This window comes from Bacillus rossius, chromosome 3 (genome assembly GCF_032445375.1).
Source record: "Bacillus rossius redtenbacheri isolate Brsri chromosome 3, Brsri_v3, whole genome shotgun sequence".
NCBI classification, from domain to species: domain Eukaryota; kingdom Metazoa; phylum Arthropoda; class Insecta; order Phasmatodea; family Bacillidae; genus Bacillus; species Bacillus rossius.
The window spans coordinates 65,694,988-65,839,166 of record NC_086332.1 but is presented as its reverse complement, the minus strand read 5'-3'; the positions used below and the strand labels follow the sequence as shown (position 1 = coordinate 65,839,166).

The 144,179-nt window shown below is 35.3% G+C and overlaps 1 protein-coding gene across 3 annotated transcripts; it reads right to left on the bottom strand.

Annotated features, from left to right (window-relative positions):
* Positions 1 to 58,418: 58,418 nt before the first annotated feature.
* On the bottom strand, positions 58,419 to 141,631 carry LOC134530828 (zinc finger Ran-binding domain-containing protein 2). Of its 3 annotated transcripts, none has more exons than XM_063366077.1 (7): positions 141,421 to 141,631; positions 126,778 to 126,830; positions 125,273 to 125,378; positions 123,199 to 123,358; positions 96,147 to 96,260; positions 77,379 to 77,557; positions 58,419 to 63,361 (listed from the first exon to the last, which is right to left on the bottom strand). In XM_063366077.1, the coding sequence occupies exons 1-7, from the start codon at positions 141,486 to 141,488 to the stop codon at positions 63,352 to 63,354; spliced, it is 690 nt and encodes a 229-aa protein (XP_063222147.1). In that variant the 5' UTR covers positions 141,489 to 141,631; the 3' UTR covers positions 58,419 to 63,351. The 3 variants fall into 3 exon arrangements, with proteins under 3 accessions (XP_063222147.1, XP_063222146.1, XP_063222145.1); XM_063366076.1 differs by having other exon boundaries at positions 77,302 to 77,557; positions 141,421 to 141,629; XM_063366075.1 differs by lacking the exons at positions 58,419 to 63,361; positions 77,379 to 77,557 and having other exon boundaries at positions 95,657 to 96,260; positions 141,421 to 141,629.
* Between the last annotated feature and the right edge of the window lie 2,548 nt (positions 141,632 to 144,179).

Genomic DNA, 144,179 nt, shown 5'->3' with positions numbered 1-144,179 from the left:
CGGTTGTGTGAACATTGATTGGTGCCATTCGCCACAATGGCAGCACCGTGGGTACACATTCCGTTCCATGCGACTTCCGTTACATCTACGAAATTACTCCCACCAAATGCCGTATACCGAGAGCTAAGATGTTATACATCAAAAAATACAAATCTTTCTAAATTAAACGTTTTAAATACACACGCGTGTGTTCTAGAACAACTTCACCCTCACTTCATACATCAACAAAAATGATCTGAACTACAACACCTAGCAGGTGATTTCGTGCGAGAAAAAAAAAATATTTTCATTTCATTTTTTTTTTCCTTTTAAAGTGGACGTCAAGAGAGAAATTCTACGTTAAAATTCATACTTTAAAGAATTTTGTTTAAAATAAATATCAGGAACTACTGGCATTTATGAAATAAATCTGTGAATAATGTTTCTAACATTCCAATATTAAATAGATTTTTAGTGAAATACTATCAATAAGTACATCTGACTTTACTAATTAACTAAAAATTAATATTTCTTAAATACAATCTTTTTTTAAATGTACTACTTGAAAGTATAAAATAATTTCTCCTAGCCCCGTGAAAAATTATAACCCCAATATAGATTCCTAACATCATACAGATTGTCCTAAAAATTTGAGATTGTTAATTTTTATTAACTATGAATTAACTAGTAAGATTTAAAACAAAAAAAAACGTGGAGCGCATGCGATTGGTAATAAATAGTAAGGAGTGTAGGGAGTATCTGTTGTTGAGAAAACTCACACAACAGTTAATATCATTTGCAGTGCAATAAAATTGTTACTGTGCTATTTATGCATCAATTATCTATTGCAGTTCATATCCTTCGCAGTGGAATACGATATTCATGCATCAACTGTCTATTTCATGCGCACCAAGCATTTCGTTTTAAATCTTACAAGTTAATCCATGGGTGTTAAAATCAACAATCACAAATTTTTAGGACAATCTCTATGGGGTTAGGAATCTGTTTGGGATTATAAATCTGTACGGGTTAGGAGAAATTATTTTATACATTTTAGTACGTTTTAAAAAGTTTTTTTAATAATTTTTATTGAATTATTTTCTGTGTTTTAGTGTTGTGTGAAATTTTGCAATTTATTAAATTTAATTTTTGGTGTGTTTAATTATTTTATTGCATTCCTAATCCCATACAGATTGTAATGAAAATTTGTGATTGTGAATTTTAAATACCAATTAAAATATTTGTGAAGTTTAAAACTATAAATGAGGGGTACTTTCAATAGATAATAGTAAGGAGACAAGCCGTGACGGACGTACCAAACTACAGTGCGTGTCCGATTCAGTGCAACTACATCTTTTGACGAAGTTCTGAACTAAACTATTATTAGCGCCGTTAGTTTGCTAGTTACACTGAGCTTTGCTAAGCGTTCGGGTCTTGCCAAGGATAAGGATAGGAATTTGCCAGATTTTACTATGACAGTGTGACGGACATTTCTCCTAGCACTGATTGCGTGATGTAGGCACCGCCTGTGAATTCTGCGTTATGCTTCCCGCAACACTGTACCTTTCTGCTCATAGCCTAATGCCACGAATCCGGAGGTTTTTCTAAACAAAAAAATTGATTGTCTGTAAAGTCGGTTTACGGACGATAGTTTAACGTTACAACGTCATAACAAAACATTGATAAAATGATTGCATACTTTTATGAATAAAATTGAATCATTTTTATTGAATTATCACTATTTTGTATGGATACAAAGGAGTGAAATGAAATCTACAATTTAATTGATAAATTTACTTTTATTTGCACTCATTAATTTAAATATGTTTATTACTTTAATGAAAAAATTATTTCAACTATAACTTTTATACATGCTTGCTATTTAACTTCAAAATCGTCGAGAATGTTTTACGCTTTTTCGCAATTACACATTTAACGACGATGTTTGTTCGTCGTGAAATTAAACATAGAATTTAATAAAAATGCCCTTGCAGTTAATAAAATAAGTATTAGTAAGTTTAAGAAAGAATTTCGGTTTTAATCTCCAACCCAGACGCTCGTGGTGCGCTGGGGCCGAGATTAAAATTCGTCGAGAATATTTTACGTTTTTATGTCTTCCAGTGCTCAAAATGATATGCAATTGTGGCCTCGGGTACGAAATTTTATTTATAATTCATTAATAATAACGCCCCTCGCGATAAACAAAGGAAAATATGTATTAACGAGTGTCTGGTTGCCGCGGAAAGCTGATAGATAGCGTGAATCGTTCGGTTCGCGTCCGACACCGTAGATGGAAGCACCATAGGGGAATAATATTATTTCCTTTTTATAATACGATTTTATAACAAATACGCATCCCAATTACACCAAACTTATTTGTAATGTGTTATAATATTTTATAAAACTTTGTGCAAAAGATCCCGGGTGTAATTTGAATTATTATGTGTAACTGTAAAACACCATTGTTCGTACAAAAACGTATTTGAAAATTCAACATTACTTTTAAATAACCGTACCGATTGTGCTGAAAATCGGTGGACGATCGTTAAATTACATAATATTAATAATTCAAACTACGAAAACATGATTGAAAAGTCAAATCGATGGTTGATCCAATCGAGTGGAAGAGAGATGCGGCGCAAGCGTACAATGAGCGTAACGGGACACATAATGTGCGTTACGGGACACTTTTTCATGTGTGCAGCCGGCGTTCATCGATTTATTAGACGTTGTCACGTCAAAAAAATTGTAACGAATAAACTAACCGGAAAGAAAGCTAATTATAATTGTGTTATCATCCGATTCTCGTTCGGCTCGTGGATATATCAGTTTCTGCATGCATCCGCATTGGACAATCAACCTGTTCAATTTCCGTTTGTATAATTCGCGTTTATTTCATTGCATTCCTGGTGCATACTAAATTTTACCCTCAACGCGCCCAAAGAAGTATAACCTCAAAAACTCAGACGATGATAATTCCGGTATAGGAGGAAATGTCATAGGTTCAGCATTGAGGTATTTACATACGACGCTTTCGGTACTCCTGTTGTTCGGCTAGCCCTGAGGAATCAATTGTACCACTTTGTTAAACAGAATTAAATTTAAATTTTAAGAAAGAAAAAATCCTGTTTTTCTCTCAAATGAAATATTTTTGTACATATTTATCATGCTTAGAAATATTTTAAATAAAAAGCTTACATTTCTTGTCCAAGTTTCATATTATAAGTGTATCTGCACCATGAGAACAAATGAATTTTATTGTTACCGAGGTTAGATATTTACACATTATTGTTGAGTACTGAAATTCTCGCTCACAATTTTTTTATATTGACTCATTTTTTTTTAATAATCCTTAAAATGACCGTCACTTCAACTCAGTTGTATACTTGATATAAAGCATGTCTTTACCCCAAATTCTAACAAACAAAATTATTTGTAATATCCACAAAGGCATTCGATTGAAAACAGCTAAACGCTGAAGACACTGATTTACTGCGATAGTATCAATGTGTGTATATGTATATAATTATACATATTAAAGCGGGAAGAACGTTGAAAATATGTAATTTAATATGTAAATACTGTCGGAATGAACATTATTTTTTTCTTAAAAAAGATTTTTGTAAATTGAACTCATATATTTTACTTAATTTAGGTATTTAGTGAAACATATTTCACTAGGAAACTTAAATTTTCTTAGCAGAATATATTCTCGAATAGTATTCTTCGTTGATAGGAAAAAAAAACTCGCCATCTCATGTCGAGTTATTTTTCAGGCTGTTTCAGATTTTTTCCAAACTGTAACAGGAAAACAATGTTCGAACACAGAGGTTTCTATTGTTCTTCTTATTCTTTCTTTTTTCTGTTAGTCACCTAAATTCGCTCGTTATTTTCAAATATTGGAATTTTTTTTAATGCTATAAAACGTGACTAAAATTAAACGTGAGATGTTTTATATGCAGTTAACATAAATTATAATTGCTACTTTTCTTATTGTTATACGGAAGACAATATACAAATAGTATTTTTTTAAATTTATAAATAACTATTACATGATGAAATTTCTCATAAAATTAATGATCCTGTATATTCTTCTTGTATTTTCAGACCACCTGCTTCAATTTGCATCACTCTTTGAACTGTAGGGAAGAGCAACTTTTTAACTCCGTACTTATTACGCTACGCTGCAGTTTGTTTATTTATTTAATTAAGAGCTGTTTGAACTACTGAATGTATACAAAACTTAGTAACTAAGTTATTTATAGATTAAAATTTTTCCAACTGCCCGTCTTAATTATCCATATAGGCATTTGCTGTTTGGTATTAATTTTCGTCTGTAAATTACTCTGCACAAACTTGTTTTTCTCAATGTTATTTACTTCTATTTCGGACTGTGAGGTAGAGGGAAATAAATTATACGGCTAGACATATGCAAATGTTTTATAGTTTTCAGTGCACTTATAACGTCAGTTGCAACTGAGTAATACATGTGAGTTTTTTTAAATATAGTCTATAATCATTTTTGTTACAGGTATCTACTTAATGTTCAAATTTAATGTTCATTGTATAGCTTTCTATTTTTATTCTAGCATCACGATTCACTGCCTAGTAAATGTTACTGTTTTGCTTGAGTAAATAATTATTTGCAACAGGTTGTTGGTTCGGTCCCTGTTGGTGGAACACTGCAGAACGTGTTGTCACAGAATTATTCCAAGTGCATAATAATAATTATGTATAAACTTTTGATTTTAATTTTATTATTTTATTTCTATTTGGCTTTTTAGTGCCAATCAGACTAATCAAGGGAGCAGTTTTGGAATGACAATAAAACTGACTGTTAACAAAGACTCAGGAAATTTTCATGCGTTATCCATAGTTCTAAGCTAGAACCTCTTGCACTGAATGTATCTGGCGCTTCAACCAATTTTGTCATGGCAGTAGGCGAATATTTGAACGTGCCAATTAAAATATCTAGTACGTTTTATATGCAGGACTATATTTAGAAATTTGATGTGTTAATTTGTTTTTTTCAAACTCAGTCCAATATTTCACTGATCACTGGGAAAACAAAGATGACACTGATCACCAAAAGTACTAGATGATGCTGTACTTCCAAGCAGTGATTTATTAATAATAATTGCGTGTTATTATTCCTTAGATTTTGTTTATGTCGTTTGAGTTATGACCAAACAAGATTCTTTTTGGCTTATTTAACGCACACAAAAAAATCTCACACATAGTACATAGTTTTCTTTTCGTTACGTTGGCATAAGCATAACGCCTCGCTGTTATGTGCAATAGAGGCGAGGAAATGCATCATTGAGATAAATTTAATTTGAAGGCAACAAATCAATCAACTTATATTAAAGTAACTTTTTTAAAGATGTATTAAAATTACATTATTGCGGAAAGTAGACCACTCTCCGACTAAATAATGATACCACCTCCCCAAATTATATGGTAAATGGCTCGTCTAAGTGACAGTTGCTTAACTTTATTATGCGACACATTTCGTGAGAAGTGATTAAATATCTTCACAATGGAGCTTAACGCTGCTGCAGCAAAGCTCAGGGGCTTTATAAGAGAATAAATTAAGTCATGCGAGTCAACCGAATCTTTACTCAACATAAACTGAAATTATTTTGCACGGACGAATTACTTCTTATTCGTCTAAGTCTGTGAGAAATACGATACGTTAATCTACATTTTAACTTTTAAGTTATAAAATAAAAGTTCATTTTTTTTAATTAACTTTGCATTTTTTACTCCCTCCACTGCGCGGCTTTGGGTGGGGCGCGAGCGCGCTTGTTCTAGGTGGAGCGCCTGTTGGGTTGTACACCCGCTACACAGGTACGTAGCGCGGGTGGCAGTCACTTTAAGTGCAATTGGCACTTCAAGAGGGACCACATCGTTGGGGGACGCTTGCTACCACAACACGTTAGTTGGATTAAGTAAACGTATTTAAGGCTCGGTGAAATAAATTTAACTATAAAATTTATATTTAGTAGAGAAAATTATAATTTGTCTTCGAAAATTTTATTTTTACTTTAGAACTAATTTTCAAAGCATATGCTTAGGGACAAGTACGTATCGTTAGTGTGGCTATAGTACATTTAAAAGGGACATATTTTAAACAAGTTAGATTTTTATTCATTATCTCCTCTCAATAGTACTCACTCTACAATATCACTTGTGAACTTACTCGCAGTCTAGTAGAGAAGAAGATTTATGTATATTATAAAAATAAGTATTAGTATTTAGTAAAGTGGCATTTAAATAATTATTGATTTTAAAGTAAATTACTGGTTGAACGAATGTAAACTAGAGAAATATTTTGGTGGTCCTATATTGAACGACATCAAGCTTGTTTCTTGGTTGAAACATAATAATTTTTAGCTAGTTTGTAATTAAATGAACTATTTTGAATACTTTCTCCATATTTTCTTTCAGTTGACTTTATAACATTCTTTTTTCTGATTAGTTTTCAGCTGGAAAGTGTGTTTTCTAAGAGGGAATGCTTGGTTAAAAAAATTGCGTGGTCTTGTACAGAGAAGATTTTTAGAAATAGGTTCCAAGTTTTCGATTAGTTATTTCCCAGTAAATGTCTTAATGGATTTCTACCAATGCTATCTGACGCAGGAAATTCGTTAGAAAGGGTTTAAGTCTGTCTCACTTGCCATGTTAATTATTTCATTTGCTTATCATTATTATCAGTTACGGTATTTTCCTGTCAGTTGGTTCCGGTATATCTCCCGCACATTTTTTCGCCAGATGGATACGAAATGTTATTTCCTTGCTGTGAAACGCCACGCAAGTGATAATAACTATGAAAACTTTCGTTTTAATTTTTACCGCAGTTAGATAATTTAGTTAATATATTTTGGGAAGATTTGAGACGAAACTACAAGCAAGATAGCGACCGTAATCAATTTAAAGGAATAGCAAGAATCCCAGAAATTTTGCGGATTCGTTTGGCCTCAGGGTAGAATACAAAGTCATAGTTGGGCTCAACCCATGTTTCCTTTCCCTTTGGTTGATTTCTTAGCGATAACATTTTATACTTGTTAGTTAGCTCACGATGTTAGAGGGTCGTGTCCAATAATGAACACAGTGCGGAAAATTGAAGTTTTTCATTCTAGCTTGCGACTAGATATATGCGCGAAATTTCCGTAACTCTAGACATAGCCTTTAAATAAAAGTAATGCCAAGGAAATTAAATAACTGGTGTGGCGTTGTACTCAAGAGCCTTAACAACAGCAAATGATAGTACGGACGAAGTTCGACGCATAATTGATGTGTAATTTACTGTTCTTTCCTGACTGTTTGCTCGTGCACGACCACGGACGTTCTGAAAGAGATTTTTTTTCTTTCCCTCCCCCTTCCCCGTGTGTCTGCTAACCCCTCCCCTGGCGCCAGCTATAGCGCGGGGCGTAACGGAGTGTCCCGTCAGACGACCTTCGGTTACGCCCGGCCCGTGGCGCGCGGCAGGGACGGCAAGGAGCTGATACAGTGCCCCACGCAGGGGTGCGATGGCATGGGTCATGTGTCGGGCAACTACGCCACCCACCGGAGGCAAGGACCACCGTCTTCTCTCTCTCTCTGTCTCTCTCTCTTTAGCGGTGGTTGTGTCCGGGCCTGTAGTTCCAGTAGCTGTCCTTCTGCCCCTCCACTTCCTCCTTCCCCCGACAGTTTCGCCGTGTTCCCTGGCGCACAGAAGCGAAGCGGTCTTCATCATCTCTCGTCTGTTGTAGAGCATCTTCACCATCATTGTACACATATATCGTGGGTAAACTGCAAGAAGCTATCGTGTCAAAAAGTAGCACAAACTAAGTCAATATTTTTATCACACAATATTTTAAATATTGAGACCAGGTCAGTTGTACAGTACTTACTGTGTGTCCATAAGTCACTCATGGAGCAGACAATCGACTTGTAGACAAGAGATGTGCTGAGAAGTTTCAAAGCAATTGGTATGCAGTTTATGAGGAGTATTGGAAGTACTGAGGTGATGCAGGATCAGGAATGAGATGGTGCAAGCAAGCGCAGGAGTGCAGGAATTTAAAGATATCCTGAAAAAGAAAGATTGAGATGGTATGACCAGGAGCAGAGAATGGAAAATTGAGAGGCTGTCTAGGAAAATGAAGTACACACGAATAAAGTCTCGAGAAAGAGCAAGGAGCAGGTAGATAGCGTATAGTTAAAGGAGTGCAGGAGAGATGATAAGGATGGAATAGAGTGATGGAGGATGAATGGTGGAGTGGCAGAGGAAGATGGAGGCATTTTACTTTGCCGACCCAGCCGCAGGTGATGATGATGATGATTATTATTATTATTATGTCAGTATGGCGATATTTTTAATCTTAGTCTACTAATTGAGATACTGAATTGGACCCTTTTTCGAGGTATACTTCTACCCCTTATTAGTCAGGTAGTAATTTCATCTCGATTTTGCTAATTTTTGGCTTGGTCACCGTTTGCATTATACCCACGATGTATGTGTATATATATGGTTTATTCCTTTTAAAACCATAAAACAATCGTTAACTCAAATAATTTTTTGGAAAGCATATAAAACATTTTGGCTGTACATCTAATGCGAACAGCTAAACAATACAAGCCTTCTTGGCAGACAGCACACTGAGTTTCACATACTTTTCATACACGAATTTTGACCATTTTGTGCCGCATATGGCAAGAAGTCTCGTCATTGAAAGGTTTATCGTACAAGAGAGCTGGTCAGAATAAAAAAACAGTGTCATGGAATAGGCAGTTGGCGCAGAGCCAAGGTTACAGAATCTCAGAACACTGCGGGAATCCGGGTCTAAGATCAGAAGTTGATGGGTTGTTCCTGACAAGTGTATTGAAATTATTTACTGGGTCAAAGTACGGTTTCGCGTTGAATCTTAGAAGCGCGAAAGCACAGGTCTTTTTTGAGTACCGAGAATAAAACACGTCCATGCTTCTGATTTCGAAGGTTCTCTTTGGCCAATTGAAAGTCAATGTTAGGGCGATGCACAGAGTAATAAAATCAGTCTGTGAAATAATGAGTAGGCCCTCAACAAGATGGGCGCCCGGGTATCTACCAGTCGGTGGTTCCGGTAGATAAAGGGAGTACAGACCCCGCCGTTGTATCATTGCGACACGTGATCGTGCTAGGCTGCTCAGTCGTGTGAACATTCCAGTACCGCCATGCGCGCACGTTCTCTCGAGTCATCCACCCGTACCGGATAGGTGAAATTCGGTAAATGTTCGAAGAAATTATTGACCACTTTCGTCGCGTTGGCAAATGTAGCGTTCAAAATTCAGCGCGGAATATTGCCAAGGGTTAATATGATCATCAGCTATATTTACAGGCACTTGTTCAAGACTTCGAGATTTAGAAAAAATTTCCTTAATTTATCCAGCATGTTAACTTGAAGTGCGTTATTAATAACTGTTCCATTGCGAATGAATTGGTATAACTGCAAGTGAAACCAATCCGTGATCTCAATTTAAAAAAAAAACTAGTTTGCCAGAAGAATAGTCAAAGTCAACTGTAATGGTGTGCACAGTTGTAAATCTTGAGTTTCAGTGCAGAAAGTATTTGATTGTGCAGTGTATCTGATTGCAAACCAAGCTTTGATACGTTAAATAGGCCAAATGTACACATTCGTGTCATTTAATCCGTCAGGTTATTCCTGCAGCTCTGCCGGCCAATGACCTGTGTAACCGTGTCTCACGCAGTAACTCGCCACGACAAGCTACCGGCACAGGCACAACTCAAAGAAACGCGGAATGGTCACCAAAGACCGCGATCACGTGGCAAGAGTCGCGGGTTTCATTCCAGACCGCGACACACTTAATATTCACTATCACTTGTTCTATACCTTAATGGCTCGGGGCCTACTATATTTATGTACTAAGTGCAGTATTTGCGGCCTTATCTACACATAAACCAAACCCCAATATCCTGAGGTAAAAGCCATGATGTGTAACGTGGTTGGAAAACTACACAAGCGAAATATATTATACATATTACAAACAGCTTGAAACACTATGAATCATAAATAACGTTCACGTACGCTTTAATAAAAGTTTCCTTCACGACCTTTCGCTTCTGTGTCCTTGCATATTCTGTGTCCCGGGCTACGGTTTGTTGGCGACATAAAAACCTGTCGGCTCTTTTTATATTTTTTTTTTTTCATCGAAGAGCAACGCCGTGGATAATGCGTAGACCTGAGCCCGTTCTATTTTCAAGGTTCCACTAGGTAGTATAATGAAGACTACGCGGTGCTCAGCTGTTTTATAAAATTAATTTTGTAATGAATCCATATCGGAGGTTTTCGTGGTCCACGTCATCGACTACTACTTGGCGTCTGGGTTGAAACCACGTCCTTACAGATGATGTTGTGCCCGACGTTTCGGCTCGACATGTTGCAGCCATCTTCAGCGTCGATTAACAACTGAAGGCAGGGGCGGCTCCAGACCTGGGCAAGCCAGGCAAACTCCCAGGGCCCTGCGACAGCTCTTTCACTATAACGACGCACCTGTAAAGTAAAATGTTTGTCATTAAAATTGTAGAACCCTATTCATTGCATTTCGTAAACATAATTAATTATGATTTCAGTAACACTAAATCTATTTTTGTTAATATGTTTTGGTTATTTCAAAGTATAAATAGATTAGCAAAACCATCATTAAATATTTAAGTTCCTGGTTGACTTAAAAACATTGTTTTAAAGAGTTTATTATTCAATTATTTCTGGGGTCCATATTTATTTTCTGGGGGGTTTTAGAACCACCAAAAAGGCGGAAAGGAGCCCTCAGTGAAAGAAGCCACTTTCCCAAATATAGGTGCCCCTCTAATGTAAATGGCCCAGGGCCCCGCAAAGTGTAGGACCGCCTTTGACTGAAGGCCTGTTGTTCGGACCAGTATTAACACATAATGTCCTACAACTCAACGTCTAGCTGAAATCAGTCGATTGGCCAGTTAATCCCAGTTATGAATTTTTAAAAAAATTTAAAAGTTTTGTTTTCCAGTTATAGGTATTTCTTGAAAACTTTTAAAATATTCACTATGCTACAAATTATTAGATACTGTGATTACCAATTACTTGTTACGCAACCGATATTGATGACAATTCAAAATTAAATAAAACATTCTAAATTTGGGGGGGGGGGGGGAATTCTTTGCACAACTTATTGGCAAAACGTTTTTCAGGTAACATTGAATATTCTTACTGTGTAATATTTTTACTATGCTAACTTAGCAAGTTATATTAATAGACGGCTCATTTAGTCAAACAATTTACTATGTTAGCATAGTAATTATTCTTTACATTTTTATTCTGAAGCAAACATTTGTAGTCACGGTACCTAATATTTTAGTGCACGGTGGTAATTTTAAATCTTAAAAAATTAATGCCTATTGCTGAAAAATAGAATTTTTTATTTTTTATTCAGAACCATAATTAATTAGCCTATCAACTGTTCTCGGCTTGACTTTGAGTTCTGGGTCATGCTGTATACGGTCATTCACATACGAGTTGTGATCGGCCTCTTTGGGCGGCCATCACAGCCCGGCTGCAAATGATACTGTTATCAACACCAAGCATTCAGTTGTTAATCGGCCCTGAAAATGGCTACAAGAAGGCATGCCGAAACGATGGGCACAGCATCATTTTCACGTACGTGGCATTCATCCAGAGGCGAAAAAGTAGTTTGTGAATTTCGTCTTTAAATATTATCATCAGCCTTGAACGATTCAGTTAAATAGTTCTAGATCATTTGAGATAATCTTAAGTAATCCAGCAGTAACAATTCATATTTCATCATGATTATTGAATTTTACAAGTTCCTTGTTTTCGAGATGTAATAACAAGCTAAGTGCATAGCTTTCTTATGAATTCCTCTCCTAATACTTAAATTTCTTGAAACATCGCTTGAAAAAAATAATCTGATGTCATTTCTTGGGCGAAATGAACCACAGACCTTATTTCTTCTGCTCTTTCCGTTTTTGCAAAGTAGATCGGCAGAAAGCCTTTCTAACCGCGGCGTAGCTGCGTGCTCACAGGTTTTTATTTCCGAGAACGGACTGTACCCGTCCTGCAAAGAGCGCACTTTACTGTCAGTTTCGCAACCAGTCCACATGACGTAATTCATACTATGTTTAATCACTTTCAAAAAGTTAACTTAAAGTTTTGTTTCCTACGGATTTTTTTTTTTTTTTTGCAATAACCACTTCCGACTTATTAAAAAAATATTTATCAGTTATGTTTTTTTTATACGTATACGGTACTTTTAAGAACAATAATCTCGAGAGTATAAATGAATATTGTCAACAGTTTGTGTCCGCATTTGAAGTTAAAACTGGACTTTAATTTCAAAAAAAAAAATTATATATTGATGTTTAGTGGAAAGTCACTGGTCTACTGGCCTCTGCTTTTCTGGACTCAATAAGGTTTCATCTAAGAACATTCGTAATACTATACTTTAATTGTCATAATTCGCGTAAGGGACTGGCTGTCGATCCACTGGAAGCATTGTACGCTTATCTCCATTTGGGATGAAGTTTGTGTGAAGAAACTGTAATTATTTTCTCATGCGCGTTTGCGAATTATTTTTTTCTGTACAGCTTTAATTAAACTTCCAAGAAAGAAAAAAAATATATGTTGTCATTTGGTAATGAAAATTTTTGCTTTATAATTTGTTATCATACCACACAAACTTCATCGTGCCACACAACTCCTGATGCAGGATCCCAAAAATTGTACTTCCCCGACTTGTGCTCGTCATAGCTCACCTCATTGCCTGGATTCGGTGTTCGTTTGGTTGCTCGATTTTCTTTTCTTTTTTATTTTTTGTTCGTTTGGACCTTTTTTTTTTTAGAAACGTAGCTCTGTTACGTCGTGTTTACGTAAACTTGGAAACATCGTACCGCAATGCTTGCATTGGCAATGAAAGTAGTCCAGAGTTGGGTTTTGGAACGCTGGTCATTCAAATGAAACGTCTTGACTTTTTATTTAGGCACCCGCCAACTTGTACTGTAGGTACACGCATTCCTGAGCACACCCCAAGGCTCTTTGCTGGCTCGTCTACCTGATTCTGGTGGAAAATCGAGAAGATTTGTTTTCTTGAAATGTTGCTTACAATCTTCAATGGGGTTTGACAAATATCTCGCGGTGCTTGGGGAAATAAATCAACGAGCTTTTATTTTTATATTTTGTGCGTAGCTCTCTGAAGGTACTGGATCCAGACCATAAAGTCACAGATTTTTTTTATATTGCATCTATTTTGGTGCAGGCACGTAATTATTGCGACGTTCCAGTTCATAAGATGATTTCGTTTCGCAAAAGTTTGGCCAAAGTCGCAGAGATAAACTTTTTTTTAGCTTAAATGCTATTTTATTTCGTTAACGTTGGGTTGTCCTAGTTTCTGTTGAGTTTTGTATGAAATCAACCCATAATGCATGTTAAAATAGCAAATAGTAAAACCATACAAAGCATTCTTTCAGAGATTTTATCATTACAATTTTGCACAAGTATTTTTTTTCACTTTGATAAAAATGAATTATGAGAACGGCAAGCAAATTTAAAGGGAGTAGTTTAAGCCTTCGCAATTTGAGCTACTGAAAAGCAGAAATCAAAGTATTAACAATAGTTTGGAGTCGTTATGTTATATTTCACTATTTTTGTCATAAGATTTTTTTTTGTTAATACTCAGCTGTGTCTATAATTATAAAAAAATTCTTTTGAATTTTTTCAGTGAGAAATAATTATCATTTCCGATGGAATTATAAAGTATCGGTGTTTCATTTGAATGTACCAAAAGTCTTGTGAGTTAGTGGCAAAACCCTTAGCTTTGCATCACCCTTTAAACTTCAGTGTTAGTAGTTTCCACATCTTGTATTATTAGTTCCCTTCATTCCCTCTTGCATCATAATTTCTGTTGGAATATAACCTAGCAGTTTTTTTTTATTTGGATTTGCACCTTTCTCTGACGGGAGGGAAGAACCGTGCCACAAAAGTATTCAAATAATTAAAAAAATAAAATAAAATAATATTCGGTAATGTGCAGGAAACAAGCAAGCCAAAGAGAGGACAGCGTTATTTTTTTGTGCCTTTCAAAAATACTCATGATTTATAATTATAACAGAATTTACTAATAATAATAAAGCGCTTTCTTTGTTACTAAGGAAATTTGACCATGTCTTATTCTATGGTATCAGGTCCTTGCCTTCTTTACCTTCCCACCGTGTGTTCTATTGGTTCGTTCTTGTGTTCCCGTGCACAGGATATGGTACATGTCGATGTTCATTTGTTGTCCCTTTTTTATTTCGGACTGGCTGTTGTAATTTGGATTGATCTGTGTTGCTGCTTGTAAGTGTACAAAAAAAAGGGATTGATTGCTTACATTGTCTTTAGATGCAAGATGCAGTTACAACTCATACAGTTTACACATTTTTAATTTGCACATGTGTGATTTAGTTTATAGTATATTTCTGTGCAATTAGAGTTATATTGTTTAACTTTTTTTTCATAATAGCCTTTCACAAAGGTGGTAATTACCAAAGACTATTTATTCTACTTTAAATAAAATCTGGATTTATGCATATTCTTTGTTTTTGAAATTAAGTCAAAAACAAAATATTAATATATTTTTTAATTGCATACAAAGTGTGTCCTAAGGTTAGAAACATTTAATTTTACATAATTCAAACTCGAAACATTTTTATACATGTTGCAGAATATTGTTTCTTTTTTTTTTCATTTTGATAAGTTGAGAAACTTAAACTTTAAATTGCTCGATAAAGATTATGTACAAAAAGTCCTATCTAATAAAAGTGTTCTGGTAAGACCAGTTTTTTTTTTAAAGTATACTGTGCCAGAATAAGAATGTCAACCAAAATTTTTCCATTTTGGAGATCATCATGATTGCAAATTCTATATGTCACTAGTAACTAACGTATTTGGTATATTTCATCATTATACATAACATATTAGAAAATAATTGTTCACTAGGAGAAACATCGTCAGCATACATAAAATTTTAGATAACAAGTTATCCACTTAGAGAAACATTCCACTGTTATATTGCAATGAGAAATTGAATTGTAAAATGTTAGTTATAATATTATAATGGACACAGCCTGAACTTTATATGCATATAGATTTAATATTTAGGTTCTCTATTTCGTTAGTAAACTTAGTTCCGCTAATTATGGGTAATATCTAACATACATACATATTTTATTTAAGTGTGCTTTATTTCTGGCATTTGTCACTGCAAAAAAATTTACATTTTCATCAAATTGAGTTGTATCAGTAGTAATCACTGTCGCGCCACCATGCAGTGGCCGCACCAGCTTTCCAGAGCGGCCTCTGAGGGATGGGGAGTACAATTCTGGCATGCTTGCAGCTTGTCCGGGTGCCCGAGAGCCGACCGCACACAGATCCAGGCACACTCACAGGAGCTCAAGTGCCCCACGCCAGGCTGCGATGGCTCGGGACATGTCACTGGCAACTACTCCTCCCACCGGAGCCTCTCCGGCTGCCCCAGGGCGAACAAGCCCAAGAGCAAGCCGCGCGATGGCCAGGACTCGGAGCCGCTCAGGTGACCACGCTCTGCTACCACTTGCATCTAGGCACAACCACGCTCTGCTAACAGTCATCTCCTAGTTTCTTCATGCCCTGCTGCCGAGCTTCATTTATCTTCACCATTGCTTCTTAAGGTGGATGCCTGGCTAGGTTGCCAAATATCCTACAGAGGTCCAGGATTAGTGTACCATTTACAAACTTCTTAAGATTTCTGAAAGGTGTCTGATTATGAGCAGATTTTAAACTTGCCTATACAAGTTTCATTTTATTTATTTGGTTCGTAAGAGTTCTTTTTGGACACTGAAGAAAGCCAAAACGTTTCTAAGCATGAAGTTTGTTGTATCTAGTGTTGTTAGTAGAATTGGAGTCATAAAATTTAGGTTCACTGTTTTAAGTCCCATATACCAAATGTCATTTTAATGTCTCGTGTGTAGAGACGAAGAGGCATGTGATGCATGAGCCAGTGTCGCCCTTAGCACCCCCACTCATTTAGAGTTTGTACACCCAGCCATATGACCATCTTAACACACATCCTTCATTTCAGCCAAAAATGATAGGTATTATTCTTTAGTCCCTCCCCCTTTCTTACAACATATTAATCTGTTTATCACTCCATATCTACAGTACATATGTACTTCAACCCAGCAGTGAAAATTAAATTTTAATAATTTCTTGGTTTCAAAATTTTCTTTGCATTGCTTCCAAAGCTTATTACATTTAACGATGTGTGGTAATAGTCTTTTTTTAACATTTACTGCCTTGTATAATGATAGTAAATAATTTTGTATTTGCACTCCATTTTGATAGGACATACTAACATGATTAACTCTTTGCCTTTACTAATAGATGCCCTATCCCAGGGTGTGATGGATCTGGGCATGCCACTGGGAAATTCCTGTCCCATAGGAGGTGAGTATCACAGAGCTTACAATCATTATAGTTAATGTCTTTGAATGTTTTGAGAAAATTATTGAAATCCATTACGGATTTTATAGATATTAGAACAGTCTGGATCTTGGAATGTCACAAACCTTCGTCAACATATCACATTTGTAAGTTTGTGCTCATTACTGCATTACTCATATCCTGCTCTTATTTTATAAAACCAAACACTTTTATTGCCAACAAAACAGTGTGGTTTTAGTAGATAGTTAACTATACTCAAATAATAAAAATGATATGTTTTACTAGTAGCAGGGTTGATGCCTATTATAGGATTACAAAACAGACAAGTTTTGCCAGATTTTCCCATTTTTGTCATGGTTTGACTCTTCTTTGTTAAGAATGTAGTGTTTATTTATCAATAAACTGTTGTACTGTTTATGATGGAAATTATAATGAAACATTTATTTTTCTGCTCGTTTCTTTTCCATGTATTATCCGCGCAGAGATCCTCGGTGCCTATACACGCTAATGTGGCAAGGAGGCTACGCCGGGGACGGTTCGCACCCAATTCTGGCATGACTCATAATTTTTGAGCGCAAAGTCTGTTTGTAAGTGGTTTGGAGCACTCTATGATCTCAGGCATCCTTTCATCTTCCATTCAATAATAACTATAATATATATTTTTTGTTTCCTTTAAAATGCAAAAAAATATTTTTTTTTTTTTTTTTGCCCGTGTCTTTAGCTATACTTTTTATGAAATAAACTATTTGATGTCGTTTAGCAGCATCAAGTTAGTTCCATTGATGTCATAATCAATCATGACTATTTAGTTGGTTTACCTACTGTATCGTCGCATTCATTTTTTTTCCTTCAAAATTTTTCTTGTCTTCTCAGTAAAAGAGTGTTTAATTAGGTATTAACTACATTATGAATAATAAATTAATTTACAGTAAAATACATTTATGTTTTTCGTCTTTTAAATGACGAGTTCAAATATTTTGTTTTTCATCCAAGCATGAGTTTTGCTTTTACTCGTCGATAAGTACTCACAGTTATGTAACTTTACAATTTTTTTTCATTTAACTTGTGGCTCTGAATAAATAAATACAATATAGCCCAGAATTTATTTGTACTTATCACATAATGTGTTAAATTTACTTACTGTAGTGTTTACATGAATTAGCTACCTAAGTATGTAAAATAGTCCATTCTCTGAATCGTGTGGCTAAGGTCCCCTCCCTTTTTTTCTTTACCTTCCCGACTCGGTTCTCATATCTATTAGCACAGAGTCGAGGACCAAGAAGTTACACGCCCAGTGTGCAATTGGTTGTCCCGACGCCTTTAGAACAAAACAAAAAAAAACACTCATCTGGAAAATAATTAGTGATTTTTTTTCTACGTGCAATCTACTATGTATTCTTTGACTGTACTAAGGAAACATTGAATTTAATCGTGTAAAATCACATCGTTAGCATAATTGAACTAGTATTGCCATCTTGTGTGTGGATAAATGAATATGTGTAGCTACGAAAGCCAGACTGTTTCAGAATGAAAATGCTGTAGTGAGCAATGGGATGTGGAAAACGGGGTTAAGGGCCGCAGTGTATCTCTCTCCTAAATTAATGTGAAATTACGCGATGTAGTATGCCTCAACTGGGTTCTCGATGACTGTGGAGAACAATTGGCTAAGGCCTGCGGTCAATCTCACGACCTGTCAATACGAAAATCAAGATGTATTTCAAATAGTTCGAAGTCCACAGAAATCTCGAAGGCCATATCACTGTTTGCCTATATGTACAAAATTTTGTGACGTAAAATTCTAAATTCAATTTTTACTACTGAAGCTGCAACGTAATAGCTGCAACAGGCAACCGGTATGTAATAAGTGTTGAAAACAAGCGAAATCATTATATTATGAATTATGTGGTAGAGAAGGGCAGCTTGTGAATTTACAGGCTATAGGCATGGCAAGCAAAGAAACATATTCAAAACTTGCATTTATATTGTCATCAATATTTTATGACAAGAATTAATCATAGCGCAAGAGCCATATTAAACAATGAGTGAATTAAAATAGTCCCTTGGATAAAAATTTGTTTAGGTATCACAAAAACAAGTTGATTCAAAAAGTTATGACAAATAAATATTAAAGTTAAAATATTACTTAAACACAGGGAAGCGTAGTCAATCAAAAACCTACAATAAATTATATCACTAAAAGTAGAAGAATTGACTTTGAGAAGGTTAATAGCGCGAATGCTCGATTACACCACCAGAACACGCGCAGGCAACTTTAAAAATACGCCAAATATTAAATCTTGAATACATACAACTATAAAGGATTTTAACTGGCATAAAAATTGTTATATATGACGGTTACAATAACTCTAGACCACCTAGGGTGAAAACTTAAACAACTCTCAAAATCGGTGCTTTTTGCATATTCAAATGGCAAAAGGAAGCCTGAAACAAGGTGTTCCACAACTTTATTCAATCCTAAACTTGCAAAATAGGATGAAGGCAAAACAAAAAAAAAAGTTCATCATGACAAGCCAAATTAAGTCTTTGCAACTGCAAGGAAACATAGCGATAGCTGCGGCACCAAAGTGGAGTGGATAAAAAAATGGCAAGACTCGGAGAGCACAAAATTATTCAATAGCAGAAAAAATTCGCGGATTAATATCGTGATAGGCTAGAAATCAAGCACATATACCTTTAATATTTTTTTTTCTATTGGCTTACTGTTTATCTGGACGACTCTGGGCCAATTATAAACCCTCAACAAAAGAAGTATGGAATCACAGACACCCCAGAGACGACTCCCAAGTCAGCAGCCAATGAACTGGCGTTATCTGCCCGAGTATACAGAGAACTGTATAGTCTACCCTGAAGGTAATCAAAGCTGCGAATTTTATTCAGTCTCTAGCAATAGAGGGCTAAGGGAGCATCCAACTTGCTGGTGAGCTGAGTGAAGTAGGGGGCCGGAGGTGGTGCATAAGCTAGGATGGGTAGCCTCAGCCTCTTTGCATAGCCAAAAGCTCTAACGCTCTTCCTGGTTGCGTATGCGGCGTATACGCATCCATGCCCATGGGGGCCCCAGGGCGGTAGGGCCGAAATGCTAAGAGCGCTGGGTCACAAAAGAAAAGGGGGGGAAACCCTTGTGACAGCTTATATATTCCCTAGCAATAGGAAATACATAAGACAAAAAACACTTAAGCCAGACAAAATTTGACGGTGGAGGCCGAAAGGGCATTTTAACCAAACACCTTCAGGCGAAAATTTCAAGTGAATTGAGGAAATACTGAAAATATTTTCATGTAGACATTGTTTTTTTTTTCTTTGGGTTCTTAATAAGGCGCAAAATAGTGTTGAATGAATACCATTTTGGACTTGCAAAATTTGTGTTTATTTATATTTTTGTCAAAGCTATATTAGACAATTACTTATCTTCCTCAGCTGTCCTAAGACAAGTAAATGTTGAGTAACGTCTCTTAAAATTGCAAACTATTGTAAAACAATAATTCGGAATCATAATCGAGCTTGGAACCGATGAGCAGTCTATATTTTTAACAACTCTACTTTTCGCCGACAATCCAACATAACATTGTGTGACATGGACATATTTGTTAAATTCTTTGCACATAATCACTGGGTAAACCTTGCGAAACGAAAAATTTACAAATCTATTTTGGTCATAACTTTCGTACTATTTTAACTGACTGTGCCGTAAGCATGAATCGACCGCGAGAATAGTCCAACTTCGTGAAGTTTAAGTTTGGTTTCGATCCCCTCTTAATGTTTTGATGACCAGTTGTGACTGAGGAAATACAACTTTATCATGAAGTAAATCCTTTTTTATCAATAATTTTTAAGCAATCCCTACGTGAGAAAACCCACTTCCATATGTAAATCTGAAACCAAAATTTATTTGAATAAAATTCTTGACGGTATTTACTGCAATCAATTGAAAATGGTCTAGAATTTTCCATAGTAGCAATCACTTTCGCGACTTCCCAATGTGACTACTGTACTTTTGGTTACGAAATATGCTGTCTTCATTACACAGTCTTTTCTTTCTCCGACCCGGACGATTCAAAACTCGACGATTATGGAATGAGGGAAGTTTCTTAGTTCCAACCATACCTGTTTTTCTCAGTAAATTTATTTTCCAAGCTTAATTTCAATACAGGCTGACCAGTCCATGCCATTAGTCCCTCCGCTCTACTCGTTCTTTCTTACATGCTGTTCAGCGTCTGTTATTATTAATACGTCTCTCTCGTGTAGTGAGGATCGCACGTTGTTTATAAATCCCTGGAATAACTGGAACACGCGGGAACAGAGGTGATACCCAAGTAGTTCGCACCCACCATACTCTTGGAGATGCCTTTGATTTATCATAAACTAACTGAAGTACCCTGCTTTGCCCGGGCTGAACCATTGGGAACTGATTTTAGGAAAACATAGTTCTCAGTTGGTGGCTATGAAATATAATAAACATCCCTGCCGAGTTTTAAGTATGTAGGATATATACTTGAGAAACGGGAAATTTTCATCTTTAACGCCACAGCAAAATTTAAACAGAGACAAAGAATGCATCAACAATGCAATAGCCATTGCCATGGAGATGAAGGAGGCATCGACAATGCAGCATTCGTGCCTTGGGGATTTTCGACCAAAATCTGGAATTTTATTATTTGATATTTGAATTTTAACGCCCCTGATTCATCACAGGAGATGAATTTTCTAAAATAATGAAATAAGTGTTCTTTTATTTCTTTTGAAAAGTATATTTACAAAATTTCATCATCGTAACTTTAAAAAAAAAATTTTCTTCATATAAACTCTCCCACTCCTTTAGGGATGAAATTTCAAACAATCCCTCCTTAATGCACCCCTAGAGTCCTAGAGGAATATTTCCTCCAAATTTCAAATTTTTAGGTCCACCAGTTGAGGCTGTACGTTGTCTTGTCAGTCAGTCAGTCAACCAGTAAGTCAGTCAGTCATAGTACTGTTTTGTAGGTATAGATCAAATGAAACTGTAAAAACTGCTGCCAATCAGGGAAATTTTACTTCAAATACTGCTTCAATCTGATCCATTCATGGAGACGTTTAAACTGCTATTCATTTGAATTTCAATATTTATTTATTTTAAATTTTTGGGCCTATTTACGCTAGTAAAATAATTTAGAAATGACCTACAAGCTAAACTATACCTAAACTTACATTTGTAACACCTCGCAGGCGTTTACCATCGGATGTTGGACCCGGGGATTCCTCTCACCGTCTTTGGCACTGCGGCTATAATGTCACTAATTCGCAAAAGTTCTAGCAGTTCCGAATCTATATTGTTTGGTATGGTCTTGCTCAGCACTGTTACGCGCAGAGGCTTAAGGGTGATTAGGCCCCACTATCTTGTATTTGTCCCTATTTTTTTCCTATATTTCTAATTTCTGACTATTTATCCCAATTTTTGGCATGTCAAGGCATAAATGATATCTCCCAGACCTGCTCTATACCTTGTAGCAACCACATATTTACCTACAGGCTCTATTCTGTAAGCGCCGCGAGGAAATAACTTATTATTTCACGCAGGTGACTACAACTATCATAGTTATTACACCAGTACACAGTAGAGACTTCAACAAGTAGCCAGAGCTAAGTCCTGTGCCACGTCAAAAAAAAAAGATACTTAGCACGGAAGCTTCATTGCAAGCGGCATCAACATATTTGAAGCTGAAAGATGGTGAGACGTAAACCCTTCTCAAGAAGGCGGGACCTTCGAGATTTCTGTGAACTTGGAGCCACTTGGGGGCTAGTTCGGTCACGCCGGGGCGCTGGCGGTCCAACCCATGACTCTCGCCTCCGAGCACGTCTTCCTCCGTTTAGCGTAGTCGCATGCACTGTCCCGTGCAGCACCACAGTTCCAGACACAATACTGCAGGGATAGTGCTGTCTCTGATGGGAAGTTCTCTTTGGAAGTTCATTGCGATGGGGTCAAGTTATTTGGTGAGACACGCTGTTCTAAGAGGTCAGAGGTGCTGTGGTGAAGTGGACCGTGTGAATGGTTGGCGCGTGGCAGAGGGCAGGGGTGCAGCCCAGGGCTCGCCCGAGTGTGAGCGGCGCGTGTGTGTCGGGCCGCAGCGCCTCCGGCTGCCCCATCGCGAACCGCAACAAGATGCGCGTGCTGGAGGGCGGCGGCACCGTGGAGCAGCACAAGGCGGCCGTCGCCGCCGCCGCCGCCGCCGCCGCCAAGTTCGAGGGCGTGAACTGCCCCACGCCCGGCTGCGACGGCACGGGCCACGTGAACGGCTCGTTCCTCACGCACCGCTCGCTGTCGGGCTGCCCCGCCGCCGGCCAGGGCGGCCCGCCCAAGAAGGGCAAGTACTCGCCCGACGACATGGCCGGCCTGTACCCCAAGCCGCCGCCAGGTGAGCGCCCCCCACCCTCCCCCACGGAGGAACTCCGCGGTTCGCTGACCCCCGGTCGTCACCGCTCGCTCCACTCGTTTACACATCCATCCATGCATTGCGTACTGTTTCATAACCAAACCTGCCTTTCATTTTAGTTATGATCACCTAAACGTGCTAAAAACCCACCCTTTTCTGAAGAAAAAAAAAAATGAGAAAAAAAACACGTGAGCCGGTCTTTCAGTACTCGCCAAAGATGTGTAACATCTAACCTCGGTAACGAGCACATTCATGTATTCTTATGTTGCAAATACACTATTAATACGAAACTCGGACATGAATATACACTCAAACATTTATGGACACTTAGTTTCCGCACCCCTCCGCTAGAATTCGTTGCCGGAGCAGCTACGTCGACTATCGAATCATTCGATTTGCAGAAAGAAATTTTAAACTATATAATGAAACGGCTCCGATAAAAGATAAAAAGACTGAAAAAAAAAACTAAACCACACAATTTGTTAAAATTCATTAAACATTTAATACTATAAAGTTTACGTTTGGCTTCGTGAACTTTGGTTCGCGCCATCTGCCACAGATGGCAGCACCGTGGTTACACATTTCCGTTCCATGCGACTTCCGTTCCTTTCACGAAATTACACTTGCCTTATGCCGTATACCGAGAGCTAAGAAGTTTCACTTCAAATAAAATAAAGTATTAATTATTGCGAGAATTTTATATATGAAACACACACAAAATATATATATATATCCGGAGATTCACGGGGTCAGTGAATAGTAGGATTCCCACCGATATGTCTGCCATCTTTGATCATTTGTTTTTGTGGTAGTTTAAATAATCGTAGGCTTTCGTGGTCAAAGTTTCCTCTAAAACATTATTTTGTTTCTGGGTTGAGACCACATCCTTGTGAACGATGGTGTCCCTTACGTTTCGATGTGCCTTGTCGTCGCAGCCATCTTCAGGGAGATTAACAACCATCGTTTTCACGAGACGTTGCCTCTACCCAGATGTCAATAAGTTTTCCTGCAAGTTCCAAATATTTATAAAATGAGCCTTTATGTGTTAAAGCTAAATTGTATGGTAACTGTGCCTAACATGGCCCAACTGAAATTTGAGATGTACTGCATTCATGTCTTGAATATAAATTTGTAGGATAGTTACATTATTTATTCATTTTACCATCATACACTAAATCTATATAAATAAACATGTAACTGTTCGTTTGTTACAAATCTTAAATTTCCAAAAGTTCTTTTCCGATTGCTTTGAAATTTTGACACAACGTTGTATTCAAATACGCGCGTGTTTTATAGACCTATATCACACTTGTGACAGGTAAAAAGATAGATAAAAATATATTTAAATGAATGTGAATAATTCTTCTGTTTTGTAAAGATAAAGATATAGATAGGGAGATACAGAAATAGAGATAGAGATGTATAGAGAGAGATAGATAGAGCGATGTATAGAGAGATGTAGAGAGATAGATTGAGATATAGACAGAAACATAGATACATAGATATATATAGATTGAAATGAAGATATATGGCTATATATAGATATAGAGAGATATCGAGAGATTTTTATATATAGAGAAATATAGTGAGATTTATAGATGACATATATACAGATAGCCAGAGAGCTATGCTTTGTATATGTGTACCTACTTCAAACAAATTACAAAAAAAAACTGAAAGAGGCATAGCAACACATGAATACATTAGCTAGTAACGTATAAAAATGCAGAAAAATACGTTGTGGATGCTATTGGGGTGAATAAAACAGAAACTGGAAGTCGTAGCTAATTAATAATATTTTAACTCTTAAGTAAAAACATTTTTTGTATTTAAAGAACAGATAATATTTTTACTTAATTTACTTTGATATTGTAATAGCAGTAAAACAATAAATTCACAAAAAAAATTATCTAATGGCAAGAAAATAATTTGTATAATTTACTGGAAAAAAACCTAATTTCATGCCGTAGATAAATTTGTTAATACAGTTTCATACTCAGCCAACTAATGTGGTATACTGTTACTAAATTAGGAATGACTTGAATTATCTACCAGAAACTCGCTGATTGCTGGTTAACATCCGCGATGTATTGTCATACAAGAATAGTTTCAAATTGTGATATTTTACTCCGCTTTCATCAATATCCACATAAAAAATAGACTTTCATCCTGAATCTTGATAAAAGTGTATACTGCTTGCATGATACCTATATGTCTATATTTGCCACCACAACCCTTAGACGTCCATAAGTGCACTGTCGTAGATCAGCAAATTGCTTTATCGCCTGAACCAGAGGTGCACACAAAGTGAAGTGAAAAGCGACTTTTAGCATGCCCAGACATATTGTGACCCCAAATAGAAAAAAACAATCCTTGTTTCTTTCTCCATTCATATGAATAAATGGGTTACATTATGAACATTAAAATTTTAATTTACAGCTCGTATTAAATAACAGTGTTATTGCTTACAGAATATGGTGTTATACAGTATCATATGCTTCCTGGCTTTTGTGACAAACTTTGAGGGGATGTAGTTATGATTTGAGAAACAAGTTTTATCAGGAAATAAATTATTCATCTGAAGCATCTTATCGACGCTAGTCAATATTTAGTAGATGTCTCACGCTAAGCATGTAGGCGGTCGATGATTTGTGCAACCGCTACACGCTTCTCAAAGAAAGTTTCTTACAATGTGACAACAGTGATAATAATGGTAGTTTTGTTTGTTTGATTTGATAACGTTCACATCACTGTCACATTTAATTTCACAGAATGCGCATAAATTAGGGGCCTCCAGCTCAATTGCAAACCTGCAAAATAAAACATTGATGCACGTACCAATGGGTACTTTTGTTCGTAATGTTTGTTCCTATCCTGGTCTCGACGCGACCTGCGCCTTCGCTATGGTGACGTCATGAATCTCCGTTAGCGTGGTACGGCCTACCAAGTCTTCTTTCTTTTCTTTCTGGGCCTAACGTCTCGTTGCCAGTTAAGTCTCTGGAGACGATAAACACATGACCCCGACCAGGGCTTATGAGGAAAGAAAAACTTAAACACTAATTTGTGGTTTTTGAACTCGCATTTTCAAACCATATTAATATTATTTTGATGTCATTAACACGCTGACAGTTCGAGAATTGTGCTTAGTCAATCAGTGGATACTGTAATAAGCAGGCCGGTTAGCAATAGTATTTATTATTGCTGTACTGTTTTTTTAACGGTTGAGACATGCTAGATCATACGTTTTAGCAATCATTAGTTGATTGGGGGTTGAGGGTTGTCAGGTGAAAGTTTTATTCCCCACGGGAGAGTTAATTTCACACCACCTTCTTCCTTACCGATGATGACGATTGTATTTGGCACAAGTAAGGAATCACCCTATCGTATACATGGAGTGTTTTCGGAAAACCGTGGGAAACATCACCCGCAACGACCAAATCTTGGCTTTTGGGTTGAAACAGTGGATTGCCCGACTTTTTCGGCGGGCCTTCTTGCAGTCGTCTTCAATCTTGTTGACGACCCTTTAAAGATGTCTGCAGCGAGGCACGCCGAAACGTCAGGCGCACCATCAGTTCCCACCAGGGGGGGGGGGGTGGCCTCAGATCTGTTAGTCGGCGACCCTTGCGACGAGAGCCTCGCGGTGTGGCGGAGCGCGCGTCGTCTGGACTTCGGGCCGCCTCGCCGCCGGGCTGTTAGGCAGGCTGAGGGGAGGGGGGCTGGAGCAGCCGTCAGGGCGAGCGGGGGCTGTCCCCTCGGCGAGATAGTTGCTTCCCCGACAGGAGTTGTTCCTCACGACACTGGACATTTTTTTTTTGTAAATGGAACAGAAATATTCAGGTGAAATTATATATATTTGTACAATTGTACATTGACACGAAAAATGGAGTTCGCAGTAACACTGGATGGTTAAAAGTTAGTATTAATCGATTTTTTTAAATGTTTGATTATCTTTTTCAAGGTTTAAAAAATTATGCTTGAATGTAACATCGATTAAAATATCAAATTAAATGCCTTTTTTCATAAGAATTACTAAGTATCATCTAGATAGAACTTATTTCATATACGCAAAAAATAACCATATACATGTGTTGTGCAAAGTTACACTATCTTGCTTGTAGTATTAGAAACTATTTCTTGAGAATGGGTTGTTCCAAAGGAATCTTTATTTTTTTTTTTAAGTACGGAAAAATGTTTCTGTCCACTCGACCTACACTACATCGCCCCGAGAAGTTTGTCCAGTCGTCTAGTCTCACAGACCAAGTACCAGTGGCAAGTGTCAGTAAATACTATGAAAGTTTTTAATTTGAACATTACTGACAAGATATTTTGTGTGCGCCGCTGGTTTATTCATTTTTATTCTGTTATTTTTTAGTGTATATTAGTAAAATTTATTTTATAGACGTTAAAAAACCCAAAAATTGTATGTATAACCGTATAAAGTAATTACAGTTAGCATACACTTTACAGATTGTATGTTTGTTTAGTGATTTGATGCCGGTTGTTGATTGTAGCGTATCGGTTTAAATAGATTATAATTTTTTATTCATTAAAACACAGTATTTTAATTAATTACGTTTTTTTATTTAATTGGAATGAATTATTATTATTGTGTTTTTATTTACGCTGTTATCTTCGTTAGTAAGTAGAGTAATCATTTATTTTCAATCTTATTTATTTGTTGGAATGCTTTGCTCTTAAAGTTTTTGTTTGTTATGTCCAGCCCCTTTCCTGACTTTGACCTTTGGAGAGTCCATTTTCTGTTGAAGGTAAGCCATTGTGTGGAAAAAAATTATTTCTTAAATTATATCTTCTCCTTAAGCATGCTTCTGTTTCTTTATCTCTTTAAAATTCATCATGAAAGTTTTTTTATCATTTATATTTTGAATTTAAAATCAAAAAGTATGTAAGATTCATTACTATTACACATTTATAATTATTATATTAATACGCACTTAATACTTAGGTTTCTTGTTAAATATTCAGCATCCTTGTGTTTACAAATAAAAAGAGAATGGTGTCATCCCAGTGCCAATGTGGTCGTGTTCATACTGGCCACTGGTGTACTTTTGCAGATTTTCCTCCAGCAAAATACGTGTCTCTATCTTAAATTAAAACATACTGGTACCTTAAACAGTAAAAAGTAAACAAATGTGTATTTTAATGAAAGCCATAACAAAATAACACAAAATTTGGTTATTGTTTAGATTGAATTAAATTATTAAAATTAGGAAACTATTTATAATTACTCTGCTATACACTTCCTACGAAACACTGGACTACAGTTCGCACTGCCTTGTAAACCAGACACAATACAAAAAGGGGAGAGGGGAATGGGTGGAAAAAGAAGAGGTTCACAACATTAACGAGCAATAGATTCATCGAGGATTTTCTACTTTGGATCAAAATGAGTTGAAGGAAAATTATCCACTCTGGCACTTAGACATAACGATCAATAATATATGTTAAAAAACTATATTAAATATTTAAACTGTTTACGCTTAAATAATTACTTATAACAAGAGGGGAAACAGTATTTTCAGAAAATATCTCCGAATTTTTTGACCAACAAATTATTTAAGAAAATTATTTTAAAAGTGTTTGATATCATACATATGCCATATAAAAAAAGAGATGACTAGCACAAAAAAGCATTGCTTACAGTTGAGTAAGTTAGGTTAAAATTGCATTAAAAAATTAGTTATGCTGTAGTCACGTCTGGGACCGTAGGGATCTCTCTTATACAACCATTGAAGTCATCAGGTCGTCGGCCGAGAAGTTTTTTTCCCCGCGTTTCTTTTGGTACACGTTGGTTGAGTGATAAAGATTATTCCCCTAAAAAGGCAATCAGGGTTCGATTCCTGATGCTGATAAACACAGGCGTGTGGGTAAAGCGAGACTAACGTTACCGTGAGCCGGTAGGTTTTATCGGGGTGCTTCCTTCATTCCCCGACCAATTCATCCCATCATTACTCGTTATTTCATACATAGTTAGTTTCATACAGCATCGATATCAACGATGTTAAGATTTCCAGCTACCTCACGTAGAAAACTCGATTTAAAAAAAATTATAAGAAAGTTTTAGAACTACGCGGTTTGTCTACTTTCAAGATATATGGCTTTTGGTAAATATTTATTCCAAATCCTTCGTCAACTTGGTCGCAATTAGCCTTTTTCGCAGTGCAATATCTCAAAACCGTCCATCTGAATATGCGAAACCACCCGAGGAGTCTGTATTAAACTCTTTGTTGCACACTTTCCGGTAAGTTATAAGTAAACTTTAAAAACTAGCAAGTACACGCAGCACGACTAAAATACTTGCAATCCTGCACGCTACCTAGCGCGTACAGGCGAATCGGCACTTGAAGAGCGTGCCAATTTAGTCTTTAGCGCAATCCTAAATTCTGTGCCAATAATATCTTCCGGTAGGCAGGCCCCTATAGACCTTGAATCGTTCACTCATCCATCCATAGCTCTTTGCTTCAGGTGAATTTAATACATCGCCGCGGCAAATCCAGCACTCGCTGTAGAATAATGTTTCTGGAACGCAGCAGCGCACTCCTGGCAAGAGGTGGCCCGCAACCCGCGTGGGAGAGGCTGGTTGCATATACCTCAAGGTCGGGGGCGTCGGGCCGCTCGGGGAACGAGCCGCAGCAGATGCCTCGTGGTTGAGTGACCCGCAGTACAAGTGGTAATGGCTGGTTGCGTAAATTCAGGCGCTTCTATTTTATTGGGAAAGAAAGCAAAGTAAAAGGATCGGTACCTTTTGCAAACACATCTACCTGCAAATGAATATGTTGAAGTAAAAATAATAACCTTAATTCTTTCGTTTATCCGTTTCTTTTAGTTTTTGACGTGATAACGTCTTATAAATCGATGAACGCCGGCTGCACGCACGAAAAATTGTCACGTTCCGCCTGAGCTGAGCGTGCAAGAACCGGCCAACCACCGTGCGAGAAAATCTTCTATAATATCAAACAGGTTAATGCGGGTTTTTTAACTAATTGTTCGTGATTATATTTAAACTAATTATTTAAATTAAATTTGCAGAAACTGTAAATAATATTTGAAAATTAAAAAGTGTACAATTTTTCATCAATGTTTTCTTATGACGTTATCACGTAAAATTATAGTCCGTAAACTGACTTTACAGACAACCCCCTTTTTTTATATATTTCAATATATTTTCATAACTCATGGTTAAAATTATTCATTTTATCAAACATTATTGATCCTACCCAACAGTTTTTACGTATTTTAATACCGATTCAAGCTGTAAGTAACCAATAAAAATGTTGCAAACTGAAACTAAAAAAATTTGTCCATATTTAAACCTGCCAGAAACATTTTTCGATAACTATAAGCGATAGTACGCCACTAGGAGAATGAATAACAGGCTTGTGTAACTGTCAAAAGTATATACATTTTCTTAACAATTGTCATCAATTCTTTAAATCTCCTTGCTTTCCTGGCTTGGTATTGCTGTGCTTTGCGTATAAATATAAAACCAGCGAGTAAATAAATCATCTTAAATTCAGTGAGCCCCACTAGCCCTCTGCCCGCTATTCCATTTCCTCCCTTCTTTTTTTATCAAACTAAATGTCTTGCAGGGTATATGTTACCACATTGTTGTTGCACATGTGTTTACCTACATTTTATTGACTCGGGCTAGCAAAAAACTTTCCCACTCAGCATATTGCATTAATTATCAATATTGAATAAAGTGGCCCTTATACTATTCTCTACAAACGTTTACTACAGTTTATTACATTAAATTATCTGCTTCGTAGGAGATGGGAATATATGACCCCGTATTCATTGGAATTAAACCCGTGGTTAGAAACTTGTGAATGTTTTTTATTCTTACTAGATACCCAAAACTGTTGTAATTTTTATTTTAGTCAAATTCCATCCAATTTTTTAATGCTTTGAGAATTTTTTGTAGATTTTTTAATCTGTATTTATTTTGCATGAATGTATGTCATAGTCCTAATTTTGTTTCGTTTGCATCCCACAAATTTTAAACAGGGAAAAATTGTTAAAATGAAACAAAGGCATTTTTCGTTTGAAGTGCATACTTCGAGAGGATGCGTGCTCAAGTTGGCACCTCCTGGCGCGGCGGGCGTGAGGCCTCGACCGTGAGCACGGTCATATAAACAGGTCTGGCAACTTAGCTTCGTTCCCAGTCCGCTCAGTGAAGCTCGCGGCGGCCTGCGAACTAACTGCGCTAGTAGTACTTCAGCCAATTTTTATCATTGTGTTAAATAGACATTTTGTGTATAGTATGATATTTTTCCTAATTACATTTAATTTTTTTTTTGAAATTTTTCCCAAATTACTATTTTTTTTTCATTTATTTGTGTTCTTGGTAAATGCGCCATCTGTATAAATGCCTTAAAACTTTTTCACATTTGTCATTTAAGTTTAAGAGGTGAGAGATAATGCCTCGCTCTTGTTTTGCGCCTGGTTGTAATGAAGGTTACGGCTCAAAACAGTAAGGGTTTTTTTTTTCGTTTTTCTACATGTCTGAACACCATGTTAAAAGAAAAGAAATAGCAAGCTGCAATACCAGGAAAATCAGATTTGAAATCTTACTTACATTAAAAATAATTACTGGATCTCAAAATATAATTTGAAAGAATGACACTTGTTTGCAGTTTAAAATGTATAGCAAACGAATATTTATGATTTTAATATGTGGTTAACATTTAAAAATAGTTTTCTTATGGGAGATCCCAGTTTGTTTTTGTTCCACATTCTTTACTCTAATTTTTAACTGGCAATTTTAGCAATTATACAAGTTGTTGCTCCTAAATAAATTAAAAATGTAATACTGTAACTGACGTTTAAAAATAAGCGGAGTCTTAAAAACGAAACTCCCATTACCACAACCTTAATAATGGGCTGGATAACTACTAACGCAGTTCGCAGGCCGCCGCGAGTTTCACTAAGCAGACGGAGAATGAAGGTAAGTTGCCAGCCCTGTCTGTATGACCGTGGCCGTGAGCCCTGAGCACGTGCGGGCGATGGTGTTGGCAGGCCTGGACGCGGCGATGGCGGGCCAGGGCGGGGAGGACCTGGTGACCTTGGAGGCGGAGATCACCGAGCTGCAGCGCGAGAACGCCCGGGTCGAGTCGCAGATGCTGAGGCTGCGCACCGACATCACGGCCATGGAGGCTCACCTCAGGCACGGCGAGAAGGTCCGTCTCCCGCCCGGCCGGATCGACTCCACTGGATTGTACACGTATGTACACAGAATGCGAGCGCTCACGTTCCGTGTACATGCATGTACTATCCAGTCTAGTTGATCTCAACACTTTTGAAATATTACCAGTTTTTTTTTTAATTTTGGCCAAGGTGTTAAAATATAACCATTTTCGTAATTTATAAAATGTGTAAGATGGACTGAGTGTTCGCTGATTTTTATTTGATAAGGTTTGACGTCAAACAAAGGCTTAATCAAAGTTACGATACATCTAATATTAGACTCAGTGATGTTAGTGAAATTTTGCGCCGTTATTTACAGGACTGACAATCAGAAGTTTATTTCGAAATGCTGAGGTCAGCTCAGTTCACAACCTCCACTCCAGTGGACACTGGTGTCCGTGGGAAATAGTAGTTGTACCAGGCCCTCGGTGGTAGTGGTTACTGACACGACACGCTCACGTGGCAAGCGGTCATGGGTTCGATCCCAACACCCCCGCATGATTCCCAGGGGTTTGGAACCCACTATAATCTTGGAGGTCACGTGACCTTAAGCCTCTGCGCATAACCGTGCGACGTGAAAGCATATCAAACACACGAACGAACTACCGGTTACGGCACTGGAAGCCGCAAGTTTTTTTTTCTTTCTTTTCAGTACAAAAGAGCAAAATGACTTGCTGTAAATATTTTTCAAGTATGTAATTTGTATTCCGAATGGAACAACTTTTTATCGCTACACTTTCTTTTCGAGTCAGACATATAATTATAGCTGATGAACAGGTTCAAGTTTACATTTTATCATGTAATATATTGCTTTGACGCAAGACGTTGTCTACGTTGAGAATTTTACAACATTGTGCTGTGGCTTTAACTGGAAAAATAAACAGGAAAAGGTAGGTGTAGAAAAATTCAAGTGCGATGTAGAACATGGTAGATGTTTGAGAAACATTTGTGAGAATAATTACATGTTAATTAGTTCGTCAGTTGAGAGCAGAGGTTTAGGTGTGGTAGAGAATCATCGGTGCTGGTGACGAACTCACGCTTGGTTGGACAGTGAGAGTACACGCTCATTACACTGCGAACTAAGAGAGAATGCTCCACAGAGCGGCTTCGTACGAGGCAGGCGAGTACTGACTGAAGTTAATGAGGGATGGCGGGGTTGGAGACAGTACTACTGCGTAAGATGTGGCCTCTCGTCATCGACAATCATTCCCATTTCTCAGCTGATTTGAATGCTTGTATCTATTGTTATGGCTTGTTTTCTAAAAGGTTAGCCATACATGAAGGCAGTAGCCGAGACGGTAAGGACTATAGTTTAAAAAATTAGCCCAACAATTAATTTTACAAAGTCAGTGCTACCTTAAGTATCTTGAATTCCATTATGCTTAACTCATTCTGTAACTCCGTCAAATTAATTTTTTCTAAGCATTTGACTAATTGTATGAATTTTTCTTTTTTATTTATACTCTGTTGTTTACCCTTAAATTCTCCCCAAGTAGCTCAACCATAGACAACAATTTGTAGCTACACTTTCACAAATAAATAATATTACAAATATCACTTGTTTTCTTCTACATTACTGTGAAAATATGTTGTTGACTACCAAATTATTTCACAATAAAAAGTATTTTAAGTTTTTTGACTTAGGCTCTAAAATTGTGCTTACTAGCTTGATAAAAACAATATATTTAACAATAAATTTTAGTAGCGAGTTCATTTTTACAATCAGGGCTAAATTTCAGCATAAATTTTATTTTAGGATCATAAAATTTAAAATAGTTACAAATAATTTTAATAATTACTTATATGAAATGTGAGTGAATTCTTGATATGCTAGAAGTGGTACATGTTTCAAAACGTATGATTGAAGTGTTTCTTCTTCCAACAGAATGATAATACATTTAATGTATATCATTGGCTTAACTCCCACCATATCTTCTGAGATACCGGTACTGAGCAACACGAAATAAATTGGGAGGAAAATACAGCAACGTTATTTCAAAACTTTCAGTGCCCTTTAATCATCAGTGGATAAGCTTCATAAAAAGGTGATTTGAAAATAATGCTCAGTATTGGTAATCCATTATTTTAGTTAAATTTACAATTCTATTATGCATAGATTGTGATTAAGAAAAAAATATTAATGAAAACTAGCCTGATTTTTTTTATTTTTGTTATGTTGCATAGTAACTGTTTTTAATAACAGTTTTCCAGGATTAATTTGTCTGTAGTATTGATGTTTCGTTTGAAGAAAATACTAGAGTAACAGGTCAGTATGAGTGCTGTATTTCGACAATGAATGTGTAAATTTCACAAAATGTTTTAAACTAAGAATTGTAATGGTTCTACTAGAGTTCATTAATTTCGTTACCTAGTAATTTTAAACTTCTATAATAAGACATACCAATGTATTGTACAAGCAATATATTTGAAAACCTACGTAATGTAGTGGCGGAACAAAAGTGATTCAGGAATCATGCCTTTCGGAGTATAACAAACAACGTCATGTAAAACTCTAATGATATGTTTATTGTTGTTTATGGATCAGATGCATTGAAATGATACGTTTGTCCCCCGACCAGTCTGAGCGCTTATATTCTTTTATTTCACTACTTGGGAAAATATTTTACAGAATTCATATCTAGCTAATTCCAAAAAAAAAAAGTACCAATTTTTGCATAAATGTACTTAGCCGAAGACTTTCTGCAAAAACTGTAGGGGGTATATATTTCCCCCTGAAGTTAGGACAAATATTAGCGAGATCTCCGTGATCTGTTTCAACACCTGGAATCACATGTTGAGAATGATAACGTGACTGTCCAAACCCGTTGTTGTTGACGTATTTTTTTTTTAATATAAATACTTTTATTTTTTAATTTCCTCCAGAAATAAATTCCTGTATCCGCCACTGGCATAATTTCCCCCCTTACAGAGCTGCTTCGCAAGAAACATTCCGAATTATGAAGACCTGATTTTTGCATTTGCCAGTGTATGTCCCAGATAGCCACTGGCTGTATGTGTAGCAGGGAGTGGCTGTACGTGTAAGCGCAGCGTGGGTCGTGCCCACAGGAGAACCAAGTGATCAGCCAGCGCAACAACAACCTGAACGAGTACTACGAGAGCCTGCGCAACAACGTGATCACGCTGCTGGAGCACGTGCGACTGCCCAACGGCGGCGCGGGGGCTGGAGTTCACCAGGACAAGCTCGGCCACGAGAACTTCGACAGCTACCTGAGCAAGCTGCAGACGCTGTGCGCGCCCGACGGCTACTGCAGCGACGAGGCGGGCCGCCCGCTCTACGAGACGGTCAAGTCGGCGCTGCAGGACTTCACCGTGCTGCCGACGCCGATATGAGCGGGCGCCCCTCGCGCGCCGCCCACCTGGGACGACGGCGTGCGGTCCTGAGAGGCCTGCTCCCTCCTCGCCCGAGGTCCGCTGGGCCAGGGGGAGCGCGAGGGGTGTGGCGGTCGGTACGAACCTTGGTAGCCGCCATCGACAGTCAGTGTCACACCTTGTCTGTTACCACTCCCACTCCCATGCGATACCTCCGCGTCGGGGGGGTAGCGAAGAGCACAACCGCGCCACAACTTTACCGAGATTGCAATGGACACAGTTGGACAATACTACAAAAACCAAGGTCTCTCCTCAGCAAGCTTCACACCATTGCTAATTGCTCAGTTTTGAGCCAAACAAAGCAGTTTTGGCATAAATAGTCAGTAAGTTTTATGAGAAGTATGCCTTTAATGGGCATAATGTCTAGCAGCCGTAACATAATCAGTCTGGAAGAATGAGTAAAAGGTTCACAGCAAAACATGTACTGTTGTCGGAATTTCAAGCACTCTAGTGTAACACTTGTACTTCTGAAGCATGTGGAAAGGTAAGGGTAGACAAAAGAGGAATATATGAAAGGCAAATTACATGTACATTCCATCTCCTAATTGGGGAAAAAAACAAACAAATACAGACAAACTCAGAACGACACGGAAACCGACACACAACCCCTTCCTCTCTGGCCTACCAGACACAGAGATGGTCCTACACATAAGGATTTTTTTCTTCCACATCACATCCATGTTAACTTAGTCCTGAATTTTCAGGACAAAATTCACTATCGACTGGTTGTTACTCACTAAGTCGTACCTGTGAAAAAGGACAAATTTAAGTTCTGTACCTACGCATCTGATCTTGGAATATGGTTATGAAAGTGCTTTCGCTAATTCGATAACTGTAGTAAAGTGATCTAAAACATGGAGTGTTCAGAGGTAGCTTCGACCTAACTAATACTATTAATTAACAAAGTCCTTACTTCCGGGTAGATATTACATTCACACATATGCTGTGGCTTTGATGCATTCACAAGAAATCTGAAAGTTCTGGATAACATGTTTTAGCTTTTCAAACCACTGCACAATATTTAGTTTTAAAATTGTAATAAGTTATATACTTTATAGATATAAGCAAAATGCCATTCCCTGGCACAATGATCACAAATCCTCCGAAACTATAAGATCTACATAAGTATCCACCAAAAAAGATCTTTTGAAAATCAGCTCCTAATGTTGCGGGAGCCTTAAAGATCATAATTGCAAGTTTTTCAACAACTAAGTTCTACAGTCTTGAAACTCGTGCTTTCTTAATCTCCAAGGCAACAGCTATTGCATTACTGCGTATTCCGGAAGATGGCAATTGCATTGTTGATTCTTTATTCACCATTGCATATTAACTTTAGGGTTGATAAAATATTCAATAAAATTGATGTGTAAACCCTTCAAGAACAGTTTCAAATAAGTGACAGACAACAAAGAAAAACTCACCTATTCTTGCACAAAAGTAATAATTAGCGTCTAGAGAAGGAGACTCTTAACTGTGTGTAAAGCCCGGGCAATGCTGGGTACTTCAGCTAGTAATTAATAACATAGTGCCATCAGTGGCAGCCCTGGAATTTGCTGTGACCTGTGCCATTTACTTTTGAGAGGTTCTTATATTTGGGAGAAGCACCTTACTGGGGAGGAAATACATCTAGAGAGAGAGAGAGAGAGAGAGAGAGAGAGAGAGAGAGAGAGAACAAAAAATATTTGGAAAACCTCCTCCGGAAAATTAGAAAAATAATCTCTTTTAAGCACTTGTTCTAAGCCAACCTGTAATTTACATTTTAGCTATGGTTTAGCTAATTTATCTTAAGAAATTGTGATATTACATATGTATTTGTAATACAGGAAGACCGTAAAAGAATGTCCCGGTTTCAATGGTTTATTGTATCTGTTTAATTTAGACTATTTACAGCAAATCATACATCAAATTGAAGGTAAACTAACCTAGTTTTTCTTACAAAAGTTCAATACGTGCACCTTCAGTTATACCGGTACGGCACACATCCAACCTGAAGTCCAGTTCTTCCCACACTTCGGTTACCACTTCCGGAGTAATGGAAGCAACAGCCTCTGCAATACTGTGTCTCAACTGTGACCAATCATTAGGTAGCAGCGGAACGTAGACACGATTTTTTATAAAACCCTAAAGGAAAAAAATCGCAGGAAAAAATCAGGGGAATGTGGAGGTCGGCGATCGGTCGATTCTAACATTACAACCAATCCAACGCTTAGGAATTGGACGTTCAACCACTCTCGTACAGAGATTCCAATTGAGGTTTACAGGTTCACCTTCTACTGATTACGCTCAGGAGTCGCCATTTTGCGTAGGTGGCGCTGCGAGCGAGAAAACAAAACGGTACTCGCGCATGCACTCATCTAAAACTGTTTCAGTTACTTTTTGTGACCTTGAACCAACAGTTGATAATATTAATATGTATAACTGGCACAGTCTTTGATGGACACACTGTAATATAAGAGACGGTGCTGGGCCATCTTGCCCGGCCACGGGTCCACTCCTGTTTCTAATCCCAACACAGCCTTGGAAGACATACTTACGTGACGTGAAATCTGACCTTAAGTCCATCTACTAAATTTATAAATGATAAATTAATTTGGCAGTAAACGCCCACATTGATTGACTGTTTGGGTTTGGTGATTAAAAAGTAAAAAATGTGGAGGAAAGTTACCAGTACAGTGTTTTGTTTCAAGAAACTAGTGCCACGTTTGTCACAATGCATGATTAAAACTTACATTAGTAAATTCTGAAATATCTTTAACTTAATAAAATAGGTACCTATGTTTTGAGTTGCCTTTAAAGTTTAACGTGACTCAATTAGGTACTTGAATAAATGATTATGATAACATAAAAATGCTCACAAAAACTATTGTGGGCCATAAACCACTCTGGTATGTACCATTTGAGTGCCCATAAATTAGGTATCTACAATTCAAGTGAGAAATTGGACACTGAAGCTGTCGAAAATAAGGCATTAGAATTTGTAGGCAGTGATGCAGTACACAGTACATAACGACCCAATTAATCCCTAAGTACTGTTATCAGTTCCTTATTCTGTACTGAAACACACAATTGCAGGTAGAGATAGAAAGATGTCCAGATGAACCCCTCTCTCCTAACATTTTGTAGACTGTGCGCTTCACTTTTTTATTTACACTTCAAATACTGTGCACGATTATGCCATCTATTTTTTGTAGTTTGTCTTAGATTTTAGTTACATAAAATAACACATTTATAAGCTGCCAAGTTTTTAAAAAAATTGTAATTAAATGCTACAACAATTTTTTTATAGATGCCAAAAAGAAGTCTATTACTCCTGTATACAACCCTACTGTAGCTTAAACTGTTTGGCGCAAAAAGTAGAAACCAACTTAAATCATACTTGGGAAGCCTTCATTTCACAGACGAGCCACACCCGAAGTTCCCCGAAGTTTATGCTCACTTTTTTTTTCTGTTCTATCTCATTGTATAAACTGGTGTGGCATTAAATTTTGCTGTCGATTAGGATAGGTTAACTACATTATAAATACTTTAAAACATTGTGGATGGTTGGTTATATTAGGTAAGTATAGCTACATTAAAAATACTGTAAAATCATTTTATGGTTGCTTAGCAAATAACTTTTTAATTATGTAGGTAGCTATCCAGGGCTAGAATACCGTTTATATGATTTCACAGTATCTTTAATGTAGCTATCCTAACCAAATCAACCGTCCACAATGTTTTAAAGTATTTATAATGTAGCTAACGTAACCTAATTGACCATTAGTTATCATGAGTTGTCAAAAATAAACATTCACAGAATATGGGGCGTCCCGAGAATATTTGTGGAAGACAAAGACTTCCTAGATTTTATACGGTATTAAAAATATACAAATCCACGAAGTACGTTTCTTCAATTAGGTATTTTCCTCTAAAAACAATTACAAATAAATATCGTTGCCTTGTTTATGGTCTTTCCTTTTATCCAGACCGCCATATTTATTTACAATGAACAAAAAAAACCGAAGATGCACGATCGGCCGTTTGGCTCTCTCGTCTGTGAAATAATGGCTACCTTCATACTTGGCCATATAGCTTCTAGACAGCTATCAGTCTTCGTCATAACTTTACAAATTAGTGTCTTGGATTTCCATTTGATTCTAGAGCGTCAATGAATCAAAAATTAACTGATTTTTTAAGTGTGGGGGGCAGACGTGTGTCAGATTTTGAGGGGCGTGCACACGTACTATGAAATAATTGAGTGGGAGAGGGCTCTTTGGAGACTCCTTGCCCCCCCCCCCCCCCCCCCCGTGCCGTAATTTGGGCTAGACCTGGGCCTGCATGCACTGTTAAGGTAACGTGGCACCACTACTCAACCCCTCACAAGTATTGTAAACAAATGCTCCAAAGGCCAGGTTATTAAAGACACAGTTGGTCGCTGTTGCTGTTGCTGTATTCCTGGAATGTTTTTGTGCTAAAGGCAACCATAATCAAACCTTTCTGTGACTGTAAACATGATCTGCACATTTGGCATAACTTGTAAGGTTTTCACAATTCAATTAACCATAGACTTGTGATTTTCGTCCCATCACATTAAAAATATTCTCTAAACTGAACCAAAGTCCTGGCCTTGGAGATTCCCCCCCCCCTCTTTTTTTCTCGATGGCCTTGCTCTCACCGAGGGACTGCACTCACACTGTTGTCCTCAAAAAAGATGTAACTCTTTGGTGCCAATAAATATAATAAGAGACATGAAAAATTTGCAAGTTCTGCTAGTGATAGGCTGGACTCTCATTCAAATTATTTTTTTTAGATCTTAGCCAATTTGATGGAAACATGTTGCTAAATCACATTATATCTAACAAATAACTATTCATGAACAAACTACACAGTGGCGTATAGGCTTCTAAGAGAAGAACTTACAAATTTTAAGAGTCTTTGCAAGAAGTAAATAGTTCTAATACAATAAAAAATTCACAGCCAAAAATGAACAAAAACCCTCAAGTCAAGTTGTGTCTACAGCACTTTTGACAGATTCCTGCCACAAAACTTACTTCTTAAAAATGGAATTATTTATTAGGCGTCAAATGGCAAAATTAACGAACAATAAAAAGTGTAAATACTTATTTTCTAAAACATCAAGAGCTATACAAAAATATGACCATCAGCAGGGAATGTGGGATAACTGCAAAGCCATAGACATTACGAACGTATTGAATTCTGTGTTAGGATTATAGACATTACTGATGTAATGAAATCTTAGTTACAGAATAAAATACTGAAATTAATCAAACAAATAAGCTGCAGTCTTACATGAGACAAACATTTGAAAGCACACTGTTACAAACCTCTTAAAATGTATAGACGGCCTCAAATTTAAAGACACAATGTCTTTCTACATGCATTCAGATGAGTGTGAATAAATAAGCTAAAACTAAACTATAATGCAAAATTCTGTCATGTCCAATTTCTTTTTCCAACTAACTTGAGTTCAACCACACAACTGCTACATGTGCATAAAAATAACTGAAAAATTAAAATAATATATTCTAAAGTTGTTAACAATTCTATCATATTATACAAACAACTGATAGCATAACCTGTGTTTTATTTGTTGAATTTAAACACATACTCCAGACACAAGTAATTTACAATGTGATTCCTGAACTCTCTGAAATACTGTAGTTAGCTCCAGACAGCATGAATGACCTATTTACATACAAAACATAATTTTCCTCAGTGAAATTATGATTTGTTTGTATACAATATTTAAAAAATTTTAAAAAATGTCCAAACATGTGGTTTAAAGAGCTCATTAAGTGTTATGTTAAGGATGGTACATGTTTTTGTTGTTAAATCAGTACATATAATGGCATGGTGATGTCAAGTTTTTAAAAATTCAAGGACACTTAGTGTTAAAATTCTGTGATTTGTTTTGTTTGTATGCTATATTGCTGTATGTAAATTTAAATTTACTTTAATCAAATTGCTGTCATTTCTGATAGTAACTGTTTAATGTGAGTTGCATAAATGTTGAACAAAATGTTTTTCACAATTTTTATTTGTGTATAGTCGTATAAATTATTTTATGGTAAAGAAATGTATTTTTTAAAAAATGTAAATAGTACAGGGGTAAAATTAAAATAGTATATAAGAGAATTCCTACCATTTAACAATAATATGTCCACTTTTAAATTATATAAAATTTTGTTTGTTAAGTGGAAAATGTGATACAAAAGCGTATATAAGAGATTGCAAAAAAAAGTAAAAATTAATTAGTATAGTTTTGACGTTAACATTACTTTCATACAACAATACAGTCTTTTCTTATGGTGTCATAAAATGTGTACAATGGGTGAGGAAGATGCATGGTATAATGTTTGCGTAGTACCTATTAACTCATAACTGGAGTTTACATTTCAGTAGAAAGTTATATTGGTTTGTTGTGATACCCATAAAGAAAGAAACATGTTTTAAATTGATTTTTTTTATTCCCATTTATTTTTATATAAAGCTCATTATTATTGAAGATAACTATTTAAAAATTAAAATGTATGTACCTAAATTTCAAACTGTTTTTTATTATTATTACACATGTTTCATAAATGCTGTTCAATAGCACATTCTGCTGGCATAAAGGTAAAATTCTTTAATTTTGTTACCAATATTTATTTATTTATTTTTTTTTCATTTTTAAGGTTAGAACATTAGTTTGTAAGATTGCACCTTTTCAGTCTTTTGATTTAAAGCAAACAATTAGTAAACTAACAATTTGTGAATGATAAAATTAAAATAATACAAGGCTATGATGTATAACAGATAAACTACAAAAAACTATTAGATGTAAAAAACAGATAATCATCCCAGAAAACATACTTAACATAAATGTAAATGTAAAATAAATGTAAAAAAAAATTTTAAAAAATTTAATAAAACTTTTTTTGTTTTAAAAAAACAGCAATGAAACACTTGAACAAACATTTTGTGCATATTATTATGCAAGCAGTAAGATATTTACTTACAGTCTCAACATTAATTTTCTTAAAATTTTTCTCAAAATCTGAAGCAAGGACTACACCCAAATCATAAGCTATTTCAACACAACTATGCTAAAAGAATTTATTTCCCATATAACAATTTAATTTTTCAATGTTTTTGTAGGAAAATATAATTTATGTACAATTATTATAAAAATAAAAATAATTAGCTAACTAATCTGACACTCAATTTTCCTCAAAAAATTTGTAATCAGGACCACCTTTACTAAGCTAATTTTTTATATTTAATTAAACAGCTTTATGCACGTTACTATACTGAAAAGACTTTACAAATGGCACAATTTTTTATCTGCTAACAATAATAACAGTAGCACATATTTGGCCAAGATTAACATTATTTGTGTTTTAGTATACTAGAGGAAACTGCTACAGCAATACTATAAACTACGATATTCTCTGATGTCTTCAAGGCATGTACACACAATTAGGCATATTGTCTTTTAATGTTTGGAATTTTACTGCTCACCAAATTAGTTTTTTGTCCAAGTGACTTTGAAAATAGTATATATCATTTAAAATAAAAGTTATTTTAGCTACACAATTTGTTTTGGCTCTATTCTTGTCAGGAAAAAATTCACCACTGTTCTATTATGTCATGCCAAGGCAAATTGAGGCTCGGACAAAAAAAAAGTGAGGGTCCTTCATTAATGTTGTTTAGAATTAATGCACATTCCAAATGACATAGACAACTATTTCTAGTCCTGAATTTTTAACATAATAAATTTTTCATGAAAGGTCTACACACTTGCATTTTAAATTATGTCAACAAAACAATGATGTACATGGTTGTGTCATATTGAAATAAAATTTAGCATCATAATTACAGAAATATAGTGTAAAAAATATCAGTCACTGTTTAATTTTCCTTTAAATACTAAAAACTACATCAATTCCCCACAAAAAATATAATCTAATACCCTGAGCAGGACACTTCAAGATTTCAATGTTTACCCATTTTTAATATAATAAAATCCTTTGTAACCAAACACTGTGAGAACAAAACACTTTTTGTATAAAACGTCAAATTTAAAACAAATAGCTATGCGAACTAATATGTTAAGAGATAAAATAAGGGAAAAGGTAGTGTTACAGCAGAAATAATATGGCTTTGTCAGTAGTAACTAAGGACTTATCTAAAAGCTAGTACATTATGTCTTTAACCCCTCCCAAAGCTATCAAGCTGCAAAAAAAAAATCTAATAAACTATATTATCATGTATATATCATGCATGTTGTGTTTTAATTTTTGTATACAAACTGCAATCTCAACCCAAATACCAAATACATCATGCTTACTTGTGTCTACAAAAGCCTATTTTCTAGATTATTAGATTTGTTGATTATACACTCAGTTGTTGGGATGTGCAATTTTTTTGGTGCAACTTGTTTGTTTGTTGCAGATTTTAAAACAGTACACACTTAATCTCTTCTGTACCATACTGTGTAATTGTTGTTTATTGTTAATATCATCAGTGGGAAGGACAAATATTGAGCTGTTCAAATTGATGTTAGGTGATAAAACTGTTTATGGAAGATAAAAAAAGGAAATCTGAATACCTGTTAACAGCTCAAGACCAATATTGTTATGTTGTAGATAGTTAATGTATGTGTGGTTATCTTTTGAGAAGCGACAAGAATATGATTGATGTCTGGAACATGCCTACACTTGTGTGATGCATATTATATGTAAATACAAAGCTGTTAAAAAAGTAACTATGTCACACAGTAATGTATTGACAATGCTGTACTTCAGAGGAAAAAAACTTTTGCTGCCATGTTGATGTATATTTTATGGTTGTTTTGTTTTGTACTTTTGTAACAACGTGCTGTGACAACATGATTAGGTAAATAAAAGAAAAACTGAAGATGCAACGCACTCATTAGCCTCAACGAAACAAATGCCAAAACAAAAGTAACATTTTCTGTCTACAGAACTCTTTCGGAGGTCATCATCAGTAATTTAAAAAAAGGCATTCTCACAAATGGTAGGTCGTAGGTTTCTTGACGAACTGCTAGCTAGGACTTTTCAAGGTATTCCATGTGATATTACTGTGTATTTAGTTTGTGAAATAAAGGAGAACGTTTCTACGAACTGGTTACTGAGAGGGTGGCACACTTAAGGAATGTGTGTGCCATTTCTTTGCATTAGAGTGAAAGCTTTATTAAATAAAATAAAAGATATGACAGGAAAAAATCTACTATTCCTTACAGTCTGCAAGGCTCAACAACATACTAGATTTTTTCAGCAAAAAAAATTAAAACTATTATGTACCATAGCTAATATTCTAGGGCATCATTATAGAATTATGTAATGTAAAATAAATACATAGTAAGTGTTGATGATATTGAATCATGTTATAAAAAAATATCACAACCCTTTATGTCAGACATATATTTGTGTGAAACACCTGTAATTAAAGATTTTGAAAATGTAATGTGTGTTTTTTTCAGTGTTGTCTGGCCTCAAGTGCAAGCACATACAAAATATTCCCTCTTACCCAAGGATATTTAAAGAATTCATAAGGCATGTGCTACGTGCAAAATAAAAAGTGCATAATAATGGGATTATAATTAGTTTAACTTTAATGCCTACTCAGTACTCGCCACAATAATCACCAATATTGATGATGGAGAAACTTCAAAACTGATTTTTTTTTGTAACCGAACCTCAAAAATGCTTGATACATACTGCCATTCAACTACACCTCTGACCACAGCAGGCCCCAAAAAAAGATGATAACTGTAAAGAAGTCACAAATATAAACTACAACACAACACACTACCGAATTAACTCAATTATAAGACTCACATATTTTGTGACTTTTTGTACTTTAAAATGGGGTGTGTGTAACAATTTATTAAAGCATCCTTCACTTTGAAAATTTAGGTAGGTAATTGCTCTTAGTTACTTCTGAGTTCTGAAAATGGAGTGATTGAGTATACATCCTACATTTACAAGCAAACCCCGGATTTTGCACAAAAAATTGATGGTTACTAGACAACTACCTATAACATTGCGATAAAGAAGTAAAAAATGCAACAACATTTGCAAACTTCTATACTGCATAAACGCTTTCAATCTGTATTGATAAACTAATTATACATCTTTACTTCATACATCACAAGTCAATTTACTACCTAAAAATAAATTATATACTACCATCACTAAAACAGAAATAACAATACTGCAATGGATGCACGGTGAAGAACATGACTTGACAGCTTAACATTGGTTTAGACTGAACAACCATTTTTTAACTGCAAAATTAAAAATAACCTATCAATGCTGACAATATTTTATTTATTTGTTTGAGAGAAACAAGTATATTTAAAATTAACATTTCTTTATTCCCTACCACCCAAATTTATACCCCACAATTTGCAAATAATCTGTATGTGTCCTTTTAACTGCAACCAGACCAGGACAGTCATGCATATCTGAATAGACGGAAAACAGAAATCTCTTAATACATGTGTATAGTAACTTGATTTCACTGTTGGTTTGGAATGAAAATGAAAATAAGATCCCATAAAAGTAAATACAGTAGAACCCCGATTATCCGTGTTAATGAAGGGGACGAGTGAGTCGGATAATCGAAAATCGCAGTTAACCGAATCATGCTTGCCTCAAAGGTCATTAGCCCAGACAGCCATCTGTGGACATTCGGAGATTACATATATACACATGCTTTGTGTGCGTGTGCGTTGTTAACATAGAAGCGGACTGCTTAGTGGTGGGCAGCAGTGGTTTTTAAGTCTTTTGTGTGCGGAGGCGTGGGCACGCGAGTCGTTGTTGCACCGAGGTGTGTGACTAGCCGCCCGCCAGTCCGAGGGCCCAAGACAGCTGATAGCTGCCAAGGTCACGCATTCTTTTCATCGCCCGTAAGCGACGCTGCCACACTTCGCTCATTGCTCTGTTGTCAGTAACACCATCGGGCTGGTTATTGTTTTACAGAACGACTGCCTTCAAAATTCTTTTCGAGATAAGATTTTTCATACCAGTGCATTGAGACTTGATTTGATGGTTTTGAAACGGTGTCTCTGTCTCGTATAATTCACTGTGTTTTTATCCCCCTTTATTTATATGAATTTAAAATGTTAGATTTTTTATTTTTAGTTTGCTGAACGTGGAATTAGTGCAAAAACGGCCTATTATGACTTAAGTGTTGCAGATGGGTCGGAAATCTTATAACGACCACCTCTCTATAACGACCCTAATCTCGGGAACCTTGAGGGGTCGTTATATCTATTCTCCGTTCACTCTTAGCTGAGTTTTGAAATAAACAAACACCGTCGTATCACTGTGCCGCGTCAGCAAGTGATAGGCTGAATTTATCTTGCGTGCCAAGCACTAGTTGCAACACACACACTTCCGTACAGTCGGTGCTCATAAAATAACGGAGAAGTAATATAACAGGAAAATGGTTATTCTGTCAAGCCTAGTTTTTTTTTAAAAATTACGTCTGCTGTGATAAAATTACGCCACTTAATGCTACACCCTCCGACCTTTTCTGTTGAAACCATTCAAACAAACAAGTGTCCAAGCTGCTAAATGTGGATTCGTTCATCGTCTTGCGTTTATTTAATCCACTTGAAGTGTCAGCCTGTGAAGCAAACTGAAGGATTTTTTCGCGATTTTTTATGATGTCGCGCACTGTTGTGTTACCGACATTAAACTCAGTCGCAAGTTTGCAATCGTTTCTCCACTCTGAAATCTTTCTATAATTTTTGTTTTGCTGTCGATGGACAGTACCACTCGCTTTCTTTTCTGTTCATTTGATGACATGATGAAATGTTGCGCTCAACACTTCCGCACAACACAACGGTATAATCCGTCGGAATGCAGATCACTGTTACAATACATAAAATTATCACCACCTTGCGGACAGAAATGTCCAAGTGCCCGCCCTTGCTTAGTAGACATTTTCTACTCTTCCAACTCTTCTTCCTGAGCCATCCTTCTACTCCCGTAACCAACCAGCATGAAATTAATGCATGAATTTTTGCATCCCGCATGTCAGTGCCCAGGGTTTTCCCTGTGTCTATGCAGGTTTTACCTGGGCCCAACTTATCTAGTATAGTCTAGAATAGTCAAGTGAGGGGAGTTAGTCATGGTGCTAATTGCTGCCATGGCTGGCCAATCCCCCTCCTTAGCACATATGCATGTTCCCTTTTCTGCATGGTACCCCCTGCATGATTAGAGCGTATAGGCTTCGGCCTGAGACGCACTTAGAGTCTCTCCCTAACCCGGACCCCTCCCAATACACTTAGTTTTAAACTTAGGTTAGGAAAAAAAAAAAATTCACCACCTTGACGCTTCAACAACGTACACTAATGGAATGGACTGTCTCCATGCGCCGGGTAATCTCTTTGGCACGGCGCCGTGCTGCGCGCGGGAGTGTACAGTCCGGTCATGCGGACGTGGAATCGCGCACCAGTGTATAATCTATTCACGTAACATGGAACACAAAAATATTATGTACATACGTATGTATGTACTAGTATTTTTTTTTAAACTTTCTGTGTATATAAACATAACTGAGTCAAAGTACTTTGACCAACATACATTTTGCAAAGTATTTTAACATTTGCATACATTTTGAATCATTGGTTATATGTAACTAAAAAATTGGACTTGATGGACATAAATCGCGGCTAATCCGCGAATCGGATGATCAAGTCGCGGATAATCGGGGTTCTACTGTACATACATAAATATTGTATTTAATATTATAAAATGGTCAGTATAAATTTAAATACATAAAATAATAATTTACAGGTGTCAATGTATGTATACTGTACATACATACATACGTATACCTACATAATCTGTAATATTCCATGTCTAATTTTTTTTTTTTTAGATTAGGATGCATAACTGATGCTGACAGTTAGAGTGATGATTAGTCAAAGTTTTACTGTATGTTCTAACACAATTTTTTCTGCAGTTAAATCATAGATAAACCCGAACAAACAGAACTAAAATTCAGATTCTGTGTTTGCTGGTTTCAACATTAAAAACAAATAGGTAGAACTATTAATTGAAGCTGTTTTGTCAATAATAAATATCCATTTGATTATAAGTTTGATTCGGTTACCCTAGGTTAGTTTAGTTTAGTGCCCATCAACACACAAATTCAAGACTTCATATTAGAGGTGCTTGTGTGGTGTAAAGGTTATACTGATCCAATATTTTCTTCCTGCATTTCTTTCTCAGTTTGGTTTTAAAATCTTTTATTTCCATTAATTTATGTTTTTATTTTTTACTAAGATGTTATTTAATAAAAACTGCACAATTATTTTTTTTAAATCACAACTCTGACACCATTTGTAATTACTCAGAACAAAAATTAATCAGCACCAAGTGTCCCTTTTAGTACGGTATAGTAATGCAAACTCATATAAAAAGGAATCATTAAGAAATGCTTGGTCAAATAGATAATAGTACCATATTTGTCTGAATATAGGTCGACTTCAAGTATAAATTGATCCCCAAATTTTAGTATCAATCAAAATATAAAACTAAAACACAAACATAAATATGTTAAATATTTTCACAAAACTAAATGGTAACCAAATGAAAATTTCAAAATATATATATATATATATATATATATATATATATATATATATATATATATATATATATATATATATATATATATATATATATATATATATATATATATATATATATATATATATATATTGGCTGGTTACTATAAGAAAGGAGGATACTATGAGAAAGAAACATGAAAATCAGAAATTCTGTAGTAACAATTGATTACATAATTTGACTTTTTTTTTACTTTCCCATTTGTAATCCATATCTACTGTAAATGCATTCATGATTATCTAGTAAAAGTAATATTCCATAAACTTTGGTCTAGAATTTATGTCCACCACTAGCTTCTGAAATCAGTTTTATATTGTTAATAACATGTACTTGTATTCAGACGAATACAGTTCATGAAATTATTATTAAGATCTACTTGATCTACGAATTGGTACAAGGAATAAAATTTAAAAGACAAGTTAATAGTTTTACAAATTTGCTTTAGTTAATACTGTCATGCATTAAGTCGAATTTTGATGTTATTACATGTTATTACAGGTAAAAGCTGTAATCTACGGGACGCACAGAACTACGTTTAGCGGACGTTAAAGCTTGTAGTAGAGGGCAAGACGCTCGCTGTCTCTCTACGGCTATGCCCAGTGGCGGGTATTGGTTACACCGACAACGGGAAGCAGTGTAAAGTTTTCCGAATGTCTTCACTTGCTGGTGGTGATGTAATGTGCATATTTTATTTCTTATAGCATGACGAGATGCAGGGAACTGCCCAGCTGTAGTTTTTAGCTCTAACATTCAGCGCAAACTATGTACATGCACTAGGAGAAGGAGCTGTTTTTGTATAACAGCGTCAATATTTACACTCTACTGAAAACAAAACAATAAAGAATTAGGAATCAGAAGAGAATATAGCAGTCAAATATATGTTGTTTGGTTTTGATGAATAGTTATTTTTATTTATTTATAACTGTAATGTCAACTTCTTCACTCATATCCAGCAGTGAAAAATCATAAATTCAGACTATAAAAGCCATTTACTGACACTACTAACAAAAAAAAATTATGTAATTGCCATCATGATAAAAGAATATCTATTCAGAATAAATTATTAATTTAAATTTTAAAACAGGAAACTGCTAATAGAATGCAAAATAATGTTTTATTGAAATAAAATCGCAAAAAAAAATTGTCTGATAAATTTATTTCATTTCTTTTTTTTACCAATTGTACATAATAACAAGCATGTAATAGCTCAAATACTTCAATGGAAACAAAAAAAAAAATCTCAAGCTAAAATTCAAAAAGAGGGTAAATTACGTACGTATTTATTTGGAAAAAAAAACAATACCCAAAGGTCCACTAAGGCAAGATAAATAACAATATATGACAATGCAACATACACATCTTTCATGGCTACCAGCAACTATAATTTATCAAAATAGCACTAAGGGTCATCACCAGTAAACATTTATCATCGAAACCACTTATACATGGTTTAAAATCATCAGAGAATTTAAACATAATGAACCATAGAAAAATTAGTGATGGATCAGTACCGGGTTCTCGGTTCTGCCAGTTCTCAGCAAAGTAACTAGCACCAAGAACCGCAAACATATTACCGGAAAGCATAACTGCTAATTCTTCCACTTAACCACCCCCCCCCCCCCCCAAATATTAAATATAAACTCATATGACACTAATGCTGACATTCAAAATGTATTAAATAAAAACTTGAGTCTATTAAATCATAAAACAAATACATATAGTACACACATTTAACAAAAAATCTCTTAAATGCTCATAAACTAACAATCTATTACCACAAATAGCCAAAAATATCATACAAGTAAGATAACATCAAAGGGTAATTGCTTGTTTTAACTTATCTATCATATTATACAGATATTCACATTGGTGTTGAAAAGTAGCAAAAGTTCTTGGAGTCGCATCCAAGTGGCAATAAAAAGGTAGATATATTGTAAACCAAATGAAACTTAAAAATTAACCTCCTACCATTCAAGTCGCAGTTAAAATCCAGGCTCTAGTAGATGGAGAAACATAACAATATAAAACCAAAGTTAACCACAAGTGGTTTTAAAATAGCCAACATAACATGCCATCATAATATAGCTACATACTAGAAATTTTTGCAAACAATGTAACAGTGCAAAATCCTAGAAGTATTACAGTAACTATGAAAATTTTTAATGGAACTATCTAGATTCACACTAGATTGATAAATTAACTCTTGCACATACTTTACACCTAAACTAGCTATATGCCCATCATGTTTGTCTACAAAAGTCACAAAAAAATATTTTCAACAACTAGTTTCTTGAAATGTTACAAAGCGGGAACATTGAACAAAATGTATCTTTTTTTAATATGGCACTATTCAGTTAGTCCTCTTTTTATTTTGCTGTCAATAGTTTTTACTGTTATTAACAGATTAATAAGCAAGTATTTCACTACTAGGCCACAAAGAAACAGATCACTTTGTATGACTTTGCAACTACTGTGGTCATGTTTTTAAGCCAGAGCTCAAGTGCATCCTGCTTTTTATATTTTGTATTCATGTTCATGTCCGCACATGGTTTAGTGGCTAGCATGTCTGGCTGGTGGACCTATGGGCTTGGGTTTGATTCCTGGCCAGGGAGGGGATTTTTCAAAACCTTTTTGCCTGGGTTCAGAACTGGGTGTTTGTGATGTCCCTTTCACCTTCATTCTGCGGAAGGCAATGGTGAACCATCGCAGAATCATCCTACCTTGACAAGCATAGGAACACCTCGGCTGTCATCACCTAGTAATGGGTAAAACAACTATTCATTCATGTTCAAAAGCAGTTTGTAAATTTTTTGTTAACATACATCAAACAGTGGTAAAAATATATATACAGTGAACTCTCGATATCTCGGACATCGGATATCCTGGACATCGGATAACTCGGACATCTGCAAAAGTGGGGTGCGCGTCATACGTGGGTATTCGCTGGCGCGAGGTACGAGAGACTTGGCAACATTGCGTGGTGGGCGGATTGGGAGACGTGGCAACGGTGCGCGGCGTGCCGAGGTGGCTATTGTTATTAGTCACGAGCAGGGCCCCCACATGGCCGGTGCTACCGTTGCTATGGCAACGGGGCCCATGGGTCTAGGGGACCTGCGAAGGAAAGGAAAAAAACTTTAAAAAAAAGAAGTAGACCATTTTAAATAAATCGTAGAAAACAATTCAACAGTAAGGCCTAAATTTAGTTACCGATGAAATATTAACACCAGAGTAATATTATTCGGAATATGCTGTGCGTACAGAACATGTCTGAATCTACAACTGTGAGTCACAAAACCACCACCAATTGACGCGACACCATGTTGACGGTGCAGAACACTTACACTCATTTATTTGCCAATTTACGTTGACAATCGAAACACTGACTTAAAACTAGTTTTAGTGTGTTTTAAAAATAATTGTGAAAAGGTTAAAAATATATATAACTAAAACAATATACATAAAGGAAAAAAAAACATTTTTTTATCTCCGTTAGTAAAAAAAGGGGGAAGGGGGCATCATGACTTCTAGCAACGGGGCCCACAGAATGAAGTGGGTGAGTCTGGTCACGAGCCCGTCACGCCGGCGGTAACAACGGAAGTTATTGATGCACTTGTGAACTAATGGGTAGTTGGAAAAAATAAATTGACATGTAGCAGTATCTTTTTTGTTTATGTTAGTTAATTCTTTGCACAAAGTGTGTTTTACTCAGACTCCGACTAAACGATGTAAAATCAGAACATGGTACAGTGATAATTAATGTTTATTTTCACAGTTATAAATTTACATTACATACGCTCATAAAAATTTTTATCGGTACGTAATTTTTATCGGTACATATTTTGTATCATCATCTCCCACGTTTTCCGTCCGCCTCCTCCATTCCATAAGAGACGTTGAGAACAGACAGCTGACCTCGCCTCTCTCCTTCTCTCTCTTTCATCTCCTCCCCTAGACCATTCCATAAACAGCACAGGCCTATCTTATCACCACATCCCTTACGGTTTTTGTATTTAAGATGCCCAATGTAATATCACAGCCAACAGTAGCCCTGATATAACTTGCTGTGTTGCCACTTCCGACGTGCCATGTGTACTAACAGTACAGTCTGTCCCGTTATTTAAAAAATATGGCTGTCTTATCTCCCTTTATTTCCCTTCAGTATCTCGGACAAACTGTAACTCGGACCACCTCTCACCCCTTTTAGTCCGAGATATTGAGAGTTCACTGTACTGTGTCTTATCGCATAATCATTGTACTGTTATTTTATGGTTTCAAAATTTAGAGAAAAAAATTCTCGCATAAAAATTCCATGAAATTTTTGGTTCCACTGTTAGATTCATAGCGCTTTGTGAAGGTAGTAAACATGACCTTGCCAAAAATCAGAGGAAAAGCACCATGCAACAGCAATTAAGTTTTCAAGTTGTGTTAGGCTGTATGGTAGTTATAATGGTAAAATAAAAATAATTAAAAACTGGTTTCAGATGTACCAGAATATGATTCCCTGTTCAGTGCGGTCAAATGTTTCAGTCCCACCATTTTCGTCTTAAGGTGTACATTATTTTTTTCCATGCAAGAAGTTGCCCATAAACTTATTTTCCTGTATAAAATTAGGTATTTTGTTTAAGTTTAAATCCATTTGTTGTTTAGATATTACCCCTTGTACTTATTTAACTAACAGAAAAAACAATGTACACCACTGTGCTGCACATATAAAAAGTAGCCAGTGTTAGATGGCACCATTTATGTTTGGTCCAGTTGATGCACGTAAACGAATGTTGATACTGATAGCTCGGAAATGCATGCAACACAAACTCTGTCTCGTACTGAGTAAACTACATTGGATGACCCGCACTCTTTAGTGGTTAGTGTGTGTAACGACGATGGTTATGGGAACGGTAGACTACGAAAGTTCCCGCTCACGTTTGGGTTAGTCATCTATTTTAAGTTGAATGAAGATTGTTTTTGTTCATGATTAATTATTTTAAAATGTTTTGTGTGCGTTTTGTATAATCTGCTGTTTAATTAAATGTACTTTACATGCAACATGTTTTGTTTTTATGAAATACATAACACCAACAAAAATGCTTTTTCCACAGATGTCACACCCCTTCTTATCAACTTGAGTTTAGCATAAAATGTGCACAATTTTGCAATAGAACACAGTCGTTCAAGAATGTTTTTAACTGGACATGTAGACTTGAGACTTCTTTGTATTTTTGCCCAATTAGAACATATAAATTTAGAGGATGAACAGAAAGATACATTAACTACTACCCAAGTTGGTGCAAGAGACATTTTTCAGGAAACAAAAAAATAAATAAAAGGACAAACAAAGATGTTTGTCTTAGTTATAACTAGAGCCCCACTTTCATGGTAAATAAAATTAACAGATTTCATCATAAAAATATCTTGATTTCACCATAAAAATAGTCTAATTTCGTCATAAAAAACTTCTCTCTAAAATCATGGAGAAAAATGTAATAATACAAAACCAATGCATAAAAATATAAACCATACTACAATCATAATCCTTAAATTATACTAGTGATTTTCAGTGCCATAAAAGTAATTTTAACACTATCAGAGTTTAAAAATAATTAAAAGAATAGGCCTATGTACATAAATAAAATAACATGTGTTTCCAGAATTGACAATTCAGTCTCCTAAAGTATTCGGAATTTCTTATCTCCGCCAGGTTTAATGAAAAGAGGAAGTTAAAGAGCATAGAATAAAAGTATTTTCGGAATTTCTAAATTTTTTTTAACAAATATTGCCCAAATACGAAAATTTAAAAATTCATCTCCTTAAGTATTTGGAATTTCTTATCTCCGTCGGGTTTAATGAAAAGAGGAAGTGAAAGAGCATATAATAAAAGTATTTTCGGAATTTTTACATTTTTTTTCGCAAATACCGCTTAACTACATATTTACCGCCTTCACTTTCAAATTCGAGTGCACAATTGAAAACAGTCACTACTTTAGGCATTTTGAGCATACAAGGCTTACATTTACACAAAATCTCTTTCATACGAAAGTGTCACGATCTATGTAAACAATAACATAAGACACATTTGCCTTTGTTCTTATTCTCCTCGTGACATGGCCGCAGTAGTAATCTGTGCAGCCAGAGATTAACTCACACGTTTTACAAAACTTTTTCGCAGGCGGTAATTTCATTTTAAGGTATCGATTCTCATATTAAATAAACTGTAAATGGGACAGAGTCGTATGGAAATGTTAAATTGATGAAATACAAGAAGAAATAATGATTTTAAGCGTAAACGTGATAGCAAAGTATACAACTCGATTCTTGAATCGATACTTTCGAACTCAAAACGTCTCGCAAAAGTCGTATTTATACAGTTGCTACCGAAGCCATTGTTTGTTTTGATACATGTACGAAGATGAAAAGTGATTAATAAAGTAGTCTTTAGGTGGGAAATTTGTGTTTAGGAATCTGTACTGATTTTAAAATGTTGTCTATGTTGTTATTAATTTAATTGACCTTTCCAGTCAAAAAAAATTGTGTACAAGTAAGCAGATTTCGGGTCAATTTCGCGAAAAGGGTTTTTTGTGTGAAATTTCGTGTTTTAATTAAAATTGCTAACATTTCGCGTTTTTTCACTTTATTTCGCGGTTCGCGAAAATTTCAGTGCCCTAGTTATAACACATACATAAAAAAATTAATGGAAGTTTTATTCCTTCACCTAGTCAGCTATTCTGTATTTCAAGTTTGAACATACCCACTGTTCTGTAAAAACTGTATACTGATATGCCACTTATTTGTAAAAATGATCTTAACACAATTTGAACTAAAATAAATTGTGTTTAATTAATAAAATAAAATGATACATTAATGATACTTCAGTTATTACATTCCTATACAATGTTTTCACAACAAAAGTATAATATAAATATAACATGTTAAGGTTTTATATAAAAATATGAACTAAAGAAACTAAAAGATTTTTATGGCAATAGAGATATCAGCTTATTTTGTTTTAGACTATAACGGTAATATGAGACAATATTGATTTTCAAAAAATAAAAATAATGGGCCTTACAGAGCTATAGTTAACAGTGAAATATCAAAACAGCATACTTTAAAACCACACCCAAACTTTGGTTAGGTACTTAAAAAAAATAAAGTTCATTATTCTGCACCATTACTAAATGTAAAACATTTGTAGGGATCTGAAAATATCAACTTCAAACTATGAAATCCATTTAATATTGAGTTATACGGTAATCTTTATTGAGACACAAAAATTTCCTCCCCAACATCATCTGCACCACTGATACTCACCATCTCATTCATTCCATGATGACCTTACCTCAAAAAGAAAGCTAATTTTGTTGAACAAGTTCATAAAACTGGAATATTGAACACACATTTTAAAATACATAATCACTGATTAAGTGTAATCAAATCATTAAACAAAAATCTCTGAGCAAACAATGTGAACAAAGAAAGAAGAGTACCTTTACAACTAACATTTTAACATAAATCAATTTTAAAAAATAGTTACTAAATTTTTTCAGGATATTTCATTTGGGAAAATACCCAAATAAAAAAAAGGACTATCAATTGCTCAAATTTTGTGAGTCTGGTTAGCTAAAAAATATATACTATTTTTAATGCATTACAATATAGATGTATTATTCAAAAGTTAAGCAATTAAAACCTTTCACATCAAAATCCATATATTTTATTTCTTTATAATTTATATCTAGAGTAATGAAATTCAGAGCTACTCAATTGTAAACGTTAACTAACTGATTAGTGATTACCTCAATACCGTATTTAATTGCATCATGTCCGCACATTTCTTTTTAAATACTTGAAATTTAATTTTTAAAAATCCGCATAAAGTCCGCACCAGACAAAGCAACCTTGGCCACCCCTGAAAGGCACAGTAACGGGATGGAAATTTACGGACACTGTCAACAATGCTTTGACCTTGAGTTGTTCATTTCTCCGGAGCTGTCGCTGAGAGGCTTTAATTTTGTTTTCATGTAATATATGATACGCAACGTAAAGAAAACGTCAGCTGTAACAGAATGGACATACATAAATTCTTACATGTCAGGAAGACATGGCTCTGCTTTGTTTTTGTTAAAAATTCCTGCTCAGCCTTTTCCACGCTCTGCACTCCTTCCCCCGCTTCAGTCAAGCAGGGCAGGAGGGGACTCGCATGCACAGACGTCTGCCGGCAACTTTTTTTATACACACAGGGGGCAAGGGACAGGGAGGGAAGCTCGCGGGCGCCGACTAATGCAGACATTAGACATCTGCCCCGTGCCATTAGTGGCCATCTCAATGAAATATTAAAAAAATATCTTTTCACGCAAAGCGTTTATTTTGTGTACGCTGGCTGCGGCTTCTGAACGTAAGAGCGCACACGCGAGTGAGAGAAAAAAAAAAGAGTGGCGTCTTCCACTAATCGCCGGCACCCAATTATCTCGACACCTGTCACATTTCTTACATCCGCTGCAGAGGGTCGCCAGTCACCAGCGCTCTGCGAAGTAGTGTGCTGCCGTTAATATTTTTCAACTGGGCCGAGGGAAGGGTGCCAATTTAAGGAAGCAGCGATTTTACTAATGCAATCCGCGGAACCAGAAGCATACGTAAAATCAGGGTACTAGTAAACTAATTATGAAAGAATTTTTTTACTCTACACAAACCATGTAAAATTTTGAAGAAAAAATTTTTTTTTCGGACTTCACCTCTTAATGTCCGCACCCCATTTTTTTTGTCAAAAATGTAGCCAAATTACTGCGGACATTATGCGAGTAAATACGGTAACTGTTTTGAGTCAGAACAGAAAAATGTACAACAGGAACACTATTCCAATCAGGTAAGTTGAATGCATTTCATCAAATAAATATTACATTACATGTATCCAAAGCAGAAAGAACCAAGAAAGTATACTACACTAATACTTATGAATGTAGATCTGTTAACATCCAAATTTTAGATCTCATCACATGAGAATTTTTTTTTCTTTCCAAACAGATCAATATTTAACATTCTGGAATCTTGAATCAACTGAGAAGGCTTCTAAATTGTATCCAACCATTGTTGAAATCTACAATTTACAAACCCCTTAATTTAATTTCTTGAGTAAATTAACCTCAACTAAGATATTGAAATAACTAACATGAAGTACCGTGTTTTCTCGCATAATCGTCGCACATTTTAGTCTAAAATCAAGTTTGAAAAGTAGGGGTGCGACGATTATGCGGAAAAAAATTTTTGTTAGGTAAAGTTATTCATAAAAACAAAACCCGTTCATGGAAAGTAAGTTTATTTAAAAAAAGGTGGGAGTATACAAGAGCACACCACACAATCTATATTAATAATAATTCATTAAACAAAAACCTTTCTTCAACTTTAAATAGAAAAACCAAAACTCTAACGCAAACGCAAGCCACTTGAATCTGACATGAACTAACGTGTCGTAGTACACACTTGCCACGAAAGAATGTAGGCTATCAAATGTAGTTAACTCGGCACCTGACAGAGAGCGTGCATTGCATCCAATCGGCGAGATATCAATATTCGACTACGTGCGCGCGCTCTATACAGGAACCAACATAACCAAACATGAATGATGCACTGGCTACATTTTTATAAGCGGTACGCCACGGCAATGCAGATAAAGGAAATAACGCTTAAAAACGTCTTTAAAAGAAAATATACACGTTAGACAACTTCGTATTTCCGTTAATTAAATAAATAAGTGGTAATGACCGAAATTAAATTTTAGATTTCTACTTTAAAATACATCATTTTATACGGAAAAGATACCTACACAAAGCGCTCGGCATCTACTAGCGGGACCAAAAACATCATGCGAGTTTACGTGAGAAGTTTTTTTATCCCAATTTTGACGGCCTAAAATATGGGTGACGATTACGCGCGAGCGACGATTATACGATAAAAGAGGGTATTACTGGGGCATAATTTGAAGTGCAATGCATTTTCTATACAGACAGTACTACATTAAAATTATGTTTGGCATTCAACACCACATTTAATTTGTTTTCAAAATTTATATTTACAGGTATATAACAAAATGTGCACTAACCTTTTGTTTTTATGTAACTGAAGTCACCAATGATCAAAATATATTAATTACATGAAGATGTAACAAACAACCTCAACCATTTGGGCATGTACAATGCAAGACTAAACAAATATTTACATCAATGCCTCATAAACAGTCTTACAGTTATTCACACAAATGCCACATCATTAGGACCACAATGAATCAAACCTTATTAGAGCAGCCTAGCACAACTTTCAAATATAATTTATTTCATATCAAGGAAGATAATGACAGCACAGCCATTGTCATGAAAACAATATGAAACTCCTAAAACATTAGAAACATCAACCTTGAAATCAGAACAAGAACCGAATGACATGTGCATTCAAAATCAAGAATTTATGTTAAAATTACATCTTTAATTCGCAAACCCAATTTTTACCAAAAACTTGGTATGACAAATCAACACAAAATGAATATAACCCAAGGTTTACAAGATAAACTCAGTAATTGGAACTTTTATATGCTGTCAGTATTGTTGATTGATAACATACAAATAAAACACTTATAAACCTATAAACCTATAACCTATAACACATGGAAAAAAAGTGCAATAATATTTACAACACATTAAAGATGTTCAAAATTTGATGGCCAGAACTGCCAAAAACAATACGAAACTGTTACTTCCTATAAAGTTATTTGTATAGACTAGACTAGCAACGCAAATGTAGACAGTCATACGTATAACGCACTCTCTTTTTTGTATTTTTCTGGTTTTGTTTGAATATACTTTAAAATCACAAAAGCAACACTTTGGTTCAATTAGGCCTGATACCCATCTTTTTGTTTTTTGGCATCAAAGTGCAAATGTCACCATTATGTTCATTTCATAAATACTGTCTCACGAAATAGACGTGCCCAATCACCACTCCATATGTCAAAAGGCTGTTACGTATAATCACTGACCTTTATTATCCAAATCTTAATTGGAGTAAATAACTAATGCTGCACACTGTTTAATGACTGGAACCGCATTGTTGCAAGCGACCACACGTGTATGCCACGTAGGTAGGTTTTGTGGAGGATTCTTTACAATTTAATTGTACAGACCTTGCAAACAACCACTATCAAAACATCAATTTTGCTTATCATCTTCCTCTACTCAAAGAAGTCAAGAAAGAATGTGGAACCACTTTTCACTACGCCATGTGTAGATCCCAATGCACATCTGCATAGACTTACCAGAGTGCAATCTAAAAATGTTAACAATGACGAGGCAGGAAACCAGCTACCGGCAGATATGAGGAATATATTGTTACACAATTTTGTGTCCCAGAAAAGACATACAAACTGCAAATGTTAAACTTTTTCTCTTAGTTTATCAACGCCATAGCTCTGCCTGGAACGTTTCACGCAGACTGTACTAATCGACCATAGGTTTATTTGGCGACTTAACACACTAAAATGAAACAAGGTATTTACTTCTTTCGTGTTAAGTACGTAATGTATTTCTATAACCAACAGAATTCTCACCTATGAAATGGCATGACTGATTACAGAGCTTGGGCCGGGTGTGGTCCGGCATAATGCACAGAAAAGTATTGTTTTAGAAGTTTCTGAATCATCAGCAAATAAATATCTTACCGATAAACGCTATAATAAATTTAACAACTGAGTTCACAGGTTATCAAAGCCCAGGAAAAAAAACTAAATACGTGCATCAAGTATGGAGATTTTGTGAAGTTGACTACTAGGCCTAAAGCTCAAGGGGTTTTTTTTTCTTTCAGGAATGAACCTCCTTTTATGAACAAAAGGTTATGTTCTTACTTGTAAAATCAAGTACTATAATGCAGATTTTTTCAGTTTAAGTATAAATATTACCATACACTGACATTTTTATGTAATATGTACATACAATGTCAATAATTTAAATTCAAATGGATTTATGTCATTGTCATGAATTAATAGTGACTTCTGTGCTGTGATGTTTCTAGCTAGTAGCACACATTTTTCCTGTACATGAATGTTTAAAATAAAAATAATAATAATAATAATAATTAATTAACTCCTACAAACATTGACTGCAACTGAAAAATCATTTTCCAACAGTTGTTGGACTTCATTAATTCAGCAACTTCATTACACAATACACAATAATAAACAGAAATGAACTTCCAGTCTATTTGAAATCACCCACAAAAACAATTTCTGATATAGTTCAGTGATACTGCTTGTACCAATTTATGTCAGTGTAAAATAATGAGTATGCTCATGGGACACATTCAGCCTATCACAAGCTGACCTCGTACAGTGATATAAAATTAGCTAAGAGTTAACACAGAGTAAATATTCAGCTCAACTTATTTAAAGGAAAATTATATTCAAAGAATTGTGAGGCAAATAACCCAAAAGGGGCCAGGACACACAAAAATTATGAGTGAGCTGAATAGTCTTGATACATCACTGTCAATAACAAAATGTGATCTCACAATAAAACTGCCCTTACTAACATGGTCATCAGAACATACTTTGCCATTAAAGAAATGAGCTGCTGGGATTATGAGAACTAAAAATAAAATGTAAGTCTTTCAGTACCCGCCAGTGATGTGTAAACACCAAACCACGGTATAGCAACTTCATGTGTTTTCATGTTGTTCATGTTGCAAATAAACTTGTTACTTGCGTTATTGCATTTCTTGTGTTTCGAGACACCATCTAATCATGGGGGAGAAAACATGCAATTAAGATAGATCTGATTTTTATCTTTCACATCAAGGGCTGAAGTTGTCTTAAAATGTGCAAAAACATGAACAATAAATGATGTCAACATGATGTTTGTTAACTGACTTGTTACACCCTTAGCACTTCATTATCAGTGAAATTTACCAAGAACGAATTTTTAGTTTCCAGCATGTTTTTCAGAGCCTAGCATTTTCAGTTACACAACAGTGTGGCTTAAATGTACTAGTTTTAACTATGTGGATTTATTTGTTCTATTAAAACCCAAAAATCTCTAAACAATACCAAAATTTATTTTCTTCAAGGTGATGCTTAATAGAGTCCACACACTTGTCGAAAAAGAAACTACTCACCAAAATATAATTTCATTTACAATTATTTTACACTGAAGTGATTGGGAATTACATTACAATGGCCCTCCCAGCACTAAATTGATTAAGTACCTGAAATTCATTCCTGTTTACCAGAATCTGCACACACATATATGCATTTACACAAGGACTAGCACGTACCTGTAAAGTATATCCACACACAACTGAACTCTATGGAATTGGAAAATCACATCACCAGCCATGCACTAATAATATATCCCATGTTTTAAGTTTTTGGGAATTTAGAACAGTACCTATGAGTACCTATTAACCTCCATACCTATAGTTATTTAATGATTAGTTATGCTGGCATTAAGGCTCAAGTCTAATAATCATTAATCAACCCAGTTAAAATGTAACATGGTTACAGAGAAATGTTGAAAAGTTCACTAACAACTATGATTCAATTATAAATCCTGTGTATTAACAAATACACTCAAGCCATAACACTAAAACATGATCTAACCACCAAAGAGTTTATTTAATATACACAAACAATTGGACAATCCTGAAATTCTAAATCTCAAATAAACAACTACATAATATGAACAGTGCACTATTAACAATTACTCTATTGCAAACATTTTGTAAACGTGTATATGTATACTGTTTATAAAAAGTGCTATAACCTATGAATATGCCCAACATTGGGGAAAAAATGGCAAAATAACACCTATTAAAATGGGTTAAAATGAAATAGTAAATCTCTGGACATAAACTAGAAATGTTGAACAGATATGCTTGGCCAAAAACACCCACGCACTTGACAAATTCTTCCTTTTTCAGATACGCTGGAAAGAGATACACTCATTCAACAGAAATAGTTTTGCCGTCAACACTCTTCCAAATTTACTTTCGTCGCACGATCTTCACAATCGGAGAAAACAGCGACCTACCAGAACAAAGCTACAACTAGAGAAGAGAGTTCACTTGAGCTCGTTGGTTGCTGCGGGAGGCAGTTCAGTTGTCAGACCCATCGACGCGCAACGTACGCTTTAGGGAGTAATGATCAACATCAGGCATGTTGCCCGTCGGGAAGTGCCTCACTTCACTACCTCCTTAAAGCACCCTGAAACAAATGCAAACAGCTCGCTTAGGCTAGGCCACCAACCTCAGGTGCATGATTTTGAGATCAAAAAACTTCCAGACTGTAAAATATTGAATAGGGAATGTACCAGTGTTATAAAACATAACTTTGGTGTGCTTTCAAATGCAGAAATCATTTGAAAACATTACATGTGAACTGAAAATTAAGGGTGTGAATACATACTAGTTTTTTTGATGTAAAGTGAATATCAAATCCAATGTTTAAAATATTTGTGAAGTAGAGTCAAATTGAGAATAATTTTCTCAGCGAAGCTGTATTACACTTATATAAATATATAAAAATGAAAGTTTGCTTGTTTTTTCCTTATGTGTTTCTAAACAATTCATCCTATTGCGATGAAAGATTGCACACTTAACCTTTAAAACATGAGAACGATTACTGTCTAGGTGAGATTTCAATAAAGTTAACCCTTAAAGCAGAATTTAATAATTATTCTTAATGATACTTTGCCATTTCCTTGTTAATGCATCGTTCATCCTATCTCTATGAAATTTTGCACACTTGAGCTTTGAAACACGAGAAAGGTTATTGTCTAGGTGCTATAGGTACATAGGTAGCGTGCGAGCCACATCCATGGAGATATTTGTCTACGGTGTAGGTGTCTGTTCTGAAGTTGAAGTCAACTGGTTAGCAACTGGATAGCAAAACAAATGTGGCTGGCTCTCTCTCTCTTTCTCTCTCTCTATACACATGCACATGCGCACAGACGCAAGCACACACACACACACACACACACACACACACACACAAACACAAACAAACATGCACACATACACTCACTCACTCGAAAATTTAACCCAACTGTTTTGAATATCAACTTGGAAACATTCCTATTTCAAAAAAGTCACATTTTGTCAAAAACTTTGGTATTTTACTGGATTCTAAGTTGTCTTTTCATCTTAATATTGAATCACTTTTGAATTATTCAAACAAAATAGTTGGTTTCATTAAATATACTACTGATCATGCTTTATCTACTGATTCCACTTTATTCTTATATACAGCTCTTATCAGGTCCAAACTTCAAAATGGGTCTATAATTTGGAATAGCATCAACAACACAGACATATACAAACTTAATAGAATTCAATCTACATTATCTAAATATATTCTCCAAAAGTTAAATAGTGTTATTGAACTTATTGATGTTGATTTCAATTCCCTCCTAGATTCTCTTACAGATAGAAGAAATATTTTAGATGCAATTTTTATATATAACTGTTATAATTTCAATATTAATTGTTAGTACATTCTTGAAAATACAGGCATTAAAATCCTGTACTTTAATTGTCGCAAGCCACCTTTATTATGTTCTATGAGAAAGACTACTGATGTTATTTATAATCTAATTACACACTTTAATAATAATGAAGTTATTTCCACAAACTAGTAACAGAGTTAATATTCAAAACAAATTATGTTTTCTATTAAAAACTGAATATCACAGTTTTCCCCCCTTACATACAACATTTAGTTTACCTCTTCGCTGTGTTGCTTGTTGCAACTTCAGCTAGAATAATTTCATTTTAATTTGTTATTCTTATTAGTTGTAATAATATATTGTACACGTGTATTTTTTTGTTTCTAGTTATAGCCTAGTCTTTTTATGTTAACTTTGTTAGCTCTTATTGGTGCCTCCATATGTTACCATCCTTAAAAATAATTATTTTTATTGTTTCTTGAGCTCTGTTTTTTATGTCTGTTTTATGTTTTGTTGTCTTTGTAATTTGTATTTTCTCATTATGTGTTATGTTTCTGTTTTATGTGTTGTGTAACTGTTTGTGTGTTCGTGCCTACTACAAAGGTTCTGCTACCATCCATACACATTCAACAAATGTCAAATTAAACAAATAGAAAATTTCCTGGCGAAGCCAAATCAAATATTAAAAATAACTTTGATTGATTTGCTTAGTCAAAGCTTCGCAAAGACTAGACTTTATTTATTATTTTTATTTTTCTTTGTACCATTTGGCAATGATTCCCATGCACTGAGCATGTAAATCAACACAGACTTGTGTGCCTGCCTCATGTAGGTACCGTATTTACCCGAATATAAGACGACATTTTTTACCATAATTTATAATTCAAAACAAAGGGGTCGCCTTATATTCAGATACATTGATTTTTAGGTAAACATACTTATTTTAGGTCAATGTTTTCAGGTTGTGCAGTAGTTACTGGCTGCACATGTTACGACCGATGTTTTTGGAATGTTATAAAGCACAAGATGGCGCCCATCTTATTGATTATTTTCTTGTACAAAAACATTAATGTAGGTTATACAGTACTTCTTTGCTGTGATTATTATTTTAAGTTAGAAACGGTTCTGCGAGTTATGTTATTTACATTTTAAATGCTGATGAAACGCCTGTATATTTTGATATGCCTTGAAATTATACAGTGGATGCTGTTGGAACTAAAACAGTTAATGTGAAGACAAGTGGCAATGAGAAAATGAGGATAACAGTGATGCTTACAGTGTTAGCTGATGGTAGAAAATTGTTCCCTTTTGTCATTCTTAACCGTAAAACTATGCCAAAAGAAAAATTAAAAATTGCCTTCTGGGTAATAGTGAGATGTCAAGAAAAAGGTTGGATGACAAGTGAGTTGATGCAAGACTGGTTAAAGGCAGTTTGGGATAGAAGGCCTGGGGCACTTTTAAAAAAGAAAGAGATGTTAGTGTTACATGCATTGAAAGGACATTTAACGCCAGAGGTGAAATCATGTATTAAAGGTATGAATACCGACCTTGTTATTATTCTTGGAGTCATGACTTCAAAGCTGCAAGTATTACATGTGTGTGCCAACAAACCATTTAAAGACAGTCTTAAAGTGCTGTACTCTGAATGGCTCTTGGCAGGCAACCATGCTCTAACACCAACAGACAAAATCAGAAAACCAAGTATAGCAGTCTTGTGTCAGTGGATTAAGGCTGCATGGCACACAATCTCATCGGAAGTGATCATCAAAAGCTTCAAGAAATGTTACATTTCTAATGCATTGGATGGCAGTGAAGATAGTGTCATGTGGGAAGAAGATGCAATTGAAGCTGAAGTCGACAGCAGGGAAGATGACAACAATGAAGATGCATCAGCATAATGAAACTAACAGTTTCCAACAGTTACAGTAGCAGCCATTTAGGTATTTATTTCTGTTTGTACATAAACTGTTAACAGTATTTCAAAATTTGTGGTTGAAATCCTTTGTAACATTCATATTTTCAATTTTATATTTAATATGTTGGCATGTGTTTAATACAACAAAATTTTTTTTTTTCCTGAAAACATGAGGCTTGTAGTTTGGGGGTCGTCTAATATTCGAGGTGTTCGTTCTTATATTCGGGTATATACGGTAACTTGTCTCAAATTTGACAGTTCACAAAAGTAATAGTGTCAATGGTAGCCATTTCCAAAAGCCACTTGCAAAGCAACACATATTTAGTAACAAAACAACAAAACAATACCATGAAGTTGTTACAAACAATGTTGACAGAACAAGAGTGGCACAAGGCTATATAGACCAGTGGTACTACTTTTGAGAACAGTCAAATTTGAGAAAAGCTACACAACACAGGTGAAACATATTGATAGATATTTTTTAATTCCTCTAAACCATTAACCACAATGAAGACATTTACATTGTAAAAACAATATTTTATAAATGTACTGTATTAGTAGAAAAAAGTATTTTACAGTCTGCAAGATCACTTTTCACAATAATGTAAACAAGCAATAATCATCCGGGGTAATGAAAATGTTATTGTGTGCACAAAGAATGCTGTAAACTGCACCAAGTTTTAGAACACTAATAACTTGTCAATACTGCAATTTTTTACATTCTGCTGTTTTCCATGCAAACAGGCAATCAAATTAGTCAGAACTACTTGTAACCTAGCTCTTAAGTTTTGGTTAGAGAAGTACTGATTCATATTTGCTTTCAGTTGAATCAACCAAACAACTGATAGTAAATAATAATCACTTATCCTACTAATATTATAAACGCGAAAGTTTGTAAGTATGGATGGATGGATGTTTGTTACTCAATCATGCCAGAACGGCTGAACGGATCTGGATGAAATTTGGCCTACAGCGAGCTCATAACCTGCATTAACACATAGACCACATATTAATATGAAATTCCATCCTTAAGGGAGTGAAAAAGTGACAATTTCATTTTATAACAGAAAAAATCATAGGTCATAGACATACAAATAGTGAGTGAGTGTCATTTCTCTATGTCTGCCACACGATCATACACACAGTAAGATCTTGCAAAATAATATTTTTCTCCTTGGTGAGACCAGCCCGCTTAGTGTAGCTCGCAGCGGCTAGCAAAATAAAGGTGCTAATAACAGTTTGGTTCTTAACTTCGTCAATAGATAGTTGCCTCGAGTTTTAAACGCACCTTCGTTCGATGCGTTTGTCATGTCTTTAATTTTCGTTTGTTTGTGAGGTATGCGTTCCTATACCATTATCCGATTGCGATGAAATTTTGGTGAGTTGTTAAGCGGATGCCCATGAAGGTTAATCAGACGGTACAACTATTTTTCAATAGTTGGAGCACGAATCGTGTCAAAAAATGTGTTTATTTCATTTTATATAGCGGCACTTCGTCCGTTTTTGTGTATAAGTGTGCACGCATGACACAATTTATTTAAATATAAAAGAGAGACAGAGACAGAGTGATATATATATAGAGTGATATATATATATAGAGTGAGATAGAGACAGAGAGATTAGTTGAGATAGAGTGAGGTATAGAGAATGAAATGGGTTAGATAAAGAGATATACCTATAGATGTATAGATATATATATAGACTTATGTATAGAAGATATAGAGATAGTGGGAAGTATATATGTATGAAGATATAAAGAGATAGGTAAATAGAGATAGATACATAGATGTATACAGATGTAGATAGAGATAAATATAGTATATAGAGAGATGGATGGATGATTAGTATATGTGGAACTACTTCAAACATATTACAAAACAAAACTGAATGAGGCAATGCAAATGCAGGCCGAGCATTAGCTAGATAATGAAATCTTTTCAATATTAGTAATCTCTTATTTTTCAGCTTTTTTCTATATCCTACTCATATAAACGTGAAAGTTTGTAAGTATGGATGGATGGATGTTTGTTATTCAATCATGCCAGAACGGCTGAACGGATCTGGATGAAATTTGGCCTACAGCGAGCTCATAACCTGCATTAACACATAGACCACATATTAATATGAAATTCCATCCTTAAGGGAGTGAAAAAGTGACAATTTCATTTTATAACAGAAAAAATCATAGGTCATAGACATACAAATAGTGAGTGAGTGTCATTTCTCTATGTCTGCCACACAATCATACACACAGTAAGGTCTTGCAAATTAATATTTTTCTCCTTGGTGAGACCAGCCTGCTTAGTGGAGCTCGCAGCGGCTAGCAAAATAAAGGTGCTAATAACAGTTTGGTTCTTAACTTCGTCAATAGATAGTTGCCTTGAGTTTTAAACGCACCTTCGTTCGATGCATTTGTCATGTCTTTAATTTTCGTTTGTTTGTGAGGTATGCGTTCCTATACCATTATCCGATTGCGATGAAATTTTGGTGAGTTGTTAAGCGGATGCCCATGAAGGTTAATCAGACGGTACAACTATTTTTCAATAGTTGGAGCACGAATCGTGTCAAAAAATGTGTTTATTTCATTTTATATAGCGGCACTTCGTCTGTTTTTGTTGTATAAGTGCGCACGCATTACACAATTTATTTACATATAATAGAGAGACAGAGATAGAGTGATATATATACAGAGTGAGATTGAGAGGGACAGAGAGATAAGTTGAGATAGAGCAAGGTATAAGAATGAAATGGGTTAGATAAAGAGATATATAGATGTATAGCACTATATAGAGATTTAAATATAGAAGAGATAGAGGGAGGTATATACATATGTAGATATAAAGAGATAATTAGATATAGAGAGATACATATATATATATATATATATATATACATATATATATATATATATATATATATATATATATATATACATACATATATATATATATATATATATATATATATATATATACAGAGATGTAAATACTACCTATCTTGTTAAAATTAATCAAACTGTTAATAATAATATAAAGTTTAACTTTGGCTTTGTGAACTTTTGTTCTGACCATCTGCCACAGATGCCAGCATTGTCCCCACACATTTACGTTCAATGCAACTTACGTTACACTGATGAAATTACTATAGGCTATCACTCTGCCACCTACAGCAAGATTAGTCGTCTGGTCTGTCAAAAAATGTGATCGATTTTTTTTAACGATATGTATTCGTGGACGTCCCCTTCACCCTGTTTTCAGCCCGGGCTACGCCGCGTATTGCAGCTAGTATTAAATAATCTTTAAGTTGGAAAAAAATGTAACTTAATATTATTCATTCATTAGATTTGAATACATAATACATAATGGTAAGATTGAAACATACAAAGAACTGAAATAAGAGAAGTGTTTTTTTTTGTTTGTTTCAAATTCTCCGTACTTTGGTTTTACCAAACATTATTTTAATTTAAAGTTCTACATTGCTTCTCACGGTTTGATTATTTGTACAAATATGTAATAGGTTGCACTAGAAGAGACTAAACTAACAGTTGTTATCTTATAATACCTCTATAGATCATTCATGGTGAATTTATTTCACATACTTCTCGACAGGAATGACAGTCAGAATTTGATTCCAAAATGTTCAGATTAGATGGTAGGCACTATAGGGCTTAACGTACTGTGTAATAAGATGAGAGTGTAGCATTACTGGAATGAATAAGTGGGCAAAACAGGAGTTTCCCCAAAGACTACCACTAACTCATAACAACCCAGCAGGAATCGAACCTTGATCACCTTAGTGGGAGGCAAGTGATCTGACTACTTAACCACTATGTCCCCTTATTTAATAGTCTGACAAGTATTTAGTCAAATGATTAAAGCTGGACCTCAATTATCTGTCACATCCGTCCGTCAACAAACCAAGAAATTCAAAATGATCCACACTTCCATCATAATATTTTTCAATTTGAATGCTGCCAGCTGACTTTTTGAGAAAATTTTTCTAGTACATGTGAATTAGTTTTACGATCATGTACGCTAAGCACTTATAAATAATATTACTATTTTTTGCTCTAATATATATTTTAATATTTTTTTGGGTATCATACATTATTAGTTAAAACTTTTGTATACCTGTCAATTTTTATTTCAAATATAAAACTTTAAATCATAATCAAAATGAAGTTAAAAACAGAACATCTAAGCAGCTGAACCAATGAACAAACCAAAAAACCTTTTATAATAAAGGCAATGCCTTTCAGACATTTTTGAGTTATAATTTCATTCCCCTGCTGTTGAAAGTTAAAACTTCGTAAGGTTTTGATGGAAAGACGGAATTTTTTGGGCCATATGATTAGCTGCAGGTTTTGACAGAAGGACGAATGACGAACGGATATGACGGACATTGCTTAACTTACAGATATAGCCACTGAGTACATAGAAATTAAAGGGGGAAAGGGGGAGAGGGGGTTGGAACCAAACCATGACACTTCCATATAGACACTTGACAAGACAACTGTGACCTACAAGAAAATAAGATCTTTTGTAAAGGAACTGTTATATTCATTAACAGTTGGGGTTGTTACTTTTCAAATGATATCCCAAGGCTAAATAAATAATTATATGAAGAACTATGGTAAAATCAAAACAACACCAAAATTCATGTCAAGAGCGTGAAAAAATAATTTTTTTTCTTGTTTGCTTGTGAACCTCATACACTATTTTTATCATTACTGATGCTGGTGCATTTTTTTCAGCTCACAAATGCTTGGCCAGTTCATTTCTTATTGTCTCTAGTAAATGTGCCAGACAAACTTAGAACAATTTTTTTTGTTAAAATAATGCAGCATGTAAAACAATCAAAATTAATCACGTTATTTTAGTGAAGTGTTAAAGGAACATATTAAAGCAGAGCTGGGCAGTAAAGGAAATTTTTTTCTGAAAAAAGAGGGTATTGGAAAGCTGGTGCATTGGTACGACAAAAGCCTCAATCTGCACGGTGATTATGTGGAAAAATAGAGTAAAGATGTACGTTTCTTTTGATATTAAAATAATTTCCCAATTCATTCCCGTTTTTTTTATTACAGCCGATCGGAGGTTGAAAAAAAAATAACCCTCGTATAAAGCTTCAAAATCAATGGGTGTTCCGTGGAGCTCGCTGAAAAACTATCTCGCAAAAAATCCTCACTGCGGTCTAAATGAATCGTTGCCTAAGCTGGGTCGGCCATTTGCCCTAACTACAGACTTGGAAGTTCGCCTGTTTAATTATATAATAGCAGTGCAGGAGCTCGGATTTGGCCTGACAGTGTCAATGGTTAGACAAACAGCGCACGAACTTGCAAGAAGTGCTGGACGTCAGAATTTTTTCAGTAGTCAAAATGACAGTGCAATTAAATGGTGGTGGGCGAATTTTAAAGAGAGGTACAATCTTACATTAAGATGCCCAGAAAATCTATCATTGTACCGAGCATCGATGGCAAACAAAGAAATAATTGGGGACTTTTTTGATAAATTAGAAAATTTAATGAACGATCTTGGGGTCAAAAATGTTGCTGGTAGAATATGGAACTGTGATGAAACGGGTCTTTCTTTTGTGGTTAAATCAGGAAAGGTTGTCAAAAGTGTGGGGAAACGTTATATTTACAAACGGACATATGCAGAACGAGGTAAAACTCATACACTGTTTGGCTGTGTGTGTGCCAATGTAACATGGATTCCGCCCATTATAATCTTCAAAGGCGTTCGATGGAACGACAATCTACGAAAAGATTGTCTTCCAAATTCATTTGTCAAATTACAGTGAAAGTCCATTGTAGCGAATACAGTCTATAACATAAAGTCCGCTATAACGATAATTGCCATCGGCACCGTCAGTTTTGCATATGCTGCGTAGGATAAAAATTTCAGATATAACGAATGCAGCGTGGGCTCATTTTCGCTATAGCGATAGATTACACACCTGTAATTTTGCTCCAAAACAATGAGAAAACATCTACAATTTCCTTAATAAATGAGAAACAGCTTCCCACAATTCCACGCGTCCGGCAAATGAAACCACGCGCATGATGTGGCCGTCTTGGCAACACCGCACAAGGTGGGGCCCCACAGCGAGCATAGCTTGCCTCGCGGCGACGAAAGCAAGTGTCATTAACCCACTGCGACAGGGCCCCGCTGCGAGCATTACTTATTTAGAATCACGCCGACTGTAGACCGTAAATGAGCACAACTCGTCTCACACTTGCATCGTAAGCGTTGCGTACGGTGTAGTTTCGGTGTATGGCACTACGCGCTGATGATAATGTTGTCGTGTGCGAGGAGTTGACAAACACGGAACTTGTCGAACTTGTCGAGCTCGTCTCTTCTAATCAAAACGAAGCGGCGTCTGAAAATGATGACAATAATGACGACGAAAACGTCAATGATGGAGGCACTTGACACTCAGTCATTTTTATCAGCATACAAATGCTTCGATGAAAGATTTGATGAACTTCCAAGAGGTCCAGTCGTTTATTTTGTCTGAAAGTCTAGTGAAATCAAGGCAAAAGAAAATAGATTTGTTTTTTAAAAAGTGATTTTTAATTTTGAGTTATTTTCCAAGGGTCTGTACAAGTGATTATTCTTGTGTTACTGACCAATTGTCAGAAAAATTATTTTATATAATGTGTATGGTTGTCCAACATAATTAGAGATTTTTAAAAAAATTTTCTGTGTTTGACATTTTTCATAGGTGTCAACGTGAGTAATATTGTGACAAATATTAAATTAAATTTCACTACATCTTTGAGTTTACATATTGTTAGTAAGTATTCAAAACTCCACAAATATGCACCCGATATCATCAGCTTAGCGCACATCTCCAGCAAACCAGCTGCGGTCAAAGCGACAGGAAGCGGCCGGCATGACATTGCGTGACCCCGCACGCCCGTCTCCATGTAAACAAACAGCTGTGCGCTTAGCCACGATGTGCGTGATGGCCCTATCACGGCCACACGGTCTCATATTTCGCAGTCGGCAAGTGCTGATATAAATTAAAAATGTTATTTTAGTAAGTTTTATGTATATTTCCTTTACTTTTGTTGTGAATTTCCATAGTAAAAACAAGCGAGAAAATAATATATTTTAAAAATGATACAAAAATAAGATTTTTTTTAAATTTTGGCTATAACGAAAATTTGCTATAACAAACTTTTGGCGCCGTTATAAATTTACCTTATAACGGACTTTTACTGTATCTGTTAAGGGATGGATCAACAGTGAGCTTTTCTTAGAGTGGTTTACTTTCTTCGTCAGTGCCATTCCTCCTTCTCGCCCAGTTATTCTTCTCATGGACTCGCACGCTTCGCACATAAATCCAGCTGTAATTTCATTAGCAAAATAAAATTCCATTTTCTTATTCACATTTCCTGGCACACAACACATCTGCTGCAGCCCCTAGATGTTGGGATTTATAAATCACTGAAATCACATTGGGGTCAGAGCATGAATTCCTACATGAAGGAAAATCCCACAGAAAAACCCAATAGAACTCATTTTCATACCATACTTAATACTGCATTCATTCAAAGTTTTTGCGAAAAGAACATAATGCATTTCATAAAACAGGGATTTGTCCTCTTAACAAATCTGCTATTCCCAGGGAAGCTCTGCAACCATCACAGCTGACAAATCGACCCCTTGATGAAGGACTTCAACCACAAGAGCTGACAAACCAAACTCCTGTCAAAGTACTTCAAATATCACCGTTGACAAACCGACCACTCGCGGAAGAACTGCAACAGATTTACCCTAGCAAAACGTTGACAGTTGACAGAATCCTGACATTTCCACATTTGCCCAAGAAACCAAGGAAAAGGGTGACCAAGAGGAAAACTGATTCAAGAGCAAAGTTCTTAACTCCACCTGATGAGACAAGATCCAAGTCAGCCACATCTGTGCTGCGAATTCCAACACAAGAGTTTGAACCATCCACATCAAAAGGAAGAAATGTTGCAAGTAGGTCTAAGTCAAAAAATACAAGACACACTGACGAAGACTGGGAGTGTGGTGAGTGTAGAATTAAGTTTTCTCATAATGTCACAGTTCAGAATGGTGCCAAATGGGTACAGTGTTCCTACTGCTTAGTTCCATATCATGCATCGTGCCAACCGACTGATGCCGAAGAACAAGTTTTTATGTGTGACGTGTGCAAGTGTGGAAGATGACGAATCTGATTAATATGCAAGGCTTCTATAAACTGAACTTGGTGTTTTAAGGATTTCTCGGATTTTTAAAATTGATTTATAATAAATTTAGCCTATCTTGTACTCAAACAAACTATTGATTTTTTGTTATTAATCATAGTAGAAATATCACAAAATGTTTTATGTGCGACAGTGTGCAAGGGTAAAGATGACGAGTATGAATAACATGAAAGGCTCCTATAAACTAAACTTAGTGTTAAAAAAAAAATTTGTTTATGGATTTATAACATATCTCTAAAGGTTCTAAGATAATTTATTGCTATTTTTATCATTATTTAATTTTATTCAGAATATCACGAAATTACCTTACCATTATCACGACATTAAATACCTCTATAACGAACAAACCTTAATTTTACCTCAAGTTTAAGTTTAAATAATATTTCAGAAACTTAATATGAGTAGCAATCGTGTTATGTTATGTTCGCAGTTTGCCTCATATCTGTAAATAAACAGTATTTGCGCAATATATTTTCGCACATTCAATATTTAAATACAAAAAACTAAAAATATCACGAAATTACCTTACTCTACCCTACTACAAATAAAACTGAAACAACTGAAGTCTCCTAAAAAAATTTACTTAAAATCTTGTCTCTTACCTGCAATAGTAAAAAAAAAAAACAAGATTCTGATTTGAAAAATAAGTTTCACCTGATATTGTACTGTTTACATGAAAATAAAGATGTTTATTAATGGAACTTTTATTACATATTTTACTGGGTAGGCATTTTCTGTTTAAAATTATATGCAGCAAAAACATAACAATGTATTTGCTTTATGCGGTAAATATGTAGTTGGGCGGTATTTGCAAAAAAAAAAAATGTTAAAAATCCGAAAATACTTTTATTCTATGCTCTTTAACTTCCTCTTTTCATTAAAAGCGGCGGAGGTAATAAATTCCAAATACTTTAGGAGATATCGAATTTTTTAATTTCATCATATGTAGTTGAGCGGTATTTGCGAAAAAAAATGTTAAATATCCAAAAATACGTTTAGTAGATGCTCTTCCACTTCCTCTTTTCATTAAAAGCGGCAGAGATAAGAAATTCCAAATACTTTAGGAGATATCGAATTTTTAAATTTCATCACAATTATACTAGTGCGTTCATGTGGCATTCTGCATTGTTTCTTGCTTACGAGTATCTATTTTTTTATTGGATAATGATGTCACGTGATTGATCGTGATAGGCCAGAATTCAAATCAAACAATACGTGATTATTTTGTTCATTTATTGTTTTAAAACGGTGTTTAATTACCGCTTCCAACTTAGGCGAGTTTTTAACGTTTCTAATTTTAAAGTCTTATTTTTTATTATTGCGCAAGTAATAAGTAACAAAAAAATTTTACGTGAGTTGTTACAGTTCATCCTTTGTCCCAGTTTGTTAGGTCAGGTCAGTTACATTATAAATACTTTAAAACTAAAGAACCATTGAAATAATTTCATATTATTTCTAATGTATGCTTAGTTTCAAAGTATTTATAATGTAACTGACCTGACCTAATCGACCATTTTCATTAATTAGGCATTCACAAACACATGGCAAAATAAAAAAATTGTGGCGGTCGAATGATAAACACAGGTCTTGTATGCAAAATAAGAACGGCGATATCTCCTAATTTGGAATTTCTTATCTCCGCCGCTTTTAATGAAAAGAGGAAGTTGAAGAGCATCTAATAAAGGTATTTTCGGATTTTCGGATTTTTGACATTTTTGACATTTTTTTTCGCAAATACCGCTCAACTACATATGATGAAATTTAAAAATTCGATATCTCCTAAAGTATTTGGAATTTCTTACCTCCACCGCTTTTAATGAAAATAGGAAGTTGAAGAGCATCTAATAAAGGTATTTTCGGATTTTTAACATTTTTTTTCGCAAATACCGCTCAACTACATATTTACCCTTTATGCAGCTCCAAAACGTAACACAGATACTGTGTGATATGTTATTGGTAAAGCTAATACAGACTGCCATTCTAAATGGAAAATTAACAGTAGTGGAGTGACATCACATAAAAATTTAAACTAGAAAAAATTACATAAATTTATGTAAATGTAACAAAAGCCACAGCTATTACAATTGTGAAATAAAACACTGAAAATTTAATGATAATTGCTCCCTTCAGCAAATGTTTACGGTTAATGTAATCACAAGAGACAATATACACACAACAAATCATTTATGCAACTACACTTACACTTTGATTTCTGAAACCAAAAAATTTAGGTGGCTGAACATTACAGTAATAGGTTCCACACAAGAAGTGAAGGGCTACACTTTAACACTTACATGCTAGAGTTGTTTTGTACGTACATATAGACAATAGACACTTACCAAAGAGTTGACCACAGTGCTAGTGCAAAGCCACACACTGTACAAATGAATAATGGAATGAAAAAGAGTCCACAACCCAACTGGGATCTCCTTCAGTGAAGCAGGTGGTGAAAGCAACACGTACAAAACAAAAAATTGTAATAACAAAAGAATAAAACAAAGTTGTAAAACTTGTATAATCCGAGTAATTAAAAAAGCACAGAAACTCACAGAGGCTTTGAGTTTTACACGTCATTTCATTTTCAACCTCGCGTTCCCTCCATGAAAATTGAAACCTTGACCGAGACCTGTTGTACTTGTTGTTCCTGGGGGAGCGGGAGCGAGACCTGGGCGGGGAAGCAGAGCTGGAGCGGGACCGCCGCCTGGCCGCCCGCCTGTCCTTGCTGGACGACGGGCTGCTCTTCTTCTGGTCCGTGTCGTCGTCGCCCCAGCCACTCAGGTCATACTTTGACAAATCCACGTCATCCTGGCGGGTAACAAAGAAAACACTTAGCCTCTGTCTTGCACAGAAAACGTTTCACACACTAAAATTTAAGGCTCTATCTCATAAACCGTGTTGAAATTTCTCTCAATCTCACTTCATCTTATTAATATTAGTTACATAATGGCTATTTTTTAAAAATTTAACATGATACCTCTCTCATTTGTTGTTGCCCTACCACAAATATTTTCAACTGATATTTATTATGCTGGACTCACAATGATATGTCGCACATGTTCATCAACCGTTCATCCATCAGAAACGTTAACGACAGTCAATAAGCTAGCCCGGAAAATACCATCCATTCATCCACCATCAAAACCTTACCAAGCGCTAACTTTTAATACATGGACTGATGAAATTATAACCTCAAAAATGTCTAAAATACATTGATTTTATTTTAAACAGTTTTTTATTTTTTGTTATTTTTTTAAGTTTATTTGTTTAACAGTTTCAGTATCATGTTTTTAACTTGCTTTTGAACACGTTTTGAAGTTTTGATATTTGAACCCAAAAATTGACCACGACACAAAAGTGTAATTAATAACATATGGTAACTCAAAATATTTAATATGAGCGAAAAAAAATGTCATTCATAAGTGCTTAGCATACATGATTGTCGAACTAATAAACTAGGGATGGGGCGAATCCTGATTTCCTCGAATCCGAATCCTAACTCAAATCCTCAACTGGAATTGCCGAATCTCGAACCCAAACCCGAATCTTTTAACAGATTATGTCCACATATCTAATGTGAGTGAGATGTATTCTGCTTGCACTAAAAGTCCCTTGACTTTCTCACATGTAGTTTGATATATTTCTGGTATAAGTGTATTTGCCAGAAGTTTCCATTGGTTCATTAGTAACTGATATCATCCAACTAACATAACCACAGTTTACAAGTACATACCTATATTTTTGTGTAAATGTAACATATCTTTGGAATAATTTCATCCTTGTCAATTTTTCTGGAGTCCTTACTGAGCTTCAACAAACTTAGCACCAAAAATCATGTTGTTTGAATTTGAAAAGTACATTCACATTGTTTCAACATTTCCACTTTTGAGCACAAAAATTCTGAAAGAGATTGTCATAGAGTATTAAATTCTGTTCTTAAATCTATCATGCAGAAAAATAATTTGTTCTGCACGTTCAGGAGTTAAATTAGCTCTACGATTGGAGATGGTGTTACCATCAGAAGAGAAGCGTCTCTCGCTGGCAACCTGTGTGCCTGGAATGCTTTAGTAAAATTGCTTAACCTCAAAATTAGTGTCGTAAATATCTGTAACTTGTCATTAAAGTTTAATCAATTGAAAGTAATAAAAATAGAAGCATTTTACTTAATTCAATTTACATTTGCAAAAAAAAACATACGCACAATAAACCTACCTGGAAATTAAAAGTCTATTTCAATATCCTGAAATCTGAAATGTGTTTACTCATGTCATCAAATGTAAAGCTGAGCTGTACTGAAGAAGCAGATTTTGCCAATATTTAGTTGAATCTGTATTTCTGCTGACTTACGATACGCTTGTTAATTTTCGGCCGATATTACTTACTGAAAAACGAAAAAGACTGCCATAACCTAAAAAAACACGAGTACCCTTTTCACTTTTCGTAGTAGTACTGCAGTCTTTCAGATCGCATTATTTCTTAGCAACATGTGCCAACCGTACATATCAAAATTTGACATCCTTTTTTTTTCAATAATGTTCTTTAATTTTAATATGTCATAAATAAATACATTACCATCACGGTAAATATACATCTCTGTTGTTACGGTAACTATAGTGCAGATGTGGTAGCTATCATGCTTCTGTAGTAATTATGGTATCTACAAAGAATCTTTGGGGTCGTCCATTAATCACGTGATGTTTTTTAGCAAATTTTTAACCCCCCCTCCCCCCTAGTGATTTGTGGTGAGGTTTAATTACCCCCCCCCCCCCCCCCCCCCCCAATAAATCACGTGTATTTTTTTGATATGAAATATTTTTTTAAAAATTTCTGAATATTATCTTTAAATATAGGTATAATCTAATTTAATTCTGGAAAATTAAGCACAGTGATAAAAATGTCCAGACACACATTAAGGTTGCAGGTTTATTCTCACTAGCATAAAAATAATAAAGGAAAGGCTTATATGTAAATTACGCATGTATTCGGCGCCAAAATCACAGTCTTACTGGTGACTGGCAAGCCGAGCCGGGTGGTTCATGTTGCGGCGGGCGGGGATATTGTTGCCTGGCTACGGCGAGTCAAGGTCATGCGTCGCTTTTCGGTTTAGTAGAAATCACGCGAAAAAATAAATACATGTGATATCTCTCTACACCCCTCCTCCCACATTGTGATATTTCGTGATTATTCCTGACACCCCCCCCCCCCCCCCTTTCGAGCCTCACGTGATTAATGGACGATCCCTTTAGTTCTTTTTATGGTAATTATCTTAAGATAACTATTGGGTTTGTACTGTAGTTATGGTACATCATCCATATTTTTCCGTAAGTTGTTCATTTGTTTTTTCTTCATATTTACGTGCGCCATTACTATTTGTCAGGAACTTTCAGAAAAATTTTAAACAGGACTTTATGTCACACATTTAATGGCGTAAATGATGAGACCCCGGACAATTTAAACGCTTTATACGGAAAAACCTACCATGCGGGATCTCGTAAGCGAGTTTTACTGTATTTTTTTCCGTTAATAGTAAAACACCGTCACAATGCTTTCCGGCCAAATAACATGCTGCTGTTGAAGCTCGAAATTTTCGAGCCTAACAATTTTTTCGAGCCGAACTCGAGCTTGAGGTAAGTACTTGGCTCGAGCTTAATTTTCGAGTACCTACACGCAGACCTCTAAAATAACCCATACAAGCAGTTATGCATAATAAATTAAAAAAACACCGAATCCTTTGACGAATCCTATATCAGACCTGCCGAAGCTTTGAATCCCTAGGATTCGGCGGATTCGGCGGATATTGGATTCGGTCGCCCCATCCCAATAATAAACCATATCAAGATAAATTTTCTCAAAAATTTAAGCCTGTCAGTTGGTAGCATCCTAGTGGAAAATGTTAAGATGGAAGTGCGGATCATTGCGTATCGCTCAGGTTGTTGACAAACAACAGATAGACATGACAGATCACTGAGAGTCCACCGTGAGTGTAATGTAATGAGTATAAAAAATCATTTACGGGAAACAAACAAACTTGCAGGAATTTTTACACCCATCATGTTACATTTAGTGAGAATATGTTAAAAATATTTGTTACAGAACAACTGCAAGATGGGTAACATGTTAAAATTTACAATAATAGTCCTTACAATAAAGTAAAGCCATAAAAATGAAGTAAACATGACGTGTGAGGTTGAGTCTAAGTGTGCTTGGCCAATTTTTTTTTTTTAATCTACAAAACACTGCATTCAAGCTGAAGCCAAGAATGCGAGCTGGTTCCTAGGAAGCATTATGTATTTAAGTGGAAACCCTGTATGTACAGGGATGACGGCTGAGCACATGTTTCAGAAATCAGTATCTATCTCCCATCGTATAAACCTATAAACAACAGTCGAACCAGCCGTATGAAAAGTAGTCATTACATGTTAGCAGCCAAAGAGCAAAACAAAAAAATACTTTAGTTGCCTTTGCTACCTACTCCAAAATATTCATTCCTTTATTATGTAAACAGTTGGTATAAACATCCAGCAGTTTATTTAAGGTAGTACTTAGTGTTTAACCACAAATAATCTACACAAACATAGAGCTATTTAATTAAGCTGATTGGTAGAGTAAAAGCATGCTACTGATATCAAAAGAAAAATTATATTCACCAGTAGTGAATTTCTTACATTCATTACTTTGTTTAGAACTTGACAAACTTCAAGTACAAAAATATACATAATACTTTTTCATACTTGCTTTATTTCAAAATAATTCTAGTTTTTTAATACTCAGTTACACTCCAACTCACTATAACCAATACATATTTACATTTATTTGATTTTAGAACATAGTAAAGTTCACAAAAAAAGTTACTACAAGTAAATAATTATTTGTACAATAAATTGTATTGGTTTGTAAATTAAAAAAAAATGTACCTAATTATTCACACAAATATTTGGACTGGATTTGATCTAATTTTGTAGTCTTATAAATATATTGTTTATGTGAAGTGTTTGTATTGAAAGAATAAATATATACTAATTTTTCATACAATACAGCAATAAAATTTCAAGTAAGGCTTTATAACCTTATTTTCTTTTATGGTTACAAGTGCATGAAAAAGATTAGAATCAACCAAAATGTTGTTAAAATATAATCCTAATTTTCACATCAGGTTTCATCTCAATTTTGAACTGAACTGTTAATTTGAATATATATTATAGAAGTCCACTAACTTTTAAGTCAAGACCCTCAGGCACTGATAAGAAAGTCATATCATAAAAATGTATAAACTAATATTATGAAATTACATAATTGGTTTTACATGCAAAGTTATTGCCAGTTACATTCTTTTAAAATACCGGACCAAAAAGGAACTTTTTAAACCTTTGGTTTCAATTTAGGGTAATCTCTAGCATTTAAGCAACTTTTATCCTGGGAAAAAAGTAAACAAACACACACTTTCAAAGTTATCAACATCTTGAAATATGTATGCAATAAAATATGCTTGCCTATAAAAATGTATGGGAAATAACTCTTCAAATAATAAATTGGTAGAACTGTTCTTTGTTTGAAATTTATAATTTCTGACCAATACGCAAGTTATAAAGGCCAACTATGTAAACAAAGTACATTTAAGTAGACCTTTACAAAAAAATACATTAAAAATGAAATCAAAAATAAATTAAAGAGAGCCAATAACACTGAACCTGAACTGGAAGCCAACAGCGATTGCCTATTCCATGGTTTGTTATCTTAAAAACACATACTCAAAAAAGGAATGTTTATGCTAGTGCAAAGAGTGTTTCTGTGTTGTTGATTTTTTTTAAAAAAAGAACCAAAACATAACTGTAAACAGATGTTCTCAATATTAAATATTAAACTAGAACTGGAACTGAACCAACTAGGCACAGGCCAACAGATATAACATTAACTTTTTCTTGCATTTTTCATATCATTTGACAGGTAACTAAATAAATTAACACTATTACGTGTGTGACTAAATGAAAAGTACAAGCAAAGATAACAGACAAATGAAAACAGCCTTGTGCCCACACTTGCATCATTGAACAATTTCATAGCTGTAGCTTATATTGCTGGAGGTGACATTTTATTGGTTAAATTTCAATACACTCTTAATATATTTCAAGGTTCTTATGGATATTATGGTTGTATTTTTAAGGACAATTTGAGGGTTTAAAAGTAAAATTTCAAGGAATAAAGAAAAAATATTGATGTGAGTTAAGACTAAATGCCTCATCTTCAGTTGAAATCAAAATCAGTTACCCAAGGCATTCGAGACATGCATCAATATCATACTCACATATGTATACATATACACACACACATTGTTATAGAGAAACTACATAATAGTATGCATGTAAATGCTGAAATTTTTCAGCAGCTTTTTTATTTAAACAAATTACAAGGAAAAGATACATATTAATCACTATTGGCCACTGATACAAATAAATAGTAAATATATAGTATGACTATTCTTCTTACTTAAAAAAAATTCAAGGACTTTTCAAGGAAATTTTATTCCAGTATACATAATTATTTAAAAACAAAAAAAAACAATTTTGACTTGTGCTCTACCATCACCACACAGTCATTGATCAAGAAATAAATTTCAGGTAAGTATTACTGCTGTTTAGTTTATTGCATTAATTAGATGTTTTTTGTGTGTTTATAGATCTAACTTAAAAAAATTTTGATTTTTTTTAGTGATAGTAATGAAAAAAAAAATTTTCAATTGGGATCTTAGTCAAAGATGAAATTGAGAATAATTTAAATATCATGCTACATTAAAAAAACTTAAGAGTGCTTAAGTATATGCACTACATTTAAAAGGTAAACACATTACCATTATTGCCTATAACTGAGCACCTTTTCATAAATCTTAAAAACAGGGTGTTGCGCAAATTCCAAAATACTGAGTCAGGAATTTTACTTTGTCTTTGATGTGTGATTATTCAGCACCAAGTAATTACAGTCTTAAAAAAAATTTGTACAAAGTATGTCTTATTTCAGAATCTTAACACATCTAAGAAATGTGACTAAAATATTTGAACTGCAAGAATTCTCCTTTGTTAGTAGTGCTCTATACCCATCAAAAGAATGCTTCTTGGTTGGATTTAGGAGGAGGGGAGGGGAGAGTGGAATAACTGTGTATCTGTTTGAAAGTAATAACTGCTTGTTTACTGGATAAGCAGCTGCTAACAAATCATTTATCTCTCTTCCAGTTACAGTATCACAAAAACTTGCAATTACTTCTGTAATTAGTAAGAAAAATAATTATAAATAAATAAAATTATATCACGCAATTATAGAATCTATTATTTATGTTTTTTAGTTTTGGATTTAAGACAATAAAATATCAGTGGTTGTGTATAAGAAGCCCAGGTTTATTTGGCCCCCTTATAACACGAGACCCTTTATTTTTGTCAGTCAGACAGAAAAAGATAATTACCTAGCTGTCACATAAAAATTACCAGCAGTTACTACCCTGGGGATGGCGAGCAGGCATCCCTTTGCATTCGATTGGTTGGTCGCTGTGTATAATCCCTAGCCTAAAAAAATCGCAGAGCATGTTAGGATATCCAATTTCTTATTCCTTACGTTTGTCGCCTGATGTTTTCTGCCAAATATACGGAAGTTTTCTTTTCTTCTCCATGTTTTGAACAAAACCAAACATTGGGCAGGCACTGCTTAATATTGGAGTCTGCATGCCACATTTATACTCTCTCAAATGTAGAGTAAACAAAGGAGGAATTGAAATACATTCACTAAAATGATTTAAACTTATGTTCCAACAATCTGGATTGAGAAGACCTGAAAACTGTAGATTGCCTTCCTGTAAAACTAAAATATGTTTCCCAAAATCATTGGTTTTAGTTATGGCCCCTGGACAAATGCTTCTGTTTGAAATGCTGGAGTAGGGCGAGTTCTAAATGGAGGGGGGAGGAGGGAAGTGAAGAGTGAGTGAGAAGGGGGTCTCTCCCCATTTCCCATACCATAGTAATAAAGCAGTACATGAAGCAAAGAAGTACCGGCAAAACCAGTGTCGTATTGTTTGCATGCCAGTAATCCAAGACACAGTACAATTCCCTTGTTAACTTCCAAGCAACTTTGAAAATGTTGGATTTATTTTGCAGCTATCGGAAAAGGTACAGATAATAACGATAACACATACTGGTTACTGTATATTGACGATCACTAACACACAGCAATATTTAATTATGTTCAAAATAATTTTGTCAACCCATATTCTTAAGTTTTCATTATTAAAACCTCAATATCACATGATTCCAATTTTTGCGGATGAGATACCATTGCATGCCCAAGTACTTAGTTTATAAGTGTCTATTGAAAATTTTAACATTGACTATGTTTTGTACTGAACTATGTTAATCAAACTTCAAATTTACAAAGCAGATCATAACTGATCACTTTAGGTTTGGTACAATGAGATTCACTTGTGTACTATAGTTTCCCTAGACCAAAATAAAAGAGCACGTGTAACTCAGTACACGTGATAGAAGTGAAACTTCTTTGGCAATTCAAACCTCAACTCATAAGTATATCATAAGGGCTAAAACAGCAGAGAGAGAGGAAGAGAAAAAGAAAACAATTTTCCGAAAATAACACAGCGCGGTTTTTTTTGGCTTCCATTTATTTTTCAAGTATTAAAGACTGCTAACCTTTTTTATTTGTTACAAATTTGATTAAAATCAACATAAATAAACATGAATTAACAAAACCGTTACTCTAATATAACTGCTCAGGTTATCAATAATTATTGAGCTATCAATTATTAATTAACAATAAATATTACTAGAGGTGGATGGGAATGGCATTTTTAATTCGGGACGGGATTCGGTCGAAAAAGATATTGGATTTGCAGGATTGGGATCGGGAGCAGCAGCATTTAATTATGTCACTTAACCTTGTATACAGAAAAAAATATTTACTATTAAAATGTCTCTCATAAACCAACTCATCCATATCCTATAAACCATTAATAATCCAAATGATTTACAAATAATATATTATTCATACATGATGACAAATAATAGTAACACACAATGGAAATAAACACAAACATCTTATTCCCTATTCTACTGCAAACTTTCATGAAAAAATACTAATTCTTCAACATTTTCACTTGTTATTTTGTTATTGACAATATTGACAAAACTTGTGAAAACACATTCACTGGCAACCACTGTTGCTGGGTATTTTTTTCTTTTTCTAAAGAATGACTAACTCGTTTTTCGCTTTAGACTATTGTGTTACGGGCTTGTTTTCCTGTTGAAACATTCTCAGTTTTTAGGGTAGAAGTGATAAAGTGAATTGCATCCTGTTATCTGGTAATTTCTAGACGAATTTCCAAATAGGTGCTGAAGTCGCACCTTTGCCACTACAGCCTGGAATGCCAAATTTAGAAACCATACGTTTTTATTTTTATAAAACTATTATCGCGTCCACTTTTGAATCACATTCTCATTTCCCGTGATTTACTTTTGATCATAAACGACCAATTGCAAGAACTGTTTCTGAAAATCTAACAGAAAATTATGGCCTGGTATTTGAAACCAAAATGGAGTCTTTCTGTTTCTTTGATAAAAACTGAGTTAAGTCATTTTGAATGTCAGGTATTTGGCAAGTGTTTGTTTATTGCTGCTCTTGTGAATTTCACTTTCAAACATTACCTAACAATGCGGTAAAGATGTTTACATTCATCAAAAGTAATAATATATTAATTAAAAATATGTTTGATCACATTGAGTACATTACTTAGGAGTTTTAATATTTAACAGTGTTTATGAAATAATATTAAATTTACTTTTACAGACAAGGCTTATATGTTTTTTGTGATATCTTTTTTTGCTTTGTCTGGCCGATACATGTGCAAAGTTGCTGTTTGTTAATGTGATGTAGATTATGACGAAAACGCTAGCATATAATGTTATTATAACATTAAAAATTAGTTTGCAGGAGGTTTTCACTAATAAAAGAATTTGGCTTTCCCCAAGTATTGAAGAGAAAAATTACTTTCACGAAGTTCGGGAATGGTCTCTTTCACAAATTTTTATCCCGAGTTTCGGGATCCCGTCCACCTCTAAATATTACTCACTGTTAAATACTGTTTCTTCAAACAATTCTGCTATTTGGAACACACCAACTATCTGAACAAAATATGAAGTTCATAACAGATAGCAATATATATGGAGGGACTAGGGACTGTCTCCACAAGCCTCTCTACACTGCTCGTTGAACGAGCAGGAATGCAAGCACGCTGGTAGCAATTATAAAATTCAAGGCATTCACAGCTGACTGCATAGGATACCTAAATCTATTTTCTGAACTAAGCACATGCACACACTCTGTCTTATTCTCTCATTCATCTATTTTTCTCTGTTCAATTATTTTGGCAGGGAACGAATCATCATACCAAAAGGAGAACAAAAACAAACCCAGCAACGTATGTAGCATAAGGCTATCTTCATATATCCTTGGCCAAGTACCTATTCTCTGTCCTTTTTGGGTCAGAAACGTTTCACAACAATGTTTCACGAAATCGTTGCATTAAAGTTATGCTTTGAATTTTACTCCCACCGCCCCCAAAAAAATTTTACTTCAAATAATTACTAATAAAAGTTTTTTTAATATATCATGTTTTCAAAACAAACTAAGAAAGTAAAAAATAATTTCTTAGTCTCATAAACATTCAAAACCGCATTCATATTTTTAAAACATTCAAATTTCACCGTAAATTTTTGATTGTAGATTTTCAATAGCTATGATAATAATGGTAATATATTTAATGAAAAATGTATGGAGCATGCAACAAATAATTAATGTATTAATATTTTGACTAAAAATTTTACAAAATTTTCAGTCGAACTATTAATATTTAAATTTCAAATATTTAGAGAGTATGTATTAATTATAAAACTAATAAATCAATCAATATAATTTGCAATGCAAGAAAAGTGTTCTAGTCAAAATATTAATACAGGGGCACTCCATATCAAATCAACCAATAAAATTATTATTTTAAACCCTGAGATTTTCAAAATGTATCATATTTGGTGATTGTATTCTACTCATCAATATGACCAAAAATACAAAGTTTAAATTTTTTTTAACTTTCACTTTTAATCTATAAATTTTTCAGGGTTCAAGGATATATATCAATGGATATACATCAAGATATATATATATATATATATATATATATATATATGATATATATCAAATGTTTTTTTTATAATATATATTGCAATACAAAAATGGTTTAAAAAATTAATATTAAGTAATTTTTAGCATTTGTTACTATATTTCTACTTCCCAAATGTAGATGGCATGGGAGTACAGTTAAAACATACTCCCTAATGGTAAGTTCTAACCCATAAATGGCAACACTATTGCCGGCATTAATGGTGTCAGTCCGTCAGTCGTGTCAGAAAAATTGTGTTATGAAAGAGTAAGTTATTATTTGTGTTTATTGATTATTCTATTATTTTTTACAAAGAAAGTAATTGACAAAGTGCAGAAACAATTTTACTTCATTATTGAGTATTTAAGAATCATTAAATATATTTTGTATTTATAGAATATAAATGTTTATTAAATGATGAATTTTTAGGTTATGCCTTTAAACAGAAAATGTTATCAAAGAGCCAGGCTATGATGTGTTGAAAAAGCCAGCCCATTTATATGAATATTCGAGACTGATAGATTTTATGTAAAAATTTCGGACTGATAAATGAATGTTGAATTTGCTGGTTATATATAGGTACTTATTTGTTTCGTATTAGAGAATAGGTGTAAGCTGAAGAGTTTGTTTGTTTGAACGCACTAATCTCAGGAACTACTGGACTGATTTCAAAAATTCTTTCACCGTTGAATATGTACGTGATCCCTGAGTGCTATAGGCTATATATGTACCACGGCCGCTAATTTAATATAAAATATTATAAACATAACATAACTATACAACTTTTGTCATTATTTGTCAAATGTTCTTTAGTTAATATATTTTTAAATTTCCATGGTTTTAACTGCAATGATTGTTTGTCCTATTTAGGAATAACACCAACCATGCCAAAGCCTCTTCATCCAGTCTGAGTTGACTTTCAGCTAATAGCAAAGCCCAATAACATGGGCAAGCGGGCGAAATGTAAACATTGCCAAAGAATTGCAGGGCATTTCGGAGTGTATGGTGAAACATTGAGATATCTGTATACGAGCAGGCAGCCCTAACTCCACCACATCCAAAACACGTCCTGCTGATACAAGTTGTATTGTTGAAGTTGAATAAAAAAAAAAAAGATACAAACTTCAATTAAGAATAAAATAATATGTACTTCTACAGCTTTATCAAAAGAACTTGACACTAAAATTGCAGCATTTTTTTATGCAAAAAATACACCATTTAGTCATGCAGATAACTCACTATTTAAAGAAATGATCACAACTCTAAGACCAGGATACAAGCCACCGTCCGCATTTCAGTTAGCTGGACCACTACTAAGTAAAACACACGCGTCTATTGTAGAGAAAGATCAAGAATTTTCATGTCCTTAGATGGCTGGTCGAATATACACAACAAACCAATTGTTTGTTGTAGCATTACAACAGGTGAAGGAGATTCCGTTCTCGTCCATACTGTCGATACGTCTGGCAATTCGCATTCTGCCGAATATTTGACAACTGTTGCTAAGCAATCAATCAAAAAGACTGAAGAAGATTTCGGAGTTAAGGTACGCAGTTTTGCTACGGACAATACTGGAAATGTAACTAAGATGCGACGTGAGTTGGAAATGCAAGAAGACATTGACATTATCCAATATGGATGTAATGCACATTTGTTAAATCTACTTGCTGAAGATGTAGAAGTGAAAGGAGTCACTAAACTCGTCATAAAAGTCGTGAAATATTTCAGAAATAAGCATTTGCCAGCAGCATGGTATAAAGAAGCAAACGGCAAAAAATTGGTCATGTCTATTGTCGTACATTGGAACTCGATTCGGGAAACAGTACGATGATTCGTCAAAAATCACGGAATTCTAGTGCAGATTTGCCAAAATCATTGAGATGCAATTGATAGTGACATTTACCGAATTGTCGACGATATTCAAATTGCTAACAATTCATTGGATTTGCTGGCAAGACTGGATCCAATAGCAAAAGTTTTAGATCACTCCCAATGAGATGGCACGACGATTTCAGTAGCTGTCGAAATTTAGAACAATTTAGAGAAAGATTTATCAAGTCAACCAGCTCAAGTGAAATCTGCTTTCAACAAAATGTGCGATATGACGTTAGGTGCCCCACATTATTTGGCAAATATTCTTGATCAACGATTTGCAGGCAAAAACTTGACCCCTGAACAACGAAATGTAGCAAGGATCAAACCAAGCTAACTGCAACAATTTTTTTAGCAGCAAACCACGGTCTGATTACCATTTTTGTCTTGCTGGGTGGATCTTTAGGTTCACAATGTTATTAGTAATGAACAGAAACAAGGTGTGATTCAGTCTGTATATAATTACATTAAATTTACTAAAGAAAAATTTATAACAGATATTAAAAAAGATATAAACATACAATATTAATTACAATCTTAAACACCTCTCAGATATATTAAAAAAAAAAATTGGCCGGCTGTACATGGAATTATCAAAAGTTTCATTTACTAAAAATTAGGGTTGTGCGAGAATGAGATTTAGGCCTCGAGAAATTTTCGAGAAAGAAAATATTTTTCTCGTGAGAAACGAGACGAGAATGAGAAATTTTTAAATAATCAAAATTTACTGTAGATATCACTTTCAAAATATATTGTTCTGTACATAAAACTGTTGTTTATCATATAGAATGTCAATTTAGTTGCCTGTGCACAACTGACATGCACCACACGTTATGAAAGCCTACACTAAATTATAAATAAACATTCACTAACTTAGGTAAAATTCTAGTAGCTAACATGTTAATTGTGGTTCCGGTTGACTTATCGCCATTTTTTGTGTAATACTGCCACACTGATATGTCCACATCTTCCATTTTACCGTAAAATCAAAGTTTAATTTGACAACAAAGTTTACTTCTGTTAAGCTGTGATATTCCCGCAACACTTTTTTTTCCACTTGGTTACGCCGCAGTTAGAGATAAAGCAGTATTAGGAAATTATTCTCATATTCCTAATAACATTTTACAGGCGTCACATTATTTATTCATACCCGCAGAGGGAAACACTGGTACTGTAATTAAAACAAAGAAATTGATACTAGGGAGGCTTTGGCGGGATTAATTACTCGTGACGTCTTACGACTGAGTGAAACAAAGGTGGAAAAGAAAATGGGATAAACATACTATTTATTCTGCCTTTTCAACGGGTTTGAACACACACTCTCACGTAATTTTACGTAATACAAGGGCGTGAATTGAATTGTTCTGCGTGTTCAATCCATTAATATACATTCCAGTCCATTTAATAATTACATGACTTGCGCAGTCTTTTATTGGAAATGAAATAAGAAACGGAACAGCGAAGCAGACTCAATATGGCAGCATGACCACCATTCTATTTTGTTCGTTAAAAAGTAAATTTTGTATTTTGCCGTAATAATCAACATTTCAGTTATGCTATTAAACATTACCGAACAAAATATTATGACTAAATTAAAGGTAATGCTTTTAATAACTTTACCGTAATAACGTGTATGTAAACAAAACCAATTTTGCAGGTTAGGTTCGAACGTATTTTATTATGTATTCGCTTACATAATTTAAAAATTAAATACGGCAGTTTTTCTTTCAGGATAAATTGGAATTTCATATGACAGTTTTTATTCACAGTTTCGGTTATTGATAAAGGTTTTGGAATGTTGACTATCGGCTAGTCTAATATATCTTAATGATTGCATCATGTTTGCTTTGTGTTCCGCCAAATCATTTTTCGTCCAAACAGGCAGACGCGTTTGGTATTTTTAAAACATTTAAACTAAAATAATGGCAGTGTGTGTGTAATGTTCAACATATTAAAATACAACTATTAATATCAAATTTAGTTTCCATACCAAATTGAGTTGTTACCGGTACCAATAAAATTCTCGTTTTTTTTTCGAGAAATTATTTTTCTCGCTCGCTGTTCGAGAATGCAATATTTCTCGAAATTTTTCTCGAGGTTCGAGATCTCGCACAACACTACTAAAAATACATAAACCAATAAAAAAATACAAAATATGTTTAAACGATCCCAATATCTATACTTAAAGTCCAGAAATTATGTTTATCTAATTAACTGCATCGGACGACGTAATTTAAAGAAAGTTCAGAAAAGGGTCAAAAGATACAGAAGCACCGGAGGTCGTGGCTTCGTTTCCCAGAGATCACGCGGGTACATGATGCCAGGGCGCTTGTGTCCGGTTGTGGAAGGGAGATGAAAATGACAATTCAGCGTCCGGCTCTCGGACCCTGTCTGGAACAGTGGAGTTGGCTTCTGTTTACAGATGCGTCGCCAGCCAGGAACTGGATCCCGTGAATACGCGGCTGGGCACGGTCGTTTTCATCATTTCAAAAAAAATTTAAAAGAATAAACTATTACACTTTGTACTACGCAGACGGACTAAACTACTTAAAAAAAATTATAGGGATAGCATCCCTTATATAAGCGACTACATAGTCGGTTGCGGCCGGATGGAAGTCTTGCAGTGTCTCGTCGATCCGCCGATTTTCGCAAAACGGTCCGTCTGCAGTCGCGACGCGAAGTGTCCCGCGGAGAACCGCGTCTCGTAATTAAAAGTAAGTCTTCTATCAAAAGTGGAAGGGGTGACTGGGAGTCCGGACCGAAAGGTACCGAAGTTCCCCGAGAGGGCATCATAAAAAAACTCTGACTGATGTCTCGAAGTTGGTAGCACTGGCCGACTTTAGCGCTACCTGTTGAGAGGTGTCTGAGATAAGAAAGAATCGACTCGCCCAAGGCGTCTGCTTTACCAAGGGAATAAAGGGCGCAGTCTAGTGCTACACTCTGGCGGCCTACAGGGTAAGTTGGCTGGGCGGTTAGCGAGTTTGCCGCTAGGTATCGTGTGCGGTCCATCTTGGCACACACAATTTTTTATGCAAGGCGTCCTTGGAGACGGTCGCTGTCTGCTGGGGTTTCTGACCTGTCATTGGCCTTAGGCGAATTCTTAGAACTGAGAGGGAAGAGGGGTGGAGTAAGGGGGGGGGGGGGGGAGAAAATGCAACGACGCTGGGAACAAGCATCCATGACGTGGTTCCAGGGGAGTGAACCTAATACGTATTCGTGACAGTTAAGGCTATGGTCAGCTCGTCTCTGAGAAATGGTGACAGCTCGTCCAGAGCTGCTGTAAGCGGTTTTAGTCAAAAAGTGAAGTAACGTTACCGGACTGGGACGTGCCTGTAAGCGAGGGAAATTTTAAGCTGGCAGCCAACAAAGTCTTAGATCTGCAAAATATCAGATACGTCTCTGGGAAAGGTGCTTCAGACTACTGGCACAAAGTTTAACTTAGGGGAGTACACCAGACTAACAAAGTGTAAATCGCCCTTTAGTAACCAAATTATAGAGCAAATAAAATTTCCAAAAATAATTTAAAATTATAATAAAATTAGAAAAAAAAGTGTCGAAATTCCTAATTTCCGGCACATAAACACAGCATTTGCTGAATTCGAAATAAGCCAAATGTCAATGGTTACATCGATAATGACCCAATCATTAATTTTTCCGCAATATCTTTTTGGGCCTCAGTTTCAAACAACCCCACCACTGGATTGGTGGAAACTTCTAAACTTGAACACCACAGATGTTCAATGGGAGCAATGGGAACACAAAAAAGGTTCCTTAATATGTGTGAACAGCTCTTGACTGCTTCTGCTTCAACAGCGGGTCTTGAAAGGATTTTTTCAAGTTTTGGTCTGATGCAGTTGAAGCTGAGAAACCGTTTGGGAATTGACAAAGCTAATAAATTGGTGTACTTGCTTAAACGCCTCAACAAGTCTTCAGCAAAGAAAAGGAACTTAGATTGTATATCGGATCCTACTCATGATGATGATATTACTCAACCTGCTGATGTAGCGGATGATATGATTCAAAATGTCGTTGTCGTCCTATCCAGCAGATTCAGAATCGGAAGATGACCTACCTTTATATTCCTAGGATTCAAACTAATCACAATTATGAATACAGCATTTTTTGATTATTTTATTAATTATTTGATAATTAACAGTTTATTACGAATGACTGATGACTGATTAGATAACTAAAATACTTATTTGATTATATCCTAGAGTTATTATTTGTAATGTTTATTATTTTGTTACCTAAGTGTAGGTATGACCATTGACTGATTAGAATTTATAAAAAAAAAGTTTTATGTTTTTGAGTTATTTTTTGATATATAAGATTTTATGTTTTTTAGTTGATTTTGCCTGATCTAAAAGAAGAATTTATGTTTTTTAATTGATTTTGCCTTATCTAAAAGAAGATTTTATGTTTTGGTTTCATTTGTCTGATTTTAAGTACCTAAATAAATAAAACAAAAACATTTTAGTTTTTTTTTATATAATTTTAGTATGTTTATGTAACACATATGCAAAATAGTATTCATAAATTATACAACAAAATAATAATATGGCTTTCATACAAAATTGATATAAATCAAACTTGATATATATCTTAAATATCCGATATTTTGATATTTATAATAAATATAAAATATTTTGAACCCTAAAATTTTTGAAAAAATTAAAAAATGATAGTTTGTGGAACATTACAAAATATTTAAACATGTAACTTACCATTCTCTTAATTTGACATATAACTTGAGTGTATCACATCACTTTATATTTTTTTCCAAAGAACTCAAAAAAAGTTTTTTTATAAAAAATATTGGAATTATTAATTTTGATGAAAAACTATATTTTATACCAAACCTCTTTAGTAGTTGTGTACCAAGTTTCATGATGGTACTTTAATGGTATCATATTGAAATGGTTTTTTATGAAAATTGATGTGTGAAAATTCTTGTAATTCATGACTTGTAATTTTATAAAAAAGTTATCTAACTTTTTTATTTTAACTTATCTTAATAAATAATTCCCCATTATACCATAAAAATGTTTAACATTACTATATTAATAGTTGAACTGAAATTTTTATTGCACTGCAAACAATGTGGATTCAAGAGTTTTCTCATTAATGCAGAAATCTACATAATTAACCAGTATGTATTGCATGCACTCCATATTTTTCATTTCAAATATTACCAGTATTATCATAGCTATTGAAAATTCACCATCACAAATTGTCGGGAAAATTTGTATGATTTATTATTATGAATGGGGTTTTGAATATTAGAGACTAAGAGAAATTATTATTTTATACTTTTTAGCTCATTCTAAAAACATAGTATACTAAAAAATATTATTAGTAATTATTTTCTACTTTTTAGTCTTGTTTGGGTGAAATTTTGCAATTAGTTTTAAACACCTACATGAGATAATGACAAGGACACGTGAAATTTTTTTTAGGTTTATTACAGTTTTTTTCATTTAAGCATATTTGAAATAGAAATGTTTCCATCAAACAAAATAATCGCTTTCTTATGTTTGTTTATCTTTTAACAAGAAGTAAGCAATATTCTAAGTCTCTAGCTTATTGAGCAGTTACTTTCAAATTGAAGTGTAGTGTTTGCATTGTGTTAACAGTTTTAAAAGACATTTTCTAATGACAGTGACTGTTTTAACAACGGAGTTTCTAATTCATACTTACAACCATCATCAGATGTTATAAAGCACCATTCCTGTAATTTTTTTGGGCGGAGTGGATAATCTTTGGTCGAAACAATACAGCAATGGCAAGGTAAAAATGTGATTTCTTTTAAGTCACAGCATGCCGTCTCCTTCATGCTACCACCGTATATTTTTGTTGAAAATGTCTAGGGATTGCTTGCTCGAATTAGCGGACAGCTGTTGCCAAGGACTGTCCATGTTTTCATTAAGAACTTAGGTTATGTTTCTCGTTTTGATTTGTATTCACGGTTTTCATGTTTTCTTTCTCTTTCTCTTCATTTTCTTCCAATGTCATCCAATCCTGAGCTATGTTCAAAATTTCAAGTCTATAACTCATCAGAAAGTTAGTTAAATTTAAATTACAAAATTCCACCCGAACAGACATTGCCCAAAGCGAGCTAACAAAAATGTGGTAACATAAAAAACTTGAATTTGCAAGCTTTAAAATTAGGGGCAAGTTAACTCTACATTTTAACCATAAAAATCTATATACAAGGACATGATAAATAAATTTAAAGGGTTTATGATGATTGCACGTCTCACTGAGCTCTTTACTCCATGTGGAATCTACAGAATAATAGAAGTAAATAAACAAACTTACATCATCATCCTCTTCATCCTCCTCGGCACGGTCACTTCCATTGTTCTCCTTCTCGTGCTGGGAGCCATGCTGCGACCCACTGTCACTCCTCCTTTTCTTCTTTCTGCGGCCAAACTGCCAACACATCAAAGGTCAATTATTTACCAACTAAATATCAGGATTGATGTATTATATGAAGGGACAAATTTTTATGGTTTTATTTCTAGGACAATTTTGTTTTTAAAACAAGGAGATTTCAGTAGTATTGGTTTTATTTTTTATATATTGCCTTCATTAAAAATAAGTGCATTATTCAACACATATAAAACTAAAATATTTAATACTTATTTCACCAAAATAATCTCATAGTGATTGACACCTGATGCACTTATGTACAGTAAAATCATAAAAGTAATAAGCATTTCTAAAATGAACTTCTTGGAAAAATTTTAAAAAAAAAATCTAATGTGTTACTGATGTAAGAAACGCAAGATTGAACAATGAATGGGTCATTCCATGTCAGTTCATCCAACAAAAATTGAAAATGTAACCATTGTTTTTTTAATTTTGATAAAAATTGGTTTATTTGTTTGGTGACATAAGGCAACTTGAAAACAAAATTTCAGATTTTTATCTCAAATACTTCCTGAGAAATCGAAGGTTCCTTTGTGACCATTTTTGACCTAAAACAGGTTGTAATGACAGCATAAATTGGTCAGTATCTGTGTTTCCTTGCTTTGTATTTCACTATAATACCAATATTTCAGAATAAGAACACTTTTCCTTATGTAAAATTCTCTAGAGAATTCAAATTTTGCCACCAAATTGCTATATCTAGAATGGTTTGTAAGTTATAACAGAATTATTAACATGACTGATGTTTCATGTATCATCTGCATCCTTCATTACTAAATAGACTGTATCTCAAAAGGCAGACCTCACAAAAAAATAAGCTTGGTACTATGTGAAAGAGAAGGAAATTTCCTATAAGATATATTAAAAAAAAATAGTGGCTTTCTGCTGGCAACATGTAATGTACTCGATAATCGCTTACTAATGCTATATGTACACATAAAAAAATTCCCTACTTACACAAATCTATTGCCAATGAATTAGAATCTACAGACACAATCCTCCAATTTTTGTAATTAGCAAACTGCATTGCTTTACTGATAAAGCTGCCATTCTATATCACACTTGCACAAGTCTTCTTTCAAAAAACTGTAAGTTCTGCCAGAGCTGCTTGTTGATGGTGCCTGCAAGATGCTGAGTATGTGTTTAAAAGGAACCCAGCACACATTGTCTCGAGGTGAAGGCCAGTAAAAGGAAGCACTTGGACCGGCAGGGTGCATGAAGGTTACTTGAGCATCTTCTTCTGACCTATCAATGTTGTTTACAACACCAACGAACCATTTTTTGTCATACACACAAGACACATAGCAACCAGTATACAGTTTTGATATCGTACCCCCAGGGTCTTTGCTAGCTGCTGTAGCGAAATTGAAAACTAAGGAATATGCATTATCCTGACTTGTTTTCTTCATTCCTATTTCATACTGGGATATTGGTGAAGCATTGTGAAACCCTCTTGTGCCTGGGATGGTCTTTGCCATAGTATACCGTTGTTGTAGAGTCGAGCGAACGTCATCCACATCATTCTTGTCAATGTAATGAAAGATAATACCTGTTATGTGTTCATTGCAGTAGGTAAACATATTAGACACTGATGTAATTTGGTCTTGGAATGGTCGTTGAAGACTAGCTTTTGATGTCAGTCACTTAACAGTTCCCCCAATTCCATCGCAAGATGATTTGCCATGGCTTGTGGCAAAGAATGACCAAGAAGCTGTCAGCTGAAAATCTTGTGTGTGGTGGCACAAATTGAGGATATTCTTGCAGTTCTTGTACTGAGAAGCACAACCATCACTGAGATAATGTATGTGTTTTACATGAGGCAGGTGTCTTTTAACATATGTGACTATTTCTGATTGTGTTTTATACACCATGGAAACATCATGATCCAAATCATTTGACAAAAAACAATGACTGCTTGTTTTCAAATTAGCATTGTCTGAATTTTTGTAGTAAATGACTACTGGATGAACTGTACATTGACTATTGGTCCAATGGTATCCTTGTGCTTCATTTTGGATAACGAAGGAAAAATTTTCACTGAAATCTAATAAAGCTATAACTTCTCTTTCACTTATTTTCTCTTTCAGCTGCTTGAGGTAGTCCGATTGTTTCTTTGTGGTATAGGAATGGGGTATGAGGAGTTACATTTTTTGTACTAAAATTTCCATAAAGTCTTCTACACTTGAGGTAAGGGTTTGTAATTGTGTTTGGTCTGTACTGACCCACTAATGATATTCAATCACATCATCTGGATCACAGTCTAAAGTATGATATAGATGCTGCTTTAGAGTATCTGGAGAAGGACATTGCTCACATTGTCTTAGCATACAGGCAGGATTTAAAATGCCACATACAAAATACAAAATCAGTGAACTATACTTTTCACCTACACCAAGACAGTGAAGAAGTAATTCAACATTTTGGTGTATAGTGCACACACATAAGGAATGGGTTCCAGAACTTCCAACTAAAACGCACCATTTAGGACGCAACGTACAAAACTTTGAAAACCCTACCTTGAGAGATGGATATTTTGCCTTAAAAGAACAATACAGCTCATGTAAGTTGCAAAGCAAAAGTCTTTTCTGTTTGTAAACATTTTTGGATATACTAACTTTATCTTTCATTCCTGGCATTTCCCTGGAAAACTCATCATCTTGATAGAAATCTTGAATGACCTGCACAGTTTCTTCAGGTAACTTCTTCCCACCTGTGGGATGAACTAATGCGCAGATTCCTTTTTCCAGTGTAAGTTGTCTTGCTTGTCTTACCATGTACTCAGAAACACCAAATTCTTGTGCTGCCTTCTGTCTGGACCATGATTGAGGGATAAGGGTAAGAATTTGTAATTTTCTTTGTCTATTCATTATGGGCAGCTTTTGCTTTATTAAAGTTACCAAACGGTCCAAATCGGCAGCCTTTTGTTCCACTTCATGCCTTTGTAATTCTGTACTTTCACTAGTTGATGTGGCTGGAAGCTGTACATCTAATACTTTAGATATTTTGTCTGCTACAGCTGATGATACCTCTTGTACTTTACGTTTACCATTTTTTTCTTTTGCATGTTGTGATACAGCATGCAGTTTTATTGGTGACTGTTGCAAATATTCCAAACTTTTGTCAAGTAAGCTACGGGTTTCTTCTTTTTATGCTTGAATCTCTAAACCCTCTGCAACGTCACTTTCAGATGATTCTGAAGATACCTGTGCACCTACTTCTTGAATATTATCCAACCTATTCTTACATGAGGAGTATAATTTTTTACCAGGAATTAAATTAAGTCCCTTGTCTGCTGCTTTTCTGTAGCACTGTAAAGAGATTGTGCGCAAAGAACGCTTAACTGGAACACTATGCACTTTCATAGGATCACAACATGATGTCTGAAACATTTCATACTTCTTAATATAAAACAATTCGTGATGAAAACACATGGTGTGAAGATTATGTTTAGAAATACCTGTTCTCAGCACAAGAAGAGTTTGAATATCTTTGGAAAGTGATTACAATCTTTTGATTCCATTTGTTTTAATATAACACTCCTTATAGCATTCTTCATGCATATCATTCCCAACTGAACAGAATTCTAGTTTAGTAGTACTGGTAGCCATGTAGTTCTCATCCAACTTATAATGAACTAAGACTTTCCACTAACATTATACACAGGCAGCGCAGTAAGACTGGCCTACAAAGTGTAGTCTGCATGGTGGCAGACACACGCCTTATATCTGACCCCCCCCCCCCCCCTCCCCCGGTTATCTTTATTGCTTTCCTCCCCTCTACACCTCTGTTCATGGGCCACTATACTGCATTTGCTGTGACAGCCCAGATATTAGGCCTACCTCTCAACTGCCTCTGAGGAAGCAGAAAAAAAAACCAATGCCAAGGGGAACAGAGCAAGTATCAAAGAACACCTCTCTTATAGCTAGCAGGCAGACTCCAAGCAGAAATAACATATGTACAGTCACATGACATGGCTCTGCAGATAACACAGGGTGATAACACAGGGAAGGTAATTAGAGGCTTTGAAATTTGCACAAAATCCTTGTGTAATATGCGGAAAATATGGGACATACACAACCCTTATATTCGATCATCTTTGCTTCCATCTTCTGGCTGCCTTTTGTTAGGGGCCCCATTTACATCACCAAGTCAATTCATTTTGTTTTTCAACACTCCAGCAGAGCGCCACTATTTTTTTTAATGTATCTTATAGAAAATTTCCTCCTCTTTCACATAGTATCAAGCTCATTTTTTTTTGTGAGGTCTGCCTTTTGAGATACAGTCTATTTTGTAATAAAGGATGCAGATGACACATGAAACATCAGTCAGGTTAATAATTCTGTTATAACTTACAAACCATTCTAGATATAGCAATTTGGTGGCAAAATTTAAATTCTCTAGAGAATTTTACATAAGGAAAAGTGTTCTTATTCTGAAATATTGGTATTATAGTGAAATACAAAGCAAGGAAACACAGATACTGACCAATTTATGCTGTCATTACAACCTGTTTTAGGTCAAAAATGGTCACAAAGGAACCTTCGATTTCTCAGGAAGTATTTGAGATAAAAATCTAAAAATTTTGGATTTTAAGTAGCCTTTTGTCACCTAACAATTGAACCAATTTTTATTAAAATCAAAAAACATGGTTTACATGCCCTGGATGAACTGACATGGAATGACCCCAATATAATATTAATTAAATTAATTTGTTTTAATTTTTAATGATGATAAAGACGAAATCCACTTTTTTTAATGATGAAATTTGCTTTTTTATAACACCATAAAATTTTGGCTCTATATATAGATGACTATGACTACAATAGAAGCCTAAGGGGTCGTCCATTAATCACGTGATGTTTTTTTTAGCACATTTTTAACCCCCCCTCCCCCCTAGTGATTTGTGGTGAGGTTTCAGACTACTACCCCCCCCCCCCCCCCCCCCCTATAAATCACGTGTATTTTATTGGTACAAAATATTTTTCAAAAATTCAGAATATTATCTTCTTCCTAGTGTGTTAAAATTAAGCACAGTGATAAAAATGTCCAGACACACATTAAGGTTGCAGGTTTATTCTCACTAGCATAAAAATAATAAAGGAAAGGCTTATATGTAAATTACGCATGTATTCGGCGCCAAAATCACAGTCTTACTGGTGACTGGCAAGCCGAGCCGGGTGGTTCATGTTGCGGCGGGCGGGGATATTGTTGCCTGGCTACGGCGAGTCAAGGTCATGCGTCGCTTTTCGGTTTAGTAGAAATCACGCGAAAAAATAAATACATGTGATATCTCTCTACACCCCTCCTCCCACATTGTGATATTTCGTGATTATTCCCGACACCCCCCCCCCCCCCCTTTCGAGCCTCACGTGATTAATGGACGATCCCTAATATAAAGTGGATCTGTACAGAGCAGATTCGGATATACAGTGGTTAAAATCTCAATCCCCACCAAAAAAAAGAACAGTGGGAAGTTTCTAGTACTTGCAAGAACAATTATGGACGTAAGTCTACCTCTTCTGACGCTCTCATCTGGATGGACGAGAGTTAGGGATGGTCAATATATGTTTATTGGTGCTAAAAATACATAGTACGTACATGTTGAGAATTATTTATTTCAGACTGCTCCTTTTTTCTTTGGTTCATTAGTGTTGAGCTATGTCACGTAAATTGGAAATTTATTCAGCAAATGATAAATGAAATTTGACTCTACAAAGAATACATGAGAGCGACTGTAAGTCACATTATCATGGGTGAGTGATGTATCCTTTAAGTTAAGTCTAAAGTCTATTAAATGAGAAAAAGAAATTATACACATATAAATAAAAGATTTTTTGGTTCAGTTTAAGTTATGAACGGCTGCAAACTGAAGGAAATGACTCCAATTCATTAGAAGTAGACAATTCTAAGCTCTGGTAGTTTTTTTTTTATAAGTTTCAAAAATGTATATAGCCTGAGTTTTTATGCACACTACTTTTAAATGGAATGAGCAACCCTATTGTAAGATGTGTTCTTTGCCAAACATATACTACTACACTTTACCAATTCCATTAAAGACAATATTATTTTTTGCCTGAATGGGTTAATTCCATGAAAAAATGTGGACAATCTAGCATTCAAGTTCCTTGGAAAGGAATTCACAGTCATAAAATGACAATTATCAGGCCACTTCACGTGTTTGGTACTCTAAGTTACGCATGGCATCTCGATTCACTGGTGCCCTCTATCAGGAGCACATTATTGCTACTAGGCTGTGTAAAATAAACCTGTGTTCCTGTAGACTTAGTACGTACTTCAAAACAAAAAAGGCTAGAAACGTATGGGCTATTGCATACGTCAAAACATTTTTGAACAGTGAACAGAGGCGGAACACAGGTAAAATACAAATAATTTAGGTGTTAACACCCCAAAAGGTTGGTGGGTGTTAAGGAGGATCCTAATAAATAAAAATATAAATAAAACACTGAAATCTGGTTACTTCTAGATTATTTTAATGGTTAACTTATTTTATTTTGGACAAGCCAGATTTATCATAGTGTGGTAGTTAATACTTTTGGTCACCACTTTGATGACTTACAAACTAATGACAAAAATATTTTTATGAAAATTCACAGGTTCAGTAAACTCAAAATTTAGTACATTAAATTATAATTGAATTGAATTTTACTACACGCAGGCCGACCGCGGATACTTCGATAATTACTTTACAGATTACATATATTTTAAAGCATGTTGCACAAACAAGGTTTCAGAGAAATAAAATCAAAAATAAACAAGTTTCCATTATTTTGGATTGACAAGTACTTTTCATTACTATATTTTATACCTTTTTCTTTAAATGGTAGTTGAATAGTTCACAAATTGTTCATAGAGAATTTAAAACTTTAAGATTTCTTACATTGTGTCTTCCAAACCTAGACTTAGCTGCACGAGAAGTGCTGACATCCGAACGGCGAGGCGTGACGGGGCGGATAGCGGACTAAAGTTGACAGCACGATGCGAGGAATTTAGATGGCCGAAATCAGGAATTCAGTGCCGGTAGATGTGGTTGTCTACCCATCACTGGGGATGGAAAACCCCACTTTCAAAACAAAAGTTCGCACAGAGTTATTATGTGGTTATGGCCAGCGGGAAAGTTCTCCGCCGCAAAGGGCTCAAGAAAACAGGAAATAAAAAAGGGCACTAAAATCTCTACTCACCAAATTGTGGGGTAGGTCGGTGGTACTATCTATCCATGTGCTGGTAGATGAACATTAGCGCGGTTGCACGCACTTAATTCACCAGAAAAACACTAACACTAATATGATGTAGTCTAAACTTTAAAACTCTAAGGGGGTTTTTCCCTGGTCGTCGCAACTACATCCTATAATCTTTGATGTCGTGACTTCTCAGGAGGAGAGACGCGGTCGCGGTAGAAGTAGCGCGACAGATTTAGAATGCTCCCTGTACCACAGTTGATTGACGACTCCCTCTACTTGAGAGAGACCCTTAGTTCCTGCACGGACTCGAAACCGAAAAGTGGGGAGGGGGGAAGAGAGAAACAGAGTGGGCGGAGCTAAGTGGGCCATGGGAGAAAAAGTGCCTTGGGATTGATCAGGGCTTGTGAGTGTCATAGTGCCACAAGAAAAAATCTAAAACTCTCTCTATGGCAGCGCCATCTTTAGTTGGCACGGGTGCCAAGAGATAGCGCACCGAGCGGTGGTGTTGCTGTATGCCATCTAAGGCAAAAGGGTTTTGGAAGGTGGTGCTCACTGGCGGGAGAAACTGACATTAGCATGCTTAGTTTCGGTTGTGCTCGAGAGATCGCGCACAAGCCTTGTGCGTGGAGCGCAAGCATAGGCGTGGCTTGTTCCTAAAGGAGAGGAGGGGTTGACGAGGGAAAGGGCATGGTCCTTGCCTCGGTCATGGTTCCTGGAAGCATAGCAGAAAACCGAAGAGGGCCAGGGATGGCAGGTTAGTGCTTGTTTTATGCCGAGACCAGCACATTCGCTTTGCTCGCCAGGGCCTCGAGCCTGGGAAAGTGAGCTAGGCTCATCTGACGAGGCAGGTACCCCTGCATGAGAAACAAGGTGGAAGGCACGTTAGGGAGGGAGAGTTATCATGCCTGTTCCTGCATGCAGGCAAGATAAAATTGACTCGGCTAGCCTACGCTGCGTGTAAGCGTCTGCATGTCTCTGCTGAGACCGTGAGACTCTCTAAGACCCACTAGTAAAGTTTTAATATGTATAGCCCGGGTGGTATAGTTGAGAAAATAAATTTTGATGAGGTCCTCTAGCTTATGGGAAAGCAAAAATATTTTAATAAATAAAGGTTGAAAAATTGAGCCAAGAAATTACTGATTTTCGGCTCGGCTGCCGGAAAATGACTACACAATTGGCTACTTGTTTTAGAATATAGCAGCTTGGAAGCTGTTGGCAACAGTTACCTAAAAGCTGGATATTCAATCATTCATTGTTTAAGTACTTGAAGTAAATTAAAATGCATTTACATAATTTCTGTTTAACTATCTATTATTCTAGTACACACTATTTATTACAATACATTTTTCTTGGCTTCCTAATGTAAGGCAGACACGGCAGAATGGATTAGGTCACGGATTTTGATTTCAAATCTCTCATAACATAAATTTTTTGTTTCAAAAGTACAAATTTTTCATTTTTGTTAAAACTTTAAATTTTTTTAAGGAGCCTAGTCTCTTAAGTGTTCAGCTTATCTTGCCTCGCTTTATCAGCATACTCAAGATATTCTTTAATTATATTATTTTTGTATTAATATTGTTAAGACTTAAATTTTTAAATATTCTTTCTTGTATTAAAACATGCTATAAAGACTTCCTTTTATATTCAAACACATAAACAACAAATAAATTAAGGCATGAGAAACTACACTCTCTATAATCTAGTCTGTCATCTCATGTAATAAAAAGTTATCCAACAATTTTTTCAGTCTTTATTTTTGTGGATGAAAAAGAATACTAAACCAGGGCTGCCGTTTTCACGGATTTTATCCGTTTTCACGGATATTTGAAGCTTAAAACTGACTAACGGACTAACGGATAAACGGCGACATTCACGGATATTTACGACGCTTCGCCGGTTTTTCATATTTGAATTTTGTTCGTGTAAATATTTACATTCAACTACCTATTTGAAGATGTCAAACCATACAAGCATCCAACAGTAAAGCAAACATTCACATTAGGTGTAGCGCCATGGAACTTCCAATCGTTTAACCACAAACCAAAAACATATACTCCCACATATCGTTTCATGAAGTACAATATCTATGGTTTAGGGGGAAATGTTTTTTGTTTGTTGAGTTAAACGCTAAGAAGTGTCATGGCATCAGTAAACATTTGTATTTTTTGCCATTATAATGTTTTAGGTGCGGCATTTGTTTACAAACTTCATACGTGATTTAAGTAGTAGTTCTGGTCTTAGCTGATTGTGATGGAGAAAAAATGAAAGGCTTCGCCGGACAGGTCACTTTATAAACAGCGTTATCGTAAAGGATGGTAGCAAGAATTGAAATGGTTTAGGCGTGGCAAAACGGAATTTTCCGCCGTTTGTTCGACTTGCAACTCGGAACTGAACGTGACAAAGGGCGGCTTGAAGACGTACGTTCATGCGAAAAACCAACGAGCTGCTGATCAGAGTTGTTCTTTGACGAGTTTTGTAACCAAACCAAACAAAATTATTGATGCGGAACTGTAATGGGCGAACTTCGTTTGTGAAAACAATTTATCTGTGAAACTCAGAGATAATTTCACGAAACTTGTCCCGCAAATGTTTCCAGATAGTGAAGTCGCAAGAAACTATCATTGTTCTCGCAATAAAACTAGCCAGATAATTATTCAATCTTTGGGTACATCAGCTGCAGATTATGTTACCTATGCAATGAAAACACAATTTTTCACACTGATGATTGATGAATCAACTGACAGTCACTAGGCAGGTTGTAGTGTTAGGAAGGTTCTTTCCATCTGAGATTGTTGAAACTCATCTGTACAAAGTAATGGCTTTGAGTGGTGCTGCAACTGGAGAAAATCTGCTGTGGAATGGGTTTTCAGCAATCTCAAGATGGTTAAAACTGTTCACAGATCGTCAATGGAATCACCAATGTTAAATGCGCTGTTGCATTGCACAATGAGAACATCTGCAGGTCTGGCTTTCAAGTCCACTGACGAGATGCGGAAAAGAGCACAGAACATGAAAAAGTAGCTAGTTAATGATGTGAAATACATTTGTTTTTTTTAAACTTGTAAATAACTTCAATGTATGGATGTATTTATAGTTTGTAAATAAAAGCACCAAAGCCTATACTGAAGAGAAATTTTTAAATTACTTTTCATTTTATTGTGATACCAACTATTAGTTTTGTAATGTATGTGGCAAATCTTAAACATTTTTTACATTCATTTGATTTTTTTTTTAATTATGTTTTGGAATGCAATGTATATTTAAAATTACTGCGAAAAATAAATTGTCAATTACGGCTATAAATTTTACAGGATTTTTAAATGCTGTAAAGAGGGTTTGGGAACCTAATTTAGTGGCAGGCCTGGCATTAAGTGTCACAGTATGAAATTAATGGGAAAACATGTTTTCCACTGCTTTGTAAAATTGCAAAGGCAAGCAATACTTATCCTTCCACACAGCAATGCAGGGGTGGAAAGGTATTTAGTAAGCTCAACCTTATCAAGACAGGGCACAGGTCATAATTCACGTACATTATGATCGAGTAATTTTCATAAAAATTGCATATTTTTTTGTATTTTTTAATGTACAGGATTTTACAGGATATTTTGTATTGAAAACAAGGATATTACAGGATATTTCACATTTCAATCAAGGATATTGTTTTCAAAGTGGTGGCAGCCCTGTACTAAACCACTTTGAAGAATAAAAAATATTCAATTTGTTGGAGAATCAAACACAAAATAAGCACACACAACAGTATACCACATTAGTTACCCTAACAACTGAGCTAAATTTATTGATAGAATGCTTTAAAGTATAATAAATAACAAATTTTAAAAATGCAAAGTTGGCTTGAGGATAAGCAAGTATTAATTTTTGTTAATCAGTTAATTTAGTTAATCCATTTTTAACTTTTAAGAGTTTATTCTTTTAACGTTTAGTGACCGAATTTACCTATTAGTCGTAAAGACATGAACTTTGTTGAACTTTAATGCCATTTAGACAAAAAAATAATAATTAAGAGATTATGTTACTTTTAATTCAGCATGATGTTCCTTGTGTAAACTGCACAGGATTTTTCGTAAGACGAATACCATTTTCCTTTAACCCAAATGCATATGTGTAGAGACACAGAATAATTTATTGGTATACAGTGGTATTGGTTTACATTTCTTTCATTCACCACACTGTATTAGAAATAAAATGCGCTGTTCCACAATTTTACAGTATATGACTATTTCCTAAATGTAAAGTCTATATAAATATCTATGATTTGCTGATAAATTATAAAGATTTAACACTATTTAGTGTCGTCATGTTGTTTGGTACACTTGGAAGAGGGAGGCAGAAGAAAAGTGGGGAATCAGACTAACATTGCTGAGAGAGCAGACCCTCATACTGATAAGCACTTAATATAGCAGTTCAAACAATTCTCTGTAAAGCTAATTTGTTCTGATAGGCGAGGAGCAGTGTGTAGGAATTTATATTAAAAGTTTAAGAAAGAATAAACAAGAAACTTAAAAAAAAAAACCATGACAGACATTTTACTGGGCGTCTAATGTAATAACATACCTTTCTCAGTAAAATATTTATGCTTGTTATAAAGCTTATATAGTTCCAAAACAAAAAAAAATGTTGGTGGCACACTTACCAGCACAATAGAAATTTTAAACATCCATAAAACTGCAAATTATATCAGAAAGACTTAAAATTATGTAACTAAACAGTAAACCAAAATCTAGATATCATTAAGTCAATATGTTAACATTTAAAAATATTGGTCCTACTACTGTAGGGGCCAGGAATCTTGCGAGCTGTCAGCCCGGGGGTGAAGGGGAAAAAGAGGATGAAGGTCAATAGGGGAAGGGAGGGTAGTGCAGAGGGGGATTCCCTATCCCTTTGTGCATTACTAACCAAGTGAAGTATATTGGCAAGTAGTGTGTGACCAGCAATGGAGCCGAATCTAAAGCGTAGGAAAAGTAATAAAGTGATTCACAGCAAAAAGAGAGAAATAATTAGTACAGTGAAACCCCGTATTTACGTTAACGGTATTTACGTTTTCCCGTTATTTACCTCCTTTGTTTTTGGCCCAATTTATTTTCCATAAGGCGGTATATGTCGTTTTCACGCTTGTTACGTCGGAAAAGTTGCTTCATTCCCGTTATTAACGTCTCGTTCAGTGTTTACAAACACCGAAACATGGCCGCCATAGAAGAAAGATACATCAAAAGCTGCGTATGTGAATGCGTTCGCGTCGTGAACAGTGCAAGTAACCTTGCACTATTCATAATACTTCTATTTCCACAGCTTTCCGCTACAAGCGCTGGTAGTATCATTGGCTTTAGCGGTAAATGTATTTGACACATCTTTAACTCTTTGTCGTTATTAATATCTGTGAGAAAATGGAGAAAGTGAAACAACGAAAAACTATTACCGTTGCCGATAAAATCAAAATAATTGCCAAATTCGACGAATATGTTGGATCACGCGTGGACCTTGCGAAAGAACTTTCAATCCCTGTGAGTACTCTTAACACCATCGTCAAAAGCCGAGAAACCATCACTGCAAATGCCGCGAAATGTGGGCCAAGTGCTAAAAAACGTAAATATGTGAAGGACTCGAAATTCAAACAGCTGGAAGATATTCTTCTTGAGTGGTTTTCTGGTGCACGTGCCGCAAATTTACCAATAAATGGTACAATACTGAGAGAAAAAGCACGTGTTATTGTCTCTAGGCTGGGAATTCAAGATTTCTCAGCTTCCAATGGATGGATTGATCGGTTTAAGCAGCGTCACAATATTGTTTACAAGGTGGTTTGTGGCGAAAGCAAAAGTGTGGATGTGGAGACTGTGGAACATTGGAAGGAAATGCTACAGGAAAAAATTGCTGGGTTCGACCCGAAAAATGTTTTCAATGCCGACGAAACAGGGTTGTTTTTCAATGTTCTACCAGACAAAACCTTTAGTTTTAAAGGGGAAACGTGTCACGGAGGTAAGCTCAGCAAGCAACGGATTACTGTGTTATTGCTTACCAATGCAGATGGAAGTGAAAAATTCCCCCTTTATGTCATTGGCAAAGTGAGGAAACCTCGATGTTTTAAAAACATCAAGTCACTCCCAACAAAGTACGAAGCAAACACCAAAGCCTGGATGACCAATGCTTTGTTTCAGAGCCAGTTGCATGCATTTGATTCAAAAATGGCTTTGCAAAATAGGAAAGTTCTTCTTTTCATAGATCAGTGCTCTGCTCACAAAGCAACCATCCAGCTTCGCAACACTGATATTGTCTTCTTCCCAGCAAACTGCACGAGTGAGCTACAGCCCCTTAACTTGGGTATCATTCAGGCATTCAAGTTTTTGTACCGCAGATACCTAGTTACAAGGGCAGTAACAATGCTTGATGTTGGAAAAGACCCTTCTTTGATGAAGATAAATCTGCTGACTGCATTGCATTTTAGTGCAAGAGCCTGGAAAGAAGTGAAAACATCAACAATTCAAAACTGCTTTGCAAAAGCTGGATTTGTGTTCCCAGAAAAGCCTTACACTCTCAGTGAAGAAGATTACAGTGACATTGAAGATGTTGAAGGACATGAGAGGGTGTTGCAGGAGAAAATATTTCAAGATTACGTGGATGTGGACAGTCAGGTGATCACTTCGGAAGTGCAATGTATAGAAGATATTGTAGAAAGCCATGTCAGTACTTCTCAACAGGATACTGACGAAGATGATGATGATGATGATGAAGTGACAACACCCACGAGTAAAGATGCTCTTGCTGCTCTTCAAACTCTGCGAGACTACATTGGAGTATCTGCTGGTGAAAACTGTGATGGTGTTTTTGGTAATTTTTATACTTTAGAGAAGCAGATCATGTGCATGAACACTCAGATGCAAGCAAACCAAGATTTCTGATTATTTTACAAAGAAATAGACCTAAGTTAGGCATGAAAGTTTTTGCACATAAGCCTACAAAACTTTTTTATGGTAACATTTTATCATGGCACACATTGCTTCAGTGTTGTATTCACACAATTTTATAAGTTATATGTTGTAAATTTATTTTGGTTTACATAGGCCTAATGAAGGATTTTTTTAAGATATTTCGTTCACTGTGTCTTTTTTTGATGTCTCTGACTACTGAATTAAAAGGAGTGCATTAAACCAGGTATGTTACATTTTAAAAATATGTTTCCCTCAATTTACACTTTCCTGGTATTTACACTTTTTGACTCTGTTCCCCTGGAAAGTGTAAATAAGGGGTTTCACTGTAAAATATTATCAATCTGTGATCAAGAAGCTCGTGAAAAATGCCTTTCGATTCCTATTCACAAGGCAACAGAACGTGCTGCAACTTATACAGATGTAAGCAAAGCAACAGTGATGCGTATTCGGAAGAAAAAAATTGCTATGCCAAATGAACCACATACAACACCAGGGAAAAAGAGGTAAGCCATGCATTTAATACATGTGTAATGTGCATTAGTGATGTTTAAAAAAGTGTATGTATATATCATTAGCTATGTTTGTGTACGAAATATGACAGATGTGCATATGTTTTTTTTTATTATTAAGATTGATACAGCGTAATTTTTTTTATGTGCAGGTCATGAAAAACACGCAAGATTGAGATTGACAGCATCGATAAAAGTGTCAAACACACAATTCAAGAATTCTATGCCGTTAAAAAAGTTTTCCCCACAGTACGCAAACTGATTCCCGTATTAAAGGAAAAGATAGGTTGGCAGTGGAGCCCTTCGTCGCTCAAGAGATTATTGCAAAGTATGGGCTACATATGGAAACGGTGCGAAGACAGGCGGCGTTCGTTAATTTAATGAGCTGATATAGTGGCGTGGCGCTCCAAGTACCTCTCACAAATTAGACAGTGTAGGTCTGAAGGTAAGGAAGTGTTTTACCTCAATGAGTCGTGGGTGGATACTAATCTTACATTCCAGAAATTCTGGCAATGCAAAAATGATGTAACAGGACTAACTAAAGGAAATGCAACCAAGAGGCTAATATTGGTTCATATTGGTTCACGATGCGGATTTCTCACAGGGGAATTATTGATGTTCAAGTCAGGTATAACAGTCTGAGATTATCACAGGGAAATGAATGCTACTAATTTTGAAAAATGGCTGTAGTAATGGATAATGCACCATATCACTCCAAACAATATGATAAGCCTCCTTCGAAATACAGTACAAAATAATAAATTATTTCATTACTAAAATGCAGAATTGTAGTATGTGTGAAAAAGTGCTGAAATGTATGTTGATGGAATAGTAAAAAAAAACACAAACCAAATATAGAGGTATTTGAGAAGCCCTCAATAGAAATGAATTTTATGTTTATTATTTTACTTCTTACCTCTATGACTTTGTCTTAGTCCTGTTATGAATTATATTTACCAGTATTGTATCTCTATGGTCAGGTCAATTTGGTTTTACTCTTTAAGTATTTTCATGTTTTATCTAAGTAATAATTTTATGAAATGTCTTTGCAAACATTTGTTAAACGGCGACGAATAGGAAATGAGCTTACACCTTTTAATATTGTTTTTGGGTCATTACTGAGGAAAGAGTATATGTGATTGGACGCTCGACTGCGCATATATTTTATTTAAAGAATTTAGTATTTCCAGTGTGATTTCGGAGAGTGTTCAATAGAGAAAGCTTTGACTGTTTGAAACAAATTGGAACGGGAGTTTCTGTTCTATTATCATGGGAGAAGGATTAGAGAGAAAGAGCTCCGTGATTTAGTCATAAATGAATGTAAGAATATCACGTAAAACATTGGTACGACGACTGAATAGCTAGAATCTACGTGAAATTGATGATTTTATAATAAATACCGGAACTACACAATGAAGAAGAGGTAGTTACCGATGTTCGAAGCTCTACTAAAGAATCTACGACGACGATAAGTTTTGACTAACAGCATAAATATAACTGGATCAACGACGAATTAAGAAGAAAAGAAGAAAAGGACTATCAATCTTCGAGATGGAAGGAGTTCGACAGCGGTAGACGGCATCGTAGACGGTGTACCGGAGGACATCATCCTTCTAGACGACTCCAGGTGACCGACGCCAGTCCTGCTGGAGTACCAGCAGCACGAGAGGAGGTGCATCGAGACGGAGACCCAACCAGCGACATCGGAGGAGAGTGAGATCTAACCAGCAACATCGGAGGAGAGACAGGGGTTCGGAGAGGTTTTACACAGCCTCTTGGTATTGTAACGACGCGACGAGGTTTGTTTGCCCCATCCCCGAATTAACAAGAACAGCGAGAAGTTACCTGTCCTATTTTAATGGCAAGATATCTTAAACTATGATGTTTACGATCAAGACCTAATTTGAAACTCGCTAAAACAACTTAATACTACTTAACTACGTAAAGACTTGTAGCTTGTACATACTGGACCTGGTTAACTGACATTGATCAGTAATATGTAAGATATCAAAGTTAAAATCTGTTAAAGTCATTAATTGTCTTGAATGTTTAAAGAATAGTCCCAGGTCCAGAAGTCTTGAGACAGTTTGATCTACCGAAAGAGACTGAGCTAGTAAAAACAAAGAAAAGACTAATTTGCCAGTTAAAATGTGTTTCAATAATATTTAAAATATTGACTGATAACCAAACTATTATTCAGTGATACAATTACGTAAAACGTAATTAGTTCTGAAAGACATTTAAGTATAACGTATATTGAAATTTTGTTTAATGAAAAACCTATTTAAACATGAATAATTGTATCAAAGGTATTTGTATGTTGCTTGCTAATCATTGACTCTGTCACTTTTCATGTTACAGTTGGATATGTTGCAAAAGAGTATTGTCACCCATACAACCATGATTTTGACCCTAGTAAAAAGTTAAATTTTCATTATATTTTATTTTTCCGATTGATAACCATACTTACATATCATGTGTATGTTAAACCAGATAGACAGAAATATTTAGCTTGGATTGTCTTGAAAGAATAATTAGTTTTTATTACACTGAGATCAGCAGTCATAGAGAAGTTAATGCTTTTAAACACACTACTTATATTTGTTGATTTTAAGGTCAGAATACTTACACCAAAGAGAAGGAGACATACTGCTAAGGAATTATACGACATTTTATTGTTTGGTATTCACACTGAGTCAAACTACACCAGTACATACAACTTGAGAATAATTTATTTTCACTATCAACATAACAAGACATATTTTAGTTAATATTCTGTAGAGGTTAGTAGTTGTGCTACATACACAATCACGGCACTAGTACTTTATAGAGTTTTCACGGCGCCCAACTAGACCACATTTTACATTATAGATATTGGCATTTTAGGAAATATACTCTATAGAGTAATTCTGAAAATACTTATAGAAATTTTGATCACCCAACGGTGGTACACCCTTTTGAAATTTTGGTCGCTCATCCTTGGAGCTGTCTGAAAAATAACAGAAAAAAAAGGGAAAATTCTGAAAACACTTCAGAATTTTTGGCGCACAACGTGTAAGCCAACGTTAGGGACTATTTTATGATTTTTTTTTGAACAACTCAAGACACTTTGAAAAATACAGACAGTAATTTTATTTTGTCAAGATGACAGACACAGGTAGGAAGTCATATTTTTTGAGAGGTAGCAATGACACTTCTGACTCTAGTCCTGAACGAGAACCTAGAGAAGTAGTACCAGAACAGCACATCGAGACTACTGGTATGGAGTCACAGCAGGAAATGGAGTTGGGTCATTCGCCGCCGACACCAACTGTTACCCTAGATGCACTGTTCCAGTTCATGAATAAGGAGAAATTAGAACGGGAGCGTAAAGAACAGGAGGAGAAACTAGAACGGGAACGGGAGAAACAAGAACGGGAGCGTAAAAAACAGGAGGAGAAACTAGAACGGGAACGGGAGAAACAAGAACGGGAGCGTAAAGAACAGGAGGAGAAACTAGAACGGGAACGGGAGAAACAAGAACGGGAGCGTAAAGAACAGGAGGAGAAACTAGAACGGGAACGGGAGAAACAAGAACGTGAGCGTATAGAACAGGAGGAGAAGTTAGAAAGGGAACAAAAGGAGCGAGAAAACGCCGAAAGACTAGACAATTTAGTGCAAGTCTTAAATAACACTTTAGGCAGGATTGCAGATGAAACAGCAGAAATCAGGCATGACTTAACTGAAACACAGCACGAGATGCAACAGAAGTTTTCCAGTGTACACACTCGTATTGAAGGTGTAGAAATATTCAGTAAACGCACTGACGATAAAGTAGTACACTTAAGCGAGCGTCTAACAGGAAGGTTAGATATGGTAGAGGCGAAAATAGGGGAAATAGAAAGAGAATCCAGACACATCGCAACATTCTCGCCCCAACTAACGACTCACCACACTAGCGAATGTAATACCGACAAGGAAGACACGCCGGTAAACAAATCGATAACGATAGAAGCCGAGCGAAATCCCGCGAATATTAGTACTGCAATTATGTCAGCAGATCCGGTACTTACACTACACCACCCTTCTAAGAAATGGTTGGATGACGTTCCAACATATTCAGGGAAAAGTAATGAAAACCCTCGAAGATTCTTAAATCAGTTTGGAGAATATTGCAACACATTTAAGTTAACAGACGCAGAAAAATTGAAATGCGTTAGCCACTGCTTGAAAAACACGGCATATTATTGGTGGGAGTTGGCGAAAGATTCGGTACACGCATACGAATCGTTTCAGAAAGCTTTCATATCCCAATTTTGGAATACTCGTATCCAAAGCAATTTGCGAATACAGTTGCATTCTGAAAAATTCGAAAATCGTAAATTTCAAAATTTAGAGGCGCATATCAGCGATATGTACGAGAGAACTCGTTATCTTGATTGCCGTATGGAAGACGAAGAGTTTATTGCCATGATAATTTCGCAATTACCACTCAATTATCAATTACAACTTAGTGGACGGCAATACGGTAATATTGTAGATTTCAAGGAACAACTGTTAACGTATGAACGACTCGTTAAGCTCGATAAAACGGTAACGCACAAAGAAACTAACGAGCGCAAGAACACGAACCAACAGACACCGTTATACAATAACTGGCGTAACCGAAATGAAGGGCAGAACAGCGGACACAAACAACCTCAAATTCACACACTGAACGTTGAAAACTGCGGAAGTAATTGGTATCACAATGGATATCGAGGTCAGCGATATGGTAACGGATTTTATAAACCACAGTACTATCGTCGTAGAAACGAGAAGCGACAAGACAGACGCGAAAATGAATCACAGTGGGAGAATAAACGTCAGGAGGGGACAGTTAATTTCAGAGAGAATTCAGGCGAAAATCGAACAACGAAAGAACGATCGGCAAATTACAATAATCATTCCGGAGGTCAGTACAGCATAAATGCACAAACGTTTGTACCGTCTGAAAAAGGGAACAGCTTTAGCACCACCATTCACGACGCGCGACAAGGAGAAAGAAATTCATATTCTATAGCGCCAAGTCACGAGCAAAGCAACACGGAATGGCCGCGCATGCAATCTAGCAGAAGCTCAGATACAAACCAAGGAGGTAATAACACATTTTTGATTTCACCGAATGCAAATAATGGATTTGCTAATTTGTCACAAGAGCAAATTAGAGGATTTAAGGACAGTGCGGTAAACTAATTAGGGATGGCGAAAACCCGCTCCGCACGTCAGTCCCTAATTGTAAGTTAGACGGGGCTAGTATAAAATTGGATCCCGACGCAAATGACAAGAATAATTGTCGAAGCATACACACCATTATGTTCAAAGAAAACGAGCGTGAATTTTTACTCAGCGAGCCCACAGCAACCGAAGTTCAAGCGAAACAAGCACTATGTCCGGAGATATCGTTAACTTTAAACGGAGTTAAAGTGCCTGTACTATTAGACAGCGGCGCAGAGATATCCTGCATCAGCGAAGACTGCGTAGCCATGATAGAGAGCACCGGAATATCATTACCGAGAATGCCAGTACCAAGTTTAAAGATTCTAGGGGTTACATCAAGGGCTAGTCCCATCATTAATCGTCAGACCTTATTGGAAGTAGAAGGTTTAGGTAGCACCAAGTACATTAATGTATTAATCGTAAAAGGATTGGCTAAACCAGTAATTTTCGGTGTAGACTTTCTAACTAGCCATAAAATAATTTTGAATTTTGCAGGTTGGATGGTAACTGCTATGGATGACACAGAAAATACGAAAACTACTGAAAATTGGGAAGTTTCGGAAAAATGCATTGCAATCATTCATAAGGAAACTTCGTGTATTAATAGTGACATAAATTTGATGGCGACCGGAGCTGATTTAATAGAAGCTGTAAAGGGAATTACCATGGTAAATGAAACCGGTAGAAATAATCTTCTTCATGTCTTAAGAAATTTTCAAAATACATTTTCCGAAAAACCTGGGTTAAACAAATTATATACAGCTAGTATTCAGGTCATACCCGGTGAACCATTCCATAAAAAGTCGTATCCCATCCCGGCGAAATATTTGAAAGAGGCTGAAGAATATCTAGACTTAATGTTGGAATGGAATGTAATAAAGCGAGCGCCTAGCCCATTCACGAATGCGATACTCTGTGTGCGAAAGAAAGACGGAACAGTACGTTTATGCCTTGACGCGAGGGAGATCAACAAAATTACTGTTCGAGATCGGGAAAGTCCGAGACCAACGAATGATATTCTGCGATTATATCAGGGTGTCAAGTTTCTAACCACACTTGATTTGTCGGCAGGGTACTGGCAAATACCCTTAGAAGAAAGATCTAGACAGTACACATCATTCCTATTCAAGAACTCGCAGTATGTGTTCCAAGTCATGCCGTTCGGCTTATGTAATGCGGTAGCTGAGTTTACTCGTTGTCTGGACGAAACGCTAGGATCTGAGTGCAAAGGATTCGCGCGAGCATATGTCGACGACATTTTGATTACATCGTCATCATTCGAAGAACACCTGGAGCATATCGGCATTGTCCTAACGAAACTACGTGACGCAGGAATGACGGTGAAACTGCGAAAATCCGTATTTTGCCGACAAGAGTTACCATTTCTAGGGCATATTCTGACACCGACCGGAATTCATACCGATCCTGAAAAATTGAACAGTATTTCCAACTTCCCTACACCAAAGAATGTTAAACAACTACGTACATTCCTGGGAGTTATCGGGTTTTACCGAAATTACAGCGACAAGATAGCCAAGATCGCAGTCCCATTGTTTGATCTACTCAAGAAGGACAAGCTGTGGAAATGGGAAGCAGAACAGCGGGAAGCTTTTGAAGAACTCAAGAAGGTCTTTCTCGAAGAACGAGTCATCTATCATCCCATGTTAGGTCGGGAATTTCTACTATACACAGACGCATCTGATTATGCCTTAGGGGCGAAGCTCGCGCAAATGGACGATGAGGGAGTAGAACATACCGTAGCGATGGCGAGTAGAACATTGAATTCGGCAGAGCGAAATTACACGGTCACGGAGAAAGAGACACTAGCAATAATATGGGCTCTGCAGAAGTTTCGAGACCTGCTTCTGGGAGAACATATAAAGCTAATGACTGACCATCAAGCCCTGATGTGTCTAAAAGCAGGCAAAATTTTTGGTAGCAGGCTGACACGATGGTGCTTGCTGATGCAAGAGTTTGACTTGGAAATATGCCACATTAAAGGGAAAGAGAATGTAGTCGCCGATTACCTAAGTCGAATACCCGATGTATTGAATGATGAATTGACACCGAGGAAGAACTCCAAGGAATTTTTGGTAGCTAATCTTGTGACACAACAACTTAAAGATAACGCAACAATCAAGAATGTTTTTGACCAGATAGCTCAACTGCAACAGGAAGATGAATTCTGCAAGGTCATAATAGATAAATTGAAGGGTTCAGAGGTTCCAACTAGGTTAGAGGAGAGATACTGCATGTCGGAGGGAGTATTGTTCAATCATAGCAAGGGAAAAGCCAGATTTGAAGAGCCATGGAAGCCGGTAATACCGAAGCGAAACATCAACTCGATTATTTGGGAGGTTCATAGGAATTGCGGGCATATTGGTTCAAAGAAGCTGACACAGTCATTGATTAGGCAGCTATACTCTCCGAATCTGCACAAGTCAGTCGCCGCCATTACTCGATCGTGCGACTTGTGTCAGAAAGCGAAACATGCCCAACAAAATCTCGAAGGTGAGTTTAAACCTATCCTTCCGGAGAGACCACTGCAGTTGGTATCAGTGGATGTATTGGGACCATTACCTAGATCAACAGCCGGGGTGAAATATGTGTTCGTGATGGTAGATTTATTTACAAAATACACCAAGTTGTATCCCATAGTCAATGCCACCAGCAAGATAGTATTCCAGAAAGTTAAACAGTTTATCGCGGAAGTGGGTCGACCGGAGAAAATTATTTCAGATCATGCCACACAATTCATGAGTCAAGTTTGGCAAGAAGGACTCAGAAAACTGCAAATCGTACCCACCACGTCTTCGGTGAGACACCCGCAGAGTAATCCTGTGGAGAGACAAATGCGCACACTTGGTAATATGTTGCGGACATTCTGCCACGATACACAGCAGAACTGGATGAGTAAATTAACTTTCATTGAATGCATTTTGAATAATACTGTACACAGTTCTACCAGTGTTACTCCATATGAAGCGTTAACAGGAAAAAGATCATTGATAATACCGTCATCGTTACTACCGAGACATCACGATGAAGCTCTGGCCGCAGAAGATAAAGAATTAGTCGAGATACAGAAGGAAACTGAAGAGTTGGTCGCAGCCAAGTTGACATCCACGGCGGATCTTCGGAGAAAATACCAGAAAGATTCCAGCAAGATGAGTTTTAATTGTGGAGATTTAGTACTCAAGAGAACGAATCCAGTAAGCCAATTTTGGAAGTACGTTACTAAGAAGCTATTTCTACTCTTCGATGGACCATATATGATCACGAAGATTATTAGAAGTAACTGTTACGAACTGTCTGACATTAAAACGAAACAAGTAATAGGACACTATAATATAACGCAGTTGAGGAAATATTACATTCCTGTAGAATAGTATACACTGTTACACATATGTCCGTTTGAAGACATATATCGGTGACAATACTCTATGTTTGCAAGTAAGTATGTAAATAAGGTCAATAATATGAAATGTAAATTTTCTGCAAATAATTAGAATATAGATGAGATGTTTGTATGATGAGAAATGGTCCTAAGACCTATATCAGAGTATAGTTCGTTAGTCACATTTCTGAAGGGGACTATTCTATAGAGGTATTTGAGAAGCCCTCAATAGAAATGAATTTTATGTTTATTATTTTACTTCTTACCTCTATGACTTTGTCTTAGTCCTGTTATGAATTATATTTACCAGTATTGTATCTCTATGGTCAGGTCAATTTGGTTTTACTCTTTAAGTATTTTCATGTTTTATCTAAGTAATAATTTTATGAAATGTCTTTGCAAACATTTGTTAAACGGCGACGAATAGGAAATGAGCTTACACCTTTTAATATTGTTTTTGGGTCATTACTGAGGAAAGAGTATATGTGATTGGACGCTCGACTGCGCATATATTTTATTTAAAGAATTTAGTATTTCCAGTGTGATTTCGGAGAGTGTTCAATAGAGAAAGCTTTGACTGTTTGAAACAAATTGGAACGGGAGTTTCTGTTCTATTATCATGGGAGAAGGATTAGAGAGAAAGAGCTCCGTGATTTAGTCATAAATGAATGTAAGAATATCACGTAAAACATTGGTACGACGACTGAATAGCTAGAATCTACGTGAAATTGATGATTTTATAATAAATACCGGAACTACACAATGAAGAAGAGGTAGTTACCGATGTTCGAAGCTCTACTAAAGAATCTACGACGACGATAAGTTTTGACTAACAGCATAAATATAACTGGATCAACGACGAATTAAGAAGAAAAGAAGAAAAGGACTATCAATCTTCGAGATGGAAGGAGTTCGACAGCGGTAGACGGCATCGTAGACGGTGTACCGGAGGACATCATCCTTCTAGACGACTCCAGGTGACCGACGCCAGTCCTGCTGGAGTACCAGCAGCACGAGAGGAGGTGCATCGAGACGGAGACCCAACCAGCGACATCGGAGGAGAGTGAGATCTAACCAGCAACATCGGAGGAGAGACAGGGGTTCGGAGAGGTTTTACACAGCCTCTTGGTATTGTAACGACGCGACGAGGTTTGTTTGCCCCATCCCCGAATTAACAAGAACAGCGAGAAGTTACCTGTCCTATTTTAATGGCAAGATATCTTAAACTATGATGTTTACGATCAAGACCTAATTTGAAACTCGCTAAAACAACTTAATACTACTTAACTACGTAAAGACTTGTAGCTTGTACATACTGGACCTGGTTAACTGACATTGATCAGTAATATGTAAGATATCAAAGTTAAAATCTGTTAAAGTCATTAATTGTCTTGAATGTTTAAAGAATAGTCCCAGGTCCAGAAGTCTTGAGACAGTTTGATCTACCGAAAGAGACTGAGCTAGTAAAAACAAAGAAAAGACTAATTTGCCAGTTAAAATGTGTTTCAATAATATTTAAAATATTGACTGATAACCAAACTATTATTCAGTGATACAATTACGTAAAACGTAATTAGTTCTGAAAGACATTTAAGTATAACGTATATTGAAATTTTGTTTAATGAAAAACCTATTTAAACATGAATAATTGTATCAAAGGTATTTGTATGTTGCTTGCTAATCATTGACTCTGTCACTTTTCATGTTACAGTTGGATATGTTGCAAAAGAGTATTGTCACCCATACAACCATGATTTTGACCCTAGTAAAAAGTTAAATTTTCATTATATTTTATTTTTCCGATTGATAACCATACTTACATATCATGTGTATGTTAAACCAGATAGACAGAAATATTTAGCTTGGATTGTCTTGAAAGAATAATTAGTTTTTATTACACTGAGATCAGCAGTCATAGAGAAGTTAATGCTTTTAAACACACTACTTATATTTGTTGATTTTAAGGTCAGAATACTTACACCAAAGAGAAGGAGACATACTGCTAAGGAATTATACGACATTTTATTGTTTGGTATTCACACTGAGTCAAACTACACCAGTACATACAACTTGAGAATAATTTATTTTCACTATCAACATAACAAGACATATTTTAGTTAATATTCTGTAGAGGTTAGTAGTTGTGCTACATACACAATCACGGCACTAGTACTTTATAGAGTTTTCACGGCGCCCAACTAGACCACATTTTACATTATAGATATTGGCATTTTAGGAAATATACTCTATAGAGTAATTCTGAAAATACTTATAGAAATTTTGATCACCCAACGGTGGTACACCCTTTTGAAATTTTGGTCGCTCATCCTTGGAGCTGTCTGAAAAATAACAGAAAAAAAGGGAAAATTCTGAAAACACTTCACAAAGAAGAAAATATTTCAGGTTGAGCAACTTTTAAAAAATGCAGGACATCATGTCATTCGACTCCCACCATACATGTGTGAGTTCAATGCTATTGAATTAGCATGGGCAAAGATCAAGAGGTGTATTTGGGAATGTAATACCATGGGAGAGTTTTCTGCGCAAGCACTTCAGACGCACACACTGGATGCTAACTCCGTAACAAAGGATGACTGGATAGGCTACTGCAATCATGTTGAAAAAATAGAAGATGAATACTGGAAGAGAGAGATTGCAGAATAGACTTGACAATGGATCAGTTCTTAATAAATTTACATGACAGTGACTATGACTAATTCCTTTCATCAACAAGAAACAGGGCCACGAACAATGATGAAAATAGTAATATTGACAGTGCTACATTGTGTTTGGCTCAGCCTTTGTAAGAGCTCGTATTTATTCTTTGACTTATCAAGATATGTTAATATTTTAATGTTTCCCTATCGCCTAGTTTCGTATGACTGAGAGGTGCCATTTTTCCATTCATGGTATACATGAGATGTGGATCAAACCAAAACTGCCTTCACTGTGGTGAGTTTCCAAACTTTAGTCAAATTTTCTTTACCATCACTTAATGTTAGAATTATTAATGTCTATTTCCATGTGTTCAATGTAACAACATGCCATTATTCCTATTTTTACATTTTCACAGATACACAATATAATGTTGCACTTACATTACTGTGCTGCATATTTTTAGAACGCCTAATATGCAGCCGGGCTGTGCCGAGTTCCGTGCGAGTTCCCCTGTCGCCGCTTCGTTATGCCGATCCGTGCCGAGCAATGTTTGTTTTCATAATTATGGGATGCAGCTCGCTACTTTCAGGGTCCCTACAGTATGTATAAAATGGAATGAATTAATGCCAGGAACAAACTAATTTATACTTTGTAAGTTTGACACGGAAGTAAATTCAAAATGTTTGGACTGTCTGAAATGCACTAAAGTGAGGCATCATACTAGTATTTGTTTTGTATGTATGTCAAAATTTTCTTAAAAATTATGAAAAATAATTATGATAAATGGGGTCAATAGCCTGAAGGCTGGTTTGGGTCTCTAATTTTTTCCAAGCAGTGATACCAATGACGACATGAGATTTTTCTGCAGTGGCTTATCAATGCATTCAGGAGGAGGAAGGTGAACAGATGACACAAAAAACTCCCTTAACTTAGGACCCAATCACCATGAGCTCTAACCACAGAGACAACAGGTGCACAAATTTTTAAATCAAGTACCTCGTCATAATCGTCGTCAGAATCCTGCCGTTCGATGTATTCCACGACTCCGCGATCGTTGTAACCACCGCCGTACCCAGTGCGCTCCTCCACCTCACCAAAGCGAGGGGCGTTGCACATGTTGCACGACTGCCGCCGGGCCCAGTTCACATTCCCGCACCTTCAACACGAAACCCGTCGACTTATCAACCTGCAAGTCTTCTCTTCCTTAAGGCTTGGTCTCACACTCAACATTACTTTTTTAAGGACTGTTTCTGAAATTTCAACATGATGTTTGTTGTACTGCCACAAGTATTTTCAATGGATATTTACTTAGTGTAATATCAAAATTATCATCACTTGCGCAACTTTTTACATCAATGATATTACTCTAAGTGAATATTTATTGAAAATATTTGTGGCGGAAAAACAAATGCTAAGGAGGTATTGAGTTTTAGGATCATTAAAGACAATGAGGAGTAACTAGATGAGATTGAAGTATTGAAGGAATGAATGGATGGAAAAAATCCCACCAGCTCACTGCAAATCCACGTTTCTGAAAATATCATAATTTTACCCTTGATTCCGGTGGGGATAGTATCTTTATTGCCCTGGTGGGCGGCGACTCAACCACAAGGCCTCCCATAGGTTGGGAAATTTGGTTTCATTTAATAGTTATCTGCAATTCACATTTTTTAGGTTCGTATGTTGTTTGATCATGACAGCACACACACATGAAATATCACTGGCAGTTATCGTGGGTCTGTACACACAAAGCCTCCATACAAGAATCTCAGAAAATAGCACCTAGTTGTACCAAATGGAAAATACTGCAATATGTTCCAGATAAGATGTCACTTTTTTTTTACATGTGATTTAATGAACAGTCAGATGAGTGAACCTAACATTATTATTGTTATAATAATAATAATTTATTATTATTATTATTATTATAAAAAATTAAAAAATAATCACTGACACTCGATCAGCTAGTATGGTGCTACATGAAATTATGTTTATTTGGTTTATTACATCACAATCTTGGCCACAGTGTATCGCTAAGGCACAGATACAGTTTTACAAGAGATAATTACTTGTTTCAACACATTTTAAATGTTTAAAAACTGCATGACAATTAGTGTGTTGCCATTTACATGACACACCTAGCCTTAACTGCCTACTGCCTACTTCCTCAAATCTGGGCTACAAGAATTTATGCACCAGCAAAAAAAAGGGAGAAGATAGAACCGCACCTCAAACTAACCCACTACCCACAAGTATTCACTCACAAGCCCTGAAAGGTTACTTAAAAAATATACATGTGTACCTTGCACTTATAAGTTGCTCGCAGCAGACTACGAATGCTTAAGACCACAACCTCTAAAATGACTTTGAACCACTCTTTCAGCAATTAACATTGGATATCTTTGGTTCGCTTCCGTTGCACAGACTTCAGTATTACAAGAAGAGGGTTCAACTAATAACCTTAGCCCTGCTACATTCATTATCCAATTTATTAATTACTTTAGTTTTTTACTTCTACATAGCTTTTACTAACTCCTTTAAATCTTATACCTCTGCTCAATTACTCTATGACTCAATTTTACAAATATTCTTTACAATTACTTGTGGCCCACTTTCTTTCTCTATTCATCTGTTCTCCCTACCAATACGTTTATTCTGTTCTGATGTCCCTTCCAATTCTGCTGTCATTCTAATGAGTTCACTTTCCATTACATTTTAAAAAAATTCAAGCTTCTTCCTCACAATATTGCATGAGGACTTATAACATACTACCAAATAAAACAATTTTCCTTGGTTCCAACAGTTCCCTAAACCCATCTTGGTCTTACCTTCCTCTTAGTATTACCTACCACGCCTTCAAACACCTTCTCAAACAGAATATTCCTCGACCAATATTTCCACACCTACCAATTATGAGATGTTTAAAGTCATTCACACACAAGATGTGCACCATGCTTATAAGTTGTACTTTCGTGAAACAATGAGTTACCTACGGCAAGAACACGTCTGAGGGAGGGACTGAGGCCTCCAACAAACATGTCACCACACGCAACAGAGAAAGCAGACTCACTTGTTGCACTGCCAGTCGTCTGCACTGAACAAGCCACGGCTCTTTTCCGCCGCCGCCTTCCCTATCTCCTGCCCCAACTTCTTCTTCTTGGCACTGTCCCCCTTCTCTGAGGATGCAAACCGCCAAGCCATTACACCCTAGTATGCCACTCCAGCCCTTGTTCACAACAGCACTTCCACTACTTGCTGTCAAATCAAAACTAGAAAACCATTTAGATTAATGGGTGAAACATTATCAACATATTTTACAATATTACTTGTTCCACTTGTAAGATCTCAATTTCATATAAAAAAATTACAATACTATCAGCATGTAGTCTGCTATATTTCAGTACTTACAGTGAAATAAAACACTTCTGTGATGTAATTTAATAACAGAAACTCAATAAGGTATTTTAACACAAATAAATTTGAATGGTTATGGATAATCCTCTCATATTTGTACACAAAAAGAAAATTTCTTATGTCACAGCAATCTTGTCCTTTTAGTTGGATTGCAAATCTGTCTTACACCTATGCTTTTATTACATATTTTACAGCCTTAAAGTTTGATACCATAGACAAAAGTGGCTAAATGAAAATTATTTTTTACCAACCCCTTTTAAGTTTTATTAACATCCTTGTATAAATTATATAAAATTCAAACATTTAACTACCAGAAAATTGTGTGTGAGAGGATGTCTGGTGTAAAGAAGAGACTGACAAATTAGACACAAAATTTTAAAACATTGGGCAAGTTAAATTTTGTACACTTTAAAATACATCTCTGATATTAGGGAACTAAACCAATCTCAAAAATTAAACCTCAAATAATTTATTTGTAACAATATAATTAGTTGTACCACTGTTCAGTTAAACTGAAAAAACTAAACATTTGATTGAAATAATGCTGAAATGTGCAGAAATAAAATAATAGTAAGCTACCCATCTAGCCATGTACATTATCTCCCTAATGATATTGAGTATAAATATGTATAGTTACTTATATTTTCTGGTGTGCTTTAAAATAATAATTTAAAAAGTTTGTAAAAAAAATCAATAAATAGAGTTAAAAGCAAACCAGCTGCAACTTTTTTTTCCAGCATTTCAAATTTCTCTTCAGTTTAAATCATGAAAATTATCTGTAAAGAGGTATGAGAAATTTAAAAATAAGACAAAATTTCCATCAAAGTTTTATTATAATATGTATCTTTAAAGTGCATTTTGTGTTTTCAGGAAACCCAATAACATGCAGTATTTAGCGTACAGGTAAAAAGACTTCTCTCTACAACTTATTTTCTAATCATGCAACCACAAATCTTAAAATTTGAATATTGCACATATTATTAACTAATATGGTGAGGAACGTTTATTTTACAATTATTTACATACACAAGTCCAATAAAATTCTTATAAGTTTCAGTACACTTAGCGAACACAACATAACTGGCTCAGACACGGGACGAAACAAAAGCTATCTGGCTTGCCACCAACTGAAAAAAGCTGACAAAAACTGAATGTACTCACCTTTGTTACATCTGTTGCATGTATCTCTACGGGCAAAGTTCACGTTTCCACACCTGTGGAAAAAAAAAATTATAAATACCTCAAACATTATAAATAAAGTAACAAAACAGATATTTTTTATTAATTACTTAATACATACATACATTTATAATATTTCAACCACTACGAAAAGGTAACACCAACCAAATGAGAAAGCTGTTGAAAGCTGTCAAAATCTTCACTTATAATACTAGATCAATGTGGGATGGACTTATTTCTCAGAACCTATGTGGCAGAATGTTACAAGATCACCTACTTAGTACATTTGTAGGAGTATAGAATAAGTGATGACAAAATAACTTACAGGAAAAATAAAAACTGATGTTTAACATGACTGATAGGCTGAATTGTAAAAAAAATTAATTGGCTTTTACGTTAATTTCTTCAGGGGTAGCATGAAATAAGTCACAACACTAAAAATTGGCATCAGTTAATGAAAAGACAACTTGATGGCTTCGTGATTAAATAATGGCAAATTTAAGTTTAAAGCATGCAGGGAGGAAAAATTGGTTGGAGATGTAATGGAGAAAACCTTCCTAACAGTGTAGACTTAGCAGTGTAGTTTAGGAATAAGACTTGTTAAGTCCAGTCGTTTGAAACTATTGTGCAATACAGCAAAAAAAATATATCCCTTTTGGTTTGACTTACAGGTGCAAGTAGTTAGAAAAGATCATATTTATTTGGAATATTCTGGAAACTTTATGCACAAAGCACTATATATGTTTTCAAATAGACATTCCAGAATTATCAATCAACATTTTTTGCATACTCCACGAAGAAAAAAATTTTCATATGTTTCCTATTCAGTGCTTCTTGGCTGTGCTACTAGTGAAAACACCCATAAAAACAATAACAACCTATTTACTACCATAAGCTAAGCATTAAAAAAAAATTAATTTGCCCTAAACACTAAGTGCTACCTTAGATATCAAAAAATGTTCTAGATAAAATATTTGGTAATGTTTAGAAGATTTACAATATTGAACATGCTTTATATGGTCTAAACTAAAGGAGTGATTGTTTTGATTTGCATCTAATTTATTTTACTTCTTGCAGTACTTATTGTTTCAGGGAATAGCTGTAGATAATATTTTGAATATTTACAATAACTTTGACCAGATTGTATACTGTGATTTACTAACAGAGTTATAAATTTTTTTCATCTTTCAATCCCTATTTTTTCACCCCTTGAGAAACAATTTATGTTATCCAAAAAATTTGTTTTGGTACTACTCTTATAAGGTATAATAACTGTATGCATATTTAATATTTTAATATTAACAGAGTTAGTGATCTTTCTGTTCAATTCTTTAAAAAAAAAAAAAAAAACATTTCCATCCTTGGTCCAAACTCAACAAAGATTTTCATCTCTAATTTTATGTATCAATCTGGAAGTAATTTGTGCAAAATCATGGCAGTTATCATGTCCATAAAAAGTGATATACATATCTGTGCACGTATGTGTGTATGTATGTGTGTGTATACACACACAAACAAACACACACACACACGTGAGAGTTGACGACTTTGGGGTCTAGGGACCAAGAAAACAAAACTATGTAGAAATTTTCTGAAAGTCACACCATCGAAATGAATGCAAATGTCTTTCTTCCAAATCTACCTAAAAGTATGTGAATAGTTAAGGGGATGGTTCACAAACAGGCAACAATAAAGGTGTTTTTCTTTTGAAAGTAAAATAAGAATGTTAATTAATTTAATAAGAAAAAAATTCATATGCTAGAAAAAAAAACTTCGCAAATTTTTAAGATGTTTAGATGTATCATATTTATTTGATACACTCTCCCAAATCGTAGAAAAAAATTTAATAAACATGACTATTAGGTCCACGAAGTGACAGTAATTTATGGACGAGGAGTGAAATTATTGTGTGATGACTGAAATCAAAGTTTTAAACGATTATGTATACTTGCCTTTGTGTAATGAGTTAAAACTAGCATTGTTGTCAAACCCATTTTTTTAATGAATTTTTTTCTTTTGGATAGTTTTACTACAGGTTACCAAACAAGTGTACATTATAAAAATTTGTGCACAATATAATGCACAGTTCGTTACGCCGAGTTTATTCTTCAATTTAAAATCTTGGTAATAACCAAAAGCGTTACAGTTCTCACGTAAAACATCAAATACTGGAGAGCAGCGCGCCAAGTAAAATACGCAGTTGCAATACCCGCCAAGAGAGTGCGCGGTGAGCATCTCACGCAGCTCGGGGAAACAGCGCGCAACGTGGAGTTGCCAAGTCACGTCGCTACTCGCTGGCCCGCCTACATGTAGAGTACCAGTGGCGTTTTGTTTTTGGTTCTCGTGTTGTATTGCGTGTAAATATATGTAATGGGTAACAAAAAAAACTACCATACGAGAAAAAGAAATAAACACGCGAAAGTAGTAGCACGGTCTTGGCGAAAAAGGAAACGTTTGAACAAGAAAACAAGAGCCTGGTGCAAGACAATGAAGAAAACTTATCAAAGGGAAATATACAGTAAGTAATACATTATTTAAATGTTATTGTTATTTTTAACATATTTGGAAGAAAAAATTATGGATAACATGACATGTCAAACTGGTGTCAGTTCTGATTTGTAATTTATTGCTTATTCTGCACGAAATTATTGTTTGTTTTTTTTTTCAATGTACGTAGGACCTAAACTTATCGAAATTGATTCAGATGTGTAATTATGATGAAACGTATATCGTGAATGTCATGGGCACAGAAAATTTTCAGGCGCACACGAGTGTTCTTCACACACGTGACAACGCGCGCAAATACGCCAGGGACCAAAGATAGGTTACTGTGTTTTGTGGCATGCTGTTACAAAATAATTAGTTTTGCTATGGTTTCATTACATCCCCCATTCACTCTTTAGTCCCCATAGACATCTCTGGTAAATAGGCATGTTTTTATGAAGTATTCTGTGGAAGTTTAGACGTAATCACTGCAAATATTAATTCCCAGTCCTTATATCTCCACTAGCCTGAGTAAGGGTTAGTGGATACGATAAGAGTTAGTTCAAAAGAAGCATCTAGCTCTGTACTATCAGTGGTACCTATCTGCGCATGCACGAGTTGCCAACGCTCCTCTCTCTTTCAATGTGTTTTCTGCATATACCATTGCATACGCGTCTCTAACAGCGATGTTTTTGCAGCGAGTACGGAGACTGCGCGACTAATAGATAGTGGATTCGAATTTTGGTTCAGTCACAATTTGTTATCACGTTTATTAATTAGGTAAGAAAATTAAATTTTTTTTTCTCAAATCAGGGATGCTATCTCACTCAACTTCGAAAATATGTTACTAAAGAAAATATACAAATTTAAGTAGCACATTTTCTACGTGATTTTGATTATGAACTTTTTTTTCCTTCGTGTAATGGTAGAAAAAGGTAATTTTCCGGTACAATAATTACTCAGTGTTTCGGATATTTTTGTGATTCCGAAGGTAGTATTTCTACTGTAAATAAGGATGTAACTAATATTGTTTTTCTTGTAGTTGTTATATCATCCACTTGAACTTATTTAAAAAATACAACTTATTCAAAATGACAAATTATCAAAATTACTTGTAACATACGATAAGTAGCTTACTACACAGGCATGTGTGAGCCAAACGAAAAATTTCAGACATAAACTTCATAGGAATATACCTATTAATTCAGGATTATATGCCTATTATTGAACTGGCAATTTTTGTGTTTGAAAATATGTATTTATCTATTTTAAAATTGTAACACAGTAAAAACAATTTATTACTGATATTTAGAAAATTCCCAAAGAAATAAGATATGATTCCTACTTATTTTTTAGTGTTCCTTACAGTGTTAGTGGGTTTTTCGATTTGGTACTGTTATGAATGACATTTAAGTTTGATAGTATTGAATAAATAACATAATACAAAACTGACACTGTAAGGGATCTACCTCGAAAGGAATAGCGTCAAATGCACCTTTTCGTATTCGTAGTAACTAAACTTTCTTGTCGATTTATCAATACCAACGTGAGACAGATGTTTCATACATTAATTTTTTCTCAATATGTATATCCATAAATATTATGTGCTGGAAGCAGGCCTGGAATAATCTTAAAGTCATTATCTAGCTATGGAAGGTAACGGATTCGTTCATATTTAGTAAATATACATAACCAGCCGGCATGAAATCTGTAAGTGTATGAATTGTAATGCCGGAATTAACCAATTACAGAGTTTTCGGGAGGAAAAGGGAGCAAATACTGTTGTGGTAAAATATTTCGGGGTTATTTGTTACAGTAAAAAATAATTATTACTAATTAAAAAATCATGTACATTTCTTTCCCCAAAATTTTTTTATAACAAATAACTCCTGGTGTCTCATTTTCTAGGTGTGGACGGATCACATGGACAAAGCAATTGTAGAAGCTGGTATAGAGGAAAAACGTTTAGCTCTGGAGAAAGGAGATGTCGATGATGATGGAGTACCATTTATTACAGTGGTAGTTGATGGAGGGTGGAATAAACGAAGTTATGGTCATAACTATACTGCAAATTCTGGCGTGGTAAGTAGTATATATAGTTTTTAAACACATGGGTGTCCGAGTAAATGCTGAGCATGTATGTGTATGTGTGTGTTTGTGTCAGTACATGTCACCTTAATTTTCCTAATGGTTTCTATAATATTGGACTATCCTTTCTTGTCAAACCTATTATCATTTGTGGCATTTCTAAGTGGTTAACATGATTCGGATAATTTTTAGCATACTTTCCGAAGGAAAAATAGGCTTACGAGATCACCTTCCCGCATGTGGGTGGTTCTGTATCATGTGTTTGTCCCAAAAATTTGTGGAATGGAGACACCGATTACAACCTAACTAGATATAATCATAGTACTTTATATGGAAATCTGACATTCATTCTATTCGAAAATGTTGTGCACTTGCTTTGAAAATGGTGGCTGTTTTAATTTGTTAGGGTAATATGCTATATATAATTAACTATTCAATGGTTTCGAACAAAAATTTGGTTCGCTAGATATCACGTGTACTTATTTTAAAGTTTTCAATTATAATAGCTTTGAAATTTTAAAAGCTGGCACCACTAACATTTGTTTACTCTTAAAATGAAGAAACTATCGTTATTGTTATCGTTATCATCTGTCATTTTGCAGATAGACCTGTTATTTATTTCATAATATATACTTGAAACAACTCATCCGATTCCTGTTATTTCTTTTTTGAATGAAGTGGCAACAAACTTAGAAATGACATCAATATACTTTTTAAAAAATTTGAATTTAAAAATTGCGGTGACGTAAAATATTTTGGGCTTAGAGTCTATAATATGAACTATTATTTATAAACGGGATCACCCGTAAGATCAAAGATTTCAGACATTCAATTTTCTTTTCAGTAGTAAAAAACAGTTTTTTTTTTTTACTTAAAACTATGAAGTGTATACTCCCTCAATGTACACTTAATATTTATGTGTATAATAACTTATTTTATTATAAGTGTGAAAACATAACAAGCAAAAATATGTTGTGAAGTGGAGTTACATAACAGAAAAGATCAGCATGTGGTTAAGTAAAAAAAATGTTCCATATGAGTCACGTAGAGTTCATTACTTCCCAAAGGTTATTCGTAATAAGCAATCAATGATTAATGAAACCACGCTGATTTATGTTATTTTTGTAAATAATAGCAAACACTGGCTAGTTAATCTATTTCACTTTGCAGGATTTCCAAACGTACTTAATTTTCAGGAGTGCCAAATTTCCCATGATGCTTGTTCTCTTTACACTAATTAAATTTTCTAATTACCTATAAACTTCCACTTCTAAAAAATTTCTGAGATGTTTTACAAAACAAATTTAGAATCATATTTCCTATAGCATGTGCCCACTAAACTTTATGATTTTTTTTTTTGCAAAATGCTCCCATTTATACTTTATTGTTCATTAGTAATCACATAACAAAGTTAACACACTAGGTTCTGCCCGACTCATTCTGTAGTCGTAGTAACCGTTTACCTGTAAAGAGCTTCAGGTTTTCAAGTTCCTTTAAAACTTGTTATGTACATATTTACCAACTCTAATGAAAAGCTAACAACTTGTCTCGTGTGTTAAGAAACAGAGAATTTTACATTAGCGATTCAAATGTGATTCCTACTTTGTTTTAGGCTGTGATAGTTGGTGAAGAAACAGGAAAATTATTATTTGTAGGCGTCAGGAACAAATTTTGTTGTCTGTGCAACAAAGCCACAGAAAAAGATGGTGAAGTGAAATCTCATACCTGTTACAAAAATTGGGATCGGGACAGGCCTTCAACTGCTATGGAGCAAGACATTATTGTTGAACGTTTCAAAGCGAGTGAAAAAATACATGGAATAAGATATAAATTCTTCATTGGGGATGGTGATTCAAGTGTGCATTCACGACTTGTTCAAAATGTTCCTTATGGTCGTTCTATTCAGAAACTCAAGTGTGCCAATCATGTTGTCAAAAATTACACATCTCATCTACACAAACTAGCGGCCGATAAATCATTTCCAGCAGAGGCACGTAAATGTCTGAAACAGTCAATACATGGTTTGACTGCAGAAGCTCGGGGGGCCATACGGCATTGTGCAGATAAAGGATTAACAGTTCAAAAGTTAATAGGAGACTTTAAAAATGGATCTCATCACGTCTCCGGACAGCATGCCGAGTATAGAGAATACTTCTACAGTAAGACTGACAGTAATGCCCATTTTGATATTATCATTAAGTCTAAACTCTTTGATGAAGTGGAGGCCCTTGTCAACCGCCTAGTACTGAAGGCTCCAAGGTTAATCAAGAATAAAACCAGCAATGTTGCAGAATATTATATGAGCCTGCTTGCAAAATATAATGCAGGTAAATGGATAAATTTTTCTCAGCGAGGTTCCTTTCCACAAAGAAGTTACATTGCTGGTTTACAGTTTCAGAAAGGGTACCGATGGGAATTAAGTCCATTCAAATCTGTGACAGGTGGAAGCCCAGGATACACCCACAAAAAATTAATAAATCAGAAAAATCACCGACTTCAAACCAAAAAAAAGAAGACTACTTGAATACTCAGATGACAAACCAGCAAAGCGAATAAAAATATCATTCCCTCCAGATGCTGATTATGGACCTGATGCAGAAGGATTACAGCAGAAATGCAGTGACTTCCTTATTACTTTGCAAGTAACTAAGGAAGAACGAGACAGGATAGTGGAAGACACCGCTTCACAAGGGGACAGTCAAGTGTGGCATGCCATGAGGCGCTCACGGCTGACAGCCAGCAACTTTGGACTTGTCTGCAAAAGAAAAGACACTACACCTTGCTCAAACCTTGTCAAGTAATTACTATACCAACCACAAGTTGTAACACCAGCAATGGAATACGGATTTCGAAACGAGTTCCTCGCCATTAAGCGGTTTGAAGAGGAGTGTGGTTTGAACGTTACAAAATGTGGTTTGTTTGTGGACCTGAACAAAGGTTTCTTGGGAGAGTGCCCCGATGGGCTTATCAAAGAAGAGAATGCTGTTGTGGAAGTAAAGTGTGTGCCTTCTGCTATTTCACAGGGTCTGCTGATGACTGCAAAAAAGAAGAAAGGCTTCTTAGAAGTGAAGTCGGAAAATGAAATGAGACTTAGGAGAAGTCATAACTACTTTTATCAGATACAAGGCACACTTAATATTACTGGCCGTGTGATGTGTTACCTAGTTGTAATGACCGACAGAAAAGAAAGATTGTACATTGAAAGAATATTCAGGGACGAAAACTGTTGGAGACAGGAAATGCTACCTAAACTTGAAAGGTTTTATATGCACTGTTTGCTGCCAGAACTGGTTGCACCAATTTTTATTGTCAGAAAAAGAGTACATGAACCAGCTTACATTTTAGAAGCTCAAAAAGCAGCAGAAGAAACAGAAAAGTGAATAAAAAAATATGAATATGTCATTGGTGAAGGTGTAAAGAGCCAAATTCAAAAAAAAAAAATGTGATGTATACAGTTTAGGAAAATAGGTTTGAAGTTAAGTTTTAAAATTCATAATTGTCATTGTGCAATTTGATAGTTATGTCTTTCCCATACTGTATGCAAAACTTTGTAGTTTTGTTTACTTAAATAGTGGTTGGCGGAGAACAAAAACCAAATTCTAAGTACATTTCACAATGACTTCTAATGACGTACTTCATAAGAAGCAGTAATCACGTTGCAAATTTTACTAATACTGGTGGTCTTTTTTTGTCTAAATTAAGATCAATTGAAACTTCTTTTTAAAAAGTTTGTAAATTGGGTTATGTATGTGTGTATATATTTGTGCGTGAGTGTTTGTAGGTACCTAGTTAATTGTTACAGTGACTTGGTTTATTTTTTATATTGTAAAATAAGAATTTGTCCTTCAGTCAGAAAACAGAGTTGTTTATAAATAAAAAATTGTTCACGAAATTGTCAACATGTAATATTGATCACCTACCGTTGAAATATTTTAAATTTTAATATGTTGTTTTTCATGTAAAAATAAGCAGTTAAGTGTTTGTATAACTTTTTAAGGTAAATATGTAGTTGGGCGATGTGTTAAAAAAAAAAATTTTAATCCGAAAATACTTTTATTCTATGCTCTTTAACTTCCTCTTTTTTATTAAACCCGGCGGAGATAAGAAATTCCAAATACTTTAGGAGATATCAAATTTTTTTAATTTTCATCATAATACCTGTGCATTCATGCGGCATTCAATATTGTTTCTTGTTTACAAGTATCAATTTATGTTTTATTGTTTATGTTTTAATGTTTGATGTTTTATTTGTTATTTGGATATTGTTGTGCAAGTAATAAGTAAAAAAAAAAATTACGTGAGTTCCTACTGTTCATCCTTTGTCCCGGTTTGTTAGGTCAGGTCAGTTACATTATAAATACTTTAAAACTAAACATCCATTAAAATTAATTAATATTATTTTTAATGTCCGATTAGTTTGAAAGTATTTATAATGTAACTGACCTGACCTAATCGACCATTATAATTAATTAGGCATTCACGAACACACAGCAAAATAAAAAATGTCGGCGGTTGAATGATTGCATAGGTCTTGTATTGCAAAATAAGATCGGCGATATCTCCTAAAGTATTTGTAATTTTTTATATCCGCTGGGTTTTATGAAAAGAGGAAGTTAAAAAGCATAGAATAAAAGTATTTTCGGAATTTTAAAATTGTTTTAACAAATATTGCCCAACTACATATTTACCCTTTTAAAATGTTTATTTTATAACCTAAAATTTTTTATACTTGTGGTATTGCTGAATGTTACAAATTGTATAGGTAACACTTATTGGGTATTAGAAATTAGATATTTTGCATCCAACTTTCTTTGTGGATTTTGATTAAGATAATTAACATTTGCAATCATTTAAGTATTAATTAGTGTAAAATGTCTGTGATGATATTTAATAGTAACACCTCTAATTAGACAATTTACTATTGCAAAAATTGGATTTAAGTTACCTACTCAGCAAAGATTTTATTTTACATTTGTGCTAATCACTATTTATAAATTGGTTCTGCCATTATTATTCCTATTTACTTCACTCTAAGTATCAGGTATAAATTACATCTCATAACTTCAGGTCTTTATAAATTCAGTAACCGTGAGAAAATTTTAAATTATGAAATTATGATTTATGTTTGAAATGTTAGTGAAAATAAAAAAAAAAATATTTTTAATGTGTGTTATAGTTTTATCTTGAACCATAGTTAACATAGAATATTATGTATAGCACGGTAATGTGTTAATATCTAAAGTGCGGGCGAAGGTATTTCCCGGCAGGCCGTCGAACTTCGCTCGCCTGCGCGGCAGATTGTCAGCCTGGATCAGCAGCGGAGGTCATGGCCCTGGTCGGGTGGAGTATAACTGGCAACACTGTGGCTCTCAGCCCTGTTCTGCGCATGCGCGGGTGAAACCCACACATTCCTCAGGGAGGGGGGCAGCCGACTGTCTTTGCGTGTCTAAAGCCGGCCAGGAGAGAGGAGAAACACACCCTTCCCGTCTGAAGAGCCTGATTCGAATGACCGTTGTTTCCAGCTACACAGGTACTTATACTGAACGGGCGGAGTGGTCGGATAGTTGTTTTCGAAAGCTTTATTCACATTTTACCAAAATTAACACAATTTGGAAGTGTAGCGATTTTCAGTCTCTGAACCGCCCCCTTAAGTATGTGTTCTGCTCAGGGTGAAACAAGCAATACCCACAAAATGTCAGGTTATTTGTAGCCAGAGAAATCACAAGAAAATTAATGTGTCTGCAGTAATTTTAAAACTACAGCAAAATCTCAGCCAACAAATCTCACAGTCAACAAATCTCGGTAAAAGCTGTATTGCAAACTACAAGTGATGGCAGCTTACACAGGCACCACTCACACAATTATTAGTTTTTATAGATTGAAGTTGGATTAAGGTGGCACAGTGATAAACTGAACTTAATTTCAGAGGACTCGAAATCAAGCCATGTGGCATCCTGATTACAGTTTTCCACAGTTTCCTGAAATGACTCCTTACAACAGACCAAGAATGATTATTTTCGCAATATTCCTGGTCTGCGTTGTGTATTTATCATCACTAATGAATGAACTTACTGTCAGTGAGCCATAAAGCCAAAATAAAATATATTAAAGAATCTAAAGCCAGTTAACTCCACTTAATAAAGACGTGAAGCTAGCAGAGGGCACCAGGCACGGAAAAGCCGGGCAAATCACAAAGGATCAGCGACTACCAGGGACCCGCACCTGCCTTTTTATTATTGATGCACCGCTCATGTAACAGTTTTGTCATTTAACAATACTAAATCAACTTTATTGTTCTACTTTTTATATAAATAAATTAACAAAACAAAATTTAAGTCCATGGTATACCTGAAAACATTGCTAAGTGTTAATTTATTTAATTATCTGGGTGACAGCTCTGGAACCTCACTGGGGCTATTCCATACCCTCCAGACCGCTCTGGAAAAATCATAGTTTGACTTCCCCTCCTGGTTGCAAAGGTTTAAGAACCAAGTTTGCCACAGATTAGGAAATGATACAGATGGAGCATCAGCTGTCAAACATGAAGCCATTCCTCCCCCCCCCCCCTCCCTTTTTTTATCTTCACATACCAGTTTGGCGGATGTTTGTTTATATTTGTATCAGCTGTTCTAACCTGCTTTTATTAAAGACTGTAGTTAAGCTGTTCAAAAGAAAATTAGATCAAAATATTAATGGTTGATATTATATTAACATATGGCCTAAGTTAAAAGCCCAAAAAAGAATCTTCAAAATACAAATGTAATGTGAGTTTGCATTTTTCTACCAATTTAATATCAAATACAGGTACAACTGATACATTTGTAAACAAATGGCCGCCATATTGGTATGTGTAGTATCTAAACTGAAGTTTTTACCCCTAATAGCTTCACCACCCTCGTTAAAAATTGGATCTTATGCTTCATCTGTATATTTCTCTAATCTCTGAAGTTTGCTACTGGGTACTATATATTATACAGAAAGAAAGAGGTTAACATGCTTAGATGGTGAATCATTTTAATTATGCTGGTAAATAACAAAAATTTTTACATCTAACAGTCCATTTAGTATTTTCCCTGGTCTTTTTTAAGGTATCTTAAAAACATACCCTTCATTTTTTTCTTGATTAAATAATGTTGTTTTGGTTTGTTACAAACATGAGAACCAGAAGTCACCATTGTAGGTATAAGTAAAATCACAGCTCTCATCCATACAGAAATAGAAAAATTTAATTTAAAAATTGAAATTTGGCAAATATAAGTTATCTCTATTTTTATATTTATTTGGCAGTCAAGAAGTCTTCTGTTTATATGAGAGGCCATTGCCAAATCTGTGGCAGGACAAAAATAGCATGTAAAAAGCGAATTAGCAAAACTACCCTAAGAGAATGTGTACAATTAAAGTAATTCCACACCACAGAGTTTGATCATTTGTAGGACAACCAGGTGCAATAGTGCATAGATTCTCCTTCCTATAACACGGGTGCTGCAAAAAAGAATAAGCGAGGAGATTGATTGATTATTGAACAGCAGCTTACAAGCGTGTAATATTTGATTAGTTTGATTACAGAGTTTAAAGTTGCAAGATCACGCACAGAGGCTTAAAGCCGACGGGAATGCCAACATTGAAATGGGCTATGAACCACTAGACACCAACTAGTGCTCATAAATTTGAGTCAAATAGGGGTGTTAGGAAACCATGAACCTCGACACATGAACATGAAGCATTTGCGTTCACAACAACCAGGCGCAAAACTGTAGGATTTAGGTAAATATGTAGTTGAGCTGTATTTGCGAAAAAAAATGTTAGAAATCCGAAAATACCTTTATTAGACGCTCTTCAACTTCGTCTTTTCATTAAAAGCGGAGGAGGTAAGAAATTCCAAATACTATAGGAGATATCGCCGTTCTTATTTTGCATACAAGACCTGTGTTTATCATTCGACCGCCGCCATTTTTTTATTTTGCCGTGTGTTTGTGAATGCCTAATTAATGAAAATGGTCGATTAGGTCAGGTCAGTTACATTATAAATACTTTGAATCTAAGCGTACATTAAAAATAATATGAAATTATTTCAATGGTTCTTTAGTTTTAAAGTATTTATAATGTAACTGACCTGACCTAACAAACCGGGACAAAGGATGAACAGTAGGAACTCACGTAAAATTTTTTTGTTACTTATTACTTGCGCAACAATAAAAAATAAGACTTTAAAATTAGAAACGTTAAAAACTCGCCTAAGTTGGAGGCGGTAATTAAACACCCGTTTTAAAACAATAAATGAACTAAATAATTACGTATTGTTTAATTTGAATTCTGGCCTATCACGATCAATCACGTGACATCATTATCCAATAAAAAAATAGATTACTCGTAAACAAGAAACAATGGTGAACGCCACATGAATGCACTGGTATAATTGTGATGAAATTTAAAAATTTGATATCTCCTAAAGTATTTGGAATTTCTTATCTCCGCCGCTTTTAATGAAAAGAGGAAGTCGAAGAGCATCTACTAAAGGTATTTTTGGATTTTTAACATTTTTTTTCGCAAATACCGCTCAACTACATATGATGAAATTTAAAAATTCGTTATCTCCTAAAGTATTTCGAATTTCTTACCTCCGCCGCTTTTAATAAAAAGAAGAAGTTAAAGAGCATAGAATAAAAGTATTTTCGGATTTTTAACATTATTTTTTGCAAAGACCGCCCAACTACATATTTACCAGGATTTACAAAGAGAGCCTTCACTACCAGAAAGTTTTGCATGTAGGATTTAACAGACACAAGTCATCTCTAGATAGGGTGCTTGTATGTTGAACACTGCCCATATTTTGGCCTATATGCATGTAATAAGCAGAAAACTTTCAAATGTTTAGAAAGTTTTCATTTTGTGTGTTCAGCATTTGAAAAATACTGTTTGCAAACGGACAGCACTGATCAATATTTTGTTTCGGTCTTCTTGACTTCCTACCACTCGGTCTGTTATTTTCTGTTTACCTTATTGAAATGGGAACCGGAAAAAGCCATTATCATGAGTGTTCTTCTTCAATGCTACTAAAGGACACAGACTGGGACAAAAAGTACAAGTTGACTAATGTATTCAGACCATTGTCCACACCACCCATAACATCAGAGAATCACGTGGACCAATCGACAATCAGTGTGCATCACACACAATTTAGGACAACGCAACTGCAGATGGGCCTATACTGTCAGAGAACTCACATTAAATGTAAATCATGCTTCAGAATTGTGAAGTGTGATTACTATTTGTATTTGTACGATTGTCCCACAAGCTTATTATGCACTTCGTAGCCAAAATTGATATTGCAAGTGCACATTTAAGAGTGCAAGATAGAATATTACTGTGTTTACATGATGAAAGTACTGTGACAGTAGCTACTGCAACTTTGCTTGGAGTGTCATCATAGCTATATTTATGAGGCTTAGCAACCAATCAAAATTCTTCACATAATTGAAGCAAAAACAAAAAAAAACAGCATTGTATATAACTAAACATTACTCAAGAGAACTATGCTATTTGGATGGCATTGTTTAGAAGATATATCATGCTTACTACCACCAAGAAGTATTTGTAAAAATTCTCCAATAACGTGCAAAATTCTTCTACAGAAAGCATAACATGCAGGTACATATTATACACCACAACATATAAACAGCTTAAAAAGTCAATTACTGGCACTCATTTTCAGAATTCATAGTAGTATGCACATAATCCAAGAATACGTATCACAGGTATTTAACAACAAATTATGAGACTTTCATTGGTATTCGTATTAACATCTTTCAAACATAATAAATAGGAAATGCCACACATAAACACACACTGGCAAGACACTAGAGCCGGTACCCATAAAATAGCGTACCGACACGATCGTTAATTTTTTCCAACTACTTCGGCGCACGTCAATCGATTCTCCGAATCGTAGGCCATGAACCTATTGCACTCTATATAAAATACAAATAAGTTCTAACATCAATAAATCATTAGCATTACACATTCAATGCGAAAAATTTGTCATTATGTTCTTACTGTGGGTCAGTGCATATCCAATCTCCCTCATTCAACCGAAACTGCGACTTCCTAGAGCTTGATTCCATGACAAATTTCACGAGATATTATCAAATTACTGCAGCATGATGTTTTAACACATAAATAATGACAAATATATTTATAAAAAAAACCTCTCACTTTATCCACAATCTTTAACGCAAGTCGTTTTTACCACTTCCGCTTCCGACTTTAAAAAAAATTTTAAAGTATCGATTTCAATTTAAAATCGAGTGATATAATTTTTTCGTAAAGTCTAAAATTTTATTTACAACTTCTCCTAGAAAAAAATTGAAAAAAAATTTATAATTTTTTTTGAATGTAAATGAAAATTCTTTTAAAAAATTAAATATATGTCATTTTTGAAATATTTTTCTTTCAAAGTTGCAAAAAAACTTACATTTAAATGATAAATTAAAAGGTTTTTTTTAATTTATTGTGATTTACATTTTTTACATATGTTTATTTCAAAATACTATCTACAATGCAGTATTATAAGAGATTAAAGAAATATCAATCTACAGTTAAAGCTTGCAACCAAAGGAATGAGAATATTGATTGTGGAATTATTGATTATTTATTTATTTATTATCGTTTGATTTTTTGTTCTATAGATCCCAAGTGGATTTGAGTGCTCCAGGATATAGAAAAAAAAAACTTTCTATGTGTTTCCCTGTATGTATAGTGTGTGTGCGTGTGTATGTGTGCGTGTGTGTGCGCGTGTGTGTGTGTATGTATATATATAGACAATACAATAAAAGTAAACATACTATAATATAAATTACACTTTACATTTCATAAAACAGAATTTATGAAAAAAAAAGCATAAAATTAAATCTACGTCACAAAAGGAAAAATTAAGTAGAAAAAAATTAGTTGTCTTTAAAGTCAGTTTACGGACGATAATTTAACGTGACAACATCATAACAAAACATTGATGAAATGATTGCATACTTTTATGAATAAAATGGAATCATTTTAATTGAATTATCACTATTTTGTATGGATACAAAGAAGGAGTGAAATGAAATCTACAATTTAATTGATAAATTTACTTTTATTTGCACTCATTAATTCAAATATGTTTAATACTTTAACGAAGAGATTATTTTAACTATTACTTTTATACATGTTTGCTATTTAACTTCTTCCAATCTGTGTTATTCTGTTAAGGATAGGACGATGATAGGAAAAGTAGGAAACGAATGTGAGTGTTTCAAGTTTAATGTGACGTCGTACCAACCATGGTCTCTATAAGGGCCGGTTGCACCAATAACTGTTCGAATCCGAGATCGTAGGATCTTTGTTTCAGTGTGATCTCAAGTCGAATCTGAGATCCAGTGTATATGTGTTGTACCAAAGTGAACTTACGAGTTCAGACATTCGATCTCACGATCTAAGTTTAGGTTGGTAAAGATCGATTGCAAATTGAAAGCAAGTTTTCTATTGGCTACTGAATTCCGTCTAGTCACAGAGAATATTCTTTAGCATGTTTGCAGTTCTTGCTGTAAATGTTGGCATCGTGATATTTACATTCAAGCCTATTTGTGGACGGTTGTGAGTTGACTGGGGTACACACGGGTACACATGACGATGGAAAAGTAAATTTCAGTACCTAAAAAAGTTTTTTTCTCTGAAAAAAAAAAATCATCCTTGTCGATTTGGTGCAAGAAAGACTGGATATTTTAGAGTCTAAGAGAACTGATGACATGTTTTGTAAGCAGAAGGAAGAAGCTTGGCAAGAATTGGCATCATATTTTAAATTACATTATGATGATAATTACCATACTTCGGGCATACTTAAAAATATATCGGCCTCAATTTCCTGTAAACTATTGTAGCCCATTAAAATATCAATTGTAAACAAAGCAGTATCTATGCGAACACGACTACAAAACACAACAAACCAACGAAAAATACACAAGATCTCGGATCCAACTGCTCTGAACAATCAATTTCGGTGGTTCAAACAGTGGTTCACCTCAATCCTCTGTCAGAAGGTGAACTCTAATGGTGCAATCCATTTGTGTGACAATCCTGGTTCATTACCTCGTTTGATCTCGGATCTACCAGCGATCTTCAACGGTGCAACCGGCCCTAAGCCCGTGCTCCGCATCGCCTGTACCGGATACCGTTTTCGGAGTGCACCCCTAGCCCAGCCAGAATGAGTCAAACGAACGCCCCAGCGTGACTTCAATAAACTCGAATAAACTTCAGGACACGAGACCCCGGGGACTCGATTTCATAAAACAATCAATGAATGAGACACTAGAAAATAGTAATTATTCATAAGCGAGCACCGCACACACGGAGTGGGCAACCAACCTCATTACCAGTCGCCGCGGCCACTGGCCTTAATTACAGTGCCAGTGAACCTGATCAAGTCAGGTTAGGGGAAATCCAACCTAAACAATTTACACTGAGACAATTTGTCACTATATTGACAGTCGCCAACTTGGTGCGACATTTCAAATCATTAAATAATACAAAACAGCTGTAAAGCCTTAAGCACCCAATTACCAGGTGCTAGATTTCATTTAAGCTCCTGGAATGTGTTTTTTTGTTATAATTCAACCAATTAATATAATATAAGTTTTTGGCGCCGTCTCACAAGGGAAGTGAAAGTTCCCCCCAACCCCCTTGAAGGCGGCCATGTTCGAAAGTCTCGAACCACTCCGTGCTGGGTCAAGTCGTGTTTGTCCGTGAGCAGCCTTCACCTTTGTGCTCACCGATCGCTCCTT

Coding starts and splice junctions, on each gene's coding strand:
- LOC134530828 (XM_063366075.1), bottom strand. CDS start 141,488: ATGGAATCAAGCTCTAGGAAGTCGCAGTTTCGGTTGAATGAGGGAGAT. Junction 126,831..141,420: donor TGGATATGCACTGACCCACA/GTAAGAACATAA, acceptor TTTTTTCCACAG/GTGTGGAAACGTGAACTTTG. Junction 96,261..123,198: donor CTGACGACGATTATGACGAG/GTACTTGATTTA, acceptor ATGTGTTGGCAG/TTTGGCCGCAGAAAGAAGAA.